This window comes from Aotus nancymaae, unplaced genomic scaffold (assembly GCF_030222135.1).
Source record: "Aotus nancymaae isolate 86718 unplaced genomic scaffold, 86718_ANA_hifiasm-v0.15.2.pri h1tg000059l, whole genome shotgun sequence".
NCBI lineage: Eukaryota > Metazoa > Chordata > Mammalia > Primates > Aotidae > Aotus > Aotus nancymaae.
In genome coordinates this window covers 9,157,664-9,271,066 of record NW_026988473.1, presented here as the reverse complement: position 1 = coordinate 9,271,066, position 113,403 = coordinate 9,157,664, and the positions used below count along the sequence as shown (strand labels likewise).

The 113,403-nt window shown below is 56.0% G+C and overlaps 3 protein-coding genes and 1 long non-coding RNA gene across 9 annotated transcripts; 3 read left to right on the top strand and 1 right to left on the bottom strand.

The window, feature by feature from the left end:
• The first annotated feature begins 8,776 nt into the window (after positions 1 to 8,776).
• On the top strand, positions 8,777 to 18,632 carry SAXO4 (stabilizer of axonemal microtubules 4). Of its 2 annotated transcripts, XM_012454388.3 has the most exons (14): positions 8,777 to 8,874; positions 9,766 to 9,902; positions 10,286 to 10,403; positions 10,600 to 10,753; positions 12,748 to 12,876; positions 13,401 to 13,464; positions 13,852 to 13,964; positions 14,397 to 14,456; positions 14,584 to 14,670; positions 15,010 to 15,123; positions 15,207 to 15,301; positions 17,556 to 17,720; positions 18,207 to 18,290; positions 18,518 to 18,632. In XM_012454388.3, the coding sequence occupies exons 2-13, from the start codon at positions 9,794 to 9,796 to the stop codon at positions 18,274 to 18,276; spliced, it is 1,278 nt and encodes a 425-aa protein (XP_012309811.3). In that variant the 5' UTR covers positions 8,777 to 8,874; positions 9,766 to 9,793; the 3' UTR covers positions 18,277 to 18,290; positions 18,518 to 18,632. The 2 variants fall into 2 exon arrangements, with proteins under 2 accessions (XP_012309811.3, XP_021532498.2); XM_021676823.2 differs by lacking the exon at positions 14,397 to 14,456.
• Positions 18,633 to 25,021: 6,389 nt separating this feature from the next.
• On the top strand, positions 25,022 to 37,550 carry LOC135270167 (uncharacterized). Of its 2 annotated transcripts, none has more exons than XR_010338395.1 (3): positions 25,022 to 25,109; positions 29,018 to 29,088; positions 36,661 to 37,550. It is a non-coding gene; the product is annotated as an uncharacterized LOC135270167 (long non-coding RNA). The 2 variants fall into 2 exon arrangements; XR_010338394.1 differs by lacking the exon at positions 25,022 to 25,109 and adding an exon at positions 28,432 to 28,601.
• Positions 37,551 to 39,469: 1,919 nt separating this feature from the next.
• Positions 39,470 to 42,139, top strand: LRRC10B (leucine rich repeat containing 10B). Its single transcript, XM_012454296.3, has one exon. It carries the CDS (start codon positions 39,726 to 39,728, stop codon positions 40,602 to 40,604), a length of 879 nt encoding a protein of 292 aa, XP_012309719.1. The 5' UTR covers positions 39,470 to 39,725; the 3' UTR covers positions 40,605 to 42,139.
• Positions 42,140 to 46,330: 4,191 nt separating this feature from the next.
• Positions 46,331 to 112,180, bottom strand: SYT7 (synaptotagmin 7). Of its 4 annotated transcripts, XM_021676827.2 has the most exons (13): positions 111,894 to 112,180; positions 87,452 to 87,555; positions 82,734 to 82,813; positions 78,571 to 78,702; positions 77,422 to 77,646; positions 73,602 to 73,970; positions 69,611 to 69,733; positions 64,536 to 64,671; positions 58,598 to 58,868; positions 55,044 to 55,213; positions 54,514 to 54,628; positions 53,773 to 53,972; positions 46,331 to 49,568 (listed from the first exon to the last, which is right to left on the bottom strand). In XM_021676827.2, exons 1-13 carry the CDS (start codon positions 111,922 to 111,924, stop codon positions 49,464 to 49,466), a joined length of 2,061 nt encoding a protein of 686 aa, XP_021532502.1. In that variant the 5' UTR covers positions 111,925 to 112,180; the 3' UTR covers positions 46,331 to 49,463. The 4 variants fall into 4 exon arrangements, with proteins under 4 accessions (XP_021532502.1, XP_021532510.1, XP_021532515.1 ...); XM_021676835.2 differs by lacking the exons at positions 69,611 to 69,733; positions 73,602 to 73,970; XM_021676840.2 differs by lacking the exons at positions 69,611 to 69,733; positions 73,602 to 73,970; positions 77,422 to 77,646.
• Positions 112,181 to 113,403: the final 1,223 nt, after the last annotated feature.

The window sequence follows — 113,403 nt, the reverse complement described above, 5'->3', positions numbered from 1 at the left end:
GGGGTACTAGTTAGGTTATGCTAGACTATGATAATAAATAAACCCCCAGATCTCAGCGACTTGACAACGCAAGGCTTATTTCTCATTGGTGCCAAGTCCAGCGTGAATTGGGCCGCTGTTCAGGACAGCTCCTTCCTGTGGCGGCACAGCGGTCCAGGCTCTGCCATCTCAACACGTGGTCTCCACGGTCACTACTAAAGGGAATGAGAAAGTGTGGATAACTCACATTCACTTGCAACCTGGAAGCAACACGTGACACTTCTCAGAGCCCTTGGGCCAGAGCTAGTCACATGTTCCTGTGGAACTGCAAGGAGCCTGGGAGGTGCGGTTCCCCCTGGTACCTAGGAGGGAGAGGAGAACAGCTCTGGCTGAGCCTTAAGTGTCTACTACAGTCTGTTCTGCTGGTCTCCGTGTCCCACATTGGATTCACTCTTCTTCCTACACACACACACCATGAAACCCCTTTCCGCCGGGCACGGTGGCTCACGCCTGTAATCCCAGCACTTTGGGAGGCCGAGGCAGGTGGATCACGAGGTCAAGAGATCGAGACCATCCTGGTCAACATGGTGAAACCCCGTCTCTACTAAAAATACAGAAAATTAGCTGGGCACGGTGGTGCGTGCCTGTAATCCCAGCTACTCAGGAGGCTGAGGCAGGAGAATTGCCTGAACCCAGGAGGCGGAGGTTGCGGTGAGCCGAGATCGCACCATTGCACTCCAGCCTGGGTAACAAGAGTGAAACTCCGTCTCAAAAAAAAAAAAAAAAAGAAACCCCTTTCCAAGAGAGGGAACCCAGAGTGATGCGCAGCTCCTGCCTCCAGCCAGGGTCTCATGGGATGCCCTGGGGTCTCTTTATGAGGTCTAGAGGTGGCCCTTTTTGGTCCAGAGATGTAGGAATTTTAAAAAGCTACCTGTTGGGCGTGGTGGCTCACACCTGTAATCCCAGCACTTTGGGAGGCCGAGGTGGGTGGATCACTTGGGGACAGGAGTTTGAGACCAGCCTGGCCAACATGGAGAAATCCGTCTCTACTAAAAAGTACAAAATTTAGCCAGGTGTGGTGTTGCACGCCTGTAATCCTAGCTACTAGCAAGGCTGAGGCAGGAGAATCACTTGAGCCTGGGAGGCGGAAGTTGCAGTGAGCCGAGATCGTACCACTGCACTCCAGTCTGGGTGACAGAGCAAGACTCTATCTCAAAAACAAAAACAAAAACAAAAAACAGGTTACCTGCCCCCCAACCCCCACGCCATACACAGAGGTGGAGTAGGGGCAAGGGCAGGGGCAGGAAAACCAGAGTAAGGGCACCCTGGGAAGTGGGCACTGGGGCCTGCTAGGCAGACCCTGTGGAGGATAGGGAAGTTTCTGCCACTGCTGTCTGGAAGGAACTCCCTTCATCGCTGCCTCAGGACTGCTTGGCTCCCTCATTTGAGGCTCTTTCTCCCTACCTTACCCTCCTGGATCGCATCTGAAGCAGGAATTGTGTGCTCCGCTGTCCTTGAGGGTTGTGTAGCTTTCTCAGCCCAGTTCCTGCCCATGGAAGTTTTAAGTGTCAAATAGTTACAGTCTTTTTAAGGACCAGGCTCATGGCCAGGCCCGGTGGCTCATGCCTGTAGTTCCAGTGACTTGGGAGGCTGAGGCGGGAGGATCTCTTGAGTCCAGGAGGTTGAGGCCACAGCGAGCTATGACTGTGCCACTGCACTCCATCTTGGTGACAGAGCAAGACCTTTTCTCATTTTTTTTTCTGAGACGGAATATTACTCTTGTTGGCCAGGCTGAAGTGCAATGGCACAATCTCAGCTCACCTGAACCTCCACTTCCTGGGTTCAAGTGATTCTCCTGCCTCAGACTCCCAAATGGCTGGGATTACAGGCATGTGCCACCATGCCCGGCTAATTTTGTATTTTTAGTAGAGATGGGGTTTCTCCATGTTGGTCAGGGTAGTCTCAAACTCCTGACCTCAAGTGATCCTCCCACCTCAGCCTCACAAAATGCTGGGATTCAGACGTGAGCCACAGCACCCATCCAGCAAGACCCTTTCTCTCACACATATTCAAAAAAGGCTCATGGTGTTTTGCGCATGACTGTTTTCTTAAAATTCCAATCTGTCTGCTTCCAGTGAGTTTCATATGTCTGAATGTGACAGTTAATTTGTGTCTCAATTTGTGTGGGTTACTGGGTACCCAGGTATGTGATCGAGTATTCTTCTGGGTGTTTCTGTGAGGATGCTTTTGGGTGAAATTGACATTTAAATTGGTAGACTGAGTGAAACGGACTGTCACCCTCACAGGGGTGGACTTCACGTAATCAGCTGAAGGCCTGAATGCAACAAAAAGCCTTACCCTCTCCCGAGTGAAAGGGAATTCTTTCTGCCTGGCTGCCTTCAAACTGGGACTCGGGCTTTTATCCTGCCTTCAGACTCGTATGGGAACATCGGCTCTTCCTGAGTCTCAAGCCTACTGGCCTTGGGACAGGAACTATGTCAGCTCTCTCGTTTCTCAGCCCTTTGGACTACTCTGGAACTAAGCCATCAGCTCTCCTGGGTCTTCAACTTGCCAGCCAACTCATCCGGAAGATCTTGGGACACGCCAGCCTTCCTAATTATGTGGCCCAATTCCTTTTTTTTTTTTTTTTGAGGTGGGGTCTTGCTCTGTTGCCCAAGCTGGAGTGCAATGGCACATTTATGGCTCACTGCAGCCTCAACCTCCAGGGCTTGAGTGATCCTCCCACCTCAGCCTCCCAAGTAGCAGGGACTACTGGCATGTGCCACCATGTCCAACTAATTTAAGACAAATTTTTTGTAGAGATGGACTCTCACTGTGTTGTTCAGGCTGGTCCTGAACTCAGCTCAAGCAATCCTCTGCGTCAGCCTCCCAAAGTGCTGGGATTACAAGCGTCACTGGCCCAGCCGGAGCCAATTCCCTGTAATAAATCTGTCTCTCTCTGTCTCTCGTGTGCGTGCACGTTCTGTTTCACTGGAGAATGCTGACTAATACAGAATCACATCCTAATTTACTTCCCAAGAAGTTCTCAAATCTTCATTTCTTTGCTTATGCTGCAGTAACAAACAAAACCCCGAACCTCAGAGGCTTAGTGCAGCAAGGTTTATCTCCATATCACATCCCAGTGCGCTGCAGAAAAAGCAGCTCTGGGGCAGCTGACTCCATGCAGTGACTCAGAGATCCAGCCTGCTTCCATCTCTTGATTCTTCCATCCCAAGTGTGATTTCTACCCACAGAGAATGGAAAACTCACACCCACCCCTAACTACTCAGACTGGGAGTGGCACTGCTCAATTCCACCCACAGAACCAGCCAGGTGGCCCTTATCTAACTGCAAGCAAGGCAGAAAAATATAATGATAATCATAAACATTTCTTGAGTGCTTTCTCTGTGCCAGGCTGTGTGCTAAGCATGTAAATATTGTCTTTTCTGTATTCCAAGCCTAAGTCTCTTAAAGCTCTACTGTGACCTCACCATACAGCCACAGAAACAGGCTCAGAGAGGTTAAGGAAGTTGTCTGGGGCACATACCTCATGAAGGCAGGGCTGCAGATTTGAACCCAGGTCTCTGTGCATTGGAAACTCACCCCTCGACCCCTGTCCTGGTTTCTTGCTGATCTCCGCTGAGAATATCGTCATTCCGTCTAAGGATTGGGATTGGCTTCTTATTTTATTCTCCATCTCATTTCGTCTTCCCCAGGAGTCATGAATTTTTAAACCTTGTGTGAGATCAACAAGTTCACCCAGAGGAGACAATAAAGAACAGAACAGGGAGGAACAGAACAGCCATCAAATACGAAGGGTAGAGTCTTCCAGGAAATACCCACTAAGTGGGGAAACGAACCATAAGTGAGGCCAGGATCGTGGGAGGCGGAGAGGGAGAGCAATCTGATCATCAGGGGAATCATTTTCTTTTACGAAAGAGAGAGAGAGATGGGACTTAGCCATTAGACGCGGGCTATTTCAGTTCCTGGTAATGACACAGCTCAGTGAATAGAACCCTCAAAGCACTTTCGGAAGGTGGGCTCCAAGCCTGGGCAGCTCTCCTGCCTTAATTGCTGCAAGTCACAGAGCAGCGGAGCTGGAAATGGGCAAAATCGATGACAGTGAGGCTTGCCTGTGGGCCACTCCCTGGACCCAACCTGTGACCCGTGGTCATCACATCACCCACGACCCCTTGGTGCCACTGTGCAGGTGCCACATTGAAGACCCTTCTTTCAGATCATTCTCATAACAGCCCAGTGCATCGTGGCTCACACCTGTAATCCCAGCATTTTGGGAGGCCGAGACAAGAAGAATTGCGTGCGCCTGGGAGGCGGAGCTTGCAGTGAGCCGAGATCGTGCCACTGCACTCCAGCCCGGGTGACAGAGCAAGACTCTGTCTCAAAAAAAACAAAAACAAAAAAAGCAAGGACAGTGAGGTCTTAACCTACACTAGGCCACTCAGACCTTATGGCTTTTAGACCCATTTCCTCAACTCAGTTACCAAAACACCCTTGAAGCAGCTGAGCCCATGAAGCGGGGCAGCCCCCACCCCCAGGACTAGATAAAAAGGTGGTCGCACAAATCCAGGCCTCCCCACTCTTCCCCACTGCAGGGAAGACAGGGCCCCATGGGCTTGGCATCCTCCCGGTCAGCTCTTCTCTGCCATGATCCCCTGTGTCCTGCGCCCCAGCTTCAACTGCTCCCCTGAAAAGGTCACTTGGAGCAGCTGAGCTTAGGGCATCTCACCTGCGTGAGCCTTCTTGGGGGCTCAGAAGCACCCGGGTTGGGAACGGTGCTCTGGTGGGCAGGATGAGGGCTTCAGTGAGCTCTGCTGTCCTTGTGGACACCTTGGAGTCTGGCTTGGGAGAAACTCCCTGTGCAGGTCCAGCCAGCCCAGAGGCCAGGCTGAATGTAGGCTGCCATGAGGCAGACTCCCCTCCATGCCCCCTGTAATAAGGCAGAGGGGAAGGACCTTGGAAGGGGGGTAGGCTGGGGTCCTGCTATTTCTCAGACAGATGGTGGGGGACAGGTGCAGGGGGAGGGGACCTGGAGTCAGCCATCACTTCAGTATGTGGAGACAGAGCTCCAAGTCCTCTAGGCCGAACAAACAGCACATCTCAGACTAGAGACAAGCGAGCCGAACCTCCTATCTGGCTCCACCCCCTCTTTTTGCTCGCAGCAGGATCAGAGGGAGGCAGTTAATTAAGAAAGGTCACATAGTGTTATCTGTGCCAGAGCCAGATCTCAAACCCAAGTCTAGAAGAAGCTCAGAAAGGGGCAGCGATGTGACCTCAGTTCACCTGAAGCCAAGAAACATTACTCTAGGCTTGTCCCAGCCTCCAGCTTGGGAATTTCAAAAGTAGGAGTATAATTCCCCTCTCCCTGCCGCCCCCAGCCTCCTGGGCTGGGAGGGCTCAGTGCTCTTAGCTGCATTCCAGGGGTCTGTTTCCCATTTCTCAATCATCTTAGCTGATTTGAACAATTTTAGACCTTTCTTCTATGAATTTTCCACCCAGCAGTGCCCAGCACAAACTGAGGGCCATGAGAGGGATGAACTTTTTTTTTTTTTTTTGCGATGCAGTCTTACTCTGTCATCCAGGCTGGAGTGCAATGGTGTGATTTCAGCTCATCGTAACCTCCACCTCCCGGGTTCAAGTGACTCTCCTGCCTCAGCCTCCCAAGTAGCTGGGATTACAGGCATGTACCACCATACCCGGATAGTTTTATATTTTTAGTAGAGACGGGGTTTCTCCATGTTGGTCAGTCTGGTCTTGAACTCCTGACCTCAGGTGCTCTGCCCACCTCGGCCTCTCAAAGTGCTGGATTACAGGCGTGAGCCACCTCACCCAACCTGGATTAACTTTTTAAAAGGATTTTTAGGCCCAGCATAGTGGCTCACACCTATAATCCCAGCACTTTGGGAGGCTGAGGCAGGAGGATCCCTCGAAGCCAGGAATTTGAGACCAGCCTGGGCAACAAAGCAAGACCCTGTCTCTATAAATAATTTTTTTAAATCTTTACATTTTAATTTTTTTTCTTTATAGAGGTAATCAAGTTTAAGAAGAAATTTAAAAAGACAGTCATCGGAGGTCAGATTTTGAAAATAGGTCAGAGAACCTCTAGCTCAGCCTTTGAGGCAATATCAAAGTGAAGCATGACCTGTGAAGCCAGGATGCCTGGGTTCAAATAATGGCTTCTCCCTTACTAGCTGTGTGAACTTGGACAAGTTATGCAGACTCTCTGTGTCTGAGTTTGTTCATACATAAAATGGAGGAGCTGATACCACCCACCATGTAGGAATGCGATGAAGTTTAATTGTGCTAATCGTGGGAAGTGCTTAAAAACAGTACCTGGTACCTAACACACCAGTGAAAGTTTTCTGTTATTGTCATCCTGTCAAGCTTCTGCTTGAATGCCTCCTGGGATGGGGAACTCACTCTCCCCCGGGCAGCGTTTTCCCCTATTGGATTGTTTAGCATGTTAGGAGGCTTTTCTATCCATTACGCTGAAGTATGCCAGCCTGTCTCTTCCCTACAAGAGCCCTGGCTTCCCTCTGAGGGCAGCCATAAAGACCCATGTCAACCAAAGCCAAACAACGCACACTTTAGTGGTATGTGTCTCATTCACTTGAGTTAATCCTCCTTTGGGGAACTGCAGCCCATACAGCCCAGCACACAGAGTGCAGACATCTGTCTCTGTTCAGGACTCAGCAGTCAGTGATGGGGTGATCTGGCCTCGGAAGCTTGTTACGGCCTACCCCATCGATCCCAGCTAAGGAGCTCTATGGGCTGAGGCTCAGCATGTCCCCTCACTGGGTCCTCTCTGCTAACCCAGTGTATCTGTAGCCTCTACCTTCTTATAGGAGGGAAACGGGAATCTTCGTGGGTTTTTTTTTTTGTTTCGTTACGGTTTTTTTTTTTTGAGACAGAGTCTCACTCTGTCGCCCAGGCTGGAGTGCAATGGCATAACCTCGGCTCACTGCAACCTCCGCCTCCCAGGTTCAAGCAGTTATCCCTGCCTCAGTCTTCTGAGTAGCTGGGATTACAGGCACGCACCACCATGCCCAGCTACTTTTTGTATTCTTAGTAGAGATGGGGTTTCGCCATGTTGGCCAGGCTGGTCTCGAACTCCTGACCTTAGGTGATCTGCCTGCCTCAGCCTGTAATCCCAAAGTGCTGGATTACAGGTGCAAGCCACCGAACCCGGCTGGAAACAGGGGAATCTTACTGCCTAGGACCGGAAAGGGCTAGGAAGGAGGAGGCAGTTGCCCATCTGGCCATGGCAGTCCATCCCTTTGGAAAATTATCGAGCTTCACCAACGGCTAAGAGCCTGGTGCTACCGTCCCAGCACTTTCTGGAGAATTTGCTGGTTTGTTCCAAAGGGCGGGGCATAGATTCCAGGGTCAGAGCTGAGTTTGGATCCTAGCTCCACCCCTCCCTGTCTGTGAGCCCTCAAGCAGCTTCCTCATATGTGAAATGGGCACAATTACAGTAGTTCCCATCATAGGGCTGGGAGGGAAAAGCGGTGAGGTGACTCGTAGCTCAGTTCTGGCACAAGAAAGTGCTTGATAAATGGGGATGGATATGGGAAAGGAGTGGGATAAGGCGGGCCTAGATTTTCCAATATGGAAGGACTTTTAGTCTGTTCCTGCATTTTGCAGATAGAAGGACTGAGGTCCACAGATGACAGGTCCAAAAGTCACACTGCGGTTGGGTCATCTGGCACCTGGGTTCCTGCTCCTTGTGGACTCCAGCGCTTGCCCTCCCGGGACACTCCTTGCCCAGACCGGCCCCTTCTGTCCTGAAGGGAGGGGAGAGTGAGGCTTGGTGGGGGCCTGTGGCCAGGGCGACGGGGCTGCTCTGTCCCCCACTCCTAGGACCGCCCCCCACTCTTATTAGGGGATGTAGCTGCGGCATCTCCTGCAGTTTCGAGTTACGGCCGCTGGGTGTCGCCACACAGCAAAAAACCCACAGGCCGCCGGGAGGACAGGACCTAATGGGAGCTGATGGGACAGCGCCTCCAGACCCTGATCCCTGACCCCTGAATTCCTGGAGCCCAGGTCGTTGGTCCGCTACAGACTACCTGCCAGGTGCTGGATCCACGCTCTCGCTAAATCTGCCAGCAGCGCTGTGAGGTGGGTGCTGTCACATCCCTTGTGAAGATGGGGATATGGGGGAGTGAAGAGGTGACAGATGAGATTTGAACCACACTCTTACCTGCTGCGGCTTCTTGGTCCCACAGTAATGGTACCCGGGTCGCAGGGTGATTTGGGGGATTATACGATGTAGTGTGTGTTAAAGGGCTTGGCACAGATCTAGCTGCAGCGGAACATAATAAACATTGATTGACCCAGAGGCAGAAGAGCGGGATCCAGATCCACCCACGTTTGAATCTCAACACGGCTATTTTCTTAATGCGAGATCTCTGGAGTCAAGTCGCTTTGCTTATCTAAGCCTCTTGTTCCCCCGGCGAAAATGGGGATAATCATAGCTACCTGAAGAGCCGCTCAGTGGATGGAGGTAGAGGATGTAAAGTGTCTGCCGAGAAGTGGGTACTTAACGGGACTGAGTGATCGGGATTATCTTTCATTTTATGTCATGTAGACGGCAACTCTTCCTGGGCCTGTGGAGGAGGCCGGAGGTCAGGGCTGGAGCCCTGGGGCGGGGCGTTGCACAGGCAGCTCCTGGCCCTCCCCTTCTAGCCAGGTCAGCCCCTCAGTGGGCCCCGGCCCTAGAAGGGCTCAGAAGCCTGGGGACGCTGTTGCTAGGTGCCAGTTGCTAGGTTACATACACAATGTTTCTCCTACATGGCCACCTCCAGGAGGACTGGCTTCTCTGGATCAGCTCTGCCTCCTCCAGCCTCTCCCTGACCTCAGAGCCTCTGCAGAGGAAAGGTGAGGGTGGGGCCGCTGTGGTCAGGCCTCAGGGAGAGCCCAGCCAACTCCCAGGGGAGGCAGGCAAGGTTAGAAGCAGGCAAGGCCAGGGGAGCTGAAGGAGAGAGAGGAGCCGGGGGGCTGGGAGTGAGCATCCCGGCCTGAATTCTTGGATGGGGGGCCAAGAATTCCCCAGGCAGGAGATTGTTGGCTCATTCATTCTGAGATGTAGCTATGTAAGGTTCAGGTCGGGGGCGAGGAGTCAAATGCCCTAGGTCTCAATCCCGGCACCACCACCTATTATGAGCAAATCCTTTATCATTTGGAACCTCACTGCCCTGGCAGTAAATGGGGACAGGAAGAGTTAATAATAAGATGTGAAAGCCAGACTCAGTGGCTCACACCTATAATCCCAGCACTTTGGGAGGCTGAGTCGGGTGGAACAGAAGGTCAGGAGTTCGAGACCAGCCTGGCCAATATGGTGAAACCCCATCTCTACTAAAAATACAAAAATTAGCTGGGTGCGGTGGTACGCACCTGTAATCCCAGCTACTCAGGAGGCTGAGGCAGGAGAATTGCCTGAACTCTGGGGGCGGAGATGCAGTGAGCCGAGATCGCGCCACTGCACTCCAGCCTGGGTGACAGAGCAAGGCTCCGTTGAAAAAAATAAAAATAAATAAATAAATAAATAAAAATAAATAAGGTGTGGAAAGTGAAAGGAGACACGAGAACTCTTAGGGTAAGTGTGGATGATCGGTTTCGTCCTCAGTTTAGGGATGTGGGAGCTGGACCAGAGGGACAGAGGCCTGGGAGAAGGGGCCAGCTGCATGGGGTGTCGGGGGCAGATCTTCACCCCTTTGGGCTTCTGAGCCAGGCTTGGGACCCACAAGGCTCCCCGTGCTTCCTTTCCAGGCCCCCCGGGGCCCTGCCCCACGGCATCATGATGGGGAAACTCCCCCTGGGGGTCGTCTCCCCTTATGTGAAGATGAGTTCAGGGGGCTCCACAGACCCCCTGAAATTCTATGCCACCAGCTACTGCACAGCCTATGGTGAGGGCACCTTTGTGCAGGAGCCTCCCCTGGGCCGGGGCAGGAAGGGAGGGGCTCTCTCTGAGGGAGGAGGACCCCCTCTGGCTGTCACACTGTAGCACAACCCCATCCGCTGTATCCATCTGTCCCTGAGCCCTGTCCGGCGGCTCCCTTCTCCAATTCTGTCCCTGCAGTTCTATCACTGTGATTTTGCCACACTGACCTTGTCCCCAGCCCACCCACTCCGTTTCCTGCCATCACAGTCCTGAAAGGCCAGGCTTGCGAGGCTCCGGCCCGTGGCTCTGAGCCCTCCCCTGTCACTGTGACCCCCGGGCCCCTCCGAGGACTCGGGCCCTGCCTGGGAAGCCCTGCTTGTTTTTGACCCTGGGGCCTGTCTCTGACAGGTCGGCAGGATTTCAAGCCCCGAGTAAGCAGTCACACAGGCACCGGCTACAAATCAAATTTCCGGCCCGTGGTCTCATGCCAAGCCAGCCTGGAGGCCTTAGACAACCCGGCCGTGGGGTACGGTCTATATGACCCCTTCCCAGCCCCTGCCCTGCTCATCAGACCAACTCCAGGCTTCGTGGATGGGGACCCAGAGCCTTGCCTGGCGTCCTGGGTGGCTCAGGGCATGGCGGACCCCTGAGCCATCCGTGGGAGGGTGCAGGGAGGAGGGAAGCTCTTGGGCAGAGGATCTCTAGCTCAGCCTCATCCTCAGGGAACAAGCCCGGGACCTTTTCCAGTCCACGAGCAGCCAGAGTTACCGCCCCCTGGAGGTGCCGGATGGCAAGCAGCCCCTGCCCTGGAGCATGCACCAGACCAGCTCAGGCTACGGGCAGGAGCAGCCCTGTGCGGGGCCCCTGACCAAGGAGGTCAGTGCTGGGCCAGGGCCAGGAGAGTGTAGCCCTAGGGTGGGGTGGGGCTGGGGCTGCACTGCCAACAGTTGGTCAAGGTGGAGGTGACAGGACTTGGAGCAGCCGCATTGCAGGGATGGGGTCCACTCCTCTTTCTCCCCTTTGTCCTCATCCTTATCCCCACCCTCCCCAACACCTCCATTGCCTGCCCCAGCCCCAACATGACCTCCAACTCCATTTCCATCCCCATCCATGCGCCCCACACTCCTGTGCACACCTGCGAGCCCCATCGCCGTCCCTACCACCACCACTGTCCCCCCACTGTCAACATCATTAACCCCATCTTTTATCTTTTCCATTTCTTTTTTTTTTGAGATGGAGTCTCGCACTGTCACCCAGGCTGGAGTGGAATGGCGCAATCTTGGCTCACTGCAACCTCCGCCTCCTGGATTCAAGCGATTCTTCTGCCTCAGCCTCCCCTGCCATCATGCCCAGCTAAGTTTTGTATTTTTGTAGAGACGGGGTTTTATCACATTGGCCAGGCTGGTCTTGAACCACTGACCTCAGGTGATTTGCCCGCCTTTGCCTCCCAAAATGCAGGGATTACAGGCATGAGCCACTGCGCCCGGGCCATCTTTTTCATTTCTTTATTTTATTTTATTATTTACTTATTTATTTATTTTTGAGATGGGGTTTCGCCATGTTAGCCAAGCTGGTCTCGAACTCCTGACCTCAGGTGATCCTTCCACCTCGGCCTCCCAAAGTGCAGGGATTACAGGTGTGAGCTACAGTGCCGCGGCCATCTTTTTGATTTCTATCCTCATTGTTACCACTATTCCTATCATCAGCACCACCACCAGAATGGACAGTCATTCATTCATCCAACCTGTATGTTCTGAATATCTCCTTGATATTTGGAGATAATAAGAGTCAGTGGAGTGTGGGGGGTGGGAAATACAACGAGGGAGAAGTAGGGAGGAAGAGAAGTGAAGGAGTTGCAGGCTGGGTGCAGTGGCTCCCGCCTGTAATCCCAGCACTTTGGGAAGCCAAAGTGGGTGGATCACTTGAGGTCAGGAGTTCGAGACCAGTCTGGCCAACATGGCGAAACCTCGCCTCTACTAAAAATACAAAAATTAGCCGGGCATGGTGTTCAGTGCCTGTAATCTCAGCTACTTGGGATGCTAAGGCAGGAGAATCACTTGAACCTGGGAAGCGTAGGTTGCAGTGAGGCGGAGATTGCCTGGGCGACAGAGTAAGACTGTCTCAAAAAAAAAAAAAAAAGGGCTGGACGCGGTGGCTCACACCTGTAATTCCAGCACTTTGAGAGGCCAAGGTGGGCCTATCACTTGAGGCCAGGAGTTTGAGACCAGCCTGGTCAACATGGTGAAACCCCATCTCTACCAAAAAAATACAAAAAATTTAACTGGGCTTGGTGGCTTGCGTCTGTAGTCCCAGCTACTTGAGAGGCTGAGGCATAAGAATTGACTGAACCTGGGAGGTGGAGACTTGCAATAAGTTGAGATCACGCCACCGCACTCCAGCCTGGGCAACAGAGCGAGACTCTGTCTCAAAAAAAAAAAGTAATAAATAAATAAATAAGAAGTGAAGGAGTTGCCTGTGCAGATCGGGAGGGTGGGAAGAGCTTGCTATGGAGGCCTGGACGAAGGCTTGAGGGAGGCCAGCGCCTCCAGACAAAGCTGTGTGAGGGATGAGTGGTCCAGGCACTGCCAACCGCAGGTGCAAAGGTGCTGAGGTGGGGCAGAAGGGAGACAGGCGGCTGGAGCTGGGTGAGGCGCTCAGGTCCTTGTGAGCCACCAGCAGGATGTGGAATTCCCTGTGAGCGTGCTGGGAAGGCTGCAGAGCTCTGAGCAGAGAAGGGACGTGCAGGTTTCATTGTAAAGGGTTCCCCTCTGGCGGCTATGCAGATACTGTGCTCTGTAAAGGTCAAGGGTACAATCAGTCAGGTAGTGACTGCCGCCCCCTTGACTGTCACTGGCCCTTCTTCCTCCCAGGTCCGGAAGGTCCATTTCGACACCCAGGAGCATGGGCCTCAGGCCATCACAGGGCTGGAGCCCAGGGAAGTGCCCCTCCTCCACCAGCAGCAGGGCCAGGACTCCCTGGAGCGGGAGAACTTCCGATATGTGAGTGGCAGTTCGCTAAGGGCTTCGGGGTGGGGCAGAGGAGCCAAACCTGCCGCCTCCTCCCACCTCAGACAGGCACTGCACTGACTCACCCAAGAAGCCAACTCAGTGTGGACACAGGGCGCCCAGAAAGACGGGAGAGCAAAGGATTTGACATTGGCTGTTTCCAAAACACCATCAATGTGGCTTCTCTCGATTTAACGCTGATGCTGTTCCCCTGCCTTCTTCCTCTCGCTCTCGGCCCCTCCTGGTCTGGGTCCCTCTGGACTCCCCACTCATTACCAGGAGTCTGGTGTGGTGTGTGACGTGCTAGTCACAGTCACAGGGGCACTGTGCTCCTGTGCTGGAATTCCTGGCCTTGCCATGCTCCGCCCCAGAGAGACCCCTGTGTCCAGGGTGCGTACTGGCCCACGCAGGCCTCCTCAGAGCACAGATAACCAACCCAGGTGCCCCTCCACTGCCACCACACGCCTTCGGGGCCCTCGTGGGCCGGTGCCCCCATTCCTGCGACCTCTGTGTTCCAGGGCCCACGCTTCATGACTTCGGAGTACAATTCCAAGTATCTGAGGGAACCTCCAGACCAGCCAGGTAGGCCCTGTCTGAACTCACAGCTCCCTTCCAATCACCCTCCCTACTTCCTACCCCAAGGGGCCTGGAGCTGGCTTAGGACTAAGAAGGCACCAGTGGAAGAAAGAAGGATGCACAGGCGGCTGGAGGGACACACCTCTCTGGGGCTGACCTCAGCGCCTTGGGCCTCCCAGGAGGGCGGCTTGGCCGGCGCATGCCCTTCCTGCTGCTTCCTCTCCTGTCCTCCGGCCTGGACACTGGAATCCTCACCCTGCCGCCCACAATCCCCATGACGCACGTCTCCAGGATCTCGGGGTCCGCCTCCTCCCACCTGCTGGGACACTGAGCCTCTGGAGGACCCATGGGTGGGCCGGGTGACCTGGCAGCACAGGGGCGTGTCTTTTGCAGATCTGTTGCAGAAAAAATCAGTTGGCGCCAAGGAGGGGAGCGGCTTCACCAAAGAGTCGCACCAGAGCCCCGTTGTCTTCCAGCCCCCCTCACAGGCCCTCCCTGGGGACCCGGTAAGTCCGCTGGGGTCCAGCTAGAACTTTTGGGGGCTTGAAGCCCTCCAGTCTCAGGGTTTCTAGCTTCCCTAAAGAATACGAGCTGCAGAGCCCTTTGTTCAAACACAAGGTGGGAGAGCTTAGGTGAAAACCACTGCTTTGGTCCCATTCCCCCATTTTATGGATGAGAAGACTGAGGTCCAAAGAGATGAAGAGGTGTAGCCGAGGTCATCCAGAGTTCAGACAAGAGCCCTGGCCTGCTGGCCCCACTCAGGGTCATGCCTTCCCCCGTCTTCTCCCCAAACACTTCCCTTTTCTCAATGATGCCCGTGAGAGCTGAGTCCTCCTCTGTGTTCAGCACAGCAGGGGCCTGGAGGCAGACTGGGTAGGAGCCGCCAGGGGCCTGGCCTGCCTCTGTGGGGCTGACACCCTCTGTGGGCCTCCTTCCAGGCCCTCCTCCCAGGCCAGAGTGTCACCAAGTCAAGCTTCCTCCCCAAGACTCACCTGCATGTAAGCTGAGCTAGGGGGAGGCTGGGGACCGCCTGGCGAGGGGAGGGGGGCAGTTAGGTCATGGCTCTAGAGGGCAGTGGGGGAGGCGGCTGCGTCCTGGTGCCAGTGGCTGCTTTGCTCCCTCCAGGGAGATGAGGTCCTACCTGTGCTGGCTAGAGGCTCCGGCTGGGAAACAGCCTTCAGTCGAGGGAATGAAAGGGTTCTGAACCCCAGAGTGAGTGACCTTGGCGCCTCGCTTAGAGAAGGTGGGGGACAGGGAGGTTTTGGGACAAGATGGCATTTTGGGTCAGGCATTGAAGAATAAGAAGAATTAGGATATTTGGGGATGTGGAGGTAGGGCCCCAGGTGGAGAGCGAAGAGAGCCTTGGCCTTCCTGGGGGCTGGAAGGCCAGGGGTGTGGTCTGAAATAGACTTGTCTGGAAGGGGAAGGGAGGGTTGCTGGGGCTGCGGACAGGTTGCAGCTGTGTGTGCCTCTGCCTGCCTTCCCTCCATCCCTGCTGCCTCAGCCTGGCCGCCTCAGCCTCCCTTCTGCTGGTGGCTCTGTCCCCTGCAGGTGCCCCCTTCTCACCCGGAACCCAGCAGCCTGAGTCATCAGCAGTTTCAGCCACCCCATCGGATGCAACAGACAAACGTTGCCCTGCTTAGCCGGGAGACCGTGGGGAAAAAGGTGAGACCTGCTACATCCATCCTCCACCCCAAATTCCCACCCTTCCTGACGTCACAAGTCCCCTGTCTATCCCTCTTGTGCAGGAGCCCACAGGGTTCAGCCGTAACAACCCAAGCTATGTCCGGAGCCCCCCTGATCCTGACAGGGATCATCGATTCCTGACCACCTACAACCAAGGGTGAGGTCTGCTTCCTGGTCCAAAGCTGAGACCCATTTGATAGACAGACAGACTGAGACTGGGATAAGTAATGAGCTCACAGCCTCCTGGATAAGATCCACCCTGAATGAATGTGGGTTCCCCAGAAGCAGACCCTAAGCCAAGGATTGGAGTGCTAGCACGTTATTAGGCGGGTATTAGGGGTGTGGGGGTGGGAAAGTTGGATGGGGGTGGAAAGGCAGCCGTAATGAGCATGTGACTAAGCCAGCGATCCCACGGGGAAAACTCTAAAAAACAGTGTAAAGCACATAACTCAGAGTTACCCCAGCCAAAGATGAGAGAGCTCGGGTATTTATACCCCCATACCCATCAGTCATTGGTTAAAGGCTATCCCCAGGGCAGCATTAAACCCCAGGTGCCTCCTTGTTCAGGCAAAGCAGGTTCTAGCAACCCAAGGGTAGCTTTCCCACAGAGATGCAGTACAGGGCATTGGTGGCCAGGCTGGTGGGAATGGAAAGAATGGGGGAGTGCAAGGGGGTCTGGAGCAGCAGCGTCTGCTAAGGCACTCCATCCAGCCCATGGTCGGTGGGCTCGATGGGTACTCAGAAGGTAAACTCTGTGCTGTGCAATCCCTGGGTGAGGAGTGACTGTCCTGGGCATCAGGGAGGGCTTCCAGGAGGAGGTGGCCTCAGAGCTATGGGGAAGCCTCCCAGGGCCAGGACTGGGTGGGGAGAGCATTATAGGAGTGTTATAAAGGAAGTGTGATTCTTTTTTTTTTTTTTTTTTTGCGTACAATGGTGTGATCTCAGCTCACTGCAACCTCTGCCTCCTCTGTTCAAGTGATCCTCCTGTCTTAGCCTGCTGAGTAGCTGGGATTACAGGCGCCTGCCACCACTCTCAGCTAAATTTTATATTTTTAGTAGAGATGGGGTTTCGCTGTGTTGGCCAGGCTGGTCTTGAACTCCTGACCTCAAGTGATCTGTCCGCCTTGGCCTCCCAGAGTGCTGGGATCACAGGCATGAACCACTGCGCCCGGCCAGGAAGTATAATTCTTAGGACAAACTCCTCTGAGCCAGGAAGTGCAAGCTTTCCTCACATCAGTCGTCTGTGTTCACCCTCTTCCCCTCCAACTCCTGGTCCTCCAAGGTGTCCCCGCCACCTCCCTGTCTCCTCAGGCTTCCCCTGCCCCAACCCCCTGCTCCGGGATACCCACCAAATCCATTCATGGAACAGACTTTAACTGAGCCGTGACTGGGTGCCAGGCCCTGCCCCAAGCCCTGGGAATGTGCGTGCAACTCCTGCCCCACAGAGCTCAGACCTCGGCATGGCGGGGGGTGGGGTGGGCGTGCCTGTGGCTCCCTCAGTTAGTGAGAGCTGTTAGGTGATGGGCAGGGAGAAAGGGATCAGGAGGGCTGCAGTGGGCGAGGGTCAGATTTGAAATCGGTAGCCTTGAGCAGGTGACGTTTGAGCAGAGACTGAAAAGAGGGGAAGGCGGTGGGCTGGAGGAGCAACAGAGTGTGACCTGGAAGGGCCATTGGTTGCCCTCTGTCCTCTGTCCTCAACCCTGAGGCTCAGAGGGGAGGAGCTGGTTGCACAGCAGATTCGCCGTGCAGAGGTGGCTGCTGCAGTTCCCACGGAGGTGGGGGGTGGGGGAGAGGCCCAGAGGCTCTGGGTGTGAGGGGTCACGATGTTCTGACCCTTCTTAGGCAAACATCCTCCTCCTGTGGCTCCGGCAGAGACAGCCCCGGCCCTCTCTGCTGGGTTCCTCCCACCTGCCTGCCGTGCCCGGGGCTACTGCCTGGTGTCAGGCACACTTGCTGGAGCTTTCTGGTGCCTGCAGAGCCCTGGGGTTGTCATCACTGATTTCTGCATTGATCTGTCTGCACCCCTTTGCGCCCTCTGAACCTGGCTGTGCTCAGTGAAATGGAGGGAAATGGAAATGAAACGGAAGAAAAGTTAAATGCTTGGAGAAGTGGATGAGACGGGGTCCCCAAGCTAAGGTGCTGGCAGGCCAGGGACAGGCCAAGGACGGGGGTGTCACTGAAACTGTCCTTTTATACTCCCAAGAGCGTCTCGGCATCAGGTGGAGGGTAGGGCAGACTGTTTGAGTAAGAGTTCCCCAAGTGGATGTAAGCTTAGGGAGAGCCAGCTGAGGAGGACAGCATGACACAGGCAGGGAGGCTGGGGGGATCTGTGGGCTCACGGACAAGGGCAGCAGGGGCTGCCTAGGTGGGCAGAGGCCAGCTTCCAGTCAAGGGCCCCTCTTCTCCTCCAGGTACTTTAAGAACATCCCCAAGGGTCTCAACCGGGAAGGCTGGACTCGAGGTGGCATCTGGCCCCAGAGGCCGGGAGGCTATGCCCTCAGCCAGCCGGTCAGCCGAATGGAGGCCACCCCCAAGCCCACGGAGAGCCTGCGGCACCTGCACCCCCACGTGGGAAGGTGGCACTCCCCCAAGCTCTGTTCTTTTTCCCTCCCCTTCATCCAGGCCCTGCGCCAGGCCTTTCCCTTGCTCTCCTCTCTTGCTCTGTCTGTCTGTCTGTCCTCTGGCTGGCTCTGGCCTCCCGTTTCCTGCCAGCACCCGCTCCTCCCCTCCTCTTCCTCCAGGGACCCCTCCCCTCCTTGTGGCTCCCGCTCCTGCCCCTGTGCTCCAGGCCCGGTGGGCTGCCGGGGGAGGGGGAGATGAATCCAGAGATGAATGGACTGTGGTTCCGCCTCACCCGGCTCCTTTCTGCTCAATTCAATTCCTCAGAAATTACATTTATACCAACAATGGCCTGGAGTTGGCAGGCAAAGAACGTTTGTGGCTTGGCTGCCCTGGTTGAGCCCTGACTGTGCTCTCTCAGGGAGGGTCAGGCAGAAGACAGGAAGGCAAGGTCCAGGCCTTGCCTGCCAACGCCCTCAACACTCCCCTCCTGCCTCCTGCAGAACCCTGGCCTCAGTCGACCCCTTCTACCGAGACACACCTCCCAGCAGCCGCTTCATGGCACCCAGCTGAGCCCTGAGCCATTGGTAAGGGGCTGGGGCCCCCCTCCCTCAGCTGCTCCCAGCGTAGGGGTGACCACTGGGGGTCAGCCCTGCCTCCCAAGCCCTGGGTTAAGCAAGTCCTGCCTAGGGACCCCCCCTCTGAGTAGGGGGTGGGAGATCGGGGGTCTCTCGGACTCTCTTCTATCCCAGGCAAGCGCACAGAACCACCCCAGAGTGCCCCCTCAGGCCTCACCTCTGCTTCTCCCCCACAGGTTTGTCAGCCCTAGGGGACAGAAGCCAGCCAGGCTACTGTCTGTAGCCCCACTCCATCCCCCACAGGGACCTCCCCCAGCTACTCTCCTAATGAAATAAAGAGCATTGAACAGAGACTTGTGACATTGCTGTGAGGGTGGCTGGGACAAGGAGGGCTGAGTTGGGCAGGGGTGCAGGGGTGGAGGAGCTAGGGCCAGATTTGGAGTCGGAAGGGCTCGGCTGGCATCTCTGAGGAACCATGGCACGATGAACCCGGCATTTGATCCTCCAGACTCAGTTTCCTGTCCTGTAAAGGGGTCCTCTATGGCCTGTGCTGTTTGGAAAGTACTTGGTCACATGTGGGTGGAAGAACCCCAGGGAGGGGCAGGTGGCCCAGAGAAGGGGAGGGAAGCAGAGGCAGGGCGAGGGGACAGAGGAGAGCCTCGGACACATAGACACCTGGACTCCGACCCAGAGTGGGGAGGGGCTGATCACAAAGGCTGGTTCCACTTTCCCTCCCAGCCAGGGTGACCCAAGCAGGGTGGCCTGTTTGTGAGAATGAGAACAGGCGGCCCCTCAGGCAGATGCCCCAGGTGCCTGCAAGACAGCATTCGGGCCAGCTCTCAGCACCTCTTGTCACCTCAACCAAGCGCATTTATGCAGTGCACAACATTACAACTGTATGCTGTGGCCTGCTTGCACCAGCTCCTTATAAATGAGGAGTGTGGACCCAGAGAGGGTGCGTGAGCTGCTCAGGGTCACACAGGGCAGAAAGGCAGCAGCAGCACTGGGTTGGGGATGTCCCCTGTGCCTTGCAGCCTTGTCTGGGCACACAGGCACTCCTCCGACCTCCTGCCTCCGCCTGTGTTCCTTAGTGGGGGTCTGTGGAGCGTGCTGCTGGCCCCAGAGCCTGGTGTACCCAGCACAGTCTTGAACGGCAGGCCCGGGGGCTGTCCACAGCCTGGCGGGGGCTCCATGTGGGCTGTGGGTGGCTCCAGCTGGTCCCAGCATGGGAGGAGGGGAGCAGAGGACACAGAGTCTCAGAGACAGACTCAGGACACAGCGACAGCCCATACTGTGGGTGGCGACCTGCTAGTCCATGCCCCAGCATTAGGGTGAGTCACCAAAGGGACTGGGCTGGGCCCTAGCCATGGCCAGAGTAAGGTGGAGAGTGAGCGAGTGTGGGATCAGCCAGCCCCTCCCTGCCCAAAGACACACACACACACACACACACACACACACACACAGACAGGAACTCAACACAAAAGCACACGCAAGGCAGGGTGTGGTGGCTCACGCCTGTGATTTCAGCACATTGGGAAGCCGAGGCGGGCAGATCACTTGAGGTCAGGAGTTTGAGACCTTCCTGGCCAACATGGTGAAACCCATCTCTACTAAAAATACAAAAAATTAGCCGGGCATGGTGGCAGGTGCCTGTATTCCCAGCTACTCTGGAGGCTGAGACAGGTGAATCGCTTGAACCCAGGGGACAGAGGTTTTGGTGAGCTGAGATCATACCGTAGCACTCCAGCCTGGGTGACAGAGCAAGATTTCATTTCAAAAAAAAACACCAAACATCAAAAACAAAAAAGCACACGCAAATACAAGCAAACATGTGTGTGCAGACCCCCGAAGTCACGCACACGCAAACACATCCAGGCGCATAAATGCCAACAGAAGTACACAAACAGACTAACATGACCACACACAGAAACACAAAACAAATGTGCACACACACAGCTTCACATAAACACCCAAGACTTCCACACGCAGACACACACGGCCAGCCTGTACCGCTGCTCTAGTTTGAGGGTTTGTCCTCCCCAGTCTCATGTTGCATTGGAATCCCCATGCTGGAGGTGGGGCCTGCTGGGAGGCGATTGGATCATGGGAGTGGATCCCTCGTGGTTTGGTGCCATCCTCACTACTGTGAGTGAGTTCTTGTGAGATTTGGTTGTTAAAAAGTGTGTGTCACCCCCCACCCCTTGCTCCTGCTCCTGCATGTGAAATGCCTGTTCCTGGCCGGGCACAGTGGCTCACTCCTGTAATCCCAGCACTTTGGGAGGCCGAGGCGGGTGGGTCAATTGAGATCAGGAGTTCAAGACCAGCCTGGCCAACATGGTGAAACCCCGTCTCTACTCAAAATACAAAATATTAGCCGAGCATGGTGGCAGATGCCTGTAGTCAGCTCCTCGGGAGGCTGAGGCACGAGAATCGCTTGAACCTGGAAGGCAGAGGTTGTAGTGAGCAGAGATTGCACCACTGCACTCCAGCCTGGGTGACAGAGTAAGATTCCATTTGAAAAGAAAAAGAAAGAAATGCCTGTTCCCCCTACATGGTGGAAGCTTCCTGAGGCCTCCCCGTGTAATATCCCAGCGAGTTAGAAGGAATGCGCCACACACTGAGTTTCAAATTAAGAGTCCTTTTAATTAGCCAGCGACCGAGAGACAGCTAATGCTCAAAGTTCTCTCGGCCCGAGGAAAGGGCTTGACTTCCCTTTATACCTTGATTTAGGTAGGGGAGGGGGAGCCTAGCTGAAGCAGAATTTTACAGAAGCAGAACAGGCAAGTTAGCTGGTAACCAGGGGGGAAGAGGTTCCCAGGACTGTTGGTTGCTAAGGGCATTTCCAAACAATCCCCAAGGGGCGTTCAGAGCGAGTTATACACAACAGCAGGTGTGCCTGCCAAGCAGGACACAGTTACATTGGTTATATGGTGCGATAAGCACAGCGTCAGCGTGACATAAGCACAGCGTCAGTGTGGCCCAGTTACGCACCCAGAGGGGCCGTGATAGGGAGGGGGAAGCTAGGTTGGAGTTCACAGCTAAGATGGAGTCAGTGATGCTAGCCCAGGGTAGGTTATTACACCCAGAAGCAGATGCTGGTGCTAACTTCCTATACAACCTGCAGAGCTGTGAGCCAATTAAACCTTTTTTCTTAGAAATTACCAAGTCCCCGGTGCTTTGAGAATATCCCCAAGCATCTAGACCAGGAAGGCTGGACTGGAGGTAGCATCCAGCCCCAGATGCCCGGAGGCTAAGCCCTCAGCCAGCTGGTCTCAGGGTTGCTGTTTGTTTTTGAGACAGGGTCTCCCTCTGTCACCCAGGCTGGAGTGCAGTGGCGTGACCATGGCTCTCTGCAGCCTCAACCCCCTGGGCTCAAGTGACCCTCTCATCTCAGCCTCCTGAGTATCTGCGTCTACAGGTGCACACCATCAGGCCCAACTAATTTTTCATGTTTGTTGTAAAGATGGGGTCTTGCTATGTTGCCAAGGCTGGTCTCAGACTCCTGGGCTCAAGCGATCCTCCCACCTCGGCCTCCCAAAGTGCTGAGATTAAAGACATGAGCCACCATGCTGGACACAGAGACACAAGAACAGATTTACAGAGACTTACAGAACAGACAGACAGACACACACAACACACACACAACACACACCACACACACACACACACACACACTGCACCTCATCTCTATTTCACGTCTTCGTTTCTTCTCCTCCGAGTATCCTTTTACAGCTCATGTTTCCTGCCCATCCTTCCTCTACCTGGGGGTGGGGAGTATGGTGCCGGGGACACCGGAGCCTGATCACACCCTCTTTCCATCATCTCCCACCTCCCTCATCCTGCACCAGGCAGCAGCTTGACCAGGGCAGGGGGAGAAACCATGAGGCACTGCAGCAGAGAGGGCAGGCTGGTCAGATTTTGGGGGATCTTGAAGGCCATGCTAAGGAGCCCCCCTCAATTATGAGGCCCAACAAAGGGGCAGACCATGTATACCTTCGTCACACTGAAAGTCCAAAGCCCAGGATGGTGCCTGGCACATATGGAGGTGCTCAGTAAATAGCAGATGAATGAATGAATGAATGGCTATGGCAAATGTGGGCTTCTGGGCATCACCCACCTTAACACTAGGATGTCAGTGGCCCAGCCTCCCGAGTCCGTGTGGTCGGCTCCTGCTTTCCACACCCACCTGTCCAGCTGCCATGGCCGCGGCCCTTAGGGACCACTGCTTTACCCCAGGATGCGCCGTTCCTCTCTGTGTGAGCCCCTTGGTCTACCCTTGCACGGAGCCCAGCCTCTGACCAGCCTCATGAAGCTTCCCTGCAGTGCCCTAAGGGCCTCTACTTTCCAGCCTTGGCCCCTGGTAGGCACCAAGACCAGGTTAGAGTCAGTGCTGGGAAATTCCATGTCCCCAGGACAGGAGGAGGGGACACTTTCTACCTGGTGGTTCCTCGGGATGCCATCCCTGTTGAAGAGACATCCTGCTGTGTGGCTTCCTTCTCCTGCTCTGTGCTGTCAGGGGAGAGTGGGAGAGTTCCGGTCTCTCAGCATGAGAGTTTGGAAGATATGTGAGGCAGTTAGTCCCTAAGGGATGGCCCAGAGGAGCAGGCCAGGGGCGCTGACCTCATGGCTTCATTTTCAGTGGCCTCATCCCCTTTGCTCCCAGACAGCATCAGCCAGAGCTCTTTCCCCTCCAGGCCTAGGCAGTCAGCAGAGCATACCCGTCACAGGCCTGAGCCCTGGAATCCGACTGCCTGGGTTCAAATGCCAGCTCTCCACAACCCAAGGCGGCTCCCTACCATCAGCCAGTCACCCAAGCCTTCTGTGACCTCCAGTTGTCACCTACCCATTCTGAGCTTCAGCTAATAGCAGCAGCTGCCTTCTGGATGAAATCCAACATGCACAGAGTACACACAAATAGAAGCTGCCCGATGCTAGGGCGGAGGAAACAGAGGCCGAGACGGAGGTAGAGACTTGGTCAAGGCCACACTGCAGCTTGTCACAGGATCTGGCCTCTGTCTCCTGCTTGGCCCTGGGTAGGCCCCCTCAAGACCCTTCCCTGAGGCCGAGCTAGGTGGCTTATGCCTGTAATCACAGCACTTTGGGAGGCTGAGGCTGGAGGATCACTTGAGCTCAGGAGTTCGAGACCAGCCTGGGAAACAAAGTGAGACGGTCTTTACAAAAAATTAAAGAATTAGCTGGGGGTGCGGTGGCTCACACCTGTAATCCCAGTGAGCCGAGATCGCGACACTGCACTCCAGCCTGGCAACACAGTGAGACTCCATCTCAAAAAAAAAAAAAAAAAAAGAAGACATAACATTTTGGCCAGGTGTGGTGGCTCATACTTGTAATCCCAGCACTTTGGGAGGCCAAGGCAGGCAGATCACAAGGTCAGGAGTTTGAGACCAGCCTGACCAATATGGTGAAACCATGTCTCCACTAAAAATACAAAAGTTAGCCAGGCGTGGTGGTGGGCGCCTGTAGTCCCAGCTACTTGGGAGGCTGAGGCAGGAGAATTGCTTGAACCTGGGAGGTGGAGGTTGCAGTGAGCCGAGATTGTGCCATTGCACTCCAGCCTGGGTGTCACAAAAAAAAAAAAAAAGAGAGAGAATTAGCTGGGTGTGGTGACATGTGCCTGTAGTCCCAGCTACTCGGGAGGCTGAAGTGGGAGGAGAGCTTGAGCCCAGGAGGTTGAGGCTGTAGTGAGCTATGTTCACGCCACTGCACTCCAGCCTGGGTGACACAGTGAGACCCTGTCTCAAAAAAAACAAAACAAATCCCTTTCCTGAAAGAAGGCCTCCTCTCTATCACAGGTGGGTGATCACCCACATAGCCTGACCTGGAAGGCCGTGGCTGCCCTCGAGGGGGCTAACCCCACTTAACACTCCGTTCCTAAGACCAACTTCTGCCAGGCTCTCCTGGCAGCTGCCTGCTTCTCCCCTCACCTGGTAACCAGGCTTTGGGTGTTCACAGAGTCACTCCTTCCAGGGGGTGACTATTGCAGCTGCTGCCGGAAGCTTCCTGCCCCCTCCCCAGTGGATATTTTTTTAAAGTTGCTGAGATGTCAGGGATGATGATTAACCTTCATTAAGCCCCCACAGCCTGCGGGTGCTGAGAATATTCGTGGGCCCTCACCTTTCCAGCGAGAACACAGAGGGGCCTCCCTCTGGGGGAAGTTTGGGGACGCAGGTGGGTGGGGTGCTGACGGCATTGGTGTGGGAGTGTGGAGCCCAGAGGGCTGGCGGGACAGCAGGTGGGGCGGGTGCTGCGCGCCATGAGATCAGGCCGGGCTTGTGACGCGTGTGGACATGTGTGAGGCTGCTGTTCGTCCGTCATGGCCTGGTGGCGGCTGATGTTGACAGGTGCCATCTGGCCTGGGTCACGTGGTGGCAGGCAGCATCACTGGCTCGTGGGCTTGACAGCTGTCCAGCTGGGAACACAGGGCTCCTGGGAGTGGGGCGGTTAGAGGCATCTGTCTTTGGGAACTGGAGGGCTGGGGGTGGCGGGAGGCCCTGCGTGGGGAGGCTGAGGACGGGGGGGTATGGTACACCCAGACAGATGGTGTGTGAGGCTCTGAATTGGTTCCCCGGTCTCCTCTCTGACCATCTGGAGGGCCCCCCATTCCCGAGGAACTGTTCCCGGAACAAGCAAGTATGCAAGGGCAGAGGATGAATTTCAGACACAGGAGCCCCCACTGAGGGCCCCTGTTGAAGGGTCAGAGGGGGCTGGCAGGGCCTGAGGGACATCCTACCATGCCTTGCTTCCTCCCCATGCTGCTGCAGATGGGCTCTGCCCAGGACCTTTGTGATGGGCTGGTCACCCTGACCAGAGGTGAGGCGACCTGCCCGAAGCCATGTGGTGCCGGCTCCGTGAGCACGCTTGCACTCTCTTCTGAATCCCAGGCCCGCCCCCACCCGATCACTTCCCTGGGGGTCTCGGATGGGCAGGAATGGGGTCTGGAAACTTCCTGAGAGAGCCAGGCAGTGATAAGTATGAGCTTTGTTTTCTTTTGCTAAAGAAATTAGTGTACTTGTGTGAGAATGTGAACGTTACGTGTTTGTGTGATAGTGTGTGTGAATATGTGAATGGGTGTGTGAGCATACGTGTGTGAGAGCATTAGTGTAAGTGCATGAGTGTGGGACTGAGTATATGTGTCTGAGAGTGTGAGTATATGAGTGTGTGTGAATGTGAGAGTTGTATGTGTAAGTGTATATGTAAGCAGTGTGTGTGTAATGATTGTGTGTATGTGTGCATGTGTAGGTGTGTGAGTGTGAGTGTGTGGGCATACGAGTGTGTGTCTGTGTGTACGTGTCTGTGTGTGTGTATATGTGTGGGTGTGTGTTGGAGTGTGTGGGTATATGAGTGTATGAATGTAAGATTATGTGTATGTGTGAGTGTAAGTGTGTATGTGTGCCTGTGTGTTAGAGTGTGAGTATATGAATGTGTATGAGTGAATATGAATGTATATGTGTGTATGTCTGTGTGTGTGTGTGTATGTATGACTGTGGATGTGAGTGTGTAAGAATATGTGAGTATACTTGAGTGTATGTGTGTGTGAGTGTGGGCATATGAGTGCGTGTGTGAGTGTATGTGTGTGTAGGTTTGTGTTAGTGTGGGATATGAATATGTGTATGAGTGTATAATTATGAGTGTGTGTCTGTGTACGTGTCTCTGTGTGGGTGTAAGTATACGTGTTGTTGGAGTATGAGTGTATGAGTGTACATGAGTGAATAGTGTGTATGTGTATGTGAGTGTATATGTGTGTGTATATCTGTATATGTGGGTGTGTGAATGTGGAGTGTGTATGAGTGTATGTGTGAGTATATGTGTGTATGTGAGTGTGAATGTATATGTGTGTATATATATGTGTGTATGTATGGGGTGTGTGTGTGAAGTGTGTATGAGTGTGTATGTGAATGTGTATGTGTGAGTGTATATGTGTGTATGTGTGGGGGTGTTTGAGTGTGTGGTGTAAATGAGTGTGTATGTGTGAGAGTATATGTGTGTATGTGAGTGTGAATGCATGTGTATGTGTGGGTGTGTGTATGAGTGTGGAGTGTGTATGAGTGTATGTGTGAGTGTATGAGTGTGGAATGTGTATGAGTGTGTGTATGTGTGAGTGTATGTGTGTATGTGAGTGTGAATGTATGTGTGTGTATGAGTGTGGAGTGTGTATGAGTGTGAGTGTATGAGTGTGGAGTGTGTATGAGTGTGTGTATATGTGAGTGTATGTGTGTATGTGAGTGTGAATGTATGTGTGTGTATGAGTGTGGAGTGTGTATGAGTGTGTGTATGTGTGAGTGTATGTGTGTATGTGTGGGGGTGTGTGAGTGTATGTGTGAGTGGACGTGAGAGTGTGTGAGAATGCATGTGTGTGAGTGTGTGAGAGTGTGAGGATGGAGAGCATGTGAGTGTGTGTCTTTAGTGTCCCAGAAAGCCAGGGCGGGAAGGTGTGTGTGTCGTTCATCTGGCCGAGGCTTGGGTGAGACGCTGAAGGAGCTGTGCTCAGGAAAGGCTATGTGAGCCCTTGGGCCAAGCAGCCTCCTAAGGGGCCTGATGACAAGGTGTGGTCCTTCTGGTCAGATGGCCTTGCAGCAGAGCCATGTTCTCCTGGTGGGCTCTGGCACTGGGGGTGAGGGCTGGCATTGGAGAACACGGCAAACTGCCTCCTGAGCACAGAACTGCATTGGGTAGAGTGAGGCTCCTGGTAGGACAGTGGAAGTGGAGGCAGGAGGAGAGTGATCATCCGTCTCCCTGAGTGGTCACAGGCTGATGAGTTTTGACCATGGAGGCTATCAGCCAGAGTTCATTGCAAGCAACAGAAACCAGATCTGGCTAATTTAAGCAGAAAGGAATTTTTTTTTTTCTTTTAGACAGAGTTTTGCTCTTGTTGCCCAGGCTGGAGTGCAATGGTGCGATCTCGGCTCACTGCAACTTCCACCTCCTGGGTTCAAGCAATTCTCCTGCCTCAGCCTCCCAAGTAGCTGGGATTACAGGCATGTGCCACCAGGCCTGGCTAATTTTGTGTTTTCAGTAGAGACGGAGTTTCTCCATGTTGGTCAAGCTGGTCTTGAACTCCCGACCTTAGGTGATCTGCCCACCTCAGTCCCTCTACGTGTTGGGATTACAGGTGTGAGCCTCTGTGCCTGGCCAAGGAATTTATTAAAAGGACTTGGTCACTCACAGAATTGTCAAGTGGACCTGAGAATAAAACTTAGCACCCACCCAGCCAGGAACCACAGAGAAAACCACCCCATGGCCCTGGGCCCACAAAGCTCCCAGGCCTCCCCACCGCTGCTTCTTGGCCACAGCCCCTGCCACCCTCAGGAGGGATCTGCATGATCCCTTCTGCTCAGCAGTCCTCATTTCCCATTCCAATCTGACGTGGGTGTATCTGGGGGCGACTTCCAGGTCACAGGCTTCCACCCCACTTGCAAGGGATGCTGGGAAAGTGAGCTTCCAGTGTTCTCAGCTGCTTGGGAGGAGAGTGGGTTCTGTTTTGAAAGGAAGGTGGATTCTCCAGCATAGCCAGGGGCTTCAGAGGCTGGGAGGCCCAAAGAATTCAAATGTCCTTCCCACTAGGGTTCCCATCACTAAAAAGGGCATTTGTGGGGTGCTTTCTGTGAGCAGGGGGCTGTAGGCGCTTCTACACACTGTTAAAACTCGTACTCTGAATGAAGAGACCCCCCCGAACAGGCTTTGTGTGAGCAACATGACTGTTTATTCACCTGGGTGCGGGTGGGCTGAGTCCGAAAAGAGAGTCAGCAGAGGGTGGTGGGATAGGAGTTGGTGTTACAGGTTTGGGGTAGGCAGTGGAAAGTTACAGAAGTTACAGTTTAGGGTGGTTTTTTGCAAGCTGAGAGGGGGTTGTAGGTTTGCAAGCTGGGAGGGGGCCGTAAGGTCTGGAGTCATGAGGTTGACCAAGGTCAATTACAAAGTCCAGTGGCCTTATCAATTGAGGCCAGAATAAGAAACAATTGGAGAATGTCTCAAGTTAGTTAGGCTCCGCAGGGGTTGATCTTTCTTCCACTTTTCATGGTCTTCCAGTTACTTCAGGTTTTCTAATTCCGGAAAGCCCTCCAGAGGTGTACGTGCAGGTCATGGGGATCGCCATAGCGTCCATGGCACCGTCAGTCAGCCTAAAAGACCTTACACACACCTAGGGAGTTTGCTGTCGGCCTGTAAAGACCCTTTATGGAACATGGATCAAAGGTGCCGTTCCTTGAGATGCCTTAACTCCAGTGTAGGATCCTGGTGTCAAAAGGAACCTTTAGATATGGCCCCACTGTACATGGCATGATGTGTATAGCCAGAACAAAGCAGGTATATGTGAGTAGGAACTTCATAAGCCATACTCAAGAGCTCAAAGGTGTATCTGGGGGCCGGGCACTGTGGCTCACGCCTGTAATCCCAGCACTTCAGGTGCCCAAGGCAGGTGGATCACCTGAGGTCAAGAGTTCGAGATCAGCCTGACCAATATGGCAAAACCCTGTCTCTACTGAAAATACAAAAATTAGCTGGACATGGTGGCATATACCTGTAATCCCAGCTACTTGGGAGTCTGAGGCAGGAGAATCCTTGAACCTGAGAGGCAGAGGTTGCAGTGAGCTGAGTTCATACCATTGCACTCTAGCCTGGGTGACAAAAAAAAATAGTGTATTTTGGTTTATTAGTCTGGATTTAGCAAAGATGTGGACTCCCCCAGCCTGATCTCGGCTACACCTGTGTCTGTCTTGCAGGTGTGGAAACTTCTGGATGCTTCCCCTTGTGAGTTCACCTCTGTGTCTACTACTGAGGCCTCTCCATACAGGTAGAGTGACTTGTGGTGTAGCAGGAGCGGCTGTGGGAAACAGAGCTCTCGAACACCGAATGGGGAAGGAAGGAGTTTATTATTATTATTATTATTATGGCCGGGAGCCGGGCGATGGTTCCAAATTACCCAGCTCATCTAACAAAGGAAGGTTCTGTCATTATAAAGGCTTACACTCCAGATATTACACATAGAGGAATTTTAGGTTTATAGCCTTAGAAATCATGATTGAAAGGGTTTTGGATTTACAGCTTTAGGAATCACATGTGAAAAGGTTTCTGGGTTTTGCAGCTTTAGAAATTACGTATGAAAAGGGTTTCCGGTTTACAGTTTTAGGAATCACATGTGAAAAGGTTCTGGTCTCTGGATGGAGGTTTGATCTTGTTTTAAGTAAAAACAGTGTCTTCCGGAGAGTTTCCCCGATACCAAGCGTGTTATTTACAGGAAGGTAAATTCAGGAGGTGCCAGTTGGCCAGTCTTTTCTTCTACTGAAATGCATTGTGGAAGTCGAGGGGGCAGCTGACCCCAGATGCCTGGGTCTCCTTCCTCAGTGGGAGGCCTGTTACATCCTCAGGCCACACCTGGTAAGGGAAGTGCAGGTGGGTCCCTGCTGCCCTGGTGTCCCCCAAATATACATGGGGGTATATGCCTTTTCTAATGCCACCCCAGGGGGTATATACCTTTTTTAATGCCATCCACTCAGATGGGGCTGATGACTCATTTTAGGTCTGGCATCTGTGTTTAGGGGTGCTGCTTGCCCCTTCTCCCCACCTGCTGCTTGAGCCTTAATTTCCTTTTGGGTGGTATTTTCTGGGATGACGCATCCTTCCCCTCTCCAGGGCTTATGGCATCAGCTCTCCGCTCTCGAAGTTCAAAGCCAAGCTTTTTTGGCTCTGCACAAACGATTTCTCTTTCAAAACCCGGTTCTTGTAAGGGTATAGTCTCAGCTCTGGATTTCAAAGCCTCTTTTGCAACTCAAAGCCAAGGATTTGACGCTTTGTTCTGGGTTCCCCTGGAGAGCAGGGAATATAGGAAACCAACTTAGCATATGAATGCAAGTCAATGGATATAAGAAATTGTCTACAGTGGAATAAGTTAGTATCTCAAAATGACAGCACTCAGCTCCCATACGCTGTCACTGATTCTTTGTGATAATCCTTCTAAGAAGGATGATTTTGCCCAATCCAGAGCTAAGACTAGGGTGAGGGGAGCAAGAAGTGCCAAAAACATTGTCTCCATAATTAAGTAATAGTTTGATGCAATCATTGTAAAAGTAAAAATTATTGCCAAAAATCCATGATGAACAAAAATCAAAATTTTAAATAAAGATGAGATTTGTAGGCCAGACACGGTGGCTCACGTCTGTAATCCCAGCACTTTGGGAGGCCGAGGCGGGTGGACCACAAGGTCAGGAGTTCGTGACCAGCCTGGCCAACACGAGGAAACCCCATCTCTACTAAAAATACAAAAATTAGCTGGGTGTGGTGGTAGGCACCTTGTAATCCCAGCTACCTGGAAGGCTGAGGCCGGAGAATCGATTGAACCCGGAAGGCAGAGGTTGCAGTGAGCTGAGATCGCGCTGCTGCACTCCAGCCTGAGCAACAAAGAGCAAAACTCCATCTCAAAAAAAACAAAAAAAAAGATGAGATTAGTGTTACTGATTTTTCCTTTGCCTGAAGGTTCCAATAATGGCTCCACACAGCATTGGTTCTGATCTGGTCTTTATGGAGCTCACATCTTAGTACATTGGAAACAGACTTCGAGCAAATCTTTCACAGTTATTATTTATTTAGTATGATTGGAATAAGTACTTTGAAGGAGAAATGTGGGCGCTCAAGCATCTATAACAGGGGCTTGACATGCTCTGGAAGGTCCTGGAAGGGAAGTGTGTTAGTCTGTTCTGGCATTGCTATGAAGAAATACCTGATGCTGGGTAATTTATAAAGAAAAGACAGGGCCGGGTGCGGTGGCTCACGCCTGTAATCCCATCACTTTGGGAGGCCGAGGCGGGTGGATCACAAGGTCAAGAGATCGAGACCATCCTGGTCAACATGGTGAAACCCCGTCTCTAGTAAAAATACAAAAATTAGCCGGGCATGGTGGCGCATGCCTGTAGTCCCAGCTACTCGGGAGGCTGAGGCAGGAGAATTGCTTGAACCAGGAGGCGGAGATTGCGGTGAGCCGAGATCGAGCCATTGCACTCCAGCCTGGGTAACAAGAGCAAAACTCCATCTCAAAAAAAAAAAAAAGAAGAAAAGAAAAGACAGGCCGAGCATGTTGGCTCACGCCTGTAATCCCAGCACTCTGGGAGGCCGAGGAGGGTGTGTCATCTGAGGTCAGGAGTTCAAGACCAGCCTGGTCAACATGGTGAAACCCCATCTCTACTAAAAATAGTAAAATTAGCCAGGTATGGTGGCGTATGCCTGTAGTCCCAGCTACTCAGGAGGCTGAGGCAGGATAATCACTTGAACCCGGGAGGTGGAGCTTGCAGTGAGCTGAGACTGCTCCATTGCACTCAAGCCTGGGCAATAAGAGTGAAACCTCCATCTCAAAGAAAAAGAAAAAAGAAAGAAAAGAAAAGACGTTTATTTTGACTCATGGTTCTACAGGCTGCCCAGGAAGCATGGTGCCGTATCTGCACCTGGTGAGGGCTTCAGGGAGTTTACAGTCCTAGCAGAAGCTAAAAGGGAGGGGCATTATCAGTTGGTGAGAGAGGGAACAAGAGACAGGAGGGGAAGGTCCCAGACTCCTAAACAACCAGATCTTGAGTGAGCTGAGCAAGAATTCACTCAACACCAAGGGGACAGTGCTAAGCCATTCATGAGGGATCTGCCTCCGTGACCCTAATACCTCCACTAGGCTCCATGACCAGCACCGGGCATTACATATTTTCTTCTTTTTCTTTTTTTGAGATGGAGTTTTGCTCTTGTTGCCCAGGCTGGGTGGAGTGGAATGGTGTGATCTCGGCTCACTGCAACCTCTACCTCCCGGGTTCAAGCAATTCTCTTGCCTCAGCCTCCAGAATAGCTGGGATTGCAAGCGTGCACCACCATGCCTGGCTAATTTTTGTCCTTTTAGTAGAGACACGGTTTCACCACGTTGGCCAGTCTGTTCTTGAACTTCTGACCTCAGATGATCTGCCCGTCTTGGCCTCCTAAATTGCTGGGATTACAGGCGTGAACTGCCGTGCCCAGCCAGGAATCACATTTCAACATGAGATGTGAAGGGGACAACATCCACACCATATCAGGAGGTTTCAGCTGAGACCATAAGGATGAGTAGTATGAGCCAGGCAGAGTGGGAAGAAGAGGATTCCATGCAGAGGCACTGGCGTGTCCAAAGGTCCTGGGGTAGAAAGAAGCTGGTCAGGTTACCACATCTCCCAGTGGTGACTCAGAGATCCGGGATCCATTCCATCCTTAACATCACAGTAGATAGGGAGTGGAGGGCTGTGCACTGATGTGGCATGTTTCACTTCTGCCCACGTCTATTCGCCCAGCGCTCGTCCCAGGGTCTTATCCTCTGGGTTAGGAAAACTAGTTTTACTGAGGGCTCAGGAAGAAGAGGGGCACTGAAGTTCCTCACTCTCAGTAGCCTCTGCCACAGAGGGACCGGGCCAGACAAGCCCTTGGTAGTGTTGGTTGGGACCTGGATCTATATTCTTGGAGCAGATGATCTGATTTGCATTTGGTCACAGATCCAAGAAGGTATTAACATAAAGAGCTGCTGCCAGCCATGACCCCAGCGTTCCTCCCAGGAGGAAGGAGTCATCCTGTCCACTTTGTAGCATCGTGGCCTAACAGAACCCGTTAGGATGGTCAGATTTCCATCCACAACATGGAGGCGTGGCCTTGGGCACCAGTCAGCTTCTCCCCTTCCTCACACTCCCATGACCTCTGTTGCTCCAGCTCTGGTGTCTCTCAGGGGGACCTGAGAGGACTCTCAGCTTTCAATAGTTCAGGCAGGTAACTTGCAGAGCTAGGGTTCCAGGTAAATATGATCCCCGGGCTATGCCTGGGCTCTGGTTTCTTAGGCAGGGTGGGAGGAGTAGGTGGCAGTGGCTGAGCCAGCCTGGTGCATTTGGCTATCCACTGATGGGCTCAGGCCAATGGTGGGCCAGAGACTGCCTGGAGTTTGCTATCAGATAAACCCTGAGCCCAGATCATAGGCCTAGGATAGCCCAGGACCTGGGGCCCTCTTTTTTTTTTTTTTTTTTGAGACCGAGTTTCGCGCTTGTTACCCAGGCTGGAGTGCAATGGCGCGATCTCGGCTCACCGCAACCTCCGCCTCCTGGGTTCAGGCAATTCTCCTGCCTCAGCCTCCTGAGTAGCTGGGATTACAGGCACGCGCCACCGTGCCCAGCTAATTTTTTGTATTTTTAGTAGAGACGGAGTTTCACCATGTTGACCAGGATGGTCTCGATCTCTTGACCTCGTGATCCACCCACCTCGGCTTCCCAAAGTGCTGGGCTGGGGCCCTCTTTGATCTGTCTTCTGGAACCTGATTTGGGGTTCCTAGGCTTGCCCTGTGGATTTCAGGATACCCTTTAGTTAGGCAAACATATGAGCCCTGGGGCCTGGGATGGGAAAGGGAAGTAGTGTGGCTCTTAGCCGCTCTTGTCCTCCCTGGCAACATCAAAATCTCTGAGGAGGGCACCTCTAGAAATCTCTTTTTTTTTTTTTTTGAGATGTAGTCTAGCTCTGTTGCCCAGGCTGGAGTACAGTGGCACAATCCAGGCTCACTGCAACCTCAGTCTCCCAGGTTCAAGCAATTCTCCTGCCTCAGCCTCCCAAGTAGCTGGGATTACAGGCACCTGCCACCGCGTCTAGCTAATTTTTGTATTTTTATTAGAGATGGGGTGTCCCCATGTTGGCCAGGCTGGTCTCACACTCCTGACCTTGTGATCCACCTACCTCGGCCTCCCAGAGTGCTGAGATTACAAGCAAGAGCCACCATGCCTGGCCACCCCTAGAAATCTTTTTGCTCTTTGCAGGATGGGGGCAAGCATCTGAGCACCTGGGGTGGTTTCTCTAATTTCTCCCAGCCGACAGAGTCAATGAGACGTGGTGGGCAAAGCCCGGGCTTTGCAATAAGATGGTCTGGGTTCGAATCCTGGCTCTGCCCCTTACCGGCTGCGTGACCTTGTAGCTTGGCAGTAGCTGCTTAACCACGTTGAAACTCAAACTACTTAACCTCTGTGAATCTGTTTCTCCATCTGTAGAGTGGGAGGGTGGTGGGGAATACAGTACCTGCCTGGCAGAGCTGTTGTGAAGAATAAATTTGACAACCTGTAGGTGCTCAGTAAATGACAGCTATCATTGTCCTGAGGGAGAGGACCACGAGGAGAGGGGTTAAAGTTGCACAAACTCCTTTCCCCAACACACACACACACACACACACACACACACCCCTTTCCTGCAGCTGCAGCCAAAGCGATCCTGTTAAATGTGTATCCTCTGTGCAAAATTCCCCAGTGACCTCTCACCCAGAGTCAAAGCCAAAGTCCTCACGAAGGACACGGGCCCTCCTCGTCCTGCCCCGTCCTTACTTTCTCTCTCTGATCTCCTTGGCCACCATGCTTCCCCGGCTCCCTGGGCTGGGCCCCTCGTTGCTCCCAAAGGCCCAGGCACACTTTTGCCACAGGGGCTTGGCACTGCCATCTCCACTATCCTGCCCCCAGACATCTGTGTGGCTTGCTCCCTCATCTCCTCTCATCTTTGCTCAATGCCATGGTCTCAATGAAGCCTGCTCTGACCCCTCAGGCTTTTTTGTTTTTGTTTTTGTTTTGAGACGGAGTCTCATTCTGTCACCCAGGCTGGAGTGCAGTGGTGCAATCTCGGCTCACTGCAAACTCCACCTCCCAGGTTCAAGCAATTCTTCTGCCTCAGCCTCCCAAGTAGCTGGGATTACAGGCACCCACTGCCACACCCAGCTAATTTTTGTATTTTTAATAGAGACAAGGTTTCACCATGTTGGTCATTCTGGCCTAGAACTCCTGACCTCAGGTGATCTGCCAGCTTCGGCCTCCAAAGTGCTGGGATTACAGGCATGAGCCAGCACACCTGGCCTTAACCACTCAGTTTTTTTTTTTTTTTTGAGACAGAGTTTCGCTCTTCTTGCCCAGGCTGGAGTGTAATGTGTGATCTCTGTTCACTGCAACCACCTCCTGGGTTCAGGCGATTCTCTTGCCTCAGCCTTCCGAGTAGCTGGGATTATAGGCATGTATCACCACGCCCAGCTAACTTTTTGTATTTTTAGTAGAGACAAGGTTTCACCATGTTGGTCAGGCTGGTCTCGAACTCCTGACCTCGTGATCCGCCTGCCTCGGCCACCCAAAGTGCTAGGATTACAGGCGTGAGCCACTGTGCCCAGCTCTCGCCATTCAGTTTTAAATGACAGCCCCTCCCCACCCTCCACACATTTCTCAGTCTTCCTCTCTCTTTCTTGTAAATTTAACTTTTTATTAACAGAGATGGACTTTCACCATGTTGGCCAGGTTAGTCTTGAACTCCTGGCTTCAAGTGGTCTGCCAAAGCGCTGGGATTACAGGTGTGAGCCACCACGCCTGGCCAGTCTTCCTCCTTTCTTTTCCTGCTTTATTTCTTCCATAGCCTGATCATGACCTGACACGTGTTTTGATGATCTCCACTCGCGTGAATATAAGTTCCACAAAGGCAGGGATTGTTGTCTATTATGTTCACATTCATGGCAGGCCCCAGTGCCTAGGCATAGAAGGGGGTGCTTAGGGTTTGCTGAATGAATACCTGAAAGATGGCGGAACCGAAGTTCTGACTGGTGCAGGTAAGGGGAGTGGGCCATGAAGTGAGGACATCATCACTTTCCTTTTTTGCCAAATGAAGGGCTTGGCCTAGACACCCAAGAGACCGTGAACCTGTGGGAATTGTGCACACCACTGGGTGAGTCTCTGCATCCCAGCACTTTTCGGGAACAAGGGTCTCTAGCTTCTTGCAGACATTGAACAGAGCCTGTGACCTCCCAGAGGAGCTCAGCACCCTCCCAGCGCCACCGTCTTGTAATCGCCTCTAATTGGTTTGAATTCTTGTTTTCTAAGAACCTAAGATGCTAACATCCCATCATCTTATTCAAATCCTAGCAGCCAGGGGGGGTCCTGGCCCCAAGGCAGGGAGGGGAAACCAGAGGGGACTTTGGCAGGGTCAGGGTGTGGGGGCAGTAGTGCTTATGGGGACATTGGAAAGAGGGACAAAGGAGACTCATATGCTATGTGTGCTGTTTTCTTCCCTTTATTTAAAAGAAAATAGGCTTAAAAGCAAGTATGATGAAATGTGAACAATTGTCAGTGCTGGGTACTGGGCATGGGGGTGTTTATCACAGCGTTGTAATTTTCCTATATTTTAAAAAATACAGAGTTGGGGGTGGGCATTCATAGTTACAGCTCATGATTAGTAACAGAGAGGCAGTTTCTGGGGGCCCGGGGGACCTGCACTTTGGACATTTTTGCAGCGTGTGCGGGGGCAGAAGGGCTGGCCAGGGTCTGAGACCCTTGCCTGGAGCTGACAGAGCCCTCTCTCCTCCCCTGCTTCCCTCTCCCAGGTCTCAGTTTCCTGCCTTCCTGGGAAGTGGGGAAAGGCTGAGAGGCCCCGTGCTGGGGGTGAAGCTAATTCATTAGTTACGCCTCAACAAGGACCTGGTGCCTGCAGTGCCAGCATGATTCATCATGATGATTGCCCCACTGCCAGCCTGCGTGGGCCCGGAACGCCAGCACATTTTACCTTTACCCACTGAGAAGGGCCTGGTGGGAGGTGAAGGTACAGGATCTGCGGAGAGCAAGAAAAAGACTCTGAGAAACAAGAGGGCTGGTCCTCCGTGCTCTCAGCCCCAGGAAGTCCTGCCGGGCTGGCACCAGGGTGGAGAGGCTCATGTGGGCTCATGTGGTGCTGCCCATGCCGATGAAGCCCAAGAGGGCAGCCTGGTGCCGGAGTGCCAGCCTGAGCATGTGGCGAGGCTGCTGCGGAGCCTCCACCTGCACAGCCAATATTCCCTCGGTGAAACTGCTTGGGTGTTGGGGGAGGGACTCATCCTCATCCCATTAGCCTGGCTGGGTATTCCCTACCTTTTGGGTCTCTAAAAGTTTCACCTCTTCCAAGAAGTCCTCCTGAATGAGTAGAAAGGAGAGAGCTGGATTGGAACTTAAGCGACATCTGGGAGGAGCCTGAAGCCCCTCTGGCTGGGGCTGAGACTCCTATACCTCAGGTCTGGCGTCTGGGTTCCACCTGGGTCCTCTACCTTGGCCTGGATTCCTGCTTTCGTTTTGCCAGTCTCTCCCAGGATGGAGGTACGTGGCTGGTTCCTGGCTCAGAGCAACATCTGCCTCTGTGCCCCCCCATCACCTGTCTGCCCCTTGACACCTCTTGCCTTATTAGAATTGCTATTGCTCTGCCCTTTCATTCTTTTATCCAACAAATACATATTATCTGAAAAAAGCATGTGCTGAATAATTTCATTTGTGTGGGATTCAAGAACAGGTGAAACTGACCCATGAGGATAGAGGTCAGGATCACAGTTGCCTCTTCGAGGTGGGGATTGACTGCAAGAGGCTTGAGCGAACTCGTGGGGTGATGGAAATGGGACAGGGGTGTGTACATTGTCAGAATGAATCCAAGAGAACACTTAGGATCTGTACAGTGAAAACTGTATGCAATGTTTGCCTCCACTTTTTTTTAATGTTAAAAGTTTTCAGCCAGGTGCAGTGGCTCATGCCTGTAATCCCAGCACTTTGGGAGGCTGAGGCGGGTGGATCACCTGAGGTCAGAAGTTTGAGACCAGCCTGACCAACATGGTGAAACCTTGTCCCTACTAAAACACAAAAATTAGCCGGGCAAGGTGACAGGTGCCTGTAATCTCAGCTATGTGGGAGGCTGAAGCAAGAGAATCACTTGAATCCAGGAGGCGGAGGTTGCAATGAGCCGAGAAAATGCCATTGTACTCCAATCTGGGCAACAAGAGCAAAACTTTGTCAAAAGATAAATAAATAAATAAATAATAAATAAAAATTTTCACTGACTGTCTACTATATGCTCTAGAGCCTGTGCCGGCAGGGAGGGAGATGCACAAACCTGCCTGCCTGGGCAGTTTACATTCCAGTGGGGATGGCTCCCATCCTTGGACTGCGTTGGCAACTGCTCTCTGCCCTTGGGTTGTCCTCCCTCCTTGCCTGCAGTGGGGATGGCAGGGGAGGTGGGCCAGAGGGCAGCATGCTGTCCTGAGGTCACTCCATTCAGCCAGTTACATGGATCACACTAGCCGGGTTCAAGAGAAGGCAGGATGCAGGAGGCTTGGAGCCTGACAATTCAGCTCCCGAGCTGCAACCTCTATGCATTGTGTGACCTTAAGCAGGGCGCCTAATTCCCGTCAGGTCACTTTTCTCATCTTTCATATCGGATTAGAAACACAGGCTCTCGAGTCACACGAACCTGGCTTCGAATCCAGCTGCTCACCAGCTGGGTGACCTTGGGCACTTCACCCAGCTCAGATTGACCCAGTTCAAGTCCTGTCTCTGAGCCTCAGTTTCTCCATCTTTAAAATCGGGGTGATGAAGGTGTCTACCTCATAGGCTGTACCAAGGACCCAACGCAATGCTTTCAGCATAGTGTGGGCACACGTGGGCTCGAAGCCAGTGGCAGCCCGTCCTTTTCTGCCAGGAGCTCCGGCAGAAGGACTCTGGATGGGAGGTGAGGGGAGAGGGCAGGAGGGAACGGCTGGAGACACGGAATGAGAGTGGTCATGATTGGTGGCTCGGAGGCGTTCACGTGTCCCAGTCCCCTGTCCACCGCAGCCACACACAGACCATGAGCTTCGGTGGAGGGATCGTGGCAGGGGAGAAGGGTGTGAGTGTAGCAATGAGGAAGCTGTGGGGCAATTAGGCAGGGCGGGGCCAAGTCTTGGGTCCGGGTAAAACCAGCAGACATGAAAAGGGCGGGACAGTAACAGTTTCGAGTTACTATACTGAAGTGACCCCAGTAGGGAGGCTGGCCGCACGCCGCTGGACGTGAATGGCCGGCGGTGACCGCGCCCCTCAGCCCTTCCTTGTGAGCCTCTAGTTCAGAGTCTTTGGTCCACAGCCGGTGTTTCCTCCCTCTTAGACCCGCGGCTCTGGGGCGCACACCAAACGGCGTCGGGTCTCAGGGCCAGGCTTGGCTCGAGGGGAATCCCTCGGTTTGCGCTTGCTCTGCGGTGGGCTGGATGGGCAGGTAGGGGGCGGGCTCCGGCGCTGGGACCCCGCTCGGGTGGCGCCTTGGCCCCGCCCCGCCCCGCCCACCCTCCGCCTCATTGGCAGCCGCACGCGCGTCGGGGTTGCCAGGGCGACGGGTCGCTAAGCTGCGAGTCAGCGCGAACCCTATTCAGTCGGCCTCCGGCGGAGGCAGCGGGGGAGGCCCGAGGGCGGGCGGCTGAGCGCGGCGCGCGGCGGCGGGGCCCCAAGCGGGCGCCTCCTCCCGGCCCGGCACGGCCCCCCTCCCGGCGCGGGGGCAGGCCGGGGCGGGGGGCCCGGGGGCCGGCGCGGCTCCGGCCCCGTCGGGGCGGCCGTGGGGCGGCCGGGGCGGGGCGATGCCGGGCGGTGGCGGTGGCGGTGTTGGCGGCCCCGGCCGGGGCCCGTGACCATGGGCATCGCCGAGTCCACGCCGGATGAGCTGCCGTCGGACGCGGAGGAGCAGTTGCGCAGCGGCGAGCAGCAGCTGGAGCTGAGCGGGCGGCGGCTGCGGCGGCTGCCCAGCGCCGTGTGCGCGCTGAGCCGCCTGCAGAAGCTGTATGTGAGCGGCACGGGGCTGCGCGAGCTGCCCGAGGAGATCGAGGAGCTGCGCGAGCTGCGCATCCTGGCGCTGGACTTCAACAAACTCGAGCGCCTGCCTGACGGCCTGTGCCGCCTGCCGCGCCTCACGCGCCTCTACCTGGGCGGCAACCGGCTGCTGGCGCTGCCCGCGGACTTCGCGCAGCTGCAGAGCCTGCGCTGCCTCTGGATCGAGGGCAACTTCTTGCGGCGCTTCCCGCGGCCGCTGCTGCGCCTGGTGGCGCTGCAGTCGCTCCAGATGGGCGACAACCGGCTGCGCGCGCTGCCGGCCGAGCTGCCGCGCATGACGGGCTTGCGTGGCCTCTGGCTCTACGGCAACCGCTTCGAGGAGTTCCCGCCCGCGCTGCTGCGCATGGGCCGCCTGCACATCCTCGACCTCGACCGCAACCGCCTAGGCGGCTTCCCCGACCTGCACCCGCTACGCGCGCTGCGGGTCTTCTCCTACGACCACAACCCCGTTACCGGGCCCCCGCGCGTCGCGGACACCGTGTTCCTCGTGGGCGAGGGCGCCGTCGAGCGCATGGCGGAGCGCGACGAGCCCACGCCCCGGCCTCCGCCCCGGCGCCCAGCACGCGCCTTTGAGGATGAGGAGGAGGAAGACCTGCTCATAGGCGGCGCTGGCTCCCGGACTCTGGGCGCCCCCGGGGACAGCCTCCGCGCCCTGGAAGCCGCTCCAGGACTGGGCACTTGAGCCTCTGTTTTGGCTGATGGGCGTCGGCCACTCTGAGAGGAGGGGCTCTGGGAAGCTTTGGCTGCGTAGGCCTGCGGGATCGGTGGGCCCCTACTTGGGGCAATGGAGGGGCCACTTTTGGCGAGCTGCCGGGCACTGGCAGGCCCGGGGCTCATCTTCAGACACTCCTAGGTAGTAAGAGGACTGACTGCCCCCTGGCTGATCTGTGGGCAATTGTCAGACCAAGAAGTCTGGGCTGGGTCCAGTACCCAATGGAGCCACTGATAGCACAGGAGCCAGCTTCCTTCTGGAACCAGGGTCACTGAGGACCACAGAATCGTCACGTCTTGCTGAGTCTGGATGCAGGGCACCCACTACCCTCCCACCTTCTGGGGTTTGGATCTTCTGGGCCCACCCTTTCTAGGGCAGGAGCCGCTGCCTCTGGGGTGGACTGCCCTTGGGAAGAAGGCTTGGCCTGGGGGCAGGGGCTTGGTGCTCGAGACAGAAGTGGGAAACAGATGGAGGCCCCAACACCGAAGCTGCCCTCACCCCTCCACCAGGGCTGATCGTACATACCTCCCTCCCCGGCCCCCTGAGATTTGTATGGGGCACAGAAGGCAAGGGGTCACCCCCACCCTATATTCTGTTCTCTTCTCTAAGCATGTGCCTGGAATCTTGCTGGGAAAAAGAGCGCCCCCCTCCCCCTCCCCATAGCCTGAGCCTTCCAGCTCTCAAATTGAAAAGAAGCCACCGTGCCTCCAGGGCCTCCTGCACCGCAGAGAGGGGCTCTCTGCTCTGGGAGGCAGCTCAGCACCTCTCCCACGGCTTGCACTCTCCTTTCCCTTAAATGGGCACGGCCAGGGTGGCTGGCACGGGACTGGCACTCTGTACCTCCACTCCGTCACCAGGGACTGCCCCGAGGGGGTGAGGAGAGGGGCCTCGCTTTGCAATTCCCAGAGCCAGATCTTCCTCATCCAAGCAATAACAGGAAGAGGGGGCCAGGGCCAAGGACACTCAGGGACACTGTTGGGGCAGGGGCCCCACATGGTAATGTTTTCTTTAGGGAGAAGAAAAAAATAACTGGCTGTAAACATAAATTCTATTTCTTGGAGAAGGAATGTGCGTTTCCCACGTGCCTGTTTATTTATAAGCCCTGGGAGCACCGGAACCCACTGCTATGGGGACCCTGGGCTCCCTCTGGCACTGCCCCCGCCCATGTGCCCCCCTCTCTGTGTCAGACCAACCCTGCTAACTGTTGTGTGCTGTCTTTCTGGGAACAAATGCTGTCGTCAGGGGTGGCTTTTGCCCCTCGGGGCTGCTCTCCTATCTTGCGGAATCTCACAGCTTGGTTCTGCAGAAGATTCTGTATGTTTTTGAATCACCCTCAAGCTGGGCTGAACTTTCCCTCCTCTTTCACTGGCACTGCCCCGCCTCTCCCTCCGTGACTCTAGGTTTGCCTCCCTCCATCTCTCTCGCTCCATTTTCCTTTCTCCTTTTTAGTCTCTTTGCTCTGTTTTGGCATTTCTTTCCCCCCTTGTTGTTCAGGAAAATAATAAATAACGATTTAAAGAAAGGAAGAAAATTGTAAAACCTCACGCATGGAGGCCCATCTCCCCTGAGAAGATCCTGCCAGGCCTCCGTCACCATGGCAACAGGGGCTGATGTCATACCAGGCCAAAAGGTCAGGCCCTGCCCAGCAGTTCTGCTGGCACACAGGGCTAGGCCCTGGCTAAGGAGGAGGCTGGGCATGGATCTGGGCAGTCAGCTTGCAAATGAGAGTGAAGGCCTTGAATGGACAGAAGGAGGTGGTGGGTGGGGAAGATCGGTGGCTGCCTCCTTCCCAAGGAGGAAGAGGGTCTGGGGCCTGGCTGCTGAAGACCTTGTCTCTCCCAGAGTTCCCCATGTTGGGGCCCTCCAGGGGTCTGGAAAGTTGGAGAAAGTCATTTGAGAGATGATCACTCAGGTGGGAGCTGCAGCTGACTGGGGACTGTCTTCTTGACCTGCCACTTGTATCACGGCATAGGGAAAATACCCCTAGACCTAGAATCAGAAGGCAGGTCTTCCAGGCCTAGTTCTGCTATTGACTAAGTGATCTTGAGCAAATCATGATCCCCCTGAGCCTTAGCTTCTTCATCTATACACAAGGAGTTGTGTTTATTCGTTTATTTATATTTCATTTTTTTCTGAGACAAGTCTCGCTCTATTGCCTAGGCTGGAGTGCAGTGGCTCGATCTTGGCTCACTGCAATCTTTGCCTCCCGAGTTCAAGTGATTCTCCTGCCTTAGCCTCCTGAGTAGCTGGGATTATAGGTGCGCACTGCCATGTCTGGTTAACTTTTGTATTTTTAGTAGAGATGGGGTTTCACCATGTTGGCCAGGCTGGTCTCGAACTCCTGACCTCAGGTGATCTGCCTGCCTCAGCTTCCTAAAGTGCTGGGATTACAGGCATGAATCACCATGCCTGGCCCAAGGAGTTGGGTTTATTTAGAGCTGATCCTGCAGCTCAATACCTCATGCAAGGTGTTTGTCTACCTTCCTTTCATGCAAATCTTTTTTTTTTTTTTTCAGACAAGAGTCTTGTTCTGTTGCCCAGGCTGGAGTGCAGTGGTGTGATCTTGGCTCACTACAACCTTCACCACCTGGTTCAAGCAATTCTCCTGTCTCAGCCTCCCAAGTAGCTGGGATTACAGGTGCCTGCCACTGTACCCAGATAATTTTTGTACTTTTTCATAGAGACGGGGTTTCACCATCTTGGCCAGGTTGGTCTCGAACTCCTGACCTTGTGATCCACCCGCCTCGGATCCCAAAGTGCTGAGATTAGCTGAGATTACAGGTGTGAGCCACCACGCCCTGCCCTTTTCATGCAAACCTTAGACACAGGAGAAGCAGGATGCAGATGCAGCCATGGTCACCTGCAGTAACTGCTGGCATTAGTGAGTTTAGGTCTCCTCCCTCTGTCTGGTCTGTTTCCCTGTACCTCCTCCCCTGCTGCTCTCACCTGAGGACTCTAGGTTGGAGCAAAGGCTTGGCAATGAGTCCCCCAGGCCACCCTGAGGCACTCAGGGTCCTACCTTTCTGCTTTGTCAAACATGGCACCCGCAGCCATGACTGCTTGCCAGCTGAGCGGGAGCTGCCCTGGGGAATGGGGATGGGCTCTGTCCCTGGCTCTGCTACTCACGTGCTCTCCCTCAGAAGTCAGTCCCTTCTGGAAAGTTCAAGTTTGGTTAAATTGGGTGCTGATGCTATATAGCACAATTGAGGTTCTCTGTCTCCATGTGAGTAGGGAGGGAGCTACTGCCAAGGACAGCTGGGTGTCATGGCTCCCCTCAATGTCAGAGAGAGCACTGTATTAGGAGTCCTAGCATTACCCCACCCACAACTTCCTGTGATTCCCCCTTGGTCTCTGGGGAGCAGGGGGCGGGGGAGACTAGAAGGGACGTTTGTAACAATGGGATGGGATGGATGGGCCGCCTCTGTGGTTCCCCGAATCGTACTGGGGCAGTCAGGGGTGGGCAGGCCATGGGGGAATAGGGCAGGGAAATTCCCGAAGAGTCATGTTTGTACCAGGGATTCAGGGGCAGAGGCCAAGGGAGCTGGCGGTCAGAGCAGGAAGCTTCCTTCCTACTGTGGGAACCAAGCGGAGGGAAAGGCAGAGGAGGCGGCAGGGAGGGCGAGTGACTCACCCACTGGTGTGAGGACTCCCAACCCAGTGCTCACTGAGGCACAGAAGAGCTGCTCGTCCCTAGCTGGCAGTCCGGTCTGCGAGTGGAATGGCTGAGAACTACGGTCTGTTCTTGAGGCCCCCGCCCCCACCCGCTTCCAGACAAGCAGCCCTGATGGCCAGCGTGGCAGCGGAGACACAGGGCTGGAGCCTTCACCCTTGTTAATGACAGAACCCGCCCCCTTCCCACCCATGCTCAGGGACACAGGAAAAGGGGAAACAGGTTCTTGGAACTGGGGGCCCTGCCCAGAAGTCCCTCCCTGCCTCCAATGCCACCACCGGGCTTACTCAGACATCCATCCTAAAGCTTCCTCAAGACACCTGGGGCTCTTGTTCTGAAGATGAACGTTTATTAGCACACCTGGGTGTGCCACACAGAACACGTATGCAGACAGGGATCCCTGCCCAGGGGGCTCACAATCTAAACGAGACATGACATATACACGCAGGACACAGACATGGGGAGCGGGGCATCTTCACGGAAAACAGATGGTCAGGGGAGCCACACGCAGGAGCATCGGCGTGTTCAAGCCTTGTCCTTCTGGTTGTCTTTGCGGGGGAGGGACAGGAGCACAGGATGTGGCCCAGGACGGCCTTCCAGAAAGCAGCAGGATCCAGGGGACACTTGCAGGAGAAAGAAAACACCAGGGGGCAGTGGTCCCGGGTACAGGGAGGGGTGGGGGAGCATCTCAGAGCAGGCATGGATGAAGACAGACCCAGAGAAAAAACGGAGGAAGGCAAAAAGTCCAGAGAAGGGCCCGAGCCAGCGGCAAGGCACTGCCGCCTGTGCCAGGCCTGAGCTGTCTCTGACTTCAGGCTCAGTTTTCCGGGGCTGCTTTCACGGAGAAAGCTCTGACCAAGGGTGCCCCTGAGGCTACTTACCTGACCCCAGGGCTTCCTCCGATCTCTAGAAGAGAGATCAGAAGGGACATCTAAACCAGATTGTGAGAAGCAGGGACAGACAGCTTTGCAGGGGGGTACTTAGTGCAATTCCGGGAGGCAGCTGCTGGCCCCAGGTGCTGGGAACAGGGGCCCCCACTTCACTCCAGGTGGGAGCAGGGGCCAGCAGATGGACACATGACTGCGGGAATGGGCTCCTTCCTTTTGTGCCTGTGTCTGAAACAGATGTAGCACCTTCCTTCTGAAGTACCCTGAGAGCTGCCGGGCCTCGGTTTCCCCTGGGCTGGGTGGGGAAGAAAGGACAGGGGATGGGGATGGTTATTGCTTTGTTGTGGCTGGAGGAAGCAGGTGGGAGGAAGCAAATAGCGTGCCCAGAGCCGCAGAGGCTGGAGAAGGGAGGGATTAGAACTCAGCTTCCCACATCCCAGGCTGGAACCTGTTCCACTGAGTCAAAGAGACTTTTCTAATCTTAAAGAAAGAAACTAGAAGAGGGCTGAGAAAAGCCACAGGTCCAGCTAACAAACACAGAATGCCTTGTCTTTCCTTTCTCCACCTTGGGGACCAGGGAGGAGGCACTGGCCTGAAACTACAGGGGCCCCGTGGGTGGTGGTGGGAAAGCTGGAGCGTCCCCTTTTGGTTTGTCTGAGCTGCCTTGGAGGGTGGTGAGGGTTCCCCGTGGACTGAGGGAGGGGACGCCAGGCTGGATGACCCTGGAGGGCACCCCCGAGGTCTAGGGGAGACTCCACTCCCACAAAGCTTTGTGTCAGGCCTGATCTGGGAAAGGTAGCTGCCTCTCTGCTTTCTGGGCAGCCGGTGGGATCATAGAGATCTGAGGATGGGCTGGACGCTCAGGACCTGCCTGGTCACCAGTGAAGTCAAATCCCAAAGGTGACATGCTGAGGGGAGGCTCAGCCCCGGGGCCCCCATCCCCTTCACCCCACTGCCTCTGCCCCCAGGGAGGTGAGGGAGGGCTGGGACCCACGGAGGAAACAGCCAAGGCCCTACTTTTCCATGATCCTTTATTAATCAGAACAGGCCTCGCCACAAAAAGCGGGGCCCATTCCCACAAAAATAGGATTTTGCGAAGAGGAAATCTTGCTGGCTTAGAGGGCATGTGTGGTGGAAACATTTTGTATGGTTCTTTTTTCCTGTTTTTTTTTTCTTCAGTTTTTCTTCATTTCTCTTGGCTGCAAAAAAATTTTTTTTGTGATGGTGGGTTTTTGTTTTATTTTTTATAAAACACTTGCACTCAAGGACTCAAACACGATACAAACAGCGCCACTGATCCCCACCCCCAGGGCACTCAGGGGAGCCCCCTTGGCTTGTTTGTGGCTGTTTTCCTCTGTCCCTTCCCTGGCATCTGGTGCCGGAGGGCAGGTGTGGGGGTCCCGGGGCAGGTGGGATTTGTACAGCAGTTACGTGGGGAGATGATCACAAGAAAGGAAACCAGAACAAGGTAAGGGCTAAGTCTAGGGCGCCCACGAAGATGGCAGATGAGGCCCACGAAGGGGCCTGCGACACAGTGAAGAGATGGGGCCTGGGTTGGCCTCAGCTAGCTCTGGAGGCTCTGTGGGGGAGGGGCAGGCGGGCCTTGCTGTCAGGATTCAGTAATAACTTTGCTCCGGGGTAGGACCTTCGGAGTCCTCCTGCCTTGACCCCCACGTCAGGTGATGGTGGCCTCACAACCTCCCCTATGAGGTAGGTGAAGTATTATTACCATCATTTTACAGATGGGGAAACTGAGGCCCAGGGAGTACAGGTGACTTGCCCAAAGTCCTGGGATGGTGGCAGGGCTCCAGTGCCCTCCTCCCACCCTCAAGTTCCCCCATTCCCTGCTTTCCTATCTCCCTAGACCACCCTCTGCCCCATCCCATACCACCCTTGCCACCCGTGCTAGCCTACCCGGCCCTCTGCCCTCTGCTTGCCACCCCCCAGCACAGCATCCCAGAGCTCCACCTGCACATGGGGGGCTGGGGAAGCCCAAGCCTGGTCACCAATGTGCCTGGGTGGGGTCTGGTTGGGAAGAGACCCTCGCCAGGAGATGCTCTCTGCGTAGGATTGGCTAAGAGCTCCGTGAGTGGGGCTCAGGAAAACGGGCAGCCATTGCCCTGCCCACTTGATGCAAGCTGGTTGGATTCGGGGGGCTCCCTGGCTGGCGAAGGGGCCTGGGAGGTGGGGGCTCGCTCACTCGGTGGTCTTCCTCGGGGCAGGTGGGTGGTAGAGGGACAGGAAACCGAGGAGGATCCAAGGGAGAGGTGGAGAAAGGCCAACTTCCCACCGCACCCTCTCTCACATCTGCGTGGCCTCTGCCCTCCTGTCCCAGCTGGGGCTGTTCCCCAACCCGCCAAAGAGGATGGTGCAGTTGGGGCCGACTCCATTTTAAGCAAATCTACAATATAGAAACATTTGGATTTACAAGGAACGTGGGTGACTATTTGCTTTACATTAGCATTCTTCACTCTACAAAACGATTCACCTACTATGTATGATGTTCCTCCAGATCCCAGGGAGAGGGAATGCGGGTGGGGGTGTGAGATTCAATGTAAGAAAATTTTGGTATGGGCAAAAGGCCACCCATCTACTGCATCGAGCAGAATGCTCAGCTCAAGGGGAAGCCGATCGAAGGAAAATGGTTCCCAAATGCCTATGGTCTCCCCACACTCTAGATGTGGGGACCCTATCTAGAGTCCTCTTCTCCTTGGGGTGTCCCAGGCCCATCCAGGGTGGAACTATGGGCCAAGATCACGGCCATAGACTGTGGGGACCTGGCGCCACCTGGCGGTGATTCTGGGAACGTCAGGCCCAGGCTCGCAGAGCCCCAAGATCGGAGGCTTTGTCACCAGCTGGGTCTTGTATCAATACCAGTACCAGCGTGGGGATGAGAGGGCTTGAGCAGGGATCAGCCTGAAATCTGCCGTCTCCAAGGGGAAGCCAGGTCTAGTCTTATCAGTGGCTGAGGCAGAGAAACCACGGCTTCTTTGTGTGTGGCAATCTCAGAACTCACAGAATCCCAGTGTTTTCCCTGCCTCCTTTCCCTGCACTGTGAGTTGGGCAGAAGGAGCTGCTCCCGGGCACCAGGGAGTAGGGAAGGGTGAGAAGAGAGTCCTGGAGAAGGTCAGGTGTTGGAAGATCAGAGACCACGCACGATGAGAGGGAATGAATGAAAGGTCTACAGGCACTGGGGGATGGAGGGGTAGAGGTCTGCACAGGCAGGGAGAGATGAGGAAGGCAGGGCAGCTGGAGAGCATGAAGAACAGGGCCGATGTGGTTGCTGTGGGAGGTGTGGGAAGCTGGCGGGGGTCTTTGGATGAAGGAATTAGGGCAAAGCTAGTGGGGGCTCGGGACCCCTTGAGAAAGAAGGAAGGTGAGGCCTAATGGAACGCTATGCACACGGTGGGTGCCTAAAAGATGTGAGCCAGTGTTCAAGGGATGAAATTGCTGAAGGAGGAACTATTGAGATTCTGAGCGGAGGGGGGCACCGAGGGGAGAGGGGGGGTGTCAGGAGGCAGCCCAGTTCTCAGCTCAGCTCCAGCCCCTCTTCTGTTCCCGACCTCTGCCCCACTCCACCCCACCCCACTCAGCCCTACGGGCCTCTCCTCTCCTGCCCCCGCCTCCAGCCCTGCCTGGCCTTCATGAAACCTGCCTTCTCTGCCTAGTCTTCCACACTGTCAGGCCTCTGTCCCCATGCACACACACAATGGACACAACACAAGTACAAAGGGCCACGGCTCCAGGACCCAGGAGCGGGCTCTACACTATCCTTGGCACTCAGGGCCCAGCCGGCACCTGAAGCTGCCCTGGGGATGGGCCTCTCTTGGACAGACCAGGGCCAAATGCCTCAGCCTCCCCTCCCCTGGGTCCACGTTGAGGGCTGGAGAGGGGGCAGCCTCTCTCCACTCCAGGCGCTGCCTTAAAGAAAACGGGGGACCATGCCCACCTGGCTAGCCTCTGGAGAGGTCTGCCTGTCTGGCCGTCTGGCTCTCGAGCTCCCCCGACTTCTTTAGCATCAGCAAGTCAGGAAGAAAAGGGGCAAAGCAGGAAAATGCCTCCCAGAGTCCCTTCCCCCAAGCTGGACTGTGGGGGATGGGGCTGATACTTCCTAGAAACGGAGCCCAGTTGACTCTGGGACCCCTCCCTGGCTGAGCCCTCAGGGTCCTCCCCTCCCTATGGCAGGGGGCTCAGGCCGGGCATTGTGCATAAAGTGGTGAGGGCATGATGGGGACCTAGGCCCTCGGCCCCCTGGGCCTCCCTTGGCCCCACTCAGGCCTTCAGCTGGTGCCACTGGGCCACAGGCTGCCGGGGACGGGCGATCATGTCTTTCCAGTGCTTCACCTCCCCTGGCCCGCTCTTCCAGGACAGGTAGATCTGGGGAGAAAGGGGAGAGGATGGCATTGGCACAGTCTCCAGGGCATTGGCCCTTTCCCCAACAGGGGTGACACCCCAACTCCACCATGATACCCTAGCCTGTGGCCCCCCGACCTCCACCTGCTGTGCCAACCTACCCCACAGAGGCGCCCTCCTCCCTCCCTCTGCCAGCCTGACCTGTTTTCCTGGTTGTCTGCCCCCTTCAGAATTAGACTGACAACCTATTTTGCAGTGGAGTCTGGAAGGTGGGGTTGGACGCAGCCCGTCTCCATGGCCTTCCCTGCCCTATCTGCTGGGTGCTGTCCAGCCCGCTTTAATTATAATCGCTCCCAACTCCTGGGCACTTGCCATCTGTGAGTACTGAGCCAGGGACTTCAGACACATGGATCATCAAATCCTACAACTTTGAGGTTGGATTTTATGATTAACTCTGTTTTTCAGATGGGGAAACTAAGGTGCAAAGCATTATGAGACCCACAGTCCCAGAGTTTGTTTGTTTGTTTATTTATTTATTTATTGATGGAGTCTTGCTCTGTCACCTAGGCTGGAGTGCAGTGGTGTGATCTTGGCTCACTGTAACCTCCACCTCCTGATTTCAAGTGATTCTCCTGCCTCAACCTACTGAGTAGCTGGGATTACAGGCATACACCACCATGCCTAATTAATTTTTGTGTTTTTAGTAGAGATGGGGTTTCACCATGTTGACCAGGCCTCAAACTCCTGACCTCAGGTGATTCACCTACCTTGACCTTCCGAAGTGCTGAGATTACAGGCGTGAGCCACCGCGCCCGGCCAGTCCCAGAGTTTGTAAGCGGTATAGAGAGACTGAAATCGAGGTCTTTGGAGTGCTACACTACCAGTCCAATCCCACTGAGCCTCCGGCAGGGGCTTCGCAGCCTCTCAAGGCTGCATGCATGAATCCCCCAGGAACCCCAGGATCCACCCAGCTGACCTCAGCTTTGGGACTTGGGGGTGATTAAGAGTATAAGCATTGGAGAAAAAACAGGTACATGGATTTGGGGGCCTTGTGTAGGACACCTGGCCAGTATTCCTTAAGACTGTTAAGATCACAGAGGAAAGACGGAGAAACTGTCACGGGCCAGAGGGGAGGGGTGAACATGACAATGAGATGCAATGCCATGTCCTGGGTTGGATACTGCGACAGAGGGAGGCGAAAGCCTGGTGAAATACAAATAACGGCTGTGGTATTGTTCCCAGCAACCCACTGGTGGCGCTGGTTTCTCAAGCTGTGACAAATGTCCCATTGTAATGTGAGATGCTCACAACTGGGGAGGCTGTGTAAGGTGTAGATGGGAACTCTACTATCTTTGACACTTTTCTGTAAATCTAAAATTATTCCAAAATAAAAAATGTTTTCTTTTTTTAAAAAAAGGATGGTCGTGGCCCCAGTGGGTGAGCGCAGTGGCTGATGCCTGTAATCAGAGCACTTTAGGAAGCCCAAGTGGGAGAATCACTTGAGCCCAGGAGTTTGAGACCAGCCCGGGTAATATGGTGAAACCCCATCTCTATAAAAAATACGAAAAAATTTAGCTGGGCGTGGTAGTGAGTGTCTGGAGTTCCAACTACTTGCAGGACTGAGTGGGGAGGGTCACATGAGCCTGAGGAGGCCGAGGCTGCAGTGAGTCGTAATTGTGCCACTGCACCCCAGCCTGGACCACAGTGAGATTCTGGGGAGGGGGTCAGGGATAGGGGCTCACGCCTGTAATCCCAGCACTTTGGGAAGCTGACACGGGCAGATTGCTTGAGGTGAGGAGTTCGAGACCAGCCTGGCTAAAATGGTGAAACCCCGCCTCTATTAAAAGTACAAAAATTATCCCAGCATGGTGGCAGACACCTGTAATCCCAGCTGCTCAGGAGGCTGAGGCAGGAGAATCGCTTGAACCCAGGAGGCAGAAGTTGCCATGAGCAGAGATTGTGCCACTGCACTCCAGCCTGGGTGACAGAGTGAGACTCTATCTCAAAAAAAAAAAAAAAAAAACGATGGAGAGCAAGTGCCAGCTCTGCAACATATGGCGGAGTGACTTTTTCCAGCCCCAGACCTTCCTCTGTAAAATGGGCTGATGACTGTGCCTGTCTCACAGACAGTGGGGATGGTGCATGTCCTGTGCTCAGTTGGGCACGGTGGCATGTCCCTGTGTGGCGAGTTCTCTCAGCCAGTAGCTCCTTCCTGCTGGAGGAGGGTGACTATGTGGGGGTCACGGAGCTCTAGGGCCACTCTGGGCCTGCCCTGCTCTGGGACTGTCCCCATTGCAACCTGAGCCCAGCATGAGACCTACAGCCTTGGACGATGCCAGGCAGACAGGAGGGGCAGAGACTCTTGGCTTCCAGGGGCTGAGCAGGAGCTGGGAGTCAGAAGGATTCAGAGATCCGCGGGCTCCCTAAGTTACCCAGGCCCAAGTGAGAACAAATCCACGTTTGCTTTGGTTCAGCCAACAGAAGGGAGGACTGTTTCAAAAGGAGCTCTAACTGGTATCTAAGGAACACCCAACTCCAAAAGGCTAAGCTTCAAAAGAACATCAAAGTAGAAATGGTTACTTGGCCTTTGGCCTGAGTTGGTCAAGGGGGGCTCGGCAGGCCCCAAGCCCTGGCCAGGCAGGGCACACTCTCTTTCTGGAGTGTAAGTGGCAATGTCCTGGGGAGTTGTCTCACCTGTGACCACAGATTGGCCGGTCATACTCCCCGTGCCGTACCTGATGGCAGGCAGGGTCAGCTGTTCTCTTTGAGGCCAGGCTGCCTCCCTCACCTCCACCCACTGAGTTCTCCAGTTCCATCTGTCTGAGGGCTGCCCCCAACTCAGCTCCCTTCCCTGCGGGTATCCAGTTCCCCTTTCCCTTTCCCCGACACAGGGTAATGCCCAGGTGTGTGCCCCTCACTCACTCCTGGAATCTCCCTTCCCCCATGACTGCCCTGAGCACTGGTTCCTCACCTGCTCCTGGTCAAACCACCATGCCTGAACTGACATGTATGCCCCTTTATTATAACACTAGCTAACATGTGTTTCAAGTACTATGCAGAACAGCTCACCTGTGTGATCTGACTTAATCCTCCCAGCACTTTGTGAGGGGAGGATCGTCCTACTCTCATTCTGAGAGGAGCAAATGAGGCTCAGAGAGGTTACGGCGGTAAAAAGTATGGCTAGGATTTGGACCCAGGCGATCTGACTCCCGGGCCCATGCTCTCAACACTGAACCATAAATAAATACAGGAATAGGCATTTTAAGGCAGAAACGTGGAAGGGTTTATGCCACAGAATCCCATCCTGGGAAAAATCAAGGTCAGGTATGAATTTTTTGGTTATGTGATACAAAGAGATTACTTTTTTTTTTTTTTTTTAAGGCAGAGTCTTACTCTGTTGTCCAGGCTGGAGCACAGTCTCACAATCCTGGCTCATTGCAACCTCTGCCTCTTGGGTTTAAGGGATTCTCCTGCCACAGCCTCCCCAGTAGCTGGGATGACAGGCGCCCACCACCATGCCTGGTTAATTTTTCTATTTTTAGTTGAGATGGGGTTTCACCATGTTGGCCAGGCTGGTCTCAAACTCCTGACCTCGTGATCCGCCTGCCTCGGCCTCCCAAAGTGCTGGGATTACAGTCGTGAGCCCCTGTGCCTGGCCAACTTTCTAAGAGCAGACATCCGCATGCCTCAAGCAATTCTTACGCCACCTGTAAAGTTCCACAGGGACAGTGTAAGTAGCTCCATTTTACAGATGAGAACACTAAAGCCTGGAGAGGCCAAGCCACCTGCCCAAGGTGATATGGTTGTTTCTTGGCAGATGGGGTGGGAACTGAAAGGAAGCCTTTGGAGTCTGACTGCAGCTCCCAACGCCGCCCCACACAGCTCACCCTGTGCAGACGGGACCCTGGGCAATACTGTTCCAACATCATCATCCTGTCCAGAAAACCTTTCTTTTGAGATCCAGGCCATTCCTCTCTCCCACTCCTTTCCCTGCCCTGCTGGTGGTCTGTCCTCAGCTGACTTACCCATAGGAGGATGCTTAGAAAGGAACCCCAGGGAGGGTGTCATCTAATCCCCTTATTTTTGGATGAAGACACAGAGGCCCAAGAGGGGAGGAGACCGATCCCCATCTCTCCTGGTGTCCGGCCCATGCTCATCCACCACCCCTGCTGCTTCTTTTAAGGAATGGAGCCAGTCGCGTGCACTACACCACCTGCCTCACCCCTACCTTGCCGATGACGTCATTGCGGCTGAGCTTGTCCTTGTCCATGACGGTGATGATGATGGTCGTCTCCCTCAGCTTCTCCGTGGGGATATCGAAGGCGAAGGACTCGTTGAAGATGGGGTTCAGGTTCCTCTTCATCGTCACTGTCTTCTTCTTCTCCACCCGCTTGTCCTTGTACATCAGCCACACCTTCACGTAGGGGTCTGGGGGAGGGAGTGGGGAAGGGTTAGCGGGACAGTTGGGGAGGGACTTCCTAGGATCCCTTTCCCCTTCCAGGTATGGAAGCTGAGGCAGGAGGGCGGGGTGCTTTCCCCAGAGGCAAGGAGAGACCCAGGCCAGAATGAGAGGGACCTGGGAGAATCAGCAGATGGACCTTAGCGATCACCTGGGGCCCTCCTGTTACTACCAATGAGGAAACCGAGCCCCAGAGAGGCCAGGTCTTGCCCAGAATCTCAGACAAGTGGCATCAGAGCTGGGGCTAGAACCCAGGTCTTCCCACGGCGTTCCCTTTCTTCCTGAAGGACAGAGTCCAAGATGATGCTGATCCTGACCTAGGGTCCAAGATGAGGGTGCTCCAAAGGGGGCCCCCAAGGTCTCTAGGGTAAGGAGCGAGGACTGGAGGTTGGGGTGTGGTGGGTGGGGGTGAGGACCACTTTGGACCCTGCTCTCCATCTGCGGTGTAACCCCCATGTCACCAGAGCCTGCCCGCCTGCCCATCCGTCCTCTGCTCAAGCAGCCCCACACCTGATGTGCCCCCGATGTCCATGGCTTTGAGGTTCCGGGCTTTGATGATGTTCACGATGATGGAGTTGGCAGAGGGGTTGTAGCAGAGAGACAAGAGCAGCTCCCCTCGGCTCCCCTGGGAGGCACAACGGGAGGGTGTGGGAACGTCTAGCAGAGCTCTCTGATTGGACCAGCGGCCCCCAGGCCTCCTCTACCCTGACCCTGGTGCTTACCCATGCTCCCATCTGTCATCTCTGTCTCACTCTGTCTCCCCTCCTCTGGCAGGTGTGTGGACTGCCCCTCCCAGGGCCACCATCCCCTCTCTATTCCCTGAACAGAGTCCTAGGTTCCTTCTTACAGATCAGGTGAGTCCCCCAGGTGCGAAGCACCAGTGCTCCAACTGCTGATGAGGACTGTGCTCCATCAGAACCGCCCACCTGCCCCCTCTCCCACAGCCCGCCTGGCCTTCCTAAGGTTGACGAGGGTCTGGGAGCAGATTGCCAGCCCTGCCCTGCTGCCTGTCCAGGTAAGGCCCACCCATGGGGCCTTACACTCCCATCGCTGCATGGCTTCAGATCCTTCCAGAAGGTCTGCATCTGGGTCAGGTCCACCTTGTTAAGGGGGATGGACACCTCCCCAATGGGGTCGTTGCGGCTGAAGCGGTCATAGTCCAGGACTTGGAGGTAGAGGATCCTCTGCACCACCTTCTCATAGGGAAAACCTGGGGGTACAGAGGAGTGCCAGTGAAGAGGGGGACAGAGGAGCCACACGAGGCCCAGGAGACAAGGAAGGCCCTGGGAAAAGGAGGCAGGCCCTGTGCCCTCCCGCTGCCAACCCACTGGGCCAGCAGGCACACCGGATTGCAATTAGACCTTACTGAAGTGCTGGCAAGAACTGTCACCATCTCATGGGACTCCCTCAACAATTCTCCAAGGTCAATGGCATCTTGTCCATCTTACAGATGAGGCTCAGATGGCTTAAGTTACTTGCCCACAGTCCCAGCTAGTAAAGAGCAGAACTGCGGTCATCCATTCACCCATGCACCTCGTGTCCATCTCAGTGGACGGGCAGCAGCTGCCAATCATCCCAAGGCAGGTCTGGGCAAGTGGCTCTGCCTAGGTGGCCACAGCTGCCAGGACGCAGGCCCCAGGAGGACTCAGCGCAGAGGGGCATGGGGGGGCGCCGGTGGGAGGGAAAAGGCAAAGGCACAGAAGCAGGAGGTGACAAGTGTCCTGTGACTCTGCGCCCCTCTCCTCCTGCCTGTGCTTCTGTTCTTCCCGCAGCGTCCCCTTCTCTACTGCCACCTCCCTTGTCCAAGGCGCTGGCACCTCTTGCCTAGACAGCCACAAGCGTCTCCAAACCGCCCTCCCCGCGTCCACGCTTTCTCCTACAGTCCATTCTCAATGCAGCCGGCAGAGAGATCTTTTAAAAATAGAAATTCCATCACGATGCGCTCCTGCTTAAAGCCTTTCAATGGTTCCCAGTGCACTTAGAATAAAAGCCGGGCACCCTACCTTGGCTTCAAGTCCTTCCACAATTTGGCCTGGCCGTCCTCTCCCTGCTCGGCTTATGACCGCTCTTCACTCAGTGACTGGGTTCCAGCCACATCAGCCTCCTTCCTGGCCCTTCCACACCCTGACCCCTCCTGCCCCGGGGCTGGACGCACGCTGGCCCCGCCACGCCCCCCTCCTGGCTACTCTCATCCTTCTGGCCTCAGCATTCTTTCCTGGCATCCCAGACAGTGTCCGGTTATCCACTCTAGCACCTTTTTTCCCCGCAAAACATGTCACACGCGGTATCAGATTTTTCTGTCTCTTTCTCTGATTTTTGTCTGGCTCTCCCAGAAGGCTAGTATTCCCAGGAAGGCATCTCTGTTACCAACCACTGGATCTCCGTGTCTAACACCATTTCTGGCACATAGTAGGCACTCGATACATATTTGTTAAGTGAATGCATAATTGAACAGATGAATAAATGCCAATGGAATGGCCTGATGGAGCAGCAGGACTGTGCTGAGGTGAGGTGGGAGCTAAGGTCAGAGCGAGAGGAGCAGAAAGGGGTTTGGATGGGATGGAGAAGGGAAGAGGGGGCCAGGGGCAGATCTGAAGCCAGAAGTCACGAGCTCTTGGGAGGCTTAGTCAGAGGTGGGGCTGGCCCGGGAGGTGCAGGGCACAGGCCAGCCCGGAGGCCTGAGGTGAGGAGATTCTGAACCCGGGTGTGAGCACGAAAGAGGATGCCTGGAACCTCAGCCTGGCTGGTGCAGATGTGTACCAGCTCAGCTCCTGTGACCTGATCCCAGCTAGACACAAAATCCTCTGGAGGAGCTCCAGAGGATTCCAGTACCTTCCCCAGAGATTCCGGAAGCACTGAGGAGCTCTGACAGGAGCAGGTGAGCTGGAAGAGGAGACCCTCTGAATTTGTTCAGGGTCCCATTCCTCATATTGAGGGAAGCTATGTCTTGCTTATTTCAGAGTTCCCCGGGGACCTAGCCCAGGAGACCCTTGGTATCGATTCAGGTAAAATGCATGAGGACAAGTGTTCTGGGAATGTTGGGAGCTCCAAGAGGTCCCTGAACCCGTCAGCTCTCATCAATACCAGAAGAGGTAGGCTTCTAGCTGGCAAACTCCTACTCATCCATCAGAACCCCTTTTGAATGATCCCTCTTCTGAGAAATTTTCTTCAGCACCACCAAAGCGAGCTCATACTGGGTTTCTGCAGTTCCTGTCATGCTGTGTGTGACTGAGTTATCTACACATCTGTGTCTCTACTAGATCAGAAATGTCTTGAGGGCCATAATGGTGCCTCATTCTTTTCTACACCCCCAGTATCTAGAAGAGTGCCCAGCTCATGGTTGTTGCTGGGTACAGGCTAGTGGAAGACACTGAGGGATCAGAGTTCTGCTCAAAAACCTCGCTCTGCCAGCTGGCTACACAGACCTCCAGACAGCCGAAACTCTCGCTGTTGAGCCATCTCTGCCCTCACGGTGCCTGCAAAGGAGGGGCTCCAGAGACACATGAGCATTCACTGCTCACCCTCAGTGCCAGTTGGTGGGTGACCTGGCTGTCATCTTGCAGAAGAGGTGGGGTGCTAAGTGGCTGGGACAGCAGATAAGGAAAGGACCCTGGGGTACACGGTGAAGGTTCTGGAAGGCTAGGGCTCAGGGCAGCTGGAATAGGGATTTGCTCTCCCTGGTTGAACCGGGGGCCATTGGCAAAGGGTTACGGCTTCTCTAAGCGGGGTCCTAGCACCCAAAGGCCCTGGGATAGAAATCACTCCTTAATCACACGCCCAGCTTCCTGGTTACCTTGAATCCTCAGAGATAAGAGATAAAGACCGGCCTTCAGAGAGGGCTTGCAGGAGAGAGAAAGGACATTTTTCTCAGCGGCCTCCAGGCATGGTTCAGAGCTGTTGTTCCTGTCCCATGCGGGGGAGGGGGTCAGAACGGCAACAGATGGAGTGTGTTTAACAACCCGGTGTCAAATGTTTGCTGGGTGTCAGGCACTGTTCTGAGCTGCCTCTACAACTCACTCATTTGTTCAACCCTCACTATTATTATCTCTGTTCTGTAGATGAGGAAACTAAGTCATAGGGAGGCTCAGGAACTCGCCCAAGGTCAAGGGTTGGGAATCGAACCCGGGCAGCGTGGGCCACAGCCTGTGTACTGAACCACTACACTCTGGTGGCTCCAGGGTGCTCCAGCTCTGAGTCCTATGGGTGCCTCCCTCCCTCCCTTCCTGCCCTCCTCAGGATGAGCTCTGTGTTTGGGCTGAAACGCCAGACAGTGGCCCGGCTTCCCTCCTCGGCCTCTGGCTGATGCTGGCTCCACTTGGCTCCTGTGACCTGATCCCAACTAGACACAAAATGCATCAGGTTAACCGGGCCAAGACATTGCCTGTGTGGGAGCGCATGTGTGTGTGGATTTGTGCCTGCGCACGCAAGCAGGTGTGCACAGAATTGTATCTGCTTGTGTGTGTCTGTGCATTTGTGGGGCTGCAGGTGTGTGTACATGTATGTGTCTGTGCATGTGGCCACATGTGTGGTTGGGTAGGGGGATGGCGGACAGCTAGAGGTGACCGTGGCGGGAGGAGGACGGCACTAGCCTCACCTTCGAAGAGGAAGGTCTCGTTCCAGTGGGGGTTTAGGTTCTTCCGCTTCACCTTGGTCTCCAGCTTGTGTTTCTTGTCGGGCAGCAGGTAGATCTTGACAAAGGGGTCGCTGGTGCCGCTGAAGTCCTTGGCCGGCAGCTCCTGGGCCTTCATGATCTTCACGGTGAGCGTGGACTCCTGGAAGTTGTAGCCGACGCTGAACTGGATCCGGCCCAGGTTCTCTCGGCTGCAGCCCTCGTGGGCCTCGTCCTCCTCGGAGCCTGGGGAGAGCTGAGGGTAGGGGAGAGGCCACAGGGTTGGGGAGGACTCTGCTTCCCCTATGTCCCCACTGCTGCCCAGCACGGGCGAGAGGCCAGAGGAGGTGGCCCGTCCTACACTCACATCCACGGACGCTGCTCAGGCTTAGAGGGCAGGTGCCTTGACCAGGGTCTCCCAGGAGGGGAGGGAAGCGGGGAGGGAGAGCTGAGACAGCCCTGTCTCCTGAACCTCAGAGCCGTATGCAGGCTCGCCTCGCAGCTCTGGGTCTGCCACCTGCCCCAAGCTCCAGCTCAGCGGTCTCGCCTCCCTGGCCCCAGCTGGCCTGGCATGTGCTGGGGTTTCTGAGCCCCCCTGACCTCCCTGCCCTCCCGTGGCATGGGAGGGGGGCCTCTGTGGATGCACAAACCTGGGCTACACGGCAGATGGGGAGGCCGCTCATATTGCAAGAGAGTTTATCACAATAACTCTTTGGAAAGTGACTCTCTGGGGTGTGGAGAATGATGTGATTCACAAAATGAGAGAGGAAAGTTTTCAGGAGTAATGTCTGTTTGTGTAAGGCAGAATCACTAGGGATGTGAAAATCGCAGACTCCCCAGGCCCCATCCCCAGCCAGTCTGACTAGATGGAGCTGGTGCGGGCCTGGGCATCAGTGCTGTGTAAAAGGTGCCTATGGCCGGGCGCAGTGGCTCACACCTGTAATCCCAGCACTTTGGGAGGCCAAGGCAGGAGGATCACAAGGTCAGGAGTTGGACACCAGTCTGGCCAACATAGTGAAACCCCGTCTCTACTAAAAATACACAAAATTAGCCAGGTGTAGCGGTGTGCACCTGTAATCCCAGCTACTTGGGAGGCTGAGGCAGGAGAATTGCGTGAACCCGGCGGGTGGAGGTTGCAGTGAGCTGAGATTGTGCCAGTGTACTCCAGCCCGGGTGATGGTGCAAGACTCTGTCTCAAAAAAAGACACCTCAGACCTCAGATGACTGTACCACCCATCGGGGCTGAGGGCTGCTGGGAGGGAGAGCGCTTGGGCTGACCCAGCAATGGACAGTCACACAGAGGCAGGGTGGGCATCTCATTGCATCCTGACATGGAACCACAGGAAGCAGCTGGGAGGTAGACCTCCTGGCCACGTGTGTGAAGCTGTGGGCACATTGGGAGTACCTGGGAGGGTTTAGAGCCCTGCCCACCCTCCAGCCGCCTGAGAACAGCCCCAGGCCACTGACCACAACAGACTCAGTGAGGGGACCACATGGCTCAGGCACCTCTGTCTCGAAAATCTCCCATGATGGTTGGATGAGGGATGGAGTGGGACCCTGGGTACACAGTTTAGACAAACTGCAGGCACCCGTCCTCTCCCTGCCTCTCCTGCAGAAACCTGCTTTGTGCTCTCTACTTCACCCTGGAGGGGCAGCCCTAGGCTCTGAATGACTAAATAAGACAGTTATAATAACACACACAGTGCGCTCCTACCACAACCGGAGACTCACATCGCCTCCTCCTTACTGAATCCTGACAACAGCCAGGTGAGGCAGGTGTCACCACCCTCCTCCTAGCTGAGGAGACTGGCTCAGAGAGGTTAAATCACATGGCCAAGACTGCACAGCAAGATGAACCCTCTCTGATTTGAAATCCTGCTCTTTCCACTAAAGCAGGCCCACACCCCAGGGCAGCACTGAGGTGTCCCCCTCAAGCCAGCAAAGACCCGCGGACTCACCATGCCAGGTGAAAAGCATCAGATCCCACTCATAATAGTTTTTTGTTTTTGTTTTTTTGAGACAGGGTCTCACTCTGTTGCCAAGGCTGGAGTGCAGTGGTGCAATCCCAGCGCACTGCAACCTCCATCTCCCAAGGTCAAGTGATTTTCGTGCCTCAGCCTCCCGAGTAGCTGGGACCACAGGCTTGCGCCCCTACGCCCAGCTAATTTTTGTACTTTCAGTAGAGACAGGTTTTCGCGATGTTGGCCAGGGTGGTCTCAAACTCTTGGCCACAAGTGATCCGCACCTCGGCCTCCCAAAGTGCTGGGATTACAGGCGTGAGCCACGTGCCCAGCCTCACACTCGTAATAGTAACCACCATGGACTGGCTGGCCGCCCGCCTCGCCAAACCCTGCCCTGTGCCGTGCCTTGTCCTCACTGACCTCTTACAGCACCCCAGCGAGGCGGGTGCTGCACTTCCACTGGAATACTTGGAACACAGCTGAACACTTGCCCGAGATTGAATGCCCAGTGGGAACGGAACCCAGTTTAGCACCCAGGAATCCTGAGTGCCCTTCCACCTGCTGCTTGCTCTTGCACTCAGATCTAGAGTCTGGGGCTTTACCTTGGTCCTGCCTGGCTGGGGGCAGGGGTGCTGAGCTGCCTTACAGCAGAAGATGGTCCCTCCAGCCCTCACCCCTTGGCTGATCCAGATAACCCCACAAGCTCCACCGCAGCTCCACTGAGAATGTGGCTTACCCGCCCAGAACCTGCTTTTCCCTGATGTTCCTTTTTTTTGAGACAGAGTCTTGCTGTGTTGCCCAGGCGGGAGTACAGTGGCACAATCTCAGCTCTCTGCAACCTCCACCTCCTGGATTCAAGCTATTCTCCCACCTCGGCCTCCCAAGTAGCTGGGACTACAGGCACCTGCCACCACACCCAGCTAGTTTTTGTATTTTTAGTAGAGATGGGGTTTCACTATGTTGGCCAGGCTGATCTTGAACTTCTGACTTCATGATCCGCCCGCCTTGGCCTCCCAAAGTGCTGTGCTGGGATTACAGGCATGAGCCACCCCGCCCGGCCTCCCTGATGCTCTTTCCCCCGCTCATGCCAGCACCATACCCTTTGACCCTGTGTTTACATCTGTAGAGTGGGGACCATGAGACCTACTTTGTGGGGTCCTGGGAGAGCTAAGCGGGTCCATGTCCCTTCTAGAGTTCTGCTCTGCGACCTGACCCACTGGCAGAGGGACCGAGTAACTGGGGCACATGAGTGGACAGTGCCAGCAAAGATCACTCGCCCTCCCCCTTGCTTCTCAAGCTGGGGGGAGTTGCTGGTGAGCTGGTGACTGCAGCCCAGCTGGCCCCAGCCCCACCTGAGCTCCCTCCGGTCCCTCGGCTTTTAGCTTCCAAACAGTGTGGTCTTGGGAAGGCCTGGGCTGGCCAGGCGGGTTTCACCTGGGAAAGGGGTAGCGGCCCTGTGCCCACTCCCAGCCTTCCCAAGCCACAGCCCTGAGCCCTAATTACTCAGCTGGGACAGAGCCATCTCTATGGCAACCAGGTTGGCCACGCCATCAGAGTCAGGGAAGATGCTACCCGAGCCCCTGTACCAGCAGAAGTCAGCCTCAAAAAGCAGCAGGCTATCCCTGTGCCAGGGCAGGAGATGTTCAGAGGCAGGTGTGGCCTGGCCGCTTCTCGGACACCTCTGCCCCTCAGTCCCTTCTCTGGCCAGCTCTGGGTGCTCCACTCTTGTCTCTCCCCCTTTTTTTTGAGATGGAGTTTGCTCTTGTTGCCCAAGCTGGAGTGCAGTGGCACGACCTCTGCTCCCTGCAACCTCTGCCTCCTGGGCTCAAGTGATTCTCCTGTCTCAGTCTCCCAAGTAGCTGGGATTACAGGCATGCGCCAGCACGGCCAGCTATTTTGTATTTTTAGTAGAGACGGGGTTTCTCCACGTTGGCCAGGCTGGTCTCAAACTTCCGACCTCAGATGATCCCACCCACCTTGGCCTTCCAAAGTGCTGGGATTACAGGCGTGAGCCACTGTGCCCAGCCCACTCTTGTCTTTTGACCCCCAGTTTCCACAGCCCAGGGTCTGGAGACCAGGACAGGCTGAGGTCACAGTGAGCTGATTCTGCCCTGCTTATCTTATCATGCCTGTTAATGTCAATGACCTAGCATTGGCACAGAGCTGTGCAATTAGACTCTGCCTTCCCACCTCTGAGCATCCTCCCAGCACAGGAGAGGGAGATGAGGCCTGCGCTTCCTTCCGCTGGCTGCAGCTGTCGGCCCCTCCCTTGGGGGCAGCAAGGGGGCAGGCAAGCTGTCTGGGAAGGGGCCGTCCCTTCTGGGAACCTGGCTACCAGGAAGCTGTAACGAATTAAGGGGCTGTGCAGGGAGGCAGGGTGGGCTGTGGCAATGGCCATCCAGAGGGGAAGACAGCTGGGGCCAGTCTGCCTGGGTCGGGGAAGATGGAAGGAGAGCATCGGAGGGCCAGACACACAGGGGCCTGGCGGGTAGGAAGAAGGGGAGAGGTGGGGAGGCCCGAGGCGACCCGATCTGGATGTGGAAAATCTGATGGTCTAATGTGGATCTAAGAAAACCACAGGATAGGCTGGGCGTGGTGGCTCACGCCTGTAATCCCAGCACTTTGGGAGGCTGAGGCAGGAAGATCACTTGAGGCTAGGAGTTTGAGACCAGCCTGGCCAACACAGTGAAACCCTGTCTCTACTAAAAATACAAAAATTAGCTGAGCATGGTGGGGCACTACTGTAATTGCAGCTACTCGAGAGGCTGAGGCAGGAGAATCACTTGAGCTCAGGAGGTGGAGGTTGCAGTGAGTTGAGATCGTGCCATTGCACTCCAGCCTGGGGGACAGAGTGAGACTCTGTTTCAAAAAAAAAAAAAAAAAAAAAAAAAAAGCAGGCTCTTAGGCCCTACTTAGGACCAGGAATCTGCATTTTAACAAGGTTCCTGGGGGATTCCTGTGTACATAGCAATTTGAGAAACAACAGGCTAGAAGGGGCAGTGGGGATGGATGGTTAGAGCTGGCTGGAATCCTACATGGAAGAAGGGTAGGGCTCTGGTGCCAGGGCAGTGGGTGAGGGGCTGGGAGTTCCCAAGCCTACTTCCTACTTCCTTCTCTCTACAGGAGGGAGGGGTTCAATGCGAGGAGATGAAATGTCCCAGGTCAAGACCAGTAGGAACAGAGCAGGTGCTGGTTCCCAACCTCGTCTCCTCTTCAAGCCCTCCTGGGACTTCAGAGCTGCCGAACCTTTAACTGATTCCTGCCTGCCAATCTCCCGTTTTCTCCCTCCAGGAACTCTTTGGAAAGCGCAGGCGGGGCAAGTGGCTGTGACTCACTACTGCCCCCTGGAGGCACCATGGGAACCACAATCTCTGCCTGGGCCAAACAACCTAGAACTAGGATCCCATTGGGTTAGAGGCCTCCGGTGGGGTGTGGAGAGGAGCACCCCACCACAGCTGTCCCCTCAGAGGAGCCAGGACCAGTGGATTCCTGCTGTTCTGCTCTCAGGGGCCTCCAGCCATGGGAATGGGGAGGTTGCTGGGCTAGGCCTTCCACTCCAGACCTCCACTTAAGGGGACACCATTCCTGGGAGGGGACACCTTCTCCCCCGAGTCCTCTGCCCAACAGCTCTTCCTTCTAGAATCCTGAAAGTGTCTTACATGAGTGGGTTTGCTTTGGCCCCTTCTCAATCCACAAAGGGATCAAAGCAGGATTGGAATTCTTATTTTCACTTGTCAAAGGAAGAAATGGAGACACGGAGAAGATACTTTGGTGAAAGAGCTGGCAACAAGCCCAGGCCTTGCACACTCAGTCATCAAGCGCCCAGTGGTCATGGGCCTGGCTCTCCAGGCTGCTTCTGACCCGGTTCCCCTCCCTGGACCACTCCCATGCCGTTGCCAGTTCCCACACACATCCCTCTTCTCCCTGTCTCGGCCTCCCAGCCCAGGTTCCCCCATTCTCACCATGAGCATCTCGCTGGTGAGGGAGTTGACGAGGTCTGAGACGGAGGAGTGTGGCTCAGTCCGGCGGTCGGACTCATCATGGGGTGTCTGGCCTGGCACCGGGGCTGTGTTCACTGCCTTCCCTCCTGCAGGCAACCTGGGGGCAGGGGAGTCTGAATGAGATTGGGTTGGGGAGTGAGCTGGGTTGGGCACCCCTGCCTGGGGGTTGGCAGGACCTTCTCTGTAGACCCCAGCAGCTGTCAGTACTCCTGTCCACGTGGACGCCTGGTTTTCCCTGGAGACCCACGCCCGGGGCCCATTCTCCTTGCAACCTCTGCCCCAGGTGACTGTGGTTTAACTACTCCTATAGGGGATATTTTGGGGGCGTCCCCGTTCTTCCTGTTCCCCAGAAAACCCCCACCCTCCAGTCATTGGCTTGCATAGTTGGTCTCTGAGCTGTCCATCGCCCCCACTCCCCAGAGGCCGGTGCTATTCCACCCGCTCCCAGACTGGAAGGGGGAGGCTCCGCCGTGGCGTGGTGTGTCCAGGTGCCTCTCTGCGTCATTACCCTCTGCAAACATGCCCAGAATGTCTGTCTCCCAGATGCCCCACCTGTGTTTGCTTGGGCTCATCAAGAATCCTCTTTCCACCCTCCAGACACAAGACTGACCAGGTGAGGTCAGGATAACTTTCCATAGTGACAGCGTTCTGTATTTGTGCTGTCCAGTGGAGCAGCCACATGCCACATGTGTGCATTTGAGCATTTGCAATGTGGCCAGTGTGGCTGAGAGCAGAAATTTTAATTTCGTCGAATGTAAGCTCATTTAGGTTTAATAGCCCCCTATTGGATAGGGTGAGCGTACACCCCGCTCCCCAGTTCCCATCCTTCTCCCACTTGCTGAAGACTGTGCATTTGATAAGGCTCTCACCCAGGGTCACAGAAAGACAGGCACCACTGAGAAGCCCTGTCTGCACCCAACTCCATGCTGTTCCCAGGATGCTGGGCTCTCTGACCCAGTGGCTGGGTGGTGAGCCCAGGTTCCGTTCAGCTGGGGCTCAGGAAGGGGGCACTACAAGCCTGCCCAGGGACCAGGCTGGAATGTCCCATGAGAAGGAAGAGAGGTGGGGGTAGGCAGGGAGGAGGAGACGGGGGATCAGTAGCATGAGGCTCAGGACAGGCTAAAATAGAACAGCTTTGAGAGCACACAGACACAAACTGGGAGCTACACGCTGAGGGTGGACATGAGCTATGGCCCTCTGGTAGAGACCAGTCTCCAGCACACAGACGGCCACGACAGGCAGACAGACAGACATGCATAGAATATGCCAGGCCCTGAGGGGAGACATCAGGATCCCAAAGCAGGGTGTGCACGCACACATGCGAGCACACACACACACACAGGTGTGCACATGTACACACACACATACACACAAGCCCTACAGACACCCAGAGGAGCAGGGAGAGGGCGGCACGGGGCCTGGGCAGGCCAAGCAGAGCAGCAGTGACGACACACATACAGCCATGAGCACGAAGGGATCCCAAGAGGAGGCACACTGGGGAGACCCAGTCATGCCACGTGTGCACGTGAACCGGGACGAACTGAAACAGAAAAGGCAGGGAGTGGTTTCAGGGCCCAACATCCTGATTATCAGAAGCACGATACACCTGCTGTGAAAACCTGGCCCTGCCTCTACGACATAGAAACACCCACTCCACCCAGCGACAGGTGGGTACCCCTCCCCAAGGGCCATGGCACACATGGACATATGGACACGCGCGCACCCCCCCCCACACACACACAGAGGACATGTGCTCACACAGGCAGGCAGGGGGAAGGAAAGGAGCCTGAAACAGCTGGAGAGGTAAAGTCAGGTTAGAAACAGCGGGAGAGCGGGGAGAGTGCGAGATTGACTGCTGAAGGTATGAGAACGTCAGAGTTATTTGGCCACGCCACAGCGTCGGCACAGCTGCCAAGCAGCCTGGGAAAGATGGTCAGCGCCACTGAAGCTGTCGGAGGTCACAGGACAGAGAGACAGAGGTGAGAGGCACAGAGAGAGGCAGAGGGAGAGGCCGAGGGGCGCATCACCGGCCCAGAGCAGCCCTGTGGGGAGCAGATGGGAGAAAGGAGACAGAGGGAGAGAGAGGCCAAGAAAGTTAGTCAGAGACGTGTGAAGGCTGCTGGGTGGACGAGGGGACAGGGAGGAGCGTGCGGCCAACAGGAGAGGCAGAGAGGAGGCGGGGGACATACACCGTGACAGAGGAACATGGTGGCTTCAGAGTAGGGAGAGCAATGGGGGGAGGCCTGGTCCCCGCCTTGCCCCGTCCCCCACTTGGGGTGGGGGTGGGCCGCGGTGGAAACCATTTGGATCCCAAGGAGCAATGGTGAAACGATGGCAGACTGCATGAGGGGGTGGATGGAGCAGAGTGGCTGAGGGTGGAATGGGCACAGCAGGGTGTGGAGCCAGGGCCTCCCTTCCCACCCCCCTCCGGGAAGCGCACTCTGAAGTGCTGTGCCGAGGCCCAGGAGCTGAAGTATCCAGGATGGGGGACTTCAGGGACACAGAATCGTGGGGACAGAGGCAGTGACTGGCCCTCCCATCTCCTGCTGCTTGCTGGACCTGCTCCCATGTTGCCTGGAACCTGGAATGGCCACTCCTCCTCCCGGGACACTGTCTCCCATGAGCCTGTTGCTAACAGACCAAGAGAGCTGAGTGTCCTCCCCAGTGACAGCCAAGGGCCACCACCCCTTCCTCCAGTGACACCTGGTCAAGGGTCAGCTGGGGAGGGAAGGGCAGGGATGGGGGCAGAAGGGCAGACCGTGGGTCTATTCTAGAAGGAAAGGCTGAAGAGGGAGGGACAGCCCCCCCAAGGCCACCACTCCCAGGTCTGAGGGTCCAGGAACTCAGAGGGGTGGCACCCTAAGGTACCTGGTGCCCAGTGGGTGGTGCCAATGCCAAGCTTTGGGAAGGGGAGAGTCTGCTAGGAAGGAAGCACTGGATTCTGGACCCCTGTGGCAGCCCACAACCCAAGAAGCACCCCAGGGGCCATGAGAAATGAGTTTCCAGGATGGGTGGGCATGACGAGGCGGGAATGGCACTGTCCACTCGGAAAGTCAGGCTGGGTGGTGGCAAGGGCGCACGGCCTCCACTCCCACACCCACCTTTCCCAGGAAGGAAGGGGACAAGCAGATGAGATGATCAGAAGGGATGGGTGTGTTAAATATGGAGTGAGACCCAAGAGGTGAGGAGGTAAAAATAGACTGTGGGTGACAATGGAGCCAGTTCATTAACACATGGGTGACGTGAAATCTCGTTTCCAGCCTGCATCTGCTCCCTCACGCTTCACACCTTTCCCAGCACCAGTCTCATGTTCTTAGCGGGGCGTTCAGAGGACTCCAGCCACCCCCTGTGTCTTCTCGCCCCTGGCCCCTAGCCCTCCCAGTGGCCCTCTGACTGCCCTGCAGCCCAGCTTTGAGGCCCTGACTCAGGAAGTCACAGCTCCTGTAGTGCCCCAGTGGGTCAGGGGTGGTAGGCTCTGCTCCTCCTGTATCCCTCTATGTGGGCTCAGGGCTGACACCAATTGTGCCACTGAGTGGAAGACCTGACCCCACTCTCTGGAGAATTCCAGACTTGCCCACCACAGACCATGCCACTGTGGACTCAGGATGGGACGAAACTGAGAGGGGTGGTCTCCAGGAGCCACCAGAGGGACAGGCAAGCCAGCTGTCTGCCTCTCAGGCTATCCACCCTCCCTAGCCCACAAGACCAGGGCAGCAGCCTGGGGCGGCCCCTTCTGGGGCCCTTAGGGGCCTCTCAAGACCCTCAGGATGGCCCGTCCAAACAGTCCCTGCGCAGCTCACAGGACACATGCTCCAGCCCAGGGGCCTGTTTTTTTTCTCATTAAAAGCTTTGCATATCTGAGCCTGAGGGGCCATTCCTTAGAGGTTGCCCCATCCAATCCTTCGCTGGACAGAGCAGTGAGCAGAGAACCCAGAGAGGGGCTATGAGTCGCCCAAGGATGCAGAGTGAGGCTCTGGCAGAACCAGAGCTGGAAGGCAGGTGTCTTGGCTGCCAGGCCACACACTCTCCGGCGGGCCTCTGGTCTGATGAGAAGCAGACCGATCAAGGTGACAGCCCCTCCTCCCATGATTCCCAACGGCTAATTCATCCTGGGAACCACAGGTGTGGTCAACCCAACTAAGCTCAGGCATCTAATGGCCCCAGCTGTGGGATGCCGCCCGAACCCTGGGACCTCCCTCCCCTACCCCTTCCCCATGAGCAGCATCCCCCCTTCCCTGAGACAGGGGAGAGAAAGAGCTGCTTCCCTGAATTCCCGATAGCTGAGGCTATGGCAGTTTAAATGCCCAGCCTTCTGCTTGGCCTGTGCTGTGGCTACACAGGCTATTCCTGGTCTCCATAGGGTCCCAAGGCCAGCAGCAGTGACAGGGAACCCAATGAAGCCAGGCCTCACCCTTGCTCAGGATGGCTGCCTGCACCACTCCGGGCCCTCCCCAGCTCCCTCCTGGTGCCCTGGCTCAGGGGCGAGCCTTCTGCTTATCTCTGGTCACCAGGCCTCTCCCATGCCCCAGACCCTCCCACCATGGACTCCTCTTCCATCAGCCAAGCAGCCCAACGGGACCTCCAGGCAAGAGGGAGGTTGAGGGGGTGGGGATGAGGGAGAACAGGCTGGCTGGCGCCCCTTCCCTAACATCCCCCCCGCCCACCAACCACCAGAGAAACGGGGATTTCCGGTTGGGGTGGGGACAGAGATGAAATATGGAGGGGCAGCAGAGAGGAGCCAAGCAGGAAGATGGGGCAGAAAAGGCTGCGCTTGCTCCGGGCTGGGGCAAGCATGCCGGAGAGCAGGCCTGATCCAGAATGGTCCCAGGATGGCCGCGAGTGGCCTCAGACCCCGGGGACACCACCAAGGTGGCTGTGTGTGAGGGCACCGGCCGGGGAGAGGGCTTGTCCTCCCGCTCCAGCATCCGCTGAAGGCACCACCACCTCGTCCAGCAGCCAGGGCCGGTCGAGGCAGGTGGCCTCTCCGCGCCTCCTCCTCTGCCGCCGTCGCCGCAGGCCCTCGCCTGTGCTCGTACCTCTTGTCCCCCTGAGCGTTCTGGTTCTGCTGGGTTCCTGGGTTTTGCAGGTCAGGGATATTGGCAAAGTCATCCTGTTCCGAAAGCCCTAAGACCAAGGATAGCACCACCATCCGGCCTTCCCTGTCCGGGGTGGGCAGCCCACCGGCCAGGGTGAAAAGAGGAGGCCCCGTGGGCGGGGGCGGGGGGAAGGAGAGAGAGAGAGAGAGAGAGAAAGAGAGAGAGAGACAGAGACAAAGAGAGAGAAGAAAAAAGTGTAAGAAACTGGCCCTGCAGGAAAGAAAGCAAACTTCAGCAGTGTCAACAGTCGCAGGATAGAGTGGGGATAGTGAAGGCACGGAGGGAGGGGAAGCATCTACCGCTGGACACTCCGCCGGCCGGAGCCACGAGCAAGACTCTCCGGAGCTAAACTGCAAGGGGCTGGGCAGAGGCCTGCAGCGGTGGCCCATGGCTGGGACAGTCCCAAGGGAACCCACTGGGGTGGAGTTCGGGTGGGGGGAATGAAGCATAGGCCCTGGGACACCACAGATTTCCAAAGGCTAATGCATGCCCAGCTGGACTCGCTCTGACCATCATCTGGGCCACTGGGAGAAGAGGGAGGGGCTCTACCACTATCCTGCGCCGGCATCTTGCAGGCTTAGAAAGTTTTGAAATCCAATGGGCACGGCACCCTGTCCTCTGGAAGCCCTTCAGAGACAACGCCCGGTCATAGTCAACCAGATAATCCTTGAAGCCAGGCGGGAAACACAAGCCTCAGGCTCCTGGATACACAAGCCCATCAGAGGAGAATGAAAGTCCTTTGTGGTATATGAGGACCCGGCCACATCAGCTGTCTCCTGTGTCCTCCTTGCTGGAGATCCAGGGAATGACCACCACCGCTGAGTCCAGGTCATGGGCCTTTCATTGGAGAAGCAGTCCAGAAGGCATCACGAGTAAAGGCGGCGAGAGAGTGCAGGAACTTGGCAAGGTCTGGAGAAGATTTGGCAGGACTGCAGGGAGCCTGTGTCTGCAGTGCGAGATCGTGCTTTGAGGGAGCACGGTCAAGGCTGAACGGGGGGTAGACAAGAAGGCAAGACTCTCTTGGAGTGGACATGTGGGCAGCCGTGTGAGGCCAGGTGTGACACCTTTAGTATGGGGCATTCTCAGAGCGCCACTGGGCAGCTTGCCAGAGTCTTTGCGAGGTTACCCGCATTTGCCAGGGAGGAAAAGGAAGCATCGGTGGTGAGCTCGCTGTCCCTGAAGGCCATCAGAGTCTGTGAGCGTTTTCTGGGTGCTTTGTGGAGCTCCTCCAGTGTTGGGCCCCTCGTCAAGACAAAAGGAAAGGGAGGGGTCAAGAAGGGCCAAAGGGAAGATGGTAGGGCTGATGGAATATTCTGGAAGGGAGAGGATGCTGGGTCAGGAAGTCTACCACTTCAACCACTGTGAAGGAAGGCAAGGTTTGGAGAGGAAGAACTTGCCCTAACTTCTCAGAGCGGGTTTCAAAAAGGGAACAAACAGGCGAGAAATAGCCTCTGAGGGGAGGGATGAGGGCATGAGGGTCTTGGAAAATGGGACATTACCTCTGGGGTCCCAGTGAACGGAGGGAGCTAAGTGGCTGCTCTGTCCCTCCCTGTCTGCATTTTTGGTCCTGGGCACAGTTACTCCGGGCTGACACTTGTGCCGGCATCTAACTTTCGGGAAACAACTCTGTCCCCTCCCTCAGGACGAATCCTCGTTTCCTTTGTTTTCTGCCCACTGGTGCTGTTTCAGAGTTGGTAAAATTCCATTTGGCTGCTTGGGAGCTAGTTGTGCTGGGGGAAGGCAAACTCAATGAAAACAACATGTTTTTTCCCTGGTTAATGCATTTTTCAGATACTCCTTTTTCTCTTCTTAAAAACAGAACAGCTCCTCTGCATAAATTCCCGATTCGTCACTCTCTCCAGCTCTGCAGGCCGCAAGGGTGAGGACGAGGGGCAGGGGCTGGAGAGTGGAGGGAGAAGCTGGCAGTGTTGGGGGCGTCAGGGCCATCAAGCAGAGGGCTGCCGCCCTCCCTGAGAGGGGTGGGTGGGGTCATGGGGGGGCCGGGACAACCCTGGCCACCTGCCTCTCTACTGGGGTCACCAGTGTTTGGGCAAGAGAAGAGCCTCAGAAGCAGGGCAGCTAAATTATAAGGTGGGGGCAAAGTACGGCCCACGAGCTAAGAACAGTTTTTACATTTTTAAAGGGTTGTTTTAAGGAAAAAAAAGAACACGTGATGGAGATCACATGCATCTTGCAAAGCCTAAATTATTATCTGGACTTTTCTAGGAAAAGTTGGTCGACCCTCAAGGTGAGTTCTGGAGGTTGCCAGCAGCTGGGGCGACGTGAGACTGCCCCTGGGGCACAGAGCGGGGACAGAGGATGCTGTTGCAAGCACGATGCCGGATCAATCCTGGTTGGCTGAGAAGGCGGGAGGCAGGGAAGAGATGGTACCCAGGTTACCGGCAGACCTCTGGCCCAGTCTGATGGCTGCTAGAACAGGATGTAGGGTGATGGCTGTGACAAGACAGTCTGGGGTGAGGAGGCACAGGGGGCTGCAGGGGCCACGCAGGCTCTCAGTCCCGTTCAAGCCATGCAGAACAAATTCCTCCGACTCTCCGAGATCCATGCCAGGACCACGGCCTCTGTCCCAAAACAAACCGCCAGCTGGAAGACAGGAGGCTCTTCTGTGCAGGCGTCCAGTTAGATTCCTGAAGGTCTTCGAGTGGGATAGAGCCTCACAGAATATGGTGCCCTGATTTGCCAAGGAGAGTCACAGGCAGCATGTCTGGCTGGCTGGGGCCATGGGCCACTTGCATGGCTACGGGAAGCTGGCACAGTGGGGCCTCTTTGAGCAGGGTGCCTCTCCCAGGGCAGCACTCCCATCTGCCCGGGAAGCCCTGGCTGAGGTGTCGGGGAGAGACAGGATGCTCCGAGGACGTGCTTGCCTTCAGAATCCCTATATCTTGCCAGTGCTTCCCTTTCCTCCTCCCTTTCTCCTCTCCCAGGCTTAGTGCGCTGGTCTGCTCCGTGAAAAGTGCTCCCAGGGAAGACCTGGGCGATGGGAATAATCCCCAAGGCCTGGAAGGAAGCTCTCGTTAGGGCGGAGGAGGGGGTGATGTTGGGGATGGCAGCCAAGACCTGTCTTAGGCTCTGAGAGTGGGGACAAATATCCAGAGGGATGCTGGGGAGGGGGCTTCCTGGGCGAGTCCCCTCCAGGGAGAGCAAGGGTGGGCGGATGGCTGGAGGGAATGGTTAAGGTTAGACACTGCTGGTGTGTCGTTACTTCTTAGGCCTGTATGCTTGAAAGAAGGCTCCGATTTAGAAACAACCTTTTCTAAAGCTTTGGGGCAACATCTCAGGTTTGTCCGCAGGGGATGGGTCATTACTGGAGGAAGGAGACTTGGGAAGCCAGGGCAGGGGCTGGAGGACAGGTGGCTACAGAAGGTCAGAGAGATGGGGGAGGGGTGGTGGCAGGGACGGGGACAGAGGAAGTGAGACGGAGGGAGGGGTATGGGCCAGGAAGGCTAGCAGAGTCGGGTTACAGGGAAGAAGTAAATTGCAGGGGAGGAGGTGGGGCTGGAGATGAGTAAAAGGGATGGGTTTGGGAACTGAGGGGGTAGGAGAGAAGTCGCAGGAGCAGAAGGAAGACTGGCAGGAAGGCCAAGAGCAGCCTGGGACTAGCCGGGAAGAAGAGATGTATCTCAGGGCATTGTCTAGTGTCTCCAACTAACTTTTAGGGGGGAACTTCCCAGAGCCCTAGAGCACTGACGGGGGCAGGGGTCCTCATAGGGAGGTGGCTTAGAATCCTTCCATGGTGGTCTTCAGGCATGAACCACAAGACACCAAGGAGGGGGCTGCCAAGTCTGCTTGGCACCCTGCCAAGGGGATGGAGGGCCAGGAGGCACACATGACCAGCTGCTCCCAAGGAGATCTGGGGGGCAGGAGGCTGGGTCGGGGAGGTGGGGCCGGCCCGCTCAAGGGGAGGACTTACAGGAAGGATTTCATGTCCAAGCCTCGGTTTCGAATCTGCCCCACCACGTGGTCCCAGCTGCCTGGGTTGGAGCGGCTGCGGCCCCCTGCCGCCCGGTACTTGGAGCCGGCCGAGGTGCCCTGCCGAGCCTGGCTCCGGCCATAGGCCCGGGGGTTGGGGCCTGGCGCTGAGGCCATGTGAGCCTGCAGCTGGCCCAGGCTCTGGCTGGTGGTGGGCTGGCTGGGCTGCCGGCCCCGCTGGTGCTGGCTCAGCGGCTGCTGCAGGCTCTGCTGCCGCATCAGGGTGCGGGGTCGCTGGCATTTCGGCTCTCCCGTGGAGCTGGGGATAGACTCAAGGGTAGTGGCCGTGGACAGGGTGGAATCCTCGAAACTTGGGGCAGGTGGAGGAGAGGAGAGAAAGGAGAAGCAGGTGAAGGGATCACAGTGGAGGAGAAAGAAGCCGAGGGCCAGGACTAGGAGGCCCCAGTGCAGGGTGCGCGCTGCTGGACCTCGCCAGGCCTCCATCGGAGCTGTCGCCGCCGCTGTCGCCGCCACCGCCTCGCCCAGGTGGCTGCAAAGCCCTCGCACCCACCCCGAGGCCTCAGGTCGGCCCTGCCCACCCACCTTCTGGCCCTGGCTCAGCTAGTGCCTGAATACCTCCTGGCTGGGCCGACCTCCCTGCTGGTCTGAGTGGGCCGCGAGTGCTGCTGAGGCTGTGTGGTGAAGGTAGGTCCCCAGGGCCCTGCGGCTGCCTGTCATGTTGGAGTGGGAGGGGTGGAGGGAGCTGCTGTGGCCCTCCCGCTGTCTCACTTGGGGACACCAGGAAAGTCTGCCTCTGTGTTTTAAGTACTGCCATCCTTTGGAGACAGGAAGAAATCCAGGCCAGTGCAGAGCTGGCCTAGTAATCCTGGGGAGGCCGGGGAAGCCATCAGTTCTTATACTTTGTCCACAGAGGCGAGGAAGCAGCAGACCTGTGCCCTGTGGCCAGCGCCGCCTTAGGGTTCAGGCTCTGGCGTGGATCTTTGCCCTCTTTCCAGGGTTCTTTGTTTCCTAGGTCCAGTATCCTCTCCCGGGACCTTGGGAATATCTCCCAGTTAGAGGACTGGACCAAGGAAAGAGCACAGGCAAGGTGGGAGCCCAGTGCCCACTCCCCCGACACTTTGCCACAGATTTAACGGAGAAGGGGGTGACTATCTTTGATGCATTTGCCAGGGGGTGCTCTCCCACAGGCCCCTCAGTGTCTGTGAAATGCACTGGGAAGTGGGGCAAGGACAGAGAGGAACTAGGACATGGCTGGTCAGATGCGGTATAGCCTCAGAGAGACCTGGGTTCAAACCCTACCTCTGCCACTGACTGAATATGGGACTCTGGAAAAGTTACTCCACGTCTCTGGGCCTCAGTTTCTTCATCTACAAAATGTGAGTAATAAAATAATCTCCAAGCTTCCTCTGTCACAGAGTTGCCATGAGGACTTAATGAGGTTGTGCTGTATTGAAGATGCTGTACTAGTAAAAGCTCGCCATGCCAGCAGCTGGAGTCAGAAGTCCCTGGCCTCCCCTGGGGAACCTGTCTGCTTCATGCACTGGCTGGAGATTTCACCATATCCCATAAGCAGGGCCAGAGCCAGGCTGCCCCCCAGGGCACCAGAGTTAGAGACTGGGCTGAATGAACGGCTTTGGGTGAATCATTTCTCATCTTGGAGCCTCAGGGGTTCCAACCTCCTCCTCCTCTGTCTCTTCCCTCCACCTCTCAATCCAATGGTCTAGGGCAGGATTTAGCAAGCCATGGTCTGTGGACCATATTTGGCCTGCTGCTTGTCTCTGCAAAATAAAGTTTTATTGGAACCAATCCATTGGCATGATTTTACATACTGTCTCTGGCTGCTTTCATTTCACAATGGCAGGGTTGAGTTGTCGTGCAAGACTGTATGGCTTATAAAGCCTAAGTATTTCCCAAGTGGCCTTTTACTGAGTAAGTTTGCTGGCCTCTGGTCTAGGGCCCATGGGGTAGCCGAGTATCCCCTGGGCTGCCCAAGGGAGGAGGCCCCAGGGCCCTTGGGAGCCACTTTCACCACAGCAACCAGCTCTCAGCTTTGCTCACCCTCTGAGCCTACCCTGGGAACCAAAAGACCACAGTTAGGCTACCCCTGTGGGCTGAGAGAGAGAAAGAAAAAGAGAGAGCAAAAGAGGGAGAGAAAGAGTATAGTAAAGAAAGAGAAACAAAGAGAGAAGAAAGCAAAACGTGGCTTCAGCTGGGGTCTTGGAGGGGCGGCAGCCTTGCCTGACTCAGGGCTGAAATCGGGGCTACCTCCAGGAGCAGGCCCAGGCCTGGCTGGCCAGGTAGGCCCACAGCTCCCTGGGGGCAGGTCGAGGCAGAGGGAGGGTGGCACGTTGACGGCCGCCTCCTCCTCCTCCTTGCTGACCTCATTTTGGTTACCTATCACATCCAAAATTAGTCCAATTTACAACCTCTCAGTCACAGGAAACTCAAATTGGTTCCTCCAGGCCCGGAACCAGTGGATGGCATGTAGGCCTAGCTGGCCTGGAGACTGGCCGGGGCAGGCTGGGAAGGTGGGGCACTGGGCCGGGCTCTTTGAAGGGTGTGTGGCTTCCCTGTGGGACCCTCCTGAGGCCAGATGTCGGGAGAAATTGGCTTGCGTGCACTCAAGCCAACTAGCGAATGAGATCTCAGCACGGTGGCCTTCAGTGGTCCCAGCGGCAGAAACCACAGGTCTTCCGAAAAGAACAAGGAGGGCCCTCAGTTGAGGCAACAGGATGGCCCAACAGCTAGGAAGGGGTCAGGGGTGTTGGCCTTTTTAAGTGGGAGGCTGCTCTATTAGCTGGGAATGAGGTAGTTCCAACTTCCAAAAATGGAATTTCTACCCCAAGGGGTGAGACTGGTCACAGCTCAAGGGACTCAGGGCCTAGAAGGGCTCTGCTGAGGGGAATCAGAAGTTTCCAAAGGCCAAGATGAGAACAGAGCTGCCTCATGAGAATATACTATCTGTGGAGAACAGGGGCTGATCCTACATCCATCAGCCAAGAGTGGGCCTGTTTGACAAGCTCAGACAGCTATTAAAGAGGGGATGACTCCTTCTGCCTGACGTCTAGAACACCCGATGACATCTGGCCAGAGAAGCTAGCTGGGGTCTGACAACCCAACCTCCAGGAATACACCGTCCCAACAACCAGTGGTGGGACAGCTCGTTGACCAAGACTGGGACAGCCAATGGGGATGGCTGAGATGAGGATGAACCAATGTGGCAGCCTGCGGCTGCTTGTGAGTGGCTTCCGCAACAGATGGTGTATGGTTCAAGCAAGACTGGGATAGCCAATGGAGTCACCCGATGGTCAAAAATGGAATGGCTCAACTTCTAGGTCTAGAGCCATCTGCTGGCCATAAGAGGGAAGGCCCGGGAGCTGATGGGTGAGTCTCAGGCTGAGAATGGGCCAGCTCCCAGGATGAGATGGAACAACCACAGGCCTGCTGCCCATGGAGAGATGACCTGGTGGCTGAGATGGGGCGGCCAATCAAAGAGGATGGGATGACCCGGGGACTGAAATGAAGTTGCCCTGGGGGCAGAAAATGGAATGACCTGGTCACTGGCAAAGTGAGGGACTGATGGGGCATCAGCCAGAGGCTGGAATGCGACACTGTATGGCTGAGTTCGTTGTGCCAGATGGCAAGGACGATGGGAGAGTCTCATGAAGGGATGGAATGAGCCAGGGGCCGAGGACGGCACCTCTGGGGGCAGCAGCGGGCATGCCAGGGGTCCCGCTGTCCACCCTGGCAGGGCAGGCCTGAGCTCACGGCTCCGGCAGCCATGGGGCGCCATCACTCACTTGGACAAGTTGAGCTTCCCTGCGGCCAGGTGGCTCTGCACCGTCCGCCAGCGGCCTCTCCCCGCCTTGCCACCGCTGCCCGGCTCGCTGGGGGCAGCCCCGCCGCTTCTCAAGGCGTCCTCTCCGGGTGGCGGCACCGGCGCCGGCTTCTCCCCCAGCCGGCCTTCCCGCTCCACCGCCAGCCCCGCCGCGGCGGCCACTTTGGCGCCCGACAGGAGGGTGCCACTGGAGGCATGCACAAGGCAGCCAGGCCAGAGGGGCACCGGGGGTGGCGGTGGGGGAGAGAGGGCGGGCCACACGTGGGGGTGGGGGGGAGGAAGAGGAGGAAAAACAATAACAGATAAAAGGAAGAAAGAGACAGTGAGAGAGGAGGAGGAGAGAGACAGACGGACAAGAGACAGACAGAGAGAGAGAGAGAGACATCAGCACTGCAAATGGGTTAACAGCAGAGCCTGCAGAGAGGAGAGAGGGGGACCGGGCGGGCTGGGGGTCGGAGAACAACGCACCACGACAACGGAGGGGGGCCCCTCCCCACCGCCTGGGGCAGGGGCGGCGGGGGTTGGGGGAGGGCAGCCACCTCCACTCTATCCCACAGGACAACGAAGGGTTAACGACGGAGGAAGAGCGGGCTGTCCAGGCCAGGAGGCCCCAAGGCAGGGAGAAAGAGAAAGCCGTGTTAGTCAGAGTTCATCACCACCACCACCACCATCACCGCCACCACCGCCACGAACCACCGACCACCGCCACGAACCACCGACCACCGAGCAGCCACGGCAGCACACAGCGGGAAGGAAGCAGCGACCACAACCGAGGGGGCGGGACCCAAACGGGCAACCCCATCCTGACTGCACAGAAGGTGGGGTGGGCCCCGGGACCAGCTGTGGGGGCCAGGTGTGGCTGCCGAGGGGGCTGTCCTGCAAGGCTGGCCCTGGGGGAGGGGACGGGATCAGGCAGGCAGGTGGACGGGGGCAGGAGGGGTTGCTCGTCTCCATGGTCGGCCTGCCCATGGGGTGGATGGGTGGGGAAGTTGGGACAGGAGCGAGAGGAGAGAGGAGTGAGGGGGGCCAAGGGCGGGTGGGGGTGGGAGGAAGGAAGGAGGGCGTGCGCGGATACTCGGTACATATGATCAAACCAGGTAAAGTCACTCACTTGAGGGACAGTCGTGGGTCGCCATAAGGGGCGTAGGGTGAAATGTTTAGAATAAACTCCTTGGGAGGGTAGGAGCTCCATTTCTGCTGCACTGTGCTCTCATTGTTATTCCAAAAGTCTCTGTCTAGATCACTGGAGGGGCAGAGAGAGAGGGGAGAAAACAGGGAGATACAAGAAGAAACAAGAACTGCAAGTCCTGCGGGGGCGGAAGGGACCAGGACCCAGGGGCCGGGCGCAGAGGGCGGGGCTTCGAGGGTCAGCTCCTGCGGGAGGAAGAAAGGCAGGCGGGCACTGCAGTCTGTGCCTGGCACACACAAGCATACACGCACACGCGCACCTGTGCAAGCACACCCACACACACACGCAGGCACTCGAGGGCCGGGAAGCCACACAGAAAGGAGACAAGCGGCAGGCAGCGGACCGGAGCCTCGCACCTGGAAAGCTGGTGGGAGAGAGAAAATGATGAGGTGGGGGACAGAGGGGAGAGGGGTTGGGGACCAGGCCTGAGGTGAGCAGAGGGAGTGGGAGAAGGAGAGTGCTTGTTGCTGGCTGAGGGAGCTGAAAGGCAGATCAGGCCCAGCTGCCAACTCGCTGGGCCCTACCTCTCCTGGCCTCAGTTTCCCTGCCTGTCAAAGGAGAAGACGGGCTGTAACTGCTGTACCATCAGCTCTCTCACTGCAGAGTAGAAGCTCTACTACTAAAAATCCAGGTTCTCTCCTCTTCACCTTCTCTTCACTGGGGTCCTCCTGGGACAGGCCCAGCCCCGTGTCAGTCTTTCTCCTCCCATTGGCCTGAGGGGTTCCCTGGCTTCCTCTGCTCTCCCTTCTACTCCATGAGGCTGAGCTGCAGCCTTAACCTGAGACTGGGGGATCTCAGCTGAGCTGGAGATTCTATTCTTTGCAAACGTGGCAGCTGGGTCACCCCACCTCCCTGAAAGGGGAGCATTCCCAGACCTCTGACCTTGCTGAGGATGTCACCAAGGCAACCAGTGGGCCCTTCAGTCCTTTGTTCTGGGGAGTGTGTAGCGGGAACCTGTGCTTCTCTGGGTGTGTCTCTGGCCGGCCTGCCGGGGCAGCCCCTCCCTGTGTCCCTGTCCCCTGTCCCTTTCCAAGGTGGAGCTGCTGGGTCTGGAAGGGACCCTCACCCTGGACTTTCCGCCTTCTCCTGAGAACATGGGGACTTGCAGGTGGGGTGGGTGGTAGAAGCCTTGGCTGGTGGAGGGCATGACCTGGAAACCCTGGGAGCCAAGGACAAGGGGCACCACCAGCTCAGGCTACTGGGACCCCAGGGAGCAGGGCTGGGAGTCCAGGGGGAATAGAGACAGTGACTATTCTGGAAGGCAGCCGTGCCTGAGGCACAGGAATGCCTCTAGGTAAAAGGCCCCCTGTGGAGCACTGGGGTGGGCATGGAGAGAGCTGAGGCTGTGCCGCTCCCCAAAGCCAAGGTGGCGCAGTATGGGCAAGGGTGCCATGCCCCACCCCCCAGGATCAAGCAAACATGTTCTTGGGGGACCTGCTTTTTCCTCCATTTAGAATTTGACCTTGACCTTGGTTCTCAGCCTCAAGACTCAGGCACAAGAGAAAGATGGAGAGGGGCTGAGCTGCCACCACAGGCCCAGATAAGATGGTGGCGTTGGGCATCTCTGGTGTAGACAGATCTCTCTGTCCAGAGTACACCTCCGAAATGTCTCACAGGGGACACTGTGCACAGGGCTCAAAGCCAAAGCGTAGAGCCTACTCACAGGGGAAGTAATTCGTGGGTGTGGAGGAGGCAGGACAGGCCCCAGAGGAACCTATTCCCATGACAAAAAACCCCCTTCCCACCACAGATGTCCCTTCCTGGCAGAGCCTCACACAGGGTATGGATGGGGCCTCCCTGTGTCAGGGAGATGGAGCAGGTAGGAGCCTCCCTTTCCTGCTCCCTCCAGAGCTCCAGAATCTAGGGCCATCCAACCCTAGGTCCCAGAGAAAAAAGTCCACCCAGAGTCACCACTGCCAGACTTGTTTCCCAGCCTGTGTTCCGAGGAGCTCCAGGGCCCCTCAAGTTTTTCCACTGCGGTACTGGAAAAAACAATCTTTGATTAAAGAAATTTGGGAAACACATTCCTTTACCGCAGGACTTCTCAGAGCTTTTAATGTGCCCATGAATATCAGTATCACCAAGAGGGAGATAGACTATGCAGTGTTCCCCAAACATATTTGGCCGTGGGACCCTTGACCTGTGGAATAGCCATGACTCATCTATGGGGCACAAGGACTCTGAGGAACACAGTTTGGAAAGCACTGCTAAAGAACACAGTTTCCCAGAATCCTTGACAAGGCGATCCTTTGTGGGGGGTCCTAAGTCCATGGAGGGCTGTGCAGGAAGGAGGCTCTGCCTCCTGGGACTCCACTCACTTGGGCCCTTTCTGTTCTTTTCTGGAAGGAAGCAAAAGCCTAGGTGCATGTAGACACACATGGTGGCTTCCTTCCCTCGTGGCAGATGGTCTGACCACTCAGCAGCATCAGGGGCAGGCTAGGACTGTGAGTGTGGGGCTGCAGGGCCACAGAGGCAGGCTGGATGGCCGCTGCTGCCTCACCTTGTCTTAGAGAGCCCTATGGGCACTGGCCCCAGCCTGGCACAGCCTGCTACCCACCCTCCCCCCATTGGGAATCCTGTCTCCTCTCACGGGCCCTTTCCAGGACTCTGGCCCTGCCACATGTATCCCTAACCAGGAAGGTTATGATCACCTGTCAGAGACAGGCCCCCAGCCCTGGCCCGCAGATGTAAACGGCCTGGCCTGGAGGAGGCACAGGTGCTGGGCTGGCTGCGCTCTCCCACGTGATCTCTTGCCTTCAGAAAGCCCGGCCTGCACTCCGTAAAAGCCCCTGAGCCCTGCCAGCACTTGGCTTTGAAGACTGGAGCCTGCATAACCAACCCAGCTTCAAAGGCTCCTGCAGCCTCCTCCTGAGCCTCCTGCCTGCCCTAAGCCTCCGCCTGGCCCACCCCTCCACTTGCCCCACCCCAGACACATCCACGCAGCTTCTGCCAAGGCCCCAAACAGGATCAGTGCAAGAGACGAACAAAATGGGGCAGAGGAGGGGCTGGGAGGGAGCCCTTGGGATTGGGGTGGAGGGTCGGGGAGGAGTGGAGAAGAGAAGGTAGAGAAATAGGGAAGGGAAGGGGAAAGATGGGCAGGGGAAGGCAGGGGAGACCAGCAGTGGGCAGGGGCCAGAGGGCAGGGGGAGGGTGGCTGGGCCTTGAGATGGAGGCAGAGTGGGGGCAGGGAGGGCTGGGGGCGCTCAGCTTCCAGGCAGAGCCCCTTGGCTGGGAAGCTTGGCCCAGGCCAGGCTGAGGTGTGGGGCCACCACCCCCACTTTGACCTCTGGGCTCACCGGAGAGGAAGGGGCTGGGGCCAGTGGGCACAGAGGCATCTCCACCAGCGAAAGCCTCCATTCCCAGAGCCCGGGTGGCCTGAGTCCCCAGCCAGGGGGCTTCTCTCGGTGTCTCCCAGTGACCTCAGCAGAGGGCTGGCCAAGGTGGTCTGCAGGGGGAGGGCAGACCCCTTGAAGAGGGCTCTCCAGCACAACAAGGAGACCTGGGTGAGGCAGAGGCAGCCAAACAAGCAGCAGCCAGTGCGGATGACGGAAAGGGAGGGGCCGCTCCCCAGTGCTCTGCTCCCCAGGTGGCCCAGCACAGGGGCCAGCTGGGGTCCACAAGGTGTGTCTGCCTCCCCACTTCCAGATCATCCTTGAACACTGGCAGGATCTGAGAAAAGAATCTGGGGCCCATGAGGGAGGGGCTCCCCGGCCCAGCAGCAGGGGCCCCATGGGAGGGGCCTGGAGGTCCAGGGAAGCCTGCAGGGGGTGGGGACAGTGTGTGTGACAGAAGGGTCAGATGAGAAAGCGGCAACCAGGGTTGAGGTGGGCGCAGACAGGGCTGGGGGTGAGAGCAGCTGGAACAGGGGTTGGGGATTCTGGAGCACTTCGAGGGGCTAGGGCACAGGCCAAAAAGATGGGGCCCCTTAGTTGTTGGGAGTGTGTGGAGGTGTAGAGAGCGTGGCACTGGGGCATGGGGAACTGAGAGTGTGTGTGGTCAGGTCTGTGGGGCTGGGGGAGAGAAGGGGCTCCTCCCGCCTGGGCTGCTTGTGTGGCCCCTTCCCAAACTGGCAGCCTGGCACCTACTTGATAGCCTTCTTCTCACTGCGCCCACGCCCTGAGTCTGGCGTGCCCACCGTCTCCAAGGAATTCTTGTAGCGTTTGCCCTGTGGAGATAGGACTGGGGTCACTCCTGGGGAACAGGACTGTACCCTCCCCACCTCCGCAGAACAGGGACTTGGGGGGAAAGGAGACAGACTGGAGTCTGGTCATGGCGACAAGGCCAGGAGCAGTGTGTGAGGGTGTCACTGCAGTGGGGACCAATCCCCTGGATGCCTGCTTCCACCAGGCTCTAGGACCTGCCCCACCCGCCTCGACCTGAACTTCATCCCTGACTCCCAGGGATCAGCCCCTCCTGTCTGCCTATCTCCTGGGGCTCTGGCCTGGCTCCCAGAAACACAGTTCCCTCTGCCACGGACAGACGGCTCTCAGGCGCCTGGCCACGTCACACTGTCCACGTCACCACCCCCAGATGGTGGGGGTGGCATCCTGCAGGGCAAGGTTGGCAGTAGCCAGTGATGTGAGCAGTGGGGGTGGGGAGAAGGCCATGTCCTCAGTCCTGCTCAGGGCTGTGTCCACCACTGTCTGGGGGTTCCCTGGGGGGTCCTCATGCCCTGGGGCTGTGAGGCAGGAGCAAGCTTGTTTCAGGAAGGCAGTCTTAGGAAGAGAGACTGCCCGCCGACTCAGAGGCAGTTGTGGGGAGGCAGCCTGGGCCTCTGTCCCACAGAGTCCCTCACACTAACAGGAGAGGGAGGGGGCAGGGCAGCCAGTAGGCAACCCAGATCCTCCAGCTAAAGGAAGGGCCGTGGCCGCAGCAATACTGGGCCTGTTGCCGGGAAGGTGAGCACCATTCACCTTCTTGGTTTGGGTTTCTAAATTTAGCTCATGCAGAGCCCAGCCCCATTAACATTCCTGGCTGCCACCAAGCGTCCTCACGCGCACCCATGGGCCATGGACCTGGGCCAGGTCCAGGGCTGATGCGGGCAGTTGGGGGACAGGGGCTGTATGGGGGTTGGGGCTGCCTCTCTCAGCACATTCTCCCACTGGGCACTGGCCTGCTCCTCCCTGGCTGCAAACACACGCACACACATGTGGGCACGAACACATCCACATACACACGTGCGAATGCAAATGCTTCCCAACACCCTGTCATGTGCACCAGCACCACAGCCACAACAGCAAACTATTCCATCCTCTCTAAAGCAAAGGAAGAGCTGTCTTGGCCATGCTCCCTGTCACAGCCATGCTCTGGATGCTCCTGCCAGGGGCCGCCCCTTCCCAGGCACGGGAGCCGCCTATCTAGGGAGACTGGCGGCAAAGCTCCCTGTCACAGCCATGCTCTGGATGCTCCTGCCAGGGGCCGCCCCTTCCCAGGCATGGGAGCCGCCTATCTAGGGAGACTGGCGGCAAAGCTCCCTCATCCCACCAGCAGTGCTCTACACCTCAGGGTTGCCTGGGGCAATATGTTCCCTCTGTCACCCTAGCCAAGTCCCTTCCCTCCTTTCTGAAATGGCGTGGCCTCACCAGATGATCCCCTGGAAGGAAGACACCTCATCACAGATATGAGTATTTCTGTTTACTTACTTCAGCTCCTCTCTCCGGGCACGTGCTCTCACAGAGGCAAGGCTGTGGGTTGCTGGTACTTAGTGTGGAACCTGGTACTGGGCAGTTCTCGGAAATCATCACCTGGACGTGCCCCTTCTATGGCCCTGCCCTCCCTGGAGTCTTGGCCCCCAGCAGCTGCCTCTAAGTTAGAACTTTAAGAGTTGAAATATAGAGATGCCGGACTCCCTGGGTTCACAAAAGCTGCCGCTGTCAGCTCCATCTCTGATCCCTCCCATCACTACCCAGAGGTCCAAATTTCAAACAATTCCCAGTTCCAGCTGGGAAGCTCTGATGGGGCAGTGCCACAGTGACCTCAGGCCTCCTCTGGCAGGACCCCCAGGCAGGAGCCCTGCCCCACTATTCTCCAGCACACAGGCAGTATGGGGCAGGAGGGGGCTGCTGAGGGCATCCTGTGCTACCCCTCACCCTTCTCCTCCTTCTTTCTGGTCTTGGCAGGAGAGCTTCCCCTGGCCAGCACCCTCTCCTCAGCTGCCCCTTCCCTGAGGCCAGGTAGGGTAGGGTCAGCCATTTTCACGACCTCCCCCTCCACCAGACATTCTGGAAGCCTCTGTCTGTCCCTCTTCCTTCCCCAGCTCCAAGAACCTTCCCCTCTGCCTTCGACTCCTGCTCTGCAGCAGGAGCTGAGGTGCCATGGGGCACAGGAACCAGGCCAGGACTTGATTTGGAGGGCAGGGGGACAACCCAAGTTAACAGGAAACCCAGGCAGGGTCCAGGTGACATTAGGCAGCTCCAAAGGAGCCCAATACCACCAGCCCGCTTCTCAGGGAGGGGTGGCCAGGCTGATCCGGAAAAAGCCAGCTGGAGATTAAGGAAGTTATTAATGTTTGGAAATGGGATCTGGGCTGTCAGAGAATCACGTCACTGCTGCTGAGGGGACAGGCAGGCAAGGAGAGCCCAACAACTGTGTGTTGGGGGAGGGGACAGCGTTTTAAAGTCCCTTCCATGGAACAAGGAGATGGCCTGAGAAACGAGCTCCCTGGCTTCTGGAACCCCTGAGGCGGAGGGGAGGGGGTGGCAGGGCTAGGGGGACTGGAGAGAGTAACATTCCATCCAGAGCTAGTCAAGAGGGACAGCCTGTAGTGTGGACCCTGAGAGGGTTCCTGGCAGGGGATCGCAGGGAGGGGCTGGGACCAGGGAAGAGGCTGCTTCTGCATCTCTCAGCTCCCAAGGTCCTTCCTGTGCCGACAGCCCCCCATCTACTGCCAAAGCATCATCTTTGAACTCCTGTCCCCAGGCCCTGCCCCTGACTGAATGGTGGTGCATGGGGGTGGAGTAGAAGCCAGTTTCAGTTGAATCCTGGTCCTGCAAGGGCACCTCTCACCACACACACACACACACACACACACACACACACACACACACACGCTGCAGCACATATGCAGGGGAGGCCAGGATGGTGGGACAGACCCCAGCATTGGCTCACACAGGGATCTGATCAGTTGATGAACATCCCACCGCTGAGGGGTGAACAGAACACAGACACAGACACACACACACACACACACACACACACACACACTGCACCAATACCCTCAAAGTCAACACGTTCAGCACAGACACCACACAGAACACACACACAAGGTCGCCAGCAGTGCCTACTCATGCAGCCTTCTTCCCCGGCCTTCAAATCCAGACAGACAGCAAGACAGCCTAAGGGGCCCTGCAACAAGATGCTCAGGGCTGCAGCTATGCACAGCCACGCCCCCAGCCTCCGAGGACACTCACACACAGAGGCACATGGCCCAGCCCCCTCCACCACCTTCCCTGAAATTCTGAGACAGACGCAGACACAGGGGACCCAGGAACAAAGCAGGGCAACCAGCCCGGTTCCACACACCTGCAGGCAGAGGGGGACCGGGTCACACACACACTGGCACACCGGCACACACACTCGCACAGGGAGCAGAGCTGGCCACCTCTACGGCTCCTCCCCAGGGGTCGCAGCTGCCTGAAGTTCAACACCCGGAATGGAGCCGCATGCTCCCAAGTCCTGAGTTCTGAGATTCTCCGGTCTTTCCTGCAGGTCTCGCACAAGACCCCAAAACCCTTTCCCAGGGGTATCTGCCCTTTTCTTCCTCCAGAGGAGTGGGGCATGAAGCCTCCACCTACCCAGTGCCCATAGCCACGGCGCTCCCCTCTTGTCCTTAAGGACCCCCTGTGGCTGCGCAGCTAGAGAATGGGGTTCTCAGAGGTGGCGCCCTGCCCCCACTCCCACCATTCTTGGTCCGGGGAGATGGGGGTGCTTGCTAGGAGGTCCTTCACCCGACCTCGCCGAAGGGGTCACACCTCGGACACACCCAGGCCATCTCCCTCCACCCCGTCCCCTGCTGCCCCCAAAGTTCCACCGCACTTCTGGGCCGGGCGGCAGGAATGGGGACGGGAGTGGGGGTCTAGCGTGAGCAGCCAGCAGCCCGGGAAGCTGCGGGCTGCGGGGGCTGCGGCCGGGGTGGCTCAGCCCCGCTCTCCCTACCGGCGCCCTCGGGGGATGAATGTCCCTCCTGACGGTCTCGTTACTTATTGATGGCCTAATCCTGCTCGTTAATTCCCCAGCCCTCGTTAAAAATGAAAAGGAGCCGTTTGTGCTTGTACAAACCGGAGAGCCAGGATGGATGTGCGGGGGTGGGGCGGGCGGCGCCTCCGCATTGGCCTCCGGCTCGGCCACGCCCATGGGGGGAGCAGGGCGGAGGGGAGGGGGAGCAGGGCGGAGGGGAGGGGGGGCGCGGCGCTGAGGGTGGGGGCTCGATTCTCAGTCTTCGAGTGTGTGCCTGCGGTTCTTTATGCGGGAGGCAGGGCGTGTGTGTGCGCGTGTGCGTGTGTGTGTCTGTGTGTATGTATAGCTGCTGGCGCGCGAATGCCTGTGAATCCTAAGTCTGTCCCCGAATGTGTCCCTAGATGCGTGGCTTTGGGTGTACGCACAGAAGTAGAGAGCCGAGACCCGGGCAAACGCAAGGTGTGCGTGCATGCATGTGCACATTGTCTGAATTTCTATGGAAGTGCTCCTGACAATGTGCACAGGTGAGTCACCTGTGTGTAGCCTTGGGAAAATTCCTGAGCCTGTAATTGTCGGGGGCGGGATGCAGGGCCAGGCACCACCCTCCAGGGGCCCTCAGGAGCCTCACCAGTTTGCGCTGACACCAGTGGCAGAGGCCGCAGAGGACAACAGTGACGCTAAGGCTGACGGTGATGATAGCAGAGACCAGCAGGACGTCTCGCGAGGGCGCCCCTGGGGAGGACAGGTACAGGTCAGACCCTCCTTGGCCATGGCCTGCCACCCTCCCTCAGCCCAGAGCTCTCCAGAACAACCACCCTATCCTTCCATCTGGCCCCTTCACTGGGAGCTCTAAACCCAGGTTCTACTCCCAGTTCTGCCTTGCTGGATGAACTTGGGTAGTTTTTCTCTGTGTGCCTCAGTTTCCTCATCTGTAAGATGGGGAAACTGTGCCACTTGGCATCTTTCTCTCTCTCTCCCTGCATGGACCCTATGTGAGTCCATGGGATCTGTGCCACTCTCCGAACTTGAGACCCTCAAAGGGAGAGGCCAGACTTCACCTGTCTGTCAAATACCTCCACAGGTCACTGCTCCTGTCCAGCCTTCCCACACAGCACTCTTCCGCCTGCTACCCCCACGACACACACACTCTGAGCTGCAACTCCAGTGAAGTTTGTCCAAAGGGTCCTTGCCAGCTCTGACAGCCCCTTTGAGGACATCTGCCTAATGGGCACTAGCAGCTGGTCTTGCTTCCCAAGACAACAGCCATATGTGTAGCCAAAGGAATCTCTGGAACCCTCTGGCCAGCTGTTGCCCCCTTTAGCCCAGCTTTCCACAGTCTGGAAGCCCACCCACTGGGCTTATCTCTTATCCCCCGAGCTCACCCCCCAACACCATGGCTGCCACCCATCTGTAATTCCTAAATGCTCCCATTCCAAGTGCCACTGGGCCATATACTTCAGGAGTGGAAACCTTGACACCCTCGCCAAAGATGAGACCTGTCCTGGGAGGAAAACTTCAGGCCTCTATCTGAATCACACCCTATCCCAGGCTGTGTGGCTTTGACCAGTCACAGAAGCACTCAGTTTCTTCCTCTGTAAATGCGGATCAGACCCTCTCCCCTGCCCTCCTCACGGGTGGTTGTAAACATTAGCCCCAACCAAATGTAAGGAAGGCAAAAACTTTGACGAAAAATTCTCCTGTGGGGGAGTGAGTGGAGAGACCCGCGTAGATCACACATGCGCAATGAATCTGTTGTGTGCACTGGGTTGCATCCTAAAGCCAAGGAGATGCTGTTTATTTACAAAGGAGCCAGCGTGGGCTTTTTGGTGCCAGTGATCGTGGTAATTAAGAGTTGACGATATCTGTCTGGTCCTGGTTCCTGTGGTTTTAGCTTCTGCCTTTCTTCCTCTCCCAGTCTCTCTTGCTTGGCCATAGAGCCTGGTGGAGGAGGGCCCAGCAGTCATCCTTAGGGATGACTTTCATCAGTTCTCAGGGCCCTCTGGGCTCCCTCCCTCCTCCACTCCACCATACTGGGAAGCCCTTTTTCTACCTGTTCTACTAGAACCCTGTTTGGGCTCCACCTCTGTCTTCCTGACTTCCTAAGCCTCCTAGCTGTGGGGGAAAGGCCACCCTTGTGCGGCCCCCACCTGTGCACTTGCCAGGCCAATTCAGCCTCCTCCTCTACCAAGTCTGCAGCCTCAATCCCCAGGAAGCCCCTGTACCCCGTTCACTGTCAACCTCAGGGCCCACGGCACCCATGAGCTCTGACCTGGACAACCTGCAGACACCAGGGTCCTGCCCCTCCCTCTCCTGGGCTGAGGAGCACAGCTCTACCTGGCTGGAGGGGCCACATTTGACAAAGTTCTCAGGCCAAATGGGAGAGCTAGGACTTTGATCTCCAACCTTCCGAGGGAGAAGAGGGCAGGGCACAGCACCACAGCCCCGTGGCCGGGCCTCCAGGGAAAGGATGGGCAAAGGTCTGTTTCCCAGCTCTCCTCACGGAACCTGCCTAGCCCCACTGGAAGGACTAGGGGTACTGTGTGGTCTGAAAGCAGGTGAGCCCACACTTTCCTTTGTTTAACTCACTTTGAAATAAAGTAAACTCCCTTCTTACACTGAGCTTTCCTCAACAACAATCTATTCAGAATATATTATTAGTGGGAACAGTGGCTCACGCCTGTAATCCCAGCACTTTGGGAGCCAGAGGCAGGCACATCACTTGAGGTCAGGAATTCAAGGTCAACATGGTGAAACTTCATCTTTACTAAAAATACAAAAAATTAGCTGGGTGCGGTGATGTGTGCCTGTAGTCCCAGCTAATTGGGAGGCTGAGGCAGGAGAATCACTTGGCTTGAACCCTGGCAGGGGGTGGGTGGGGTGGAGGTTTTAGTGAGCTGAGATTGCACCACAGCACTCAAGCCTGGGCAACAGAGCAAGACTCTGTCTCAAAAAAAATTATCTATCTATCTATCTATCTATCTATCTATCTCTCTATCTATCTATCTATGAGGGTGTGTGTTTGTTGGGGGACAGGCCCTGCCCACAAGAAACTACCACTCAAATGGGGAAGACAGGTTAGAATTAAGTTATCTCCTAGCATGCGGGTGCCCCAGAACCATCAAACAGCAGGATACCCAGCCAGGGGGCACCAGACTCCAAAATACCTGAGAAAAAACCCCAGTGTGAGTACCACCTCTGCCTCTTTTTTGTTGAGACGAGGTCCTGCTCTTGTCACCCAGTCTGGAGTGCAATGGCACGATCTCGGCTCACTGCAACCTCTGCTTCCTGGGTTCGAGTGATTTTCCTGACTCAGCCTCCTGAGTCACTGGGATCACAGGCACTCGCCACCATGGCCGGCTCATTTTTTGTATTTTTGTGTAGAGACGAGGTTTCACCATGTTGGCCAGGCTGATCTCCAGCTCCTGACCTCAGGTGATCCACCTGTGTCGGCCTCCCAAACAGCTGGGATTATAGGTGTGAACCACTGTGCCCAGCCCCACCTCTGCCTCTTAATAGCTGTGTGACTTTGGATAAGTGTCTTAACCACCCAGTGTCCCCCACAGGGTTGTGTTAGCACTTAATAGATGGGTACCATTAGTATGGTTGTTGTTGTTTGTTTTATCTCAGGCATAAACAAAGGACTCTGGGAGCACAAGTGAGGACAAGATCAATCTTGCAGGACTAGGGAGCTATCTGGGAAGGCCACTCTGAGGAGGTGGTGTTCGGTGTAGTCTGATGGAAGTGAGATGAAAGTAGGATATTCCAGGCAGAGAAAGGCATGGAGGTGGGAGAAGTGTCAGGCACATTGTCTGAGGAGTGGGACTTAGGGTATGGGAAGTGAATTCAGGGAGACCAGCCTGGAAGGAAAGGAGGGCCTGATGGGGAAGGGGCTTGTCTATCTAGCTGAGGGGCTTGTTTTGTTCTGTAGACCATGGGAACCATGGTAGGCTTTTGAGCAGGGGCAGGATGGGATCAGAGGGGTGTTTCACAAGCTCATGATCTGGTAGTTACAGTAGGAAGCAGCTGGAGGTCATGACCACACTCCAAGTAGGCTCCTCTGCCCTGGTGCCCTCTCCACACTCCCCACTCCCCCATATACCTCTTTGCCATGGGGAATTCTCCAAGGTCACCCTCCTGGAGCTCCCTCCTCTTTTGTCAAACAAGATCCTTCTCAAAAAACAATCCTTAACCTCTGCTGGAGGTCAGAGAGTCCCTAGGGACAGAAGCTTGTGGATCCCAGAGTCTAGGAGGCACACTCTGAAAGGTCCCCAGAAACCCAACAAAATACCCATCTTAAGCAATTAGCATTCCGTGGGCACGGGAGAATGGGCCCTGGGCTTGGGGTCTAGGAGAACTAGGCTGAAACCCTAGTCCCACTGCTAACCAGCTGCTTGGCAGGCAAGACACTCGACTCTTAGATATCAGTGCCTTCATCTGCGGAAGAGTTGACCCTGACCCTTCCCCGATCAGAGGACAAGCCAGGTATTCCAGGTGCTCCACACGACGTCACAACAGCAGAATAAGCATTATGAGTTCTCTCCATTTTACAGATGGGGAACCTGAGGAACAGAGGGGTCAAATACCATGTCCAAGTTCAAAGCCAGGGTTTGAACTCAGGCAGTCCGGCTTGGATTCTATACTCTTTGCTTTGACATCATACCAACTACAGAGGTACATGGTTGATTTTCAAAGTGTACTCTTTGGAACCCCTAGGGTTGCCTGGAGTCTCTCTGGGGCTCTGGGGAGTGGAGGCTGAGCAGATAAGGCTGTGATCCCTCAAGTCCTCTTCAGCCACAGTGGCACTTCTTTCTGTGCTCGTGGGCTTTTGCAGAAAATTCCATTTGAAGAAGGGGTTATGTTTCTAAGGAAAGTTGAACCCCTTTAGATAAGTGCCCCAGGATCCCTTACAGTGTAGGTGGCTGTTGTCATCTTCCAGGCAGCTGGTACGTCCCCCACAGATTCCCCAGACCCTTCAGCCTCCCTCAGACAGCCCCTGAAGGCAGGGTGAAATAAACACTTGCCACTGCAAATTGCATTGATGTTGTGAATGAAAGTGACATGGTGTCCTCGGCCAGCATGCCGACATCCTTAGGAGATCCTAAGGGAGATGTCGCCATCAAGGGGTGCAGGCGTATTCTCGCCTACCAGCCAGAGTGAACCATTCCCTGCGTATGGAGTCACTGTGTCTCTAGCTGGAAGAGACCTTGAAAGTCATGGAGTTAGGCCCCAGGGATGCACAAAGCCCTTGGGAAGCCCTGTTGGTGACAGGGAACTTCTGCAGGGAGCAGAAGGCAGAAAGCGGGTCCTCTCCAGACAGGCATTGTTAGGGAGGGCTGCTGTGCCTTGTGCAAAGCTGAATCTCTCTCCCTAGAACTTTCCCCACTGGTCCTGAGCCTGCCCTCTGGGGCTGCCAGGAATGAGTTGGCTGCCTCTACCACATGACAGGCCTCCAAATCCTTGCCGACAGTTCTCATGTCCCCTTCAAGTCTTCTCCAGGCAAAGCCGCCCCAGCCCTTCTAACCCTTCCTCAGATGACATGCATGGTTTCAAGTCCCCTTACCGTCAGCATATTAACACTGGGGGAAAGAAAATATTGCAGCCCTAGTCAGCCTTTTGACAGGGCTGAGTGCCACAACCTATCCTTGGGCAGAGGAGACATCCTGGGTCCCGGGGGGTAAGGCACAGCACAGACAAGGACAGACAGGGCACATCAGGAAACCTGGGAGGCAGGGTGAACCAGGAGCTAGGCAGAGTCACACCAACTGGGTCCAATGCCGGGGAGTCCTGGGAGTGAGGTATGAACTGGGGCAGGATGCTACCCTTCTGTCCTGGCCTGTGGTAGCCATGCCAGCTGACTAGAGCTCAGGATGAAGGGTCTAACAGAGCCCTATGTGCTTTACCAGGTCCTGTGGCCACAGCTTATGCTCCTGGCCAGGCCACCCCACAAGGAGATCTCAGGGTAAGGCCTGTGTACCCCAGGAGTGGCCTCCCTCTGAGGGTGGGCAAGATGCCTATGCACAGTCTTCCCTTCTAGCATCTCAGTGCCATGAGGGCAAGGCTTGGTCTCCTGTTCACCACTGTGTTCCCAGCACCAATGGTGGAGCATATAGTAGGTGCTCAATATATGCTTATTGAAAGAATGAAGGAGGAATAATCCCAGGCATCCTGGAACAAGGATAATAATAGATGCTACTATTTATTAAGCATCTACTATACACCACACTACAGGGTCCACAAAGATAGGGGCTATATCTGCTTTGCTCACTCCAGTATCCTCTATGACAAGCTTGGTGTCTGATATGCAGGAGGTGCTCAGCAAATATTTGTTGATTGTTCAATGCTTGTATATGTTATCTCATTTGTCACCTAAATAAGATGGAAGAGAGGAGATGGGAGAGGCTACAGTGATGAGTTGAGAGCCCTCTTTTACATGCACGTGCGTGTGCCTGCACACACACACACACACCCCAGGACCCCTTCTGTTCTTTCCCTATGCTCAACTTTGCCTCACAAACTCCTGATTTTTTTAGGCGCAGATGAAAAGACCTCCTCCAGGAAGCCTCCCTTTAGTCTGCCCAGTGGGAATTAATTTCTCCTGCCTCTGAGTTCCCAGCATACTGGGCCTACATCCTTCTTTTAGAGTGTAATGATTAGTGCCAGGTCTCTGAAGTCAGATTGCTGAGGCTCAAATTCTGGCTCTGATTCTTCCAAGCCATGTGACCTAATCTCTGTGTGCCTTGGTTTCCCCATCTGTAAACAAGGGCTAATAATAGTATAGTCTCATAGGACTGCGGTGAGGTTTAAAGGAATTAGCATGTACAGTGCACTCACACAGTGCCTGACACAGGATAAGTAGGCACTAAATGTTAGCTATTATCTTAGCATTATCAAGTCGTGCCCTGGATTAGAGATATCTGGGGCATGGAGTTGGCACTCGATGATGTTGAATGAAACACTGGACTGCATACACTCTAGTTTTCTCCACAGGATGGCAGAGGTCAGAGGTCAGAGGTCACATCTCACTCAATTCTGTCCACCCCTGACCCCCTCCCAGGACCTGCAGGGCTTGACCAAATCAAGCATCAGTGAGCACCTATTGTATGGAAGAGGGAGGGCTAAGGCATGGGACATGGGGTCAACGGGGTGACAGCCGGAAGCCAGGCTGGACCTCAGGTGTGAACTGCCGACCCAACTCGGTCTCTCACCAGGCTCAGCCCCGACTCCCAACTCCTTCTTATCTCCTCAGCAAGCCATGATTTATGGATGAACAGAATCAAACAGGGCTGCTGGCTGCTGGGATGCCCTGGGGAGCTGCAGGAGAGGGAATGGCTTTCTGAGGGCAAGCTCACCAGCTGCCCAGAGGGGAGTGGGAGGGGGGCTGCAGGGGCAGTGGGCACATGCACACAGACACGAGCCACAGAGACTCACCCTGGCACAGACACCCAAGCACACGGGCACATACACATGCACACATATCCATAGCCATGGCCACAAGCAGATGCTCAGCCAGCTCTGCCATTCATGAACTCTAGGCATTCACGCACTGCCTCTAGCCTGGAATTCTCTCCCCATGAATTTGCTGTCTCTTGTCTACTCAGATTCTGTCTGTCCTTCTGAGGCAGAGCAGTGGGATATATCGTAGCTTTGGAGGCAGATAACCTGGGTTCATGCCCCAGCCCTGCCCCTGGCCATCTAAGTGACCCAGGGCAAGGCTCCTGCTGGGCCTTAGCACTTTACCTTCAAATGATGATTATAACCCCTGACCTTCCCTGCTGAGGTGTTGTCATCATCAAATAATAGCTAACATTAGTTGAATGTAAACAATGTGGTAGATGCTGTGCAAGGAAGTTTACATGCACCATCTCCACAACCTCGGACCATTATTATCTCCATTTCACAGGAGAAGAAACTAAGGCATGGAGAATAATAGGTGCTTGAGCCCATCCTTTCCTACCCGGTGACAGTGACCTCCCTTTGGGCTGACGAATGTGACAGCATTCTATAATGTGCTACACTGTACAACCTAGCCACACTTTCCTTTTTCCCACAGGGAGGCCAATCCCTGTCACACCTATAAGGCTTTGCCCAGGTTGTTCCTTCTTCCTGGAATGCCTTTCCTTCTCTGTCTTCAAGCCAACTAGGCAAAGATGGTCTCCCCTCCTACAATCCTTTCTGCCTCCCCAGTAACTATGACAATTAACTATTTTGGGTTAATAATTAGCTCTTTTTACGTCCTTCCCCAACTGGGAGCACCCAGAGGACTGAGACCCCAGCTCACTCATCTTTGAAGACCAAAATCTGGTACACAGGAGAGGCTGGTTAAGTAATTGCTAAACAAATTCATGAAATTATTCAAGGTCTCAGATAAGCCCACCTCCTCCAAGAAGCCCTCCCCAATGACAGGCACTCAGCAGTCTCTTCCTTCTCCAGACTTGATTTAATGGATCCATTTGTCAACCCCCTTTTCTTGGGGATAGACCTGACCCCCACAAGCAGGGCCAGCAGGGTAATATCCTATCTCCCAATTGCTCAGGGTCTCCCATAGCCTTTAGCCTAGGTCATGATACAGAGAAGCTTCTGGGCTTACAGGCTCTTTCCCCCAGAATTCATGTGTGCTCACACTCTCAGATGGTGACATGCACACTCCCCATATCCAGCCCTTCCAGAGTTGTCCCATCACCCTCAAGCCCTCCCAACCTAGACTGCTTCTGACCCACAGGCCCTTACAGGCATCCACAGGTCCCAGGCCACTGCTCTCCTTTCCAATTGTCTTTTGCCACAGTAACTAATGTATGCTTGGCATTGAATCATGTCTGCAGACCTCAGCACCCAGCGTAAATATGCCCATTTTACAAAGAAGGAAGCTGAGGTTCAGGAAGGCTAAATGCTTGCCCAGGAACACACAGCAGAAGAGAGGTTAAGCCAGGATTGGACTGGAGGTCTCTAAGGCCTCTCAAACCCTGTGGCTCTTACTTTTGTTCCAACCTAGGGGAGCCATGCCTTGAAATAAGACAGTCTGAGAATAGAGAGACAAAAAGCGAGAACCTGAGTGGACACAAACAGCCATCAGGGAAAGGGCTTTCACTCTCCCAAGAATTTTACCAGGTAGAGCCATGCCCAATTTACCCTAGGTATTTCAGAGACTCCTCTGACACACATACCTTTCCTGGCACTCCTTCCCCCCTCCACTGGTCAGGTATTGAGGGAGCCTCAGGGAAGCACCCTCAATACATAGAGGCTCAGCTGGCCTCAGGGTCCCAGGACAGGTTGGGGGTTGGGTGTCTGGTGCTGGACAGTCTAGGAGTGGGAAGAGGAGGACAGTGGGGTGTTCCAAGGACTTGCCCAGGGCTCTGTCTCTGGTACTGATCAGGGTGCAACCACTATTCGGGAGATAAATCAGAGTGTTGCTGGGGGTGGTTGGGGCTACATCTGCCAGCACGTCCCCATCCTGAGCCTGCCTCCTCCCACCTGATTCTGCAGTACACGTCAAGCCCCAGCACTTCCCCACCCCCATCTTTTGGTGGCTCCTGATGACGTTCAAGGTGGGAAACAGTGAAAGCTGGAGTCACAGGTTTCCATAGGAAGCACCCTCTATGCGCATGCTGAGCAGATGGAAATGGGGGAAGATGGGAGGCATTTACAAGTGGGCAGAGTTTACCAGCTCCAGGGTGATCCAGGCACGGGAAGGGGGACATTTTTGGTGCCATCCTGGTTCCCTCCCTCCCCTCAACCCAACAGACACAAGAAAGCCAGAAAGAGGCAGAGTTGGGGAGAAAGGAACAGAAAGACAGTGAGCTAAACCCTGCACCCCAGACAGCCAGGCAAAGCTCCAGGTCTTGCCATCTTGCAGAATTTCCTGACCTCTTTCCACTGTAAAACTCCCCCTTCCAGGACACCCACCTTGAGAACAGGGCCAGCTCTTCTCTTGCAAGAGGAAAAAGAAATTTAGATATGTGAGAAGGAAAAAAGAAGAAATGGAGAATGCCCAGCACTTATTTCCTAGGAAAGCTGCCCTTGGACCTACCACCATCCCATGCCCTCCGGACATTCTCTGAGTGTCCTTTGGAAAGCCGTGGAGGTGCCCACAACCCCTCAGGCTTCACCCAGGGTGGGAACTAGGCTAGCAAAAGAGGAAGCCCGAGGGGAATTGTTTTGGAAAGTTACAAGTAGCTGAAAATAGGGGCTTAGCACGAGCAAGCTTCCTCAACCTTGGCTGTAATAAAAACAGATAATGTGTGAGTGAGCTAGGGTGAGTGCGCTGGCAGGGGCTGCAGAGGCCGGCTAGATGCAGACAGTTTAGAATTCAGAGGAGATGCCAAGTGAGTAAACAGCGAATGAAGGATTATCTGGATGGGCCAGCAGCCGTTGCAGCAAGAAACTGGATGGGGACATGTCGGGATCCACAAGCACTCCTACTCCTCATCAGAGAATAAGGCCTGGTGAGCTATAAGGACTTTGTCCATGCCTTCCTTTCCCTACCTCTGCTCTCTCTTCCAGCAGAGAGCATGGCCTTGGTAATAATGGCTCACATTTGTACAGTGCAGAGCAGTTTATAAAGTGCTCCACAGTTTACCGAGGGTTTCACATGCATTATTGAATTTAATGGAGGTGATGGTATCTTTTGCTCAGTGACCCCCTCACCTCACCTCACCACGGCCACCCCTACCTTCCACAATTCCTGGCCTAGGGAGGCCTGGTGCATCTGGCTTCAGTATTCAGCCTCAAAAGAGGGGGAAAGGGAGACTGGCCATCTGTAGACCCCAGAGAGCTGCTGAGCCCAGAAGTCATCAGGGCCAAAGCCATTCAGGATGGAAAAGGCCAGGTGACAGATCTGAGCTGGGAGCCCAGGCTGAAGAGTGGCTAGCCAGGAATTAGCTCGGAACCTGACACCCTCCACACCCACCTTGATCCCAAAGCTGATGAGCCACCTGAGCAGCTGTGAAAATGATCATGCCTGTCAGAGCAGCAGGAGCCCAAGAAAGGAGGGGCTCAGATGGGGTGGGGGGGGCCTCTTCGCCAGGAATGCGGAGCAGAGGCAGGATCAGGGATGTGTAATGATTAAGTGTGGGCCTTGACCACTAGTTACTCCTATGAATAATGCATTGTTATGCCTTGGCCTAAATCAGCATCTTATTGTTATTAATAATACACGCTGCAAAGAAGCTTGGGTTGGAACAGTATGCTATGTTTCATTTGAGGATCTCAGAGCACTTAAGGGCTCCTCATGCTGATGACTCAACTTTATCTCCCCAAGTCATAGGCTTCCTCACGGGCCACCTGCCCGAATGCCCTCCCACCTGAGGCTTGGAGCTGTGAAGGCCACCAGGGCTAGAAACCTTCCATCCATCCTAGGATTCAAATACATGGCCAGGGCTTATGGCTGGGGAGGGGAGTGCACTTAATCTTTGCTAGCTCAAGGGCTCTTCGGATGCAACAAAATGTGAAGCTCTCAGAGAGGTTTCAGGACAGAGATAACTAGTGGGAATCTTAGGGGCGGGAGAGATGGATGAAGAGAGAACACTGCGGATCTGAATCCTGTTTTGCGACCCGGCAATTGTGTGACCTTAGACTACTCACTCAACTCTCTGGTCCAAAGCCTCCTGGCTGGAATGCAGGGTCTGAGATTCCCTCTACGAGGTGTCGTTCTATCATATTCGGGGTATCATTTACACGGCAAATATTAGGATGGAGCCATCGAAGGCCCCGCCCCCGAGAGCTGTCCACGGTGCTGAAACTGCTGTCAGCCACGCGGCTCCTGTCCTTGGTGCTGAAACAGAACAGTCCTGGGGCTGCGCCCTTTTCCAGGCCGCCCTTTGCACAGCTCCCAGCGAGCAGGATCCGAGAGACCATGCATAGTGATTCCGCCTTCCTCAGCCAACGCCTCCCAGATCAACCCTCAGCTGAAGCTATGGCAGCAACCAGCGACCTCACAAGAGCCCCCTTTCTCCTAGTTAGTTCCTCGGATGCTGAGGACCCCAGTCCTGATTCGGGACAAAGAGAACCGCCCCGCGATGGTGGTAAATACCACGCCCCATTCCCTCCCGGGAGCCTGCCGCACTGCCTCCTGGCGGCTGGCGCGGGCACTGCACCCCGGCTGGCTCACAGACGGTCCCCAGCGGCAGCTAGTGCCGGTGGGGAAACAGCAGCAGACGGTCCTCCGGCCCCCGCCGCCCCCTCACCGCTCCTGGGGCAATCTGGCGCTCAGAGCTTACGGCGTTGCCCGACACCCGCACCCTCCAGCCTGTCCGACTGTGTCCTGGCCGCCTTGGGGCTGCCTAGGTCACAGCGCAGGCTCAACCCAGATGGCCAGGCCTGGGCAGGCAAAACTTCCTGCTCCTTTCTCCAAGGTGGATAGGGAAATCTTGTTTAAACAAACACCAACCTTTCCTCCATGGCAGGGCCAGTTCCACCAAATGAACACAAAGGCCTCCCCAGGGCACAGGTCCCACACCTCACCCCCACCCAAACAAGAACCTTGCTCACACCGCCCACACCCCAGGAAAAAATGAAGGGTTGCAGGAGAATGCCTAATTCTAACTGTGGCCCACTCCTGTTCCCCCACCCTACTGATGGGGCTATTTGAGAGGCAGATCTGCTTGGTGTTTCTAGGGACTGCTTGATATGAACCTTACTGGGTCGTAGAAAGTCTCCTCCTTCCCAAAACAAAAAGCAAAACAAGTAATAACACCTGAAGACAGCACCCAAAGCCACAGCTTTTCTGGACTCAAGAGAGTCAAGATAATAGCCTTTAATTACAGTAGACATAGCTGGTATGTATCATTTATTGAGCACTTACTGTATGCCAAGTACTGTGCTAAGAGCTCTGCAAACATGATCTCATTTAGCTTTCTAGCCACCCTCCCTCCCCAAGAGGGAGCATCATGCTCAGCCTCCTACAGATGAGGAAAGCGAGGATCAGAAAGGGGAGGTGACCACTCAGGCTGGTGCAGTCAGCAAGTGCTGATACGGGCATGGGAGAGTACATCCATCTGCCCTTACTCTTGCCATTCAGCTGAATCTACCTCATCATCCTTCCATGTTCTGGGAGGCCACACTATCCCTCAGGTTCCTCCAAGACCACTCCAGCCCCACACCATCCTCTCCTCTTGGCTGAGAACCAAGTGGAGGAAGAGAGTAACGCCTTGCACTCTGTAGCACTTTACAGTCTGCTAAGTGCTTTCAGAGCCACTGTCTGAATTGACCCTCATGATCCTGAGGGGTGAAGTAGGCAGGGATGGCCCTGTTCTGATTTTATAGGAGAGAAAACTATGGCTCAAAGGAATAAATGGCTTGCCCCAAGTCACACAGTGAGCAGTGGAACCAGAACTCAGGTGAAGATGGCGGGACACCCAGTCCAGTACACTCTTCCCACCTGCATAAGGCTGGGGTGCTGAGGACAAGCCAGGCAGGGAGTCCTAGGGGCTTTCATCTCCTGAGGGGCTTCCTGAGGCCCTGACCTGGGCTGCTTCCCCACTCCTCCTCCCCGAGGTCCATCAGCTGGCTCAGTTTTAACTTGGAGTCTTGGAGTCTCATTCTAAATGAAATTTCTTTTTCCAGGCAATTACCTCCTGCTAATTAGGAGGCTGGGCTGCCAGTCCCTGGGCCCTGGACTGACCCCTTTCTCAACTCACAGAGGGCAGGGGGGTTGTAGAGGTACTGGGTAGCAGCTCTAGCCACAGAAACTGCCTGGGTTGGGGTCCTGTCAGGGCAGGGGATGCTGGTGGAGGAGCAAATAGCTCCATAGAACTGGAAGAAGGGAGGCAGGGATGCTTGGGAGGAAGGGACTCTGAAGTGGGAGAGAGCAAGGGGACAAAAAGCTGGAAGGAGCCTGGACATGCCCATGCAGAGTAAGTGAGAAAGACCTGGGCTTTGGGACTGCAGAGGGAGCCAGGAGGAGCCAGAAAAATGGGGACACATCAAAGGAAGACAGGAGGAAGCTCAGGAACCATAGAGACCAGAAGAGGTAGGAATCTCCCCTCTATGGAGGGAGAGGAAATGAGAAGATGGCCCAGAAAATGATCAAGATTACAGAAGGGGCAGAGGCAGAGAGAGAGATACTGGGAGACTCCCGGAAGGGGAAGGAGAGAGGAAGGACAGGGAGGAAGGAGGAATTGCTGAAGGAAAACCCCAGGGAGAAGGGGGAGGAGAGCGGGGAGGACAGCTTGGAGTGGCAGCTCCCACGGCCCCAAGAAGGGCTTTCTCTACGTCATTGTCCTTGAGCCTCCCCCAATGTCAGTGCCCAGCCAGCCCGGCCTGCACACCCTCCTACGCAGCCACAGGTGCGGGCGGGCATGATGGCAGGCCACCAGCCAGCTCAGGCCCCAGATGCTCCACTCACCCGGGGCAGCCAGCTGACCTCCCTCCCTGCCAACATGCCACCCTCTCGAGTAGGCTGAGCCAGGGGCCCTCCTGGGTCACACAGCAACACAATCAGGAGCTTCTGGGGCTGTGGAGTCCAGCCTCTCCACTTTTCAAAGAGGGGATCAAGGCCCAGAGAGGAAACGGTGCTTGTCCAAGGTCAAATGAGTGATAAGGCCAGATGCAGAGGGCTCAGGGGCTAAGTCCTACTGGTGGGTCCGGTCCTGTTCTCTTCTGGGCAAAGGGCAACAACAGGAAATAAAGCAAGTCAGTCCTGACCAAAGCCCTCTGGAGTGTGGGGTGGCAGGCAGAAGGGAGTGAGGGTGGCCAGGGGCTAAAGGGAACCAAAGGAAATCACATTTTTGGAGCACAAGGCGAGAGGGTTCTGCAAGGGTTATAATTGTAACAAACATTATCGAGCACTTAATAGGTATGGTGTGCCAGACACTTAAGACATTCCATGCAGGATCTCATTTGATCCCAACAACCCTATAAAGTATGTATCACTATTATTCCATCATAGGGAAAAAACTGAGACTCAGGAGGGCTGGGTGACCTGGCCAAGTCCACACAGCTAGCCAGTGCCATGGTTATGACTCATGCAGCTGGTCATTTTGAGGCCACTTCCCTGAAGCCCCCAACATTATCTGAAGATGTGCAGGTCCCTGAGTCCCCAAGGTTCCAGAACAGCCCTAGCACAATCTAAGCATCAAACTCTAGTAGGACTGCAATCCATGAGGTCTGAGACTCGAACAAGCCCAGTCTTAAGGTGTTAGAGTCTGGTTTGTCTTGGTTCTGCCACTAACTTACTGTGTGACTTTGGTCAGGTCATTTTCCCTCTCTGGGCTTTCCTGTTCCCACCTGTGCCATCAAAGGGTAGGACCAGATAAGAAGAACTACAATGTACATGGTGCTAACTCTGTGACACGCACAGTTCTAGGTGGTTTATAGATATTAACTCATCGAATTTTCTCAACAGCCCCACGATGGTGCTATTATTCTCTCCGTTTTACAGGTGGGAAATGGAGCACTGAAAGGTTAAGTCAGTTGCCCAAGGCCACAAAGCAAGTCAGTGCATGGCAGACCTGGGATTTGAACCTCCTTACTTTTGATCTGGAGCCCCCATTCCCTGGCTACCACTCTGCATTCTTTCCCTAAGGACCCTCTCAGCCCTTGCCTGGTGCCCCAGAGACGTGTGCCCATGTGCCTCTGCACAGACACATATGCCATCGTGTTTCCACATGGCACACACACGGTCATGTGTCTGCATGAAGTGACATGTGTTTGCTCACGCTCCCACACCCACTCCTGTGCCGTCACCCAATTTCTACCTGAAGTAGCCAGGCTGGTCACACATGTCCACAAGCATCCCAGCAACAGAACAAGTTGATTCTAGTAGGTCCATGCACACACACACACACACACACACACACACAAAGTGTTCCCATCTCTGGGCACTGGTTGACTCGTGGGGGCCATGTGCCATGCTGCAGCGCACAGCCATGTGGCAGTGACGTGGGCCACCACACCCCCTTCTCCTCTGCTTCCTTCTAGTGCCTGGGTGGCTGGCACGTCACATCCCGCACCTGCAGGCACCCCCATCCACCCTGCCTTCCTCACGCCTAACAGAAGCGGGCACCTTCTCCAGGAAGGAAGCAGACTCAGGCACAGCCTGGCTCCCACGGCCCAAAGATGCCAGCCAACCCGGGGGTGGAGAGGGAGAGAGAGGCATCAACTGGAGGCTCCAGGGGGCCTGGGGTCCACAACGGTTCCCATCTGAGATGAAGCCCTTCCTTAGGTCTGAATGCCAGAGCTGAGCTCTCAAGACCCTCGAGACACTGGCCCCCTCTGTCATTGCCAGATATGAGGTCAAATGAGGACCCTGGGGACAGAGGGTCTCCTATCATTCCCAGGCAAAACTGTGGTGCCACCTAGACTCCTCTGGCCAAGTTACCATTGCACCCCTCACCACCCTATCCCTGGTCCCTGCTCTCTCCTCCCCCTGCCCAAGCATCTTAGAGTTCTGGGTATTTTTAGGCCTCAGCTGACAGGCTGTGAAATCACTCCCTTCGCACCTCCCCAACCAGGCGGGGGCTGGAGAGGGAGGAATGAGGTTGGGGGGGGCACACAGACAATTCATCAGGCTCTTCCAGGGCTGGCAGGTGCCAAGCAGGGAGAGAGGGGTTCTTCCCCTTTTCCTGAGAGCCTCCCCCAGGAGTGAGAGGATCCCTCCACTTTGCCAGTAGAGAGAATGGAGACAGGGTGGGAAGAAGACTCCCTTCCACTCCAGGAAGAACAAAGGCTTTAGGGGATACCCTAGCATTAGAAGAGGCACTGGGACACCCTTTGAGTCCACCTCTGCAGCCAGTACCAACTCGTAGTGCTCCCTTCTGAGAGACGGGCTGAGAGACGGGCTGGCTTGGAGCCTAGTAGGATAAGGAGGCACCAGGCAACGTAGCCCAGTGGTTAAGACCTAGGCTTTGAGAGTGAGGCCGACTTGCAATCTTATTCCTGCTCTACTGAGTGACCTGGGCAAGACACTCAACCTCTCTGAGTCTTCGTTTCCTCATCTGCACCGCAGTGAATTGGATATCTCCCTTGCAAGACTGCTGTGAAGATGACATGACATGATGAATGGAAAGAACAAAGTGGTCTGTGGACCCACCAGGCACGGCTGGGAGCCTCTCCTTTGCGGCTTTCCCTGACCTTCCATTTCTCCTAGCTGCCCCTTCTCCAGGCTGGCTTTCTCACCTCGATCTCCAAGGCAGGAGCCCACAGTTCATCCTGCCATCAGGGCCCTTAGCACCTATATGACCCCCCCTCAGTAGGAACAAATCTCCAGCTAAGATGGGTAGGCGACACAGACGATCCCCACCTCCCTGCTTCCTGCTGCAGGACACACACACACACACACATCATGTGTCCACACGCACCCAAATGCCAACATGCGTGTGAGCTGCCAGCGCTTCTGTGTGAGGGCGTCTGCCTTGGGACGACCCCCAAGGAAAGTGGGAAGACATACCCAGGCCCTGCTGTGAATGGGCCCCTGTGCCAGGGGCCGTGGGCATGGAAAAGGGGGTGGCCTGCCTAGTTGCCATGGAGACAGATTGGCTTTGGTGGGGCTCTGGAGCTCAGGTCTGGCAGCTGGAGCAGGAGCCAAGTGGCCCCTCCTGGGCCTGGCCCTGGTGCCTGGGGGTTATGTGGGCGCAGAACAAATCCTCAAGAGGACTAACTGTATCCACAGCCCCGGGCCCACCCATCGTGGCTCCGTATCCCTCACCATGAGGTTTTCTATGATACCCCAGGCATCTGGGAAGCCCCCTCAGGGTGTTCATTCATGCCTACCTGCACCTGCTACCTCCTTACTGCCATAATCTGCCACAAGCTTTCCAAGGGCAGGGGCCTAGGCCAGCTGGACACTACAGATCTCCTGGCGGAGGTAGGGGCAGATATGCTAACGGCTGAGACTCTAGCTCCATCTACCCGCCTGCCTCCCGACTTCCCATCCTCCATACTACCACGTTGTCAAAGTTCTTCACAGAGATCTGCTCAAAAGCCATCCATGGCTCTCCATGCCTTACTTTTTAAAATAATTTCAGTTTTCCTATTTCAAAATGCCAACCCCTTCTTAATCTGGCCCAACCTACCTTCCCAAGCCTCACTTCCTGCTACTGTGCCCTAAAGGCCTCCCTTCTGATCATGCTCAAGCACTCACTGCTGCCTCAGCTGGCCAAGACCCCTTGAACCTCTGAGCCATTCCATGTGCTGTCCCCACCTCACCGACTGCCTCACCTCTGCTTGCTCACATGGCAAGCTCTTATGCTTCCTTCAGGACGCAAGGCCCTGCAGCTGAAGCTCATGCCTTTACGTCTGGCAGAGTGGCTGGAATCCCAGACCTACTTCTAACTGCAAGTTCGCACTTCCTAAGGTGGTTCTGAGGATGGAGGGGCTAACGCATATTATATGCTTAGAACAGCACCTGGCACATAGTGAGCACACAACATGTCTCTTCTATTCTGATGGTATCTTAACTGACACTGCCCCCATGAAGCCCTCCCCAACTCCTCCACCAAGGAGGTAGCAGGCATGTCCTCCTTAGGATCCAGAACCCTCATCCCACACATCAATTGCTTGGTACAGGTGAGAACAGCTGCCACTGGCTGAGTGTTTACTATGGACTGGCTCTCTGCTAAATACTTTTCCTGCCTTATCTCACCTCATCCTCCAACTACCTGGGCGGTAAGAACCATCATCATGCCCATTTAACAGAAGAGGAAACCCAAGGCCAGAGAGGTGGGCTGCTCCAGAGACACAGCAGCAAGTGTCTCTGCCAGGATTCAAATCAACAGCTGTTTGACGCTGGAGCCCTAGCTCAAGCAAGCCAGCCCTGGAGGCACGTATGTAAAGTGCTCGGCACATACTGAGTGCTCCACAAGGCTTGCTATTATCATGCTATTTTTATTATCAGGGGAGGACACGGGATGTGTTTGGTGACCTGAGAGGGGATTCCTTAAGCTGGTCCCTCTGCAAAACACAAAACCCCATTCCTGGAGAAAATATTTCCAAGGGTACATTGGCTGCCAGGGATGGGGGTCAGGGATGGCAAGGAGGTATGCAGGGAGCCCCAATATCTGGACCTGGGGCACTTCCCCTGAGGGGTGCTAAAGCAAGCAAATGTTTGAGGGGGCCATCCCGGACCCAGGCTGGGCAGAGCAGGAGAGGACCTGCTGTGTGCCAGCCATGCTGACCGCCGCTCTCTGGCCCCGCTGACACCACCCCATGGTAATGAGATGGATCCAATTTGTACCCAGGGCCCCGCCGAGAGCAGCTGCCGCGGCAGGGTTTGAAGTAATTTAATTGGACACATTAGCCACACGCTCTCTCCTCCGCTCCCCTCGTGCAGAGCCTCACGCAGGCACCCCTTCCGCCTCCCACCCCTCATGCCACCCTACCCTGGCTGGGGGCAGGGTGCATGCTCTACCAACCAGCTAGGACTGACAGGTAGGCACTGTTCCTCTCTCATTCCTGGGGCTCCTGGGGGGCTCTAGAACCAGAGGGCTGTCTAAGCCCCAGGTTCTCCCCAGTCTCTGATGCAAGCAGCAACTATGGGAGCCTGCTGGGGCTAGAGCTCAGACCTCTCCCTCCTGTCTCCTCTAATGGGCAGAACAGTCACCCCACTTTCTCCCTCAGTCAGCCAGGGAAGCCCCCAGCCTCCTGCTCTCCAGGAAGGGCACTGAAGGAGCAGGGCCAACAGTACATGCCTGCTTTACCAGCATCTTTGGTTTTGTCACTATCAGGGTCTGTCACTATCAGGGTCGCTAGAGAGATGATGGGCAGCCCTCCTCTTAGGGCCTGGGGAAGCAATGCATACACACATGCACAGAACCGGACCTAGTCACAAATACACAGGCAAGCTCGATTTGACCCAGACACACACACACATGCTAACAGACCCACACCATCATGGAAACGCTTGTATCTGTACACATGGAAGCTCTCATGAATACCCCTGTCCATACTCATGCATGCCATACAGCCAGGTAAGGCCCTGCTCCCAGCAGACAAGGCCTCCATGGCCTCCATGGCAGGTGGGAGGGTGTGGCAGGGAGTAGGTGGGGTCCCTGGCACAGAGGCCCTGCCTGGCCAGGTACAGGGCCAGTGGAGGAGCCCCCCCCAAAGCTTTCTGTCTCAGCTCCCCATGCTCCTCAACCCACCTCACTACAAATACACTCATTAGCTGCTGTTTACAGCGGTCCTGGCACTCAGATGAGCGCAGAGATTACGGCCATCCAGCTGCCACCCGCACACGCACTAGGTACACACACAGACAGCACTTCTTCTCCTGGCTCCGCCCTCCCCTTCCACCCATGGGCTCAATCTCATGAAGATACCAACTCCCCAAACATGCAGCTTTGCAGGGGTTCCAACTCACAATACCAGTCAGCTCCTGGTTCATTCTCTCCCAAGGGGTCCTTCCAGGTGGAGGCTGCAGAAACCCCCAGAGCAGGCCGAATGCGCCAGCCGACCTTCCAACTAACTGGACCTAGAATTCCAGGCATAAGCTCTGGGCACAGTCCAGTCCCTTCCACAGGTCCCATGCTATCTGCCAACTCTGTTCCAGCCCTTGGGGAATTGTGCTGGGTGAGACCAAAGCCCTGCCCTCCAGATACTAGTTGGACAGGGCCCAGCAGGGCTGCCCTGCTGCCTGGGAGGTCAGGGACCTCCATGCCCATGGAACTGGCAGAATTTGCCTGGCATCACCAGCTGGGGTTCCCTGGCAAGGCAGGCAGGCACCCGGGCTGGGCCTGGCACAGGCTGGCGCCGGCACCTGGCCAAACCAGTGACTGCCCCGACAAGAGAAAGTTGACCTCTCGGTCACATATGCCACCTGCCAGGCACTGTCCGTGGAGAAGAGGACCAGCTCTATGCAGAGCTGCCTATGCCCACCCTGGATGACACAGTGCTCTGAGGAGCCATCAAGCCAACTCATTCTCCAGCCAGGGGTCATCGGCTCAGGACTGGGCCTCCCACCCCCATGGGGCCCCTCCCAGCTCCTCTCCCTGCTGTTCTTGGCCTCGCTCCCCTGGGGGAAGCAGTTATTGAAAACGGTCCATCAGATTCAATAAGGAGTCAAAGTCCCTGAGAGAATACAGGGTGGGTGGGGAGTGGAATGGGGGGATTCAGGAGGGGCAGGAGGGGGAGAGAACCATATACAGCTCCTCTGCCTGTTCCACACATCTTGCAATGGCCAGACTAGCAGGGGTGACAAGGGGACAGCCCCGACTGGCACTCCATGTTGCCCTCAATGCCCCTAGGCCTGAGCTTAGGGTCAGCCAGGGGCAGAACTCAGCTGTCCAGGGACTGTCTTTGTTCACCGGGCACCCACCTATTGCCCTGCCTTCCAGTTGTCCCCTCACCTGTCACCTGCTGACCTGTATGCTCCCACCTCAATCCAGCCTGCTCTAACCCCCTCCCGACTACAAGGAGGAACTTTGGGGCTATTTCCCTCCCACCATCCCCCAGTCCTCAAGCAGCCAGCTTGTCGATCAAGCTGTCCCTGCAAGGCCACAGAACAGTGTGAACCAGGGCCAAGGAGGGGCCTGTCTCCATGGTAACACAAAAGCGTGGGGGCACTGGCTGCCCTGGCCCATGCCCAGTAGAAACCATCCTCACCCTCTCTGGGTTTTAGACTTGCCGGGCCTCAGGTCCCCCACTGCATCCTGGCCTGTGAGGAGATCATTCCTCTTCAGTCCCGACTCTGACCTAAGCCCAGGATGCTGGCCAGGGAGGCCTGGGCATGTGCCGATGGGGCAGGCTCCGGGGAGGTAAGTGGGAGGAGAGATGTTGTTGGTGAAATGGGTAGACACAGTCAGGCCTCCTTGGACCTTCCCACGCTCCAGCCCTGGCCTCTAACCCAACTGGTCCTCAGGGCACACCCTTGAACTGCCCTTTTAGCCACACCCCTAACTTCTGCACCTGCCCAATCCACCATCAGCCTCTGCCCCTAACTTGTGCCCTGTGAGTGGAGAGTTGGCCTGGACGATCTCGACGATCCTTCCGCCTTGAGAGAGGAGGCCTGCTGTATCAAGGCCCCCTGCCCCGCATGCCCCCAAGGCATGACCTGCCTGGTACAGTGTCTGTAAGGGACAGAGCCCACTAACAGGTGGGACAAAAGAAGGCTTCAAGAACTGCTACCCCCAGGGAAAAGCTCCCAGAGGGCTGGAGGACAAGAGAAGTAGTCCTCAGGACCTACCCTCTGTCCCAGTGGTTCCCTCTCTGGCTTTGCTCACCAGCTCTCTGCAAGGTCACCTCTCCCTTCCTCTCTCTTTTCCTGCTGCCATCCTGCCTGCCCACTGCAACGCTGACCCCTGCAGGACTGCTGGGGCCTGCCTGGCCTGGGGACAACAGTCCCATAGACACAGGGACTTCATGATGAACCACAGGGTGAAGGTCGAGGGCAGGGAGAGGCCCTGAAGTCTAGGAGGGGGCAGAAGGGAGGCTGCAGGTATGGCCTCAGGAGGCTGGGCTGAGTGTGGTGCTGGAGCCCATGGGTGTGCATAGCTCGGGGCTGGTCTGGGATCTTCATTGGACTCCGATGATTTCCCACAGTCCCTTTCTTCATCCATAATAGATCAGGGAGCCAAGGGCCTGGGGGCCTGGGGCCCAAGTGGGGAGGGAACTGTACCTGCCAGGTAAGGTCTTAGCAGGAGCTGAGCCCTGTGGGGGCCTGCACAGTAAGGGGGATGAGGGAGGGAGGACCACAGGGATCCTCTGGAACCAGCATGGGGCAAAGGGGAGCAGAAGAGGACAGATTTTTTTTTTTAAAGGATTGGGCCGCAGGTGTTCCTGAGTGTGGGGTGAGAGGATCAGGATATAAAAGGCACTGGCCCCTGGGGTACCAGAGCGGAGGGAGGGGCAGCCTGAATTACACAGAAATCAATTTGCATATCTCAGTCCCAACTGGTGTCAGTCAAGGGGAGATGGGGGACAGAAATGGGGGACACAGAGTCCTGGCTGGGGGAGCTGAGTCTGGGGAGCCTTGGAGGGGAAGGGAAATCTGACCTGGAACTATAGGGCCTACGAAGGTGGGCAGGGATGCCGGTGGGCAGGGATGCCAGAGGGCAGAGGCCAGAATGAAGTCTCTGACCCCTCAAGGACCCCAGAGGACTAGGCTCAAAGGCAGACTCTGCCCTCTCCAGCTACGTCTGACACCACCCAGCCCACTGCCCACACTGGAGAGGAGTCAGCCTCAGGCCAGCCCCTTTCCCAGTCCCAGCTGTCCCACCACACGCACTAGTGGGTCCTGCAGCTGCGACTGGGGTGGGCAAGACAGGTCCCAACCGCAGCCAGGGAGGCCCATTCAAGGAGGGGTGAGAGAAGAGTTGGGGGCTGCCAGCATGCCAGGGATGGCACTGGATTCCAGACCCTTTGCCCAGAAGATGCCAAGCACATCAAGTTGGCCTCCGTGGTGAGGGCAGAAGTGCTTGGAGGAGTGGTGATGTCATGGTGCCAAGGCGTGGGAGGGAAGAGGAGGAAGGAAGAGAGGACGAGGGCACGGCCCCCAGGCCAGCGGCCTAACAGGACAGAGGGGAGGCTGCCAGCTTGGTGGGGCAGGGGACAGGGAGTATCCTTACTGCTTTCCTACCTTCCATCCTCATGCCCCAGAGCTGGCTTCTGAACTAAGCTACTGGCTTCTGAGAAGGTGAGCTGAGCAAGAGAATGCCCCTGCCGTGGGCCATGTGCTGGAAGCTGGCGGCCTCTTGGAGGAAGATGCCAGGGTAGGTGACCTGGGTCCAGACAGATGAGGGGAGGACTCTCCACAGGCAATGCCCCTTCAGCCCTCACCTAGAGGACATTCAGAGAAGGGCTCAAGGTTCCAGAGAAGGACACTGAATCTCTCACCCTCACACCCAAGTGCCGAGTGAGGGCAAAGTCTGGCGCCCAATAGGTCGTCCTCAATATGGACTGGGCTGAAAAGAACTGATGGGGGTGGAAGCCGATTCCTCAGGAGGCAGGGACAGGCTGAGGCTGCCCCTAGAGGGGAAAGAGCAAATATGGGGCTGGGGCAAAAGTGGGCAAAGCCAACATCCACTGGACTGCCTTCAGGGGCCTTCTGTGCAGGGTCCCAGAGCTGTTCTTTCCCCACAGCACCCCTGCCCCCAGGAGGCTGGCAGCAGGGAGCCTGGAGGTTCTTCATTTGGGAGTGCGTCCTGGGCTGGGGAGTGGTGCTTTTAGCATCAGAGAGAAGCCCAGAAACAGAGACCCTGATGCCAGAAGTGGCAGAGTGGGGTGCTGGGTCTGGGTGGAGGACCCCATGTGGGAGCGGGGATGGAGCCTGGGCAGGAGCTGCAGGGGACCTGCCTACAGGTGGGCACTGGATGAGGAGGCATCGGGAGCCAAGGAGGAAATGGCAGAGCAATTTCCGAGGAAGATGGGAAGATTCCTCAGCTTTGGCTTGGAGATTACCAAGCAGACAGTGGGCTCCCAGGCCACTCCCCTGGCGGGCGAAGCAGAAAGCAGAGTTCGGCCCTCCCCCCAGGACAGGAGAGAGTTTGGGGTTGTTTGCTTCCCCCTCCCCAAGCCTAGGAGAACATTCTCCTGGCACCCCCATTCTCATGAGCCCCTGCTCTCTTTCCCTTCAGGCACCCTCATCTCCCCCATCAACGCCCCTGCGGTTCCCCACCCCCCAGAGCCTCCCTGCCCCGGTGCACCAGATTCCCACTTGCCCCCTGGCATCCTCTCAATTCACAGTTGGCACCGTGATGCCACTTCGCTCCCCTGTGCCCACAACCTTGGCCAAGAGCTGCCAGGATCCTCACCCTGGGGTCCACCAGCGCTGGCACCCCCTGGGCACCGGTGCTGGGGAGCCGCGGGTGCCTCTGAGGGCACTGCCCGGCTCCCAAGGGGGCAGCGGCTCCTCGCTCCACCACACACGTTGTCCTTGGGTTGCTGGGGGTGGGGGGGAGGTCCTTGTGGGGACACTGCGAAGCCGGCCCAGGACATCCAGCCCGGCAGTGTCCGGACTGCGGGGGACCGGGGTTCCAGCCGCTGCCGCTGGAGCCCGCGCCCCCGGGGCTGGGATGACCTCGCGGGGAGTCCGTGCGGCTCCGGGCGGACAGCAGCCCCAGGCTGGGGCTCCGAGACGGCATCCGGCGCTGCCGCCGTCCTGCCCGCCAGTGCGGGGCGCCCCAGCCCGCCGGGGCCGCGCTTACCTGGGCTGGCCGCCTCCGGGTCCCGGTACATGGTCCCCTCGTAACCGGTTCCCTCCGGGCTCCTCAGAGCCGCCCGCGGCCGCGTGCTGCTCCGCCGCCGCCGCTGGGCATGGGGCCGAGCGACCCCCGGGGGCGGGTCCGAGGGCGGGGGCCGCGCGGGCTGCACCGAGCCGCGGAGCCGGGGAGCGGGGGCCGCCCGCCAGCCCTCCCGCCCGCCCGCGGAGCACGCTGCCGCCGCCGCTGAGCCGCGCCGAGCCTCCTCCCTCCGGCCTGCGCGCCGCGTGTGCGCGCCGGAGCGTGTGTGAGTGTGTACGAGGCCGTGTGTATGTGTGTGTGTGAGCGCGCCCGGGGCACCGCCGGCGCCGCCCGCCAGCCGCCGAACGCCGCGGCCACCGCCGCCGCCTGCGCCCGCTGCCGGCCGCGCGCCGAACTGCACCTGCGCCCGCCACCGCCCGGAGCCGCCCCGAGGGCACGGCCGCCGCCCGCGCCCCACCCGCGCCCCGCCCGCCCGCAGCCCCCGCGGGGAAGGCCGCCGAGCCCTACGGCCAGGCTCGTCCGGACAGCGGGTCCGGCTCCGCTGCGCGACCCCGCCCCCGGCCCGTGCGTCCCGGATGGCCGCGGCCTCGCACGGGGCAGAGCTGCAGAGCCGGCCACCTCCTCCTAGGCGCCCTTTGGCTCCGTTCCAAAGGGCTTGAAGATCCATTCCGGGTTTTCCGCTTGCTGGCGGCTCGAGGGCGTCAGCTCCGGACTCGACACCGCGGCCGTCTGGAGCAGACGGGCTGGTGCGTGCAAAAACCAGGAGTGGATTTCTTGGCAGCGCTGATCCTGGGTCCGCCAGTCCGGTCGTTTTCCAGGCTTGCACACAGGTGAAGCCGAAAGGACTGGGATCCCTGCCCTCAGTGGGAGGTTAGGCTTAGTAATCCTCCCCACCTAACCCAGCCCCACGAAAGAAGAAAATGGACCTTTCAGCCTCTGCTTATCGCTCTCCAGCAGCAGCTCCTTCTCTGATCCTCCCCTCTTTTCCTTGACCATAGCACCTCGGAAGGTAGGAAGGAAATCCCTCCTTCCCCTTCCAACCCTGGGACTCTGTTGGTCCTCTCTGCCCCTCTGCCAGAGGTTGGGCACAGTCCGAATTAGAGGAACGCTAGTTCTCATTTCTCTACAGAATTGGGACCATTTGATTCTGGGACAGGGAGGAAAAGAGATCTGTCTCCCAAGGATATGAAAGGCCCGGAACTGAACCATTAGTAGTATCACTCACAGAGCCCTCCCTGCACACACCTACACACCTAATCACCTACACACACACACACACACACACACACACACACACACAGACATGCTGCCCACACAAAGAGACACATTACACTAATGCTCCCCACAATACAGGTGCCATCTCTACCCTTCAGTGGCAGGCAAGATAGAAGGGCAAGATCCCTGGGTCTGTGGCAGCATCCTGCCCTCCCCTCTGCTGAGAATGCAGTTTGCAGGTGAGCTAGGCTTTCCAGAA

What these genes read in the sequence shown, in the direction of transcription:
- SYT7 (XM_021676827.2), bottom strand. Translation starts at nt 111,924, where the DNA reads ATGTACCGGGACCCGGAGGCGGCCAGCCCAG. An exon ending in TCACCAGCGAGATGCTCATG is followed by an intron (nt 58,869 to 64,535) that starts GTGAGAATGGGG and finishes CCCTACCCTCAG; the next exon opens with CTCTCCCCAGGCTCCGAGGA. An exon ending in GGACATCGGGGGCACATCAG is followed by an intron (nt 53,973 to 54,513) that starts GTGTGGGGCTGC and finishes TCCCTCCCCCAG; the next exon opens with ACCCCTACGTGAAGGTGTGG.
- SAXO4 (XM_012454388.3), top strand. Translation starts at nt 9,794, where the DNA reads ATGATGGGGAAACTCCCCCTGGGGGTCGTCTCCCCTTATGTGAAGATG. An exon ending in CAGCTACTGCACAGCCTATG is followed by an intron (nt 9,903 to 10,285) that starts GTGAGGGCACCT and finishes TGTCTCTGACAG; the next exon opens with GTCGGCAGGATTTCAAGCCC. An exon ending in GGAACCTCCAGACCAGCCAG is followed by an intron (nt 13,465 to 13,851) that starts GTAGGCCCTGTC and finishes TGTCTTTTGCAG; the next exon opens with ATCTGTTGCAGAAAAAATCA.
- LRRC10B (XM_012454296.3), top strand. Translation starts at nt 39,726, where the DNA reads ATGGGCATCGCCGAGTCCACGCCGGATGAGCTGCCGTCGGACGCGGAG.